This window comes from Globicephala melas, chromosome 5, assembly GCF_963455315.2.
Source record: "Globicephala melas chromosome 5, mGloMel1.2, whole genome shotgun sequence".
In the NCBI taxonomy this organism is placed as follows: domain Eukaryota; kingdom Metazoa; phylum Chordata; class Mammalia; order Artiodactyla; family Delphinidae; genus Globicephala; species Globicephala melas.
In genome coordinates, this window is record NC_083318.1 from 99,918,176 (window position 1) to 100,034,998 (window position 116,823).

At 38.4% G+C, this 116,823-nt stretch overlaps 3 protein-coding genes across 16 annotated transcripts; 1 reads left to right on the forward strand and 2 right to left on the reverse strand.

Annotated features, from left to right (window-relative positions):
• Positions 1 to 50,661: 50,661 nt before the first annotated feature.
• Positions 50,662 to 91,153, reverse strand: HELQ (helicase, POLQ like). Of its 7 annotated transcripts, XM_030878052.2 has the most exons (18): positions 90,826 to 91,153; positions 89,091 to 89,808; positions 85,276 to 85,454; positions 84,517 to 84,717; positions 83,580 to 83,652; positions 81,546 to 81,643; positions 80,311 to 80,409; positions 78,862 to 79,007; positions 75,614 to 75,853; positions 72,277 to 72,418; positions 71,789 to 71,893; positions 63,928 to 64,186; positions 62,886 to 63,043; positions 61,718 to 61,816; positions 58,763 to 58,936; positions 55,796 to 55,909; positions 54,812 to 54,946; positions 50,662 to 50,845 (listed from the first exon to the last, which is right to left on the reverse strand). In XM_030878052.2, exons 1-18 carry the CDS (start codon positions 91,015 to 91,017, stop codon positions 50,738 to 50,740), a joined length of 3,240 nt encoding a protein of 1,079 aa, XP_030733912.1. In that variant the 5' UTR covers positions 91,018 to 91,153; the 3' UTR covers positions 50,662 to 50,737. The 7 variants fall into 7 exon arrangements, 6 of the variants coding, with proteins under 6 accessions (XP_030733912.1, XP_030733918.1, XP_030733921.1 ...); XM_030878058.3 differs by lacking the exons at positions 85,276 to 85,454; positions 89,091 to 89,808; positions 90,826 to 91,153 and having other exon boundaries at positions 83,580 to 83,702; positions 84,517 to 84,630; XM_030878061.2 differs by lacking the exons at positions 50,662 to 50,845; positions 54,812 to 54,946; positions 55,796 to 55,909; ... (5 more) ...; positions 72,277 to 72,418; positions 78,862 to 79,007 and having other exon boundaries at positions 75,678 to 75,853.
• Positions 91,154 to 91,203: 50 nt separating this feature from the next.
• MRPS18C (mitochondrial ribosomal protein S18C) lies at positions 91,204 to 113,954 on the forward strand. Of its 6 annotated transcripts, none has more exons than XM_060299591.2 (6): positions 91,204 to 91,538; positions 92,299 to 92,351; positions 94,233 to 94,316; positions 95,363 to 95,420; positions 95,962 to 96,021; positions 110,397 to 112,985. In XM_060299591.2, exons 1-6 carry the CDS (start codon positions 91,439 to 91,441, stop codon positions 110,981 to 110,983), a joined length of 942 nt encoding a protein of 313 aa, XP_060155574.1. In that variant the 5' UTR covers positions 91,204 to 91,438; the 3' UTR covers positions 110,984 to 112,985. The 6 variants fall into 6 exon arrangements, with proteins under 6 accessions (XP_060155574.1, XP_069901695.1, XP_069901696.1 ...); XM_070045594.1 differs by lacking the exon at positions 110,397 to 112,985 and adding an exon at positions 113,741 to 113,954 and having other exon boundaries at positions 91,211 to 91,538; XM_030878067.3 differs by lacking the exon at positions 110,397 to 112,985 and adding an exon at positions 96,106 to 103,185 and having other exon boundaries at positions 91,212 to 91,538.
• Positions 92,484 to 116,592, reverse strand: ABRAXAS1 (abraxas 1, BRCA1 A complex subunit). 3 transcript variants are annotated; one of them, XR_011377487.1, is made up of 10 exons: positions 116,418 to 116,592; positions 114,248 to 114,338; positions 109,743 to 109,779; positions 105,955 to 106,021; positions 103,811 to 104,004; positions 102,761 to 102,880; positions 101,690 to 101,774; positions 98,947 to 99,061; positions 98,035 to 98,568; positions 92,484 to 93,720 (listed from the first exon to the last, which is right to left on the reverse strand). XR_011377487.1 is itself a non-coding variant. In XM_030878064.3 (9 exons), the coding sequence occupies exons 1-9, from the start codon at positions 116,502 to 116,504 to the stop codon at positions 98,132 to 98,134; spliced, it is 1,233 nt and encodes a 410-aa protein (XP_030733924.1). In that variant the 5' UTR covers positions 116,505 to 116,592; the 3' UTR covers positions 93,748 to 98,131. The 3 variants fall into 3 exon arrangements, 2 of the variants coding, with proteins under 2 accessions (XP_030733924.1, XP_060155573.1); XM_030878064.3 differs by lacking the exon at positions 92,484 to 93,720 and having other exon boundaries at positions 93,748 to 98,568; XM_060299590.2 differs by lacking the exons at positions 92,484 to 93,720; positions 109,743 to 109,779 and having other exon boundaries at positions 93,748 to 98,568; positions 116,418 to 116,460.
• Between the last annotated feature and the right edge of the window lie 231 nt (positions 116,593 to 116,823).

Consider the following 116,823-nt stretch of genomic DNA (forward strand, 5'->3'; position numbering starts at 1 on the left):
ACATGTCCAAGGGTCAGAATTGGGATGGGAATGCATTTACACAACCCGGAGCAGATGGCAGTCTGTCTCAGCTGAAACGTAACTTCCTCAAAGACACTTTGCCTGAATCTCCAGACAGCTGAATTCTCCCCATGACACACTCTTACAGCATCCTGAACTTGCTAGAACTTACCACATTTGTTAGTTTTGTATTGTTCCACGTTGGCCTCACCTCCTGGATTATAAACTCTGTGAAAGCAGAGATGGGGTTTGTCTTGTCTCGAAGCTCACAGCACCGTGCTTGGCACTTAGTAGGCATCCAGTCAATATTGAGTAAGCAAATGACACCAAAACCCTTAGATTTTTCTGCTTAGATTGTACCACCAATAAAGTAATAAATAAAAATGGATTGTTTTGAGATTTATGTCTAATTTTCATAGATCTGTCTATTCTTAAGCAATTTAAAAGATTTTCCCCCGTGCTGCGTGGCTCGTGTGATCTTAGGTCCCCCAAAGTCCCCCAAAGTCCCTGACTAGATATCGAACCCGGGTCCCAGCAGTGAAAGTGCTGAGTCCTAACCACTGCAGAATTCCAGAGAATTCCCATTAAAAGTTAAATGTATAGTTAATTGAGAAGGTTACAGTTTGGAGATTTTGTGTGTATGTATCCATTACTTAGCAACTGTGCAATCTGAATCAGGTTTCTAGCCTACAATTACACATAAGAAAAAAATTCATATATAAACACCAAGCTACCAGGGGATCATATGGCCACAGACATGAAGATGGAAAAGCAGATGCCTGGGCTCCTTTTCTGCCTTTGTTCATACAACCTACCCCACTCCACCCATGCCCCTGTTGTCATGGGGCAAATCACACCAATTTCTTTGGAATATTTGGGCGATTTTGAAAACTGATATGGCAAGTTTTCTAAATAGTAAATCCTTGTGACATGGTGAGATGTGGGTCAGTGCGGTCCCCATGTGAGTTACTAATATGGAAACTGAGAAAACATAAATGAGGAAGTGAAGAAAAGCGACTTGCATAAATGATGGCTGAGATCAGATGGGTTCCCAGCTCCTGGATCTAAGCTGGTTTGATTCACTGCGCCAGATAAGAATATACAGGCACATAGAAGGGAGGCTATGTGGTAATGTTAAAAGAACTTGTCATTTCAGAGAGACTTTATAATTAGATACCTTATATTTTTATGGCAAGTCCAGCTTACACACATCCTAGCTAGAGCCCTTTTACATGCATCTGAGGCCTGCAGCTTGGAAGGGTGTGGAAGCTTGGGCCAGTTTTTCAACTTCCCAGAGCCTCAGCTTCCTCATTTGGAAACTGGGTGTAATAATACATATTTCACAGTGCTTCTTTTAAGACTCATTTAACCTAATATATGTAACACATCTAGCTCCATATGCAGTATGAAGTACGTGTTCAACAGATGAGTTATTATTATTACTCATTTAATCTTCATAATAATCTTGTAAAGTAGATTTGGACCCAGCTTTCTGATTCTAGGTCCAGAGGTTTTCCACTATTATCTCCCAGATTTAGTGACTCACAAATTATGTGACGATAATGATTTAGAAGTAAAAACCTTTAAATGAACTATGACCAGTGCATGCGAATCATTTAATAGTTATGATGTAGCATCATTTCCATGTGGCCTTGGATTGACTTTCAGTAGTGGCATCGAACTAAAAGCCTAAAAGGGACTCACAGAAAGTTTACCAGGTCAACCACTACAAACACTTGTAAGACAACAGCTGACTGCAGGGCGTCTTCAGAAAATAATAATCTTTTCACTTGTCTGTCTAGAAAATTAAGATTTTCCTAATGTAGAAATCCCTTAGTGATGGCAATCTCTCAGGCATTTGTGGCTCCCTTCAGACTGTGTAAATAGTACACAGATAATATGTTGTTTTCAGTTATTGGGTTAAGACTTACTAAAGTTTTACTTTTAATTTTTCAACGATCAAACTATACTCTAAAACAAGGGGAAACTAAAAGCAAATATATGCTAGAGACTGGAAAGAAGGAAGTTAACATGCACTGAGCATATGTTACTCTTCAAGGTGCTTTCACATATTTGTTTATTCATCTAATCATTCAAAAATGTATTGGGTGCCTATCATGTGTCAAGCAGTGGGCTGGGCAGCAAGTAGCAAGCAAGCAAGTAGCAAGCAGGAGGGGTCCCTGCACTCTGCAGCTCTCAGTCTCCCTGGGGAGGCAGATGGTATTAAAACATAAAAATCACACAGAAGTGAAATTGCAAGTGTGACAGATGTTTCAAAGATGATCATGGTGGTTTACACGGGTATGTTGGAAGATTTGAATTTGTGTGGGTGGGAGAGTTCCAATGGAGATAAAACAAGTCGAGAGCTGAAAGATGAGTAAACAACTTGGCAAAGTTGGGGGCTGGGAAGCATTCAAGGCCAAGGGGATGGCATGTGCAAGGATGAGGGAGCCAGGAAGGAAGAGGTTAAGAGAAGTCTAGGGAAGCTGGACAGAGAGAGCGAGGGGACTGGCATTGCAGGGTCTTGCAATATCCTTGCAGTGATGGGGTTGAAGCTCTGGAAGGGCTTCAAGCTTTCAGCAGGCAGAGAGGGGATGTGATATGATCAGATTTATATTTCATTTTATTTTTTTATTAAAAAATTTGTTTGGCCACGTTGGGTCTTCGTTGCTGCGTGTGGGCTTTCTCTAGTTGCGGCGAGTGGGGGCCACTCTTCGTTGTGGTGTGCGGGCTTATCATTGCGGTAGTTTCTCTTGTTGTGGAGCACGGGCTCTAGGCGCACGGGTTCAGTAGTTGTGGCTCGCGGGCTCTAGAGCGCAGGCTCAGTAGTTGTGGTGCACAGGCTTAGTTGCTCCATAGCATGTGGGATCTTCCCGGACCAGGGCTTGAACCCATGTCCCCTGCATTGGCAGGTGGATTCCCAACCACTGCACCACCAGGGAAGTCCCAGATTTATATTTTAAAAAGTAAACTATAGATGTTCTGTTTCCTCTCTTGTGTGTATGTCTGTTCATAGAACATGGATGTACATTTCTCTATAGCTCTAGACTGGGTTCCCAGTTTTTTTCTATTAAGTTTATGTCTATGTATACCTTATAAATATGTATTTCACTCTGTGTCTGTAGGAAAGTAGGTACTTGGGGCCAGGAAGTGAGCCTAGGGGTGTCAGAGAAAGCAGGAAGTGTCCCTAGAATAAGGATTTATAAGTCCCAATGGTCACACACAGTAACCAGGTAGGTTACTGTGGTGTAGGCTGAAGGATTATTCAAAGATCCCCAGAGGAAAGCTGACAGCCCAATTTTGGTCACCTGTCTCTGGGATGGTGAAGGCCCTGGAAGACCCTGTTAATTATACTTATGCCAAAAAAAGCACAATGAAGTGAGTGAAGTGGACATTATTTATTATTATCTCCAGGTTCTATAAACAGTATAAACAATACAAATATGGGCAAAGAAGGAAATTTCCAGCAAATGCATTGGAAATAAGTAAATGGTTGGGAGATAGGGAGGAGGTGTCCTACCCCCATACTATATGTAAGACAGACTCTCTACTATGTTCTTGACTTGGGTCCAGGCTTCAGGTAGTTTGGGGCCCTCTCAAGAAATAAGTGCTATGAAGTGGGGTGAAAGTATTTCCTGCTTTGTTGACTCCAGATAAACAGTTAATAAGGAAGGTGGCCTGTGTAGGAAACTGTCCTTGTGATGGAACTGATTTAGTGCTGGTGACTTAGGCATTGTAATGGCTACTGTTTGCGTCCAGATTGTGGCCAAAGTGCATGTTGGAATGCTCCATGAGCTGGGCGGGCAATGGCTTCTACAACTTCCATTGAATAGTTGGTTCGGGCATGATTGTGCAATTATTTGAATATTGCATTAGATTTTGTCATTATTTCATAAAAAGAATAGAAAATGGAAAATACTATTGCTGAGAAGCATGCATCTCATTAACTTACTTCATTTGCAACCAGGTGGGAAATCGTTAGGTGTGCTGATAGAGAAAAATCTTTTTTTTTTTTGCATTTTTTAAATTGAAGTATAGTTGATTTACAATGTTGTGTTAATTACTGATGTACAACAAAGTGATTCAGTAATGCATATATATTTATATAGTTTCTTTTTTTTAATATATTCTTTTCCATTATGGTTTATCATAGGATATTGGATATAGTTCTCTGTGCTATACAGTAGGACCTTGTTATTTATCCATTCTGTATATAAAAGCTTACATCTGCTAACCCCACCCTCCTACTCCATCCCTCCCCCAACCCCCTCCCCTTTGGCAAGTACCAGTCTGTTCCCTATGTCCACAATTCTGTTTCTGTTTCATATATAGGTTCATTTCTGTCATATTTTAGATTCCACATATGAGTGATATTATATGGTATTTGTCTTTCTCTTTCTGACTTACTTCACTTAGTATGATAATCTCTAGTTGTATCCATGTTGCTACAAATGGTATTACTTTGTTCTTTTTTATGGCTGAGTAGTGTTCCATTGTGTATATGTACCACATCTTCTTTATCCATGCATCTGTTGATGGACATTTAAGTTGTTTCCATGTTTTGGCTATTGTGAATAGTGCTGCTATGAACAAAGGGGTGCATGTATCTTTTTGAATTATAGTTTTGTCTGGATATATGCCCAGGAGTGGGGTTGCTGGATCATATGGTAATTCTATTTCTAGTTTTCTGAGGAATCCCCACACTGTGTCCCACAGGGGCTGCACCTAGATACAAATTTTTATCCTCAATCTGAAGCTCTTCAGACATACTCAGGCCAAATGTGCATTCAGTTCTGAAGGAAAAATTTATATTAAAGACTCTATTCAAAAAATGCTAGAAATAACCTGATTCCAATCCCAACTCAAACAAACAAACTTTGTTTTAAAAAATTTATGAGGCAACTAGGGAAACACAGACTGAATATTTAATGATACAAGACAAGTTATTGTTAATTTTTTTAAGGTGGGATAATGGCATTGTGGCTGTTTTTCAAGAATCTTTATGTTTTAGAGATATACACTGAAGGTGTTTATGGGTACAGTGATATGATGTTTGGGATTTGCTTCAAAATAAACTCAGCAGGAGGAGGGAAGTGGGTTTGGGTATGGATGAAACAAGAGTGATGGGACTTCCCTGGTGGTTCAGTGGGTAAGACTCTGCACTCCCAATGCAGGGGACCCAGGGTCAGGGATCTAGATCCCGCATGCATGCCACAACTAAGAGTTCGCATGTTGCAACTATGAACCTGCGTGCCACAATTAAGACCCAGCACAGGCAAAATAAATAAATAAATATTTTAAAAAATAAGATAAAATCAAGGACAAAGAATAATAATAAAAAAAAAGATTGACTGTGAGTGAATGATTATTGATGCTGGGTGATGGGTATGTGATTTTATTTTCTAAATATGGAAACAGTATTTCCCAAACCACATATCCTTCTGTAATTTGACCTATCCAACCTCCCATAGAAAGGTGGGGATCTATGTTTCTTCTCTTTGAAAATTAGGCAGGCTTATAATGACTTTGATCAATATGGCATAAGAGGAACGACACAAGGTGACTTCAAAGGCTAGGTCATAAAAGCCACATGGCTCCCACCTGATTCCCTTGGTACACTTGCTCTCCAGACACTCCCTCTCAGGATGTTCCATCTGGAAACCCAGTTGCCATATTATGAGGAGCCCAAGTCAAATGGAGAGGCCATGTACAGATGCTCCAGTCGACAACCTCACCTAAATTCAGCCTCGAAGTCACCCCAGCACCTGGACGGATCTGTGAGTGAAGAAACCTCCAGATGATTCCATCCTTGGTGATTCAAATCACACCAACCATTCTGTTCTTTTCACTTGAGGCACCAGACATTGTGAAGCAGAAATAAGCCATCTCTGCTCTGTGGTCCAAATTCCTGACCTTTAGAATCCATGAACATGGTAAAATGGTTCTTGATTTCTATCATAAAATTTGGGGTTATGCAGCAACAGAGAAATGAAATAGAGGGGCATTTTGTTCTTTATCTTTTGTATATATTTGAAATTGTCCATAATAAAAAGCTTTGAAAAGGTTTGTATGGACATTTAAAAAAAGAATGCTAGAAATACACCATCAGGTTGTCTAAAAGGTGAGGTGCAATGAAGGATTTTACAATGGTTTTAGCTCTCTGGGGACAGCATCCCCCTTATGGTACGGTAAACTCTCAGACCCCTTGATCATACACGTGCAGCCTGTGAGAAAGTCAGAGACGGTCTAGATGAGATTTCTTGTATTAAATTGGAGAGGAGAGAGTGTGGGGGAGATAGTGGGAAAGGTAGACTCCTGTATTCAGAGTGAAAGGTCAAATTAGAGTAAATTGCAGGTTCTAGGTAGATTTCTTTTTTTTTTAAGATTTTCTTTTTTTGATGTGGACTATTTTTAAAGTCTTTATTGAATTTGTTACAATATTGTTTTTATGTTTTGGCTTTTTGGCAGCGAGGCATGTGGGATCTTAGTTCCTCGACCAGGGATCAAACCCACACCCCCTGCACTGGAAGGCGAAGTCTTAACCACTGGACAGCCTGGGAAATCCTAACCTTCTAGGTAGATTTCTATATTTTATGTGTCAAGAAGCTGTCTAAGCCCTTATTTCTTCTACATGAATATTGAGATTGTGAAGTAAAGTTCATATTTTATGGCAAGACAAGAAAAATTTAAATATAAAAAATGTTCTCTGCCCTTTGCCCTCTTCTCTCCCCGCACTGTGCACTGTGTATCTGCATTATGCAGTGAGCAAACCTCTCCCGTAGGCAGAAATACCTGCTCAACCATAAAAGAGCAACATCCTCCCAGCACCAATAAGACAACACCTTAAAAGACAACATTCCTTCTTGATCGTGTAAGGGGTCACGATGACGCTTAGATCTGGACTGTGTGAACTGTCAATAATATGTCATTTGATGTACAGCCCTTGGTCTCAAAAAATTAATGTAACTCTGCCTTGACTTCTAAAGTTCTCAGAGCTTTCTGAGATGTTTTTCCTGAGTTATAATCCTCAAATTTGGCTCAAATAAAATATTCCATTTCTTAGATCGACTGCTTAGATCGACTGCTTAATTTTTCATTGACAAGATTATGGACAATCTTTTCTTTTCCTTCATAGTTGACTAAATTCTCAGGAGTCTTGCACAATAGGCTGATCAGCTAAGTTAAAGACCTTTATACCTCCCTTTCCTTCTCTTTGTTACCTGTGCTTTTTGAGGGAGAATGTGTTGTCTTTTTCCAAAATGGATATAGCCTTATTTTATTTCTATTTATAAAGTGAATTCATGTTCTTTAAAAAATTAGTATGTTTAGAAGCAACTCAAATGTCTATTAGTGAATAAATATGTAAACAAATGTGGTATATACATACAATAAAATGTTATTGTCTTAAAAAGGAAGGAAATCCTGTCACATGCTATAACATAGATGAACCTAAGTGATATTATGCTATGTAAAATAAGCCAATCATGCACACAAAAACCAAATATTCTATAATTCCACTTTTATGAGGTTCCTAAATTAGTCAGATTCATAGGAACAGGAAGTAGAATGGTGGTTGCCAGTGTCTGGGGGCTGGGGGGAACAGGGAGTTTTTGTTTATTGAGTATAGAGTTTCAGATTTGCAAGGTGTAAAATATCTAGAGGTCTGGTTCACAGCAATGTGAATATACTTAGCACCACTGGACTGTACACTTGAAGAGGTTGAAATGGTGAATTGTATGTTATGTGTTTTTTACCACAGTAAAATGTTTCAAATTAGTATATAAAGAAAAGGAATAAAGAAAATAAATATCTTCATAATCTTATAACCTAGAAATAATTAGCATTAATAGACATGTATCCTTCCATACATTTTTCCCTATGGGTATACACACACACACACACACACACACACACACACACACATTTATTTTAATTAAATATGGGATCACACCATACCCATTTAACAATAAAGAAGATATCTTTTCATTCAATAGATATGTTTCCATGCTCCATTTCAGTGGTTGCAGAGTTTTCTGCCATACTAGATGTGTGGCAGAATGAAACTTTGGAAGTGGTACTCAAAGTTTTTGCTCGTAGGAACCCTTTACACAATTATAAATTATTGGGGCCTCCCCGCCACGTCTGCCTCCCTCTCCCTCCTACGTGGGCATTGCTGTATCTCCCGTAGAACAATGAAGGGCTACCAAGTTTGCTAAGACTCCCAGGCACATTCTTTGGACTTCTGTGATAGTCTTCAAAATGTTTTGCCACTGACTTTTACAAGAAGCTGTTTTTTTAAAAGCCCTTCCCTTCATGGATTGCTTTGTCTGAAGATTACTCAGGGTGACCATGGCTCAGCACTTTATCCTCAGAAGGCAGCTAATCAGGAGTGTTTTTGTGTGTGTCTATCTGTTGAGACTTAGGAAACTAGCCACAAATGTTGGTCTCAACAAATTCTCTTTGGGCAAAATTGAAAATCTGACTGAGGCTATTCAGTATCTAGTGCCCAAAATGCAGCATCTGGGAGCAAAGTTTCACACTCGGAACTCTGGTCTGAAGTACCAGGTGGAGGCCTCTGCATGCAGCACCCTATGAGCAAGTGAAACTAGATGAAGCACAAAGGAAAACAAACAAACAAAAAAAAGATCTAAGGAAACCAGAGGCTGGAGATATGGAGTAATTGTCCCAGCTCTTAAGGTGATAGAGTGAACATAAGTGTTTGTATTTCCTGACTCATGCTCTTCTGGGTATTGTCAGAGCCTAAGAGCTGGACTTAGAAGAGGCAGCAGTTCAAACCCTAGTAACACCACTTCCAAGCTGGGAGACTGGTCTTTGTGCTCTGGCCCAGTGGCAGGCCTGAGCCTCTGAGGTGGGAGAACCAAGTTCAGCACATTGGTCCACCAGAGATCTCCCAGCCCCTCATAATATCAATCAGTAAGAGCTCTCCCAGAGACCTCCATCTCAATGCTAACACCCAGCTCACTCAACGACCAGCAAGCACCAGTGGTGGACTCCCCATGCCGAACAACTACCAAGACAGGAACACAAACCCACCCACTAGCAGAGGCTGTCTAAAATCATAATAAGTTCACAGACACCCCAAAACACACCACCAGATGCGGTCCTGCCCACCAGAAAGACAAGATCCAGCCTCATCCACCAGAACACAGGCACCAGTCCCCTCCACCAGGAAGCCTACACAACACATGAACCAAACTTGTGCACTGGGGGCAGACACCAAAGAAAAAAAAGGAAACTATGAACCTGCAGCCTGTGAAAAGGAGACCCCAAACACAGTAAGTTAAGAAAAGTAAGAAGACAGAGAAATACACAGCAGATGAAGGAGCAAGGTAAAAACCCACCAGACCAAACAAATGAAGAGGAAATACGCAGTCTACCTGAAAAAGCATCCAGAGTAATGATAGTAAACATGATCCAAAATCTTGGAAATAGAATGGAGAAAATGCAAGAAATGTTTAACAAGGACCTAGAAGAATTAAAGAGCAAACAAGGATGAAAAACGAAATAAATGAAATTAAAAATTCTCTGGAGGGGGCTTCCCTTGTGGCGCAGTGGTTGAGAGTCTGCCTGCCGATGCAGGGAACATGGGTTCGTGCCCCAGTCTGGGAGGATCCCACATGCCGCGGAGCAGCTAGACCCGTGAGCCATGGCTGCTGAGCCTGCACGTCCGGAGCCTGTGCTCTGCAATGGGAGAGGCCACAACAGTGAGAGGCCCGCAAACCACCAAAAAAAAAAAAAAATTCTCTAGAGGGAATCAATAGTAGAATAACTGAGGCAGAAGAACGGATAAGTGACCTGGAAGACAAAATGGTGGAAATAACTACTGCAGAGCAGAATAAAGAAAACAGAATGAAAAGAATTGAGGACAGTCTCAGAGACCTCTGGGACAACATTAAATGCGCCAACATTCAAATTATAGGGGTCCCAGAAGAAGAGAAAAAGAAAGGAACTGAGAAAATATTTGAAGAGATTATAGTTGAAAAATTCCCTAACGTGGAAAAAGAAATAGTCAGTCAAGTCCAGGAAGTGCAGAGAGTCTCATACAGGATAAATCCAAGGAGAAACACACCAAGACATATATTAATCAAACTATCAAAAATTAAATTCAAAGAAAAAATATTAAAAGCAGCAAGGGAAAAGCAACAAATAATATACAACGGAATCCACATAAGGTAAACAGCTGACCTTTCAGCAGAAACTCTGCAAGCCAGAAGGGAGTGGCAGGATATATTTAAAGTGATGAAAGGGAAAAACCTAAAATCAAGATTACTCTACCCAGCAAGGATCTCATTCAGATTTGATGGAGAAATTAAAACCTTTACAGACAAGCAAAAGCTAAGAGAATTCAGCACCACCAAACCAGTTTTACAACAAATGCTAAAGGAAATTCTCTAGACAGAAAACACAAGAAAAGGAAAAGACCTATAATAACAAACCCTAATGATTAAGAAAATGGTAATAGGAACATACATATTGATAATTACCTTAAATGTAAATGGATTAAATGCTCCAACCAAAAGACATAGACTGGCTGAATAGATACAAAAACAAGACCCATATATATGCTGTCTAAAGAGATCCACTTCAGACCTAGGGACACATACAGATTGAAAGTGGGGGGATGAAAAAAGATATTCCATGCAAATGGAAATCTAAAGAAAGCTGGAGTAGCTATACTCATATCAGATAAAATAGACTTTAAAATAAAGACTATTACAAGAGACAAAGAAGGACACTACATAATGATCAAGGGATCAATCCAAGAAGAAGATATAACAATTATAAATATATATGCACCCAAATTAGGAGCACCTCAATACATAAGGCAAATGCTAACAGCCATAAAAGGGGAAATCAACAGTAACACAATCATAGTAGGGGACTTTTAACATCCCACTTTCACCAATGGACAGATCATCTAAAATGAAAATAAATAAGGAAACACAAGCTTTAAATGATACATTAAACAAGATGGACTTAATTGATATTTATAGGACATTCCACCCAAAAACAGCAGAATACACTTTCTTCTTAAGTACTCATGGAACATTTTCCAGGATAGATCATATCTTGGGTCACAAATCAAGCCTTGGTAAATATAAGAAAACTGAAATTGTATCAAGTATCTTTTCTGACCACAACGCTATGAGACTAGATATCAATTACAGGAAAAAAACTGTAATAAATACAAACACATGGAGGCTAAACAATACGCTACTAAACAACCAAGAGATCACTGAAGAAATCAAAGAGAAAACCAAAAAATACCTAGAAACAAATGACAATGAAAACACGACCACCCAAAATCTATGGGATGCAGCAAAAGCAGTTCTAAGAAGAAAGTTTATAGCAATACAATCCTACCTCAAGAAACAAGAAACAGGGCTTCCCTGGTGGTGCAGTGGTTGAGAGTCCACCTGCCAATGCAGGGGACAGGGGTTCGTGCCCTGGTCCAGGAGGTTCCCACACACCGCGGAGCGGCTGGGCCCGTGAGCCATGGCCGCTGAACCTGCGTATCAGGAGCCTGTGCTCTGCAACGGGAGAGGCCACAACAGTGAGAGGCCCATGTACTGCAAAAAAAAAGAAAAAAAGAAACAAGAAACATCTCAAATAAACAACCTAACCTTACACATAGAGCAATTCCAAATAAGAAAAGAAGTAAAACTGTCACTGTTTGCAGATGACATGATACTATACAAAGATAATCCTAAAGATTCTACCAGAAAACTACTAGAGCTAATCAATGAATTTGGTAAAGTAGCAGGATACAAACTTAATGCACAGAAATCTCTTGCATTCTTCTACACTAATGATGAAAAATCTGAAAGAGAAATTAAGGAAACACTCCCATTTACCACTGCAACAAAAAGAATAAAATACCTAGAAATAAACCTACCTTAGGAGACAAAAGTCCTGCATGCAGAAAACTGTAAGACACTGATGAAAGAAATTAAAGATGATAAAAACAGATGGAGAGATATACTATGTTCTTGGATTGGAAGAATAAACATTGTGAAAAGAACTATATTACCCAAAGCAATCTACAGATTTGGTGCAATCTCTATCAAACTACCAATGGCATTTTTCACAGAACTAGAACAAAATATTTCATAATTTGTATGGAAACACAAAAGATCCCGAATAGCCAAAGCAATCTTGAGAACGAAAAACAGAGTTGGAGGAATCAGGCTCCCTGACTTCAGACTATACTACACGTCTACAGTAATCAAAACAGTATGGTATGGGCACAAAAACAGAAATAGAGATCAATAGAACAGAATAGAAAGCCCAGGGATAAACCCACGCACCTATGGTCAACTAATCTATGACAAAGGAGGCAAGAATATATAATGGAGAAAAGACAGCCTCTTCAGTAAGTGGTGCTGGGAAAACTGAACAGCTACATGTAAAAGAATGAATTTAGAACACTCCTTAACACTGTACACAAAAATAAACTCAAAATAGATAAAAGACCTAAATATAAGGCCAGACATTATAAAACTCTTAGAGAAAAAAAAAGACAGAACATTCTATGACATAAATCACAGCAAGATCCTTTTTGACCCACCTCCTAGAGAAATGGAAATAAAAACAAAAATAAACAAATGGGACCTAATTAAACTTCAAAGCTTTTGCACAACAAAGGAAACCATAAACAAGACCAAAAGACAACCATCAGAATGGGAAAAAATATTTGCAAATGAAGCAACTGACAAAGGATTAATCTCCAAAATATACAAGCAGCTCATGCAGCTCAATATCAAAAAACAAACAACCCAATCCAAAAATGGGCAGAAGACCTAAATAGACATTTCTCCAAAGAAGATATACAGATTGCCAGCAAACACATGAAAAGATGCTCAACATCACTAATCATTAGAGAAATGCAAATCAAAACTACAATGAGGTATCACCTCACACTGATCAGAATGGCCATCATCAAAAAATCTATAGACAATAAATGCTGGAGAGGGTGTGGAGAAAAGGGAACCCTCTTGCACTGTTGGTGGGAATGTAAATTGATACAGCCACTATGGAGAACAGTATGGAGTTTCCTTAAAAAACTAAAAATAGAACTACCATATGACCCAGCAATCCCACTACTGGGCTCATACCCTGAGAAAACCATAATTCAAAAAGAGTCATGTACCACAATGTTCATTGCAGCACTATTTACAACAGCCAGGACATGGAAGCAACCTAAGTTTCCATTGACAGATGAATGGATAAAGAAGATGTGGCACATATATACAATGGAATATTACTCAGCCATAAAAAGAAACAAAATTGAGTTATTTGTAGTGAGGTGGATGGGCATGGAGTCCGTCATACAGAGTGAAATAAGTCAGAAGGAGAAAAACAAATACCGTATGGTAACACATATATATGGAATCTAAAAGAAAAAAATGTTTCTGAAGAACCTAGGGCTAGGACAGGAATAAAGATGCAGACGTAGAGAATGGGCTTGAGGATATGGGGAGGGGGAAGGGTAAGCTGGGACGAAGTGAGAGAGTGGCATGGACATATATACACTACCAAATGTAAAATATATAGCTAGTGGGAAGCAGCCACATAGCACAGAGAGATCAGCTCGGTGCTTTGTGTCCACATAGAGGGGTGGGATAGGGAGGGTGGGAGGAAGACACGAGAGGGAGGGGATATGGGGATATATGTATACATATAGGCGATTCACTTTGTTATGCAGCAGAAACTAATGCAACAGTGTAACGCAATTATACTCCAATAAAGATGTCAAAAAAAATTATTAGGATCCCAAATAATTTTTTTGTAGTTATATCTGTGATATATGATGTACTAGATATTAAAACTGAAGAAGTTAAAATATCTATTCATTTAAAAATAACTATAATAAACACATTTTAAATTAATATAAATAACATTATTGTGAAAAATAACTATATTTTCTAAAACAACAATTAGTGAAAAAGGTGGCATTGTTTTACATTTCTGCAAATCCCTTTCATGTCTGGCTTAATAGAAGATGCTGGATTCTCATATCAACTTCTGCAGTCAATCTGTTAGCATATCACATATGTAGCTTCTGGAAAACTGCACTGTTCTCTCATGAGAGAATGAAAATGAAAAGAGCAAATAACATTTTAGTATTGTTATGAAAAGTGCTTTGATCTCACAGACCCTCTGCATGGGTGCCTGAGACCCTTTATGGACTGTGGACTACATTTCAAGAACAGTCTTTTTATACAATAGATATTACCATATGTCCAGTTCAAAAATTTTTTGAAAATTTCAGCTTTATTGAAGTAGTATTGCCAAAATTTTAAGACATTTAACGTGTACATGGGGACTTCCCTGGTGGCACAGTGGTAAAGAATCCACCTGCCAATGCAGGGGACACGGGTTCAAGCCCTGGTCGGGAAGATCCCACATGCCGCGGAGCAACTAAGCCCGTGTGCCACAACTACTGATCCTGTGCTCTAGAGCTCGCGAGCCACAACTACTGAGTCCCTGAGTGCCACAGCTATTGAGGCCTGCGTGCCTAGAGCCTGTGCTCTGCAACAAAAACAAGCCTCCACTATGAGAAGCCCGCGCACCGCAATGAAGAGTAACCTCCGGCTCACCGCAACTAGAGAAAGCCCATGCACAACAACAAAGACCCAACACAGCCAAAACAATAAATAAATAAATAAATAAATAAATAAATAAATAAATAATATTAAAAAAAATAAAGTGTATGTCATGGGAATTCCTTGGTTGTCCAGTGGTTAGGATTCCACGCTTTCACTGCCGAGGGTGTAGGTTCAATCCCTGGTTGGGGAACTAAGATCCCGCAAGCTGCGCAGCGTGGCCAGAAGTAAAGTGTACATCATAGTGATTTGATACATGTTTGCACTGTGAAAGGATTTCCCACTCTAGTTAATTAATACCTCTATCACCTCAGGTATTTATTTTGTGTGTGTGAGAGAGAAAACATTTAATTTCCACTCTCTAAGCAAATTTCAAGTATACCCTACAGTGTTATCAACTATAATCACCACTATAGATCCTCAGACTTTATTCATCTTATAGTTGAAAGTTTGTACCCTTTTACCACCCTCTATATGTTTTGTTTTGTTTTTTCTTTCTAGTCTTCCCTTTAGAACAAGTAACCAGGCAGGCTCTTTGCCCCATGGTAGGGATGTGACAAGGCAAAAAAAAAAAAAGAAGAAAGAAAAAAAGCTTTCATTTCTAAAAGCATATGCCTAAATCCTCTAAGGAGCTTATATGATGTGCATCAGAGGTAACATGTCACCGTAGTGCAGCTGCCCAACCTCGTACTTGTTTTGACATACACAGGAAACTACAGCATTTGTAGGGCACTCTAGGGAAAGCTAGTGCTTTGGAGGGAGTCTATATATACTTGGTGAAAAATCATTCCATTTTGTATATTATATAATTATGATAAGAAAAGTAAAATACAGAGCATATGCTTCTTAAATATTTGATTTGTACACAACTTCCAAATAGTGTCTCTTCCATTTTCTTAACAAAAGACTCGAGCTTGATTCCATGAACAGAAATTTTTAACATCCAATGTTGTGCTTGAAATGGCTGACCACCATCTTGGTCAAAAGCTTTAAATGATGATCTCTTCAAATTCTTGAGAAAAACTTTACTCACACAGTATATAATAAAAAAAAAATTTTTTTTACTAGTTGTAATTCTATTACGAGAATCTTACAGCAATTCCTTTTCTTTCATGACAAAGATAATGTTGAAATTTCCTGTGATAAAGTGAATAGATTTTTAGATATAATTTAACTTTTCATAGTAAGTATTTCAAAATACTGATGAACCTGTAATTGTCAGAAAGGGCTTGCTGATGACCAAGAGGCAGATGGGCCAGTAGACGTTCCAGCTGACACCAGAGTGGACGGATGCCCAGAACCTCAGTCCCATCCATCACTTGCCTGCTCCCTCCAAATACCACACCTTGGCACTGTGCAAGCATCCCCAAACTCAGAATAATCCTACAGAAGAGGGAAAATTCTTTTTTTATTTTTCTTTTCCATTATGGTTTATTACAAGATTTTGAATATAGTTCCCTCTGCTATACAATAGGACCTTGCTGTTTATCCATTCTCTATATAATAGTCTGCATCTGCTCACCCCAAACTCCCTCCCCCTCACCCCACCCCACCCTACCAACCTCAAGTCTGTTTCCTGTGTCTGTGAGTCTGTTTCTGTTTCATAGATATGTTCATTCATGTCATATTTTAGATTCCATGGATAAGTGATATCATATCGTATTTGTCTTCCTCTTTCTGACTTGCTTTGCTTAGTATGATGATCTCTAGGTCCATCCATGTAGCTGCAAATGGCATTATTTCATTCTTTTTATGGCTGAGTAATATTCCACTGTACCACATCTTTTTAAAAAAATGCCATTTATTCTATGAGTATTATTTTTTTGTTTTGTTTTTTGGCCGCGTGGCATGTGGGATATTAGTTCCCTACCAGGGATCAAACCTGCACTCCCTGCATTGGAAGCACGAGTCTTAACCACTGGACCACTTGGGATGTCCCACCACATCTTTATCCATTCATCTGTCAGTGGACATTTAGGTTGCTTCCACATCTTGGCTGTTGTAAATAGTGCTGCTATGAACATAGGGGTGCATGTATTTTTTGAATTATAGTTTTGTTTGGATATATGCACAGGAGTGGGATTGCTGGATCATATGGTAACTCTATTTTTAGTTTTTCGAGGAATCTCCATACTGTTCTCCATAGCTGCTGCACCAATTTACATTCCCACCAACAGTGTAGGAGGATTCTCTTTTCTCCACACCTGAAGAGGGAAAGTTCTTAATTGACTGAGATTGTGTCTACCCTTCCTATGGAATGGGCTCAAAACAAAAATTAAGTTGTCATAGAAAATGTGTTTAAAGTTTTTTGTGTTTTTTTTAAGGTGGAACTCTATTCTCCCATGTTCTTTTTTTAAAATCTTTATTGGGGTATAATTGCTTTACAATGTTGTGTTATTTTCTGATGTATAACAAAGTGAATCAACTATATGTATGCATATATCCCCATATCCCTCCCTCTTGAGCCTCCCTCCCACCCTCCCTATCCCACCCCTCTAGGTCATCACAAAGCATCGAGCTGATCTCCCTGTGCTATGCAGCAGCTTCCCACTAGCCATCCATTTTACATTTGGTAGTGTATGTATGTCAGTACTATGTTTAAAGTTTTATACTTAAGGCACACCTCAGTTTGTGCTCTGAGATTCATTTCTGTCACAGTATTTGTTTAGTATATTTCCAAGTGTTTTGCTATGATAAACAACACTTTGGGAAACTTCTTTCCACATACATTTTTTTCAGTTAAGATATGATTATTTCCTTAGATTAAGTTGCTGAACAGACTTGCTGGGTCTAAGGTTTGTGGTATCTATCTATCACCTATCATCTATTTATACTCTGTTTTTTTATTTTTTAAAATGTCCTTGATATATGTTGGTAAAATCATCTTAAAAGTTGAATAAATTGATCATTCGGGGTTTTTTTCATCATTTTGTTATAAAAGCTGCAAATATAAAGAAAAGTTGAAAGAATCATACAGTGAACACTCATAGCCACCACCTAAATTCTACTATTAACATTTTGCTATGTTTGTTCTATCGCGTGTCTATCCATCTAACCATCCCTCTATCCCATCCATCAATCCATTTTATTTTTCTCACTGAGGTACAATTCTCATATTATAAATTCACCCTTTTAAAGTGTACAATTCAGTGGTTTTTAATATATTCACAATGTTGTGCAACCATCATCACTATCTAATTCCAAAACATTTTCATCACCCCTAAAAGAAATCTTATACCCATGAAGCAGTCACTCTATGTTGCTATCTACTTCCTGTCTCTATGGATTTGCCTATTCTGGACATTTCATACAAAAGGAATCACAATCTGTGGCCTTTTGAGACTGGCTCCTTTCACTTAGCACGGTGTTTCCAAGGTTCTTCATTGTTGTTGCATGACTCAGTATGTTGTTCTTTTTATGGCTGAATGATATTCCATTGTATGGATATATACCACCTGTATTTATCCATTTATTGGTTGACAGACATTTATGTTTTTTCCATTTTTTAGCTATTATGTATAGTGCTCCTGTGAACATTCATGTACAAGTTTTTGTATGGACATATGTTTTCAATTTTCTTAAGTATATACCTTAGGAGTGGAATTGCTGAGTCGTATGATAACTCTGTGTTTAATATTTTGAAGAATGTTTTTCCATGGTGACTGTACCACATTACATTTCCAACAGCAATACATGAGCGTTCTAATTTTTCCACATACTTGCAAATACTTGTTATTGTCTGTCTTTTTTTTTTCATTATACTTATCCTAGGAGGTGTGAAGTGATATTTTATCGTGGTTTTCATTTGCATTTCCCTATTGAAAAATGATGCTGAACATCTTTTCATGTTCTTATTAGGCACTTGTATATTTTCTTTGAAGAAAAGTCTACTTAAATTCTTTGTCCGTCACCTTATTTTTTTGATATTGCAATGTAAGCTGCAGATAGTATACTTTAAAGACTTCAATATGCATATTATTACCTATAGTTCAATATTTGTTTATGGCTTTTTCATTTTTAGGAAAAATTTACATACAATATGTTAAAAACAACAGTCCTCAAATGGAGTCATTTAGGCTAAAACCCATGTCACTAAACCGAGATAGATATAGTTTCAGCATCTCCCAGAAACGGAATCTTCAACCAGTCAATCAGGAATCACTTGATCAGCACTAGTTAGGTAATCGGCCTGCTAGACCCCTGCCATCCCCTAAAGAAAAGTGATCTTGCAGTAACCAACCTGCTTTTTTGCCTAGTATAACTTCCTTGTTCCCACTCCCTTCTGCCTATAAAAGTCTTTCATTTTGTACAGCTCCTCGGAGCTCCTTTCTGTCTGCTAGATTGGATGCTGCCTGATTCATGAATCATTGAATAAAGCCAATAAGATCTTTAAAATTTACTCAGTTGAATTTTGTTTTTTAACAGGTGAAATGCACTAATTCTAAGTGTAACATTTGATGAGTTTTGACAATGCATGAACCCAAATCTCTATCACTCCAGAAAGTTCCTTCAAACTCTTCCCCCGTAAATCCCTTCTCCCATCCCCAAAGGCAATCACTGCTCTGACTATATTCATCAAATATTAGTTTAGCCTGCTCTAGAACTAAAAAAAGAATCACTAGAATCATACATTATGTACTCTTGTGTAATACTCCTTTCACTCAGCATAATGTTTTTTAAATTAATTCAGGTTGTTGCATGTATCAGAATTTATTCATTTTTTTTTCTAAGCAGTTTCTTTTTTTTTCTTCTTTTCTGTATGCGGGCATCTCAGTGTTGTGGCCTCTCCCATCGCGGAGCACAGGCTCCGGACGCGCAGGCTCAGCGGCCATGGCTCACGGGCCTAGCCGCTTCGCGGCATGTGGGATCCTCCCGGACCGGGGCACGAACCCACGTCCCCTGCATCGGCAGGCGGACTCTCAATTACTGCGCCACCAGGGAAGCCCTAAGCAGTTTCTACTGTGTGAATATACCACAGCTTGTTTATCCATTTTTCTATTGATGGGCATTTTAGGTTGTTGCCTATTTGGGGCTATTATGAGTAAAGCTGCTTAGGACATTATCTTAGTCTTTTTGTGGACATATATTTGCATTTCTCTAGGGTACACAGCCAGGAGTGAAATTGTTGGGTCATAGGGTCATTATGAAACTGCCAAAACTTTTTTCCCAAGAGACTGTACCATTTCACACTCCCTTAAACAATGTTTGGGAGTCCTGGTTGTTCCATGCCCTCACCAACATTTAGTGTTGTCAATTTAAAAAATTGTACCCATTATATGCCCATACAGGGCGTATAATCCTATCTCACTGTGGTTTCAATTTTCATTTCTCTGATGACTAATTATGTTATTTATGTGCTTATTTGCCATTTGAATAGCTTCCTTTATGAAATGATTGCCCAAAAGTTTGTTAACTGTATAGCGTTTTAATATATGTAAGGGTTGTATGCCCTTCAAGGTAGTAAAATTTTAAAAAGAACACAGAATTCTGAGAATTCAGACACATATATCTGAAGAGCCAAGGAAATGCAAAATGCATTTGGCATGAGGGGCCCATCTAGGTGGGATGTCAGAGTTCTGCAGATTGATTTAAGAATTAGGTCCTGATAGAACTCACACACAGGGAAGTGTGCTAAGTGACTAGAGTGCCATTATGACTTCATAGACTCTGGGCACTTTTGCCTTTATGGAAAAAAGATATTAAAATTTGTATTTTACTACTGCATTGGAATAAAGATGAATATAATCCACGCTTGATTTGATATATATTCATTACTGTTATACTAATATTTTTCTTCTGATTTTAAAAGATATTAAAATTAGAATATATTTGTGGGCACCTAAAAGTATTGTAGGTCCTAGACACTGTGCCACTCAGCTTAATGGATAATTCAGCCCTGTTGTTCATCGCCCCTTCCTTAAATTATGGCATAAAACACCACAGTGATTACAGATGGGAACTCAGCCTAGGCTGGGATTGTAAGAAAAGCTGGTCAGGTTGCAACTTCTGGTTGTTCTGCAACCTCTCAAGCATCTGAGAAGATAATTCCCTAAGAGTGTGGAATGACATCTTCTTTTCCTTGGTGGGTAAGCACCTCTCAAGCTCAGAAAGCATTAAGTATAGGAGTTTAGGAAAATCACACCTATACATGAATATCTTTGGGTTAAAGAAATTGTACATATTTGATATTTAAGTGTTTAAGGGAATTTGGCCTCTTTTCTTAGTATTTTAGCTTTGTAACTCCCAGTTAAATGTATAACTGAGCAACTGATTTAGCTCCTGATTTTAAGTTGAGGTGTTATATAAATTTAATTTATTAGATTTTAACTCACCTAAGAACATAGGAAGGTTTTGTTTGTTTAAACAGTACGTGAAAGGTAAATCCAATATGTTAAAAGTATAAATATAGTTGGAAATATTTAAGGGAATCTACTCCATTTAAAAATCCATCTTTAAGGTGAGTGTTAAAATTGTCTAGAAATATAAAGAGAATTATATGTTTTAAAAAAACTGTGACTTCTTGTGTGGTGAATCGGGAGATTGGGATTGACATATATACGCTAATATGTATAAAATGGATAACTAATAAGAACCTGAAGTATAAATAAATAAATAAATAAAATTCAAAAACAAACTGTGACTTCTTAAAAGCTTAGGAAATAATCAGGTTTTAAATAAATGAGATACTAATTTTTTAAATGAAAATACCTTTCTGTGAACAGAAACTACCCATGAGGACATTAAAAAAAAAAAACGTGTTGACAATATATATTGCCACAGTGGAGGAAACTTGCTTTAGATGAGTGGTGAGGAGAACAGGTTGTATAAAGCGGGGGATGCCGGGAACACAGTGAGAATAAGAGCCTGCTCCTTTTACCCAGATCTCAGACTTGCCATTCTGGGGGCTTAGTCCTAAGCTCAAACATGTATCTATGAAGGCATATGTGCTAGATAATGACACCCAAATATCAAAGCCTCGTATCAATCAATTTGTATGGTCACCCTCCCACAAAACACACTTTAAATCTTTCCATCATTACCCGATCTCTCAAATATGACTTCCACCTTGGCCCAGACTGTCTGCTTTTGCTTATTTTTCTGCTTATTAATCTAGCTATTTATTCTACCCAGATTCTTCTTTGTACTCCCTGGGTGCAAATTAGAGCTTTTGGAAGCAGCCTCAAATTTTTCAGTCACTAGGGTCCTATTTACCCTCACTTCTCAGAATAATAATTCCTCAAATGGTGCCCTGGTGGCCTGAATAAATGGAGGCCCCTTCCACATGGCCTAATTTGCATCCTGAGCATGATTTAGCCACCCAGCAACATCTAGGATTCTGTTTCTATTTATCTCATTAGTTAACTTTCTACTTACTTTGATAACTATTCTCAGAGTAGCCATACCACACTGCTTGGATAAGAGAAATATTAAAGCCACAGAGCTAATCTGGGTCATTTTAAGTTGCTGTATGTGAATACACATTCATATGCAAAGAGTATCATTTTTTAAAAGTGAAGCATGATATTCCTATATGCGGGCAGTTTAAGAGTTACATCAATTCCACATTAAAGCTACAAAGTCCTTGTTCCCTGGGACATTGTCATGTACATACGACAGTGTGTTTACCTGCTCTCCATCCTCCAAGAGCTTCTCCTCCCACCCATCCACAGCGTTGATTCTGTGCAGTAAATTTGTCCTGTGTGATGGCCACTGTTTCCCGCCACAGTTGATTGACCAAGGATGGGAATGTAAACTAAACGTGGTCATTCTGGGAAATTAAGACTTAGAGAGCCAGGAAAGTGTCTACTGGTCTGCAGACGAGAGGTCCTAGGAACGAGGTTCTGAAGCTATGGCTGTGGGGCAACCATCCTGCACCACACATCTGTAGAGACCAAGGACTCTGTCTGCAGAGTGAGAGAGAGAGAGAGATGCAGAAGTGCTGAGCAAAGCAAAGGTAGATATGCGCTAGGCAGCATGGGAGAGACACAGAGCAGCTGTCTGATAGCTTTCTAGCCCCTGCTTCCGTCCCTTATGAACCTGAGGGCACATCCCGTCCTTGGAGTCTGTAAAGTGACCCTGCATTTTATAACAAATCCCCCCCCATTCACCCTACATTACTCTGCTTGGGTTTCTCTTACTTGTAACACAAAGAACTTTGACTAAGAAATAAAGGCCACTTACTGGGACTTCCTTGGTGGCACAGTGGTTAAGAGTCCATCTGCCAATGCAGGGGACACGGGTTCGAGCCCTAGTGCCAGAAGATCACACATGCCACGGAGCAACTAAACCCGTGCACCACAGCTACTGAGCCTATGCTCTAGAGCCCATGAGCCACAACTACTGAGCCCATGAGCCACAACTACTGAGCCTGCGCTCTAGAGCCTGTGCTCCGGAACAAGAGAAGCCACCGCAATGAGAAGCCCGTGCACCGCAATGAAGAGTAGTCCCCGCTTGCCGCAACCAAGACCCAACGCAGCCAAAAATAAATAAATAAATAAATAAATAAATAAATAAATAAATAAAAAAGAAAGAAAGAAAAGTCACTTACTAAATAGTAGTCACAGAATCTGAATATCATTGTAAAATTAACTTATTTGGTTAATTCAATCTTAAATGAAAGAGGTGTCACGGTTTCACCAGTTTAATTAGGTTCTACTGTGTAAGGATTTCCATTCTCAGCTTAAAGTAAATATGTGTGAATTCTGTAATACACCCTGTTCAACAGCTCAGTTCAGACCTTTAACAGACATTTGATGAGCATATAATAGATTGTGCCAATATTAGGGATACAAGATGAATAAGAATGGTCTTTTGCTTCTAGAGGAGTGTCCAACACAGAGGGACTGTCAATAAACATAAGTTCCCTTCCTTCCCCTTCTCTGCTGTCGGCTCCATGGGGAGGTGGGGCGTGATCAGCAACCCACCTTGGATCAGCTCCAACCATCCTTGGAGTCTGATCCAGCAGAAAAGCATTGAGCAGGACACCGGGTTTCAGGCTGGGCTTTACCCAAACTAACACAGCTCTGTGACACCTTCTCCTAAGCCAGTTTTCCTGTTCATTTTCACAACTGTAAATGGGAAAAGGGAGACTGAGAAAGGGGCTCCCGTGGGTAGATCACTCAAGATTCAGTTGTGGGAAACAGATGCCACTCCATGTACACTACGCTGGGCCTCTGCAATGAATCTCAAAAGCATGTTGCAGAATTGGCCCACCAGGGAATCAGAGGCTGAAGCAGGACCCATTGACTTCAAGGACACACTTCCCCTGCCTTGATCCATGACCAACTGCCTCAGGACACCTAGGAAGCTAATGATGGACACCAGACCCAGGCTGTAGAAAACCCAGGGCAGTACTTGGCAGAGAAAGTCAGTTACATAGCAGGAAGGTGGCCTGCACTGCACTTCCACCTTCAAAATAACCACCACAACAAAGATGATAATAGAGCTAACATTTATTGATACTATGTGCCAGACTAAGCAGTTTATAGGATTTAATTCACTAGTTCTCATAACAAACCTAGAGGTAGATGCTGTTATTTCTATTTTACAGACAAGGAAGCTGAGGTAGAGAGAGTAAGCATCTCCTGGTCACGCAGGTAGTAGTAACAGTAGAGGTGCGCATGCATTTTATGGTGTAACCTCTTTCATGTCTAGGACCCTAGTTGCAAAGAAGTCTAGGAAGCAAAGCATGGTTTTTGTTTTCCCACCTCTGGAGCTTTCACGATCACACTACAAGGCAGTCAGGCTATGCTGCGTCGATGTCCACGACATCCATGCCTCTGAGACAGCTGCAGACCCAGGGCTGAACTTGGTAAAAATGCTGCAGCAACAGTAATTCAGTGCAAATTGATTCAATACACCTAATCTCTTTGTCATCTGTTATCCTAAAATTATCTCACCACAAAACCCTAGCAAAGCAATACAGACAGCTTCTAGATTGTATCTGACCTGCATTCCTGTTTGAATAAGGCTTAAATTAGTGTGTTGCTTGTGTTTATTTCACTGATACAAAATTACAGCCTTAAGTTTGGTACTTCAGATTTACACATTTTTTTGGCAAAATATGAAGTGTTTTTCTTTAAAAACAAGCAGACCAACTCTGAATAATGATTACAAGCTCATTGGGTGTCAACAATTCCCCTTTATTTTTCAGAACCAAAGTCAAAAGTCATCTCTTTTGTGAGGATTTCCATTCTGGCTTTGCATACTTTTATTAATTGTATTATTTTCTGTAAAATACCTGTACGTGTATGCGTTAGTTTGCTAGGGCTGTTGTAAAAAAGTACAACAGACTGGGTGGCTTAAACAACAGAAGTATATTTTCTCACTATTCTGGAGGCTAGACGCCCAAGATCAAGGTGTTGACAGTGATGGTTTCTATTGAGGCCTCTCTCCTTGGCTTGTAGACCGCTGGCTGTCTTCTCCCTGTGCCTTCAGGTGTCCTTCCCTTTGTATGTCTGTGTCCTAATCTCCTCTTATAAAAACACCACTCATGTTGGATGAAGGTCCATCCTAATGGCCTCATTTTACCTTAATTACCTTTTCAAAGACTCTATCTCCAAATACAGTCATATTCTGAGGAGGAGTTAGGGCTTCAACATTTGAGTTTAGCCGGACACAATTCAGTCCATAACAAATCCTTTGCCAACTAAACTATTTTGCTCTCAGCATTTTTCATACCAAATACATTTTTTTCCAAATCTAATTTTATTCTTCCATGTAAGGGATAAAACATTTTATGTAGTCAAATATGCCCATCTTTCCTCCAATTCTTCAATTACAGTTTATTTTTTGTTCCGTTTATTTATATAACTTTAAAGTATCTTGAGCTTATTCAAGTGAGAACCTAGTTGTTATTCCTCTAAATTTTTAACTAATTATCCCACCATCACCTTCTGAATATGCCTTCCTTTACTCAGTTGAGTAATAATAACTAAATAAATAATAATAACAAATGAATAGTAAAATAAATAATAAATAAAGTTGTATTTTTATGTAACTCTGTTGTTTTGCACCCAAGACCTGTATATAGGTTCAAACCTTCACCAGAATGAATGGCAGAATGCTTCTTTATGTTTTCAGTCGGCACATCCCTCTGTCTGTCTGGAGGCAGCTGAGGATGGTCATTTGCAAGTGGCCCTACTTCCCTCCTTGCTCTGGTCTCCTCTGCTGCCCCCCTGGGGTCCAGACTCCACCTCACTTCACTGCTAGCTGCTGGGGTTGGTGAAACCATTTGCTCTTGGCATCTGAGACAGGTAGGATGGATTTTTTTCCCCATTGTCCTGGAGGGCGATGCATCCTTACAACCTTCAGAGATCTGATGGGTACGGAGGCTTGAAATAGCCGTTCTGTTGAGTGCAAGAGGGAGTTGATCAGAGAAATGCAGTGTGATTTCTGGGCAGGGCTGAGACCATTTGAGGTTGGTGATCATGAATTTAGAGTGGAAACCAGCAACTCCATCCTGTGCATCTCTTCAGTGGGGACTGGAGAGCTTTGAATTCTTTTGTGTGGGGATTGAAAACAAGCGGAGTGGAGAGGTTGAAATCAGAGGAGAGATGGAGACAGTGGACAAGAGAGAAAATACTTCACCCTCTTTGAGGAGGGAGGAGAGGAAAGGGAGTGTGCATGTACATGTGTGTACGTTTGTGTGTGTGTGTGTGTGTGTGTGTGTGTGTGTGTGTGTGTGTGTGTCGGGCAGGGGGCATGTGCAGAAACTGAGGGAGTCCCTGCCTGACATGTCACAGTGCCCTCCTTCTGACAGGGGCAGCTGAAATGGGAGGATACCTCTCTCCCATCCCTTTGCAACCAGGACCAGGTCATATGTTCCAGGCTCCCTCCATCTGATGCTGACCTGGGACTTTGAATCTGGAACAAGCAGCTGTTCTTTGCAACTGCAGTGATGTTCTGCTGAGGTGGCAACAGTGTCTGGTGTCACAGTGTCTCTCCCAATTGTTGCGGCTAAAAGATGACTTTATATACTTTCTTTTTTGTTCCCCAGAGCTGCCTTGGTTCCAGCTAATTTTCCAAGTCTGGTCCTCAGGCCTGAAGCCAATATCGTAACCCCCCACTATCCTTCTGTTATAATAGTCAGTGTCAGTTTCTGTTACCTGCAACCAAGAACCCTGACTGTTGCTTGGGGGTGGGCTTTGGAACTAAGCACAAGTTTTCATCTCAGCCCTGGTACTAGCTTTGCAGCCTTGAGCAAGACACTTAAGCATTCTAAGCCCCAATTTCTCTCATTTTGTAAAATAAGAATATGTATCTTACAGAGTTGTTGTTAGATCAAATGAAACAATAAGTGTAAAATAGCCTCAAAAATACCTACATTTCGGTAAGGCCTTGATGAAGAACAGTTGTTTTTTCACAACGTGCTTTTATGTGTGTAATCTCACATGACCTTCATACAAGGCACGGTAGAAATCCCCATTTCACAGATTTGGAAACTGAGTTTCAGAGGGGCAAGGTGACACCCTCGAGCTCACACAAGGAGTGAGTGAATCTGAGGTTTGAGTCCAGGTTTTCTGATTTGTGGACCAGCTGTCTAAGAGCCCTGGCTGCAGGCTTGTAGATGGATAGGAGAGTTTCATTGGGAGTTCATGGAGACCTTTGGGCAAAGGTAATTTGGGGCTAGGAATTTGGAACTTAGGACCAGCAAGAGGCATTGTAATCCTACGATTATAGTGAAGAGGGGGAGAGTGAGTTCTATCTGGTGTGCACCAGCTCAGAGGGTAAAAAGTCACAAATAGAAGGTATGGAGTAGCGCACAGAGAAAAGAATCGGCGTCTTTACAAAGCCTGAGAATAAATAAATAAGACAATGGGACTGCTTGACAGAATCAGGCATTTCAAAGAGGTCAAACAGAATGAGGACTGAGAACAGGCCATTTAACGCAGCTACCGAGACGTCACTGGTGTCCAAAGACTCCTCAATGTTCCCTAGTTTACTCACCAGACTTATCTATACCATCAGATCAACAAACGTTTTTTTAAATTGAAGTATAGGTGATTTACAATGTTTCCAGTGTACAGCAAAGTGATTCAGTCATACATGTATATTTACATATTCTTTTTAAACGGACATTTTAAAACATTTGTTTCATTCACAAAAGTAGACAGAAATAAATAGAATAACATCAGTGACATCTTTCATTAAATATACTGTATTATGGTTTTCATTAATTACCATTAATCTTCTAAATATTAATGTTCCCAGAAATGGAAGAATATAATAATAATAATTTCTAAAATCACTCCATTTGCTGATTTTCAGTACATTTTTCTATTGGTCCCTGGAAAAAAATGAATAGCTTTTCTGATACATGTAAGTGCACAATGAAAACATTTTAAAAAGCCAGCTATACAGGTAATGTAAATCTATCTCCTAGTATCTAGAAATAGGAAGTATGTAATACCAATGAGCAGTTTGGATTTTTTTTGCAAGGTTCAGGAATACAAATGAGCGCCGAGACTGACAGGTTCACTCAGCTCTAAAGTCATAAGTTAAAGACTGAGTGCAGTATTTGCAATTGAGTTTGGAGGTCAATCAACACAGACAAGCAAGAGGATGTTAAAAAAAAAACCCTTCTCTGGTGCTTCGCATTGTCTCCTCTATATCTTCTGGGGATAATAATGACACTGGTTTCTCTTTATCACTATGAAAAAGACATTATTTGGAGAATATAGTGTTATTCTATTTTCTTTTGCTAGTTTTTGAAAATCTATTTTCAAATATATTTTAATATAAAATATAAATATATTTTTACGAGAATGTATTACTCCCATGTTTGCATCATCAAAATTTACTATGTTTGGGCTTTGTTTAAGGCCAAAAGAGACATTGGCTACTTTGACAGCCTTAGACTCCAGGAAAGCCATCAACATCGCGGCCTTTGAGACCAAACACAGCAACCTAACTTCTTCGTTTTCTTCAATACAGTTCAAGCAGCCATCACTGTTAGGTCTGGTAGAATTTGGCTGTTTGGCTTCAACCCTACTTTTCCCAGCACCTCCAAAGGGCCTGGCTTTCAGGGCTGTGCCAGACGGTTTTCTTGTACTGTTTACCGTGCCACTTCTGCTCCTGTGGGTGGCTCAGAGCTTCCTAGCAGTGGGAAGACTGCAACACTGGCCCATCCTGCCAGCACTGCAGGCCTGAGCAAAAAGGCGAGGTAACGCAGGCTCTTTTGTGAATTTGAGGGTAAATATTATAAACACTCAGAAAGAACAGAGAGGGCTTCCCTAGTGGCGCAGTGGTTAAGAATCCGCCTGCCAATGCAGGGGGCACGGGTTCGAGCCCTGGTCTGGGAAGATCCCACATGCCACAAAGCAACTAAGCCCGTGTGTCATAATTACTGAGGCTGCGCTCTAGAGCCCGTGCACCACAACGAAGAGTAGCCCCCGCTCACCTCAACTAGAGAAAGCCCGCGTGCAGCAACAAAGACGCAATGCAGCCAAAAATAAATAAATAAATAAATAAATTTTAAAAGAAAAGGGATGGAGAAAAAGAAGAAAAGCCCAGGAAGGTTTAGTGTCCAAATGTGATCTTAGTGTGTGTGTGAGTTATCAATTTACTGCCCATCAGCTCGAAAGCTACAGTTATCTGTTCTGTGATAATGGGCTCGACCCTTGCATCACTTCTCGTTTGCAGAGTGCGCATTGTTAGGCTTTGTCAAGAAAAGACACACGGGAGGGACGCGCAGGAGGAAGGGGCTGCTCCTGGTTCTGGTTCTTCCATTTTATTTCCCCCAGTTACACATATTTGCTCACTCAGGCAGAAGCTGCCCGGACTGCAAAAGGCTTCCTGTGGTGGAGATGGCTGTGGGACCCAGATCCGCTTTGCCATCAGGTGCGCCCGCCCCCTGCTTGCTGGCAGTGGTGGCCGATAACACCCCACACTTGCTGCCTTCACCAGAGCATTGCCCTCGGCCACATAGGGCTGCCTCAGCCTGCCCAGGAGGCTCTGCTATCCTCTCACCTGCCCCTGAGCTGTCCAGTGACTGGCTGATGAAGGAGGGTACAAACGGCCTCAAAACGACGAATCCTGTGTTGCCATCTGTGCTCCCGAGCTGCTCTGTGGGATTAGACTGAGCTAGGCTCCAGTGGAGACCACATGCTTGCCTCGCTTTATTCCCCTCTCCTGCCCGGCTCCCCTCACTCTGCCTCTCCTGAGAGCGTTGCCCCCATACAGCAATTGTACGTGAATTCGCAACTGAGGTTCTGCTTCTGGAGAACCCTACAAAAGACCCACCTCCAAAGGGAGGTCAGCTCGATACCATTCACAGCCTGCAAGAGCTGAACAGGATGGAGGCTCCCTGAGGGCAGGATCATGCCAAAGAGGAAACTGAGAGAAGACAGATGTGGGATCCCAGCCCTGTTCCTTATGCCAAACTCAGCAGGGGGAAGAGTGAGTAAGGGATGGAGAAGGCAGGAGTATTCAGGAATGTTAGAATTTCAGTGCTCCCTCCTTCCACGGGAAGAGGAGACCAGGTGTGAGGAAGAAGCATCAACACCAACGTCATCAAACTATTATTTATTATTATTATTATTATTGGCCTCGCCAGGCGGTTTGTGAGATTTTAATTCCCTGACCAGGGATTGAACCGCAGCGTGGCATTGAAAGCACCGAGCCCTAACTGCTGGACCGCCAGGGAATCCCCAAACTATTATTTTTTAAATGTTACACTGTTGTATTCGTTTCCTAGGGCTGCTGTAACTGAGTACCCCAGACTGCATGGCTTAAACCACCATAAATTTATTCTCACAATTCTGGAGGCTAGAAGTCAGAACTCAAGGTGTAGCAGGGCAATCCTTGGATTTCAGACGCATCACTCCAACGCCTCTGTCACAGCGTTCTCCCCCTGTGTCGTCACATCATCTTCTTATGAGGACGTCAGTGATACTGGACTTAGGGCCCAGCCTTCTCCACTATGACCTCGTCTTAACTAGTTACTTCTGCAATAACCTATTTCCAGATGAGGTCACATTCTGAGGTACTGCAGTTAGGACTTTAGCATATCTTTTTGGAGGACACAGTTCAACCCGTAACAACTGTATAGATGCACATGAAGGCCAGATTCAGCCAGAAGGCTGATGCACATGAAGGCCAGATTCAGCCAGAAGGCTGTCAGCCAGCTGACAGGTACAGGTGTTCCTCCTCCGTGTTACTACAGCACCTGCCTGTGTGTGCAGGGTACCCGTCTCTGGCACAGCACCTGGTACACTGTACAATAATCTTCACTCTGCTTTGATTTCCTCTTACACTGCAATGCCTTGAAGCCAGGAATAATTTATTATTTGCATCCTCAGCACCAGTATGAAACCTGCCACATAGGATTCACTCACCAAATGTTTGTTGAATAGAAGAAGAATGGTTCTAAGACCCTCTAATATTACACTTTGGCTCAGATCATTGGGCCCATTACTTAACTTCTCTTAGTCTCTAGTTTGCTATTTTGTAAAATGGGATTAATCAAATCCAACTGGGTAGAACTTCTGTGAGTAAAGAACCAAGCCCAGTGCCATGATTCAGAAAGGGTTGGCGTACATCCTTTTGCTGCTTTTCCATTTCTGAAGGTGTGGGGACCCACTCAGAATGCTCAGAGTCGTTCTAAAGATTATTTTAGGCTGAAGACATTTGAGATTTAACAGATGTAGAAAGAAGCCTTCTCCAAGCTTTCCCTTATCTGACTAAAAGAAGAAACTTCTGAGAAATGAGGCTGCCCTAAAATCTTTCTTTGGCTGCATAAACAAACAGCACAAACTTTCTTATCTCCCATTTGATTTTTCTCCTAAAAATCCATTTGTCTGTCCTAAAGAAATATATTTGTTCTTCCCATAGAATCTGTTAGATATACAAGCCTCTAACTTTAACCACTTAACTAGCCAGCTGCTTCTTTTATTGGCTTCTGTGTGTATACCAATAAACCTTTTTTCTCCTGTTAATTGTCTGTCAGTTTAATTCACAAGCCCCAGGCACTAAACATAAGAGGGTAGTGAAAAAAACTTTTTCCTTCCCTATAAAGGCTTTGGAAAAGAGCTATTTTTTCATTTGTGGCTGTGTGGCTTGACTATGTATAAATGCAAACATCCCAGCATATTATCTTAACAAGGATGGACGATTCTGCCAAAATAAGTGTGATCATTATTACTCTCATCAGCTTCTAGCAACTGCTAGATAATGTCTTTTTTTTAACATCTTTATTGGAGTATAATTGCTTTAAAATGGTGCGTTCGTTTCTACTTTATAACAAAGTGAATCAGCTATACATATATGTATATCCCCATATCTCCTCCCTCTTGCATCTCCCTCCCACCCTCCCTATCCCACCCCTCTAGGTGGTCGCAAAGCACGGAACTGATCTCCCTGTGCTATGCGGCTGCTTCCCACTAGCTATCTATTTTACATTTGGTAGTGTATATATGTCCATGCCACTCTCTCACTTCGTCCCAGCTTACCCTTCCCCCTCACCATGTCCTCAAGTTCATTCTCTACGTCTGCGTCTTTATTCCTGTCCTGCCCCTAGGTTCTTCAGAACCATTTTTTTTTCTTTTTCTTTTAGATTCCATATATATGTGTTAGCATACGGCATTTGTTTTTCCCTTTCTGACTTACTTCACTCTGTATGACAGACACTACGTCCATCCACCTCACTACAAATAACTCAATTTTGTTTCTTTTTATGGCTGAGTAATATTGCATTGTATATATGTGCCACATCTTCTTTATCCATTCATCTGTCGATGGACACTTAGGTTGCTTCCATGTCCTGGCCATTGTAAATAGAGCTGCAATGAACATTGTGGTACATGACTCTTTTTGCATTATGGTTTTTCTCAGGGTATATGCCCAGTAGTGGGATTGCTGGGTCGTATGGTAGTTCTATTTTTAGTTTTTTAAGGAAACTCCATACTGTTCTCCATAGTGGCTGTATCAATTTACATTCCCACCAACAGTGCAAAAGGGTTCCCTTTTCTCTACACCCTCTCCAGCATTTATTGTTTCTAGATTTTTTGATGATGGGCTGGACCATGTCTGAACAACAGATGTCCACAGTGACACCTCTCTCCTTTACACAGGACTAATAGGCAGCACATTCACTAACAGTGTTAAAATGTAGATGCTTGCAAGGGAAAAAGAAAAGAATACATACCAGCATGAGTTATTTCTGGATGAGACCATTTTTAAATTTCCTTTTTTGGGCTTTATTTTCTAAATTTTCAGCAATGAATATTAGTATTATAATTTTGAAAAGCTATTTTCTCCACAATAAATATTTAAAAAACAAAAGTAAGTGATCGGGACTTCCCTGGTGGGCCAGTGGTTAAGACTCCGTGATTCCACTGTAGGGGGCACGGGTTCGATCCCTGGTCAGGGAAATAAGATCCCACATGCTTCGTGATGCAGCCGAAAAAAAAAAAATGATAGTAAAATTTTATAAATAAATAAAAACAAAAATAAATGATTAAACATGTAAGATAGGCAATGTCCTCTAGATCACTCTTGTTTGCTGGTTTTTTGTTGTTGTTTTGTTTTGTTTTTGTTTTACCTTCTACCCAGATTTGACATTGTTTTTTAAGCATTTACTGCATATTCAGCACTCCTCACTCTTTGGATAGTTACATTAGTAGTAGAAGGTAAAGTCATTTCCTCTGGGATTTTGCAGTCTATGCAGAGGTTCAACATTTACCTCCCAAATCTGAAACTAGAGCTCATTTAACTTTATTTTATTTTTTTTTGCAAAAAAATACGCCAGCTAATCACTACTTCTTTCTAGAGCTCAGCTATGGGAATTATCTTTATTAAGTATAGTTCCTATTAATAAAGAAAAGGAGAAATTTTAAAAAGAAATGAATAGAATGATTTCTTGGAAAGGAATATGAAACAGTAAAACTTCCTTTTGAAACAAAGGTGATTGTAAGACCACATATAAGTTATTTGAAAATAATACTAACATTATAATTCGGTTAAGGAAAGCTTATAAGAACATTTAAACAACAGAGAACTTAATCTTGAATTGAATCAAGATGAAAAGAAAATCACAATGAATTGGTGTGAAATATCCTTATTAGAAAACCACGGAGAAATGTGTACGTCCACATGTCTGAGTTTTAAATAGTTTGCCCTTTAATCTCACTAATCAATTGGCATTTATTGGGGAAATATAATTAAAAACAAAATATCTTCACAGCCCAGAAAATCCGTCTACAAAGAAAAGGAAGAAAACAATTGTTATTATTGAATAAGCATCAACCAGAATGCGATTCACATGTCGGGCCATCCGCTAAGAGATGGAGACCGAAAGTCACCTCACATTCACAGCAGAGAGGGTGCAGCCCAGGGTGTTAGGTTGGGTTTGCAATTTGCAGTCGGGGACAGCTGACGTTAGGCCCACCTCCTCCTGGGAAAGTGGGAGATGGGGTGATATCTTCCTTGATGCAACTTTCTTAGATATGGCTCCCAGGTTCTTGGGAAATACTCCCGAGTTGTGAGACCAAGAAGAGGTTTATCTTAGCCATTAAAAGGATTTACATACAAAGTGTAGTGGAAAAACTGAGGACATGGAAAGGAGACGTGACCAATAGACCAGAACCCCTCTGCAAGGCAAGGGGCTGGCACCCCTTGGCAAACCGAGGGCGGGCGAATAAGCCAGGACTGCAGGCAGTCCTGGATACTTTGGGCACTGATGCATGAAATGACCTCAGTATAATCAGAACACAAGGAAACGTCCCTGTGCTACTTTAGTATAATCAGAATGATGGGAACACAAGGAGATGTCCTTGTGCTGCTTATGAGCTCAAGGACGAAGCACGGCATGTCTTCAAGAAAGCCCATTGTTGCTTGTATAATAAATAAAAGCATATGTTGCTGCTTTGGCATTTCTGGAATGTTAAGAAAACTAAGTCTTAAGATGTAAACATAGATAATGCTTAAATAAAAGCTACCACTGCAGGACAGACGGCGCTGTTTTGCCTGAGCGAGCGGCAGCCCTCTACTGCTGTGCTTTGGCACAGTTCATCTCGAGTGATGAGCTTGCTTTCGGAAACCCTGTCATAAGATAAACTGCAACAACAAAGCAAGAAATTTTTAAAGAAAAGGGAAAAGTAGGGGGGTCTTTCCAGCAAGAATTAAGCCTCTTATTTGCCTTCACACATACTATGGGGTAATTTACCAACTCAATTTACATCCAGTAATGAGCAAAATTAAATAAATAAATAATTCAGTAATTCTGGTTTATAGTTTTTCCTTTCTTGGCAAAACAGAAGAAACACACTCTTTTCTGATTGCCCGGACCAGGGTTTTTAAAGTGTGGCACTATTAACATTTGGGGGGCCAGATAATTTTTTGTGGTAGGAACTGTCCTGTGCACTCTAGAATGTTTAGCAGCATCCATCCGTGGCCTCTACCCACTAGATGCCAGTAGGACATCCCCTCCCCCCAACCTATGACAACTAAAAATGTCTCCAGACAGTGGCAAATGTCCCAGGTGGCGTGGGGATGAAAACCATCCTCCATTGAAAAGTCCTGGCCTAGACAAATTATCAAGACACACAGCCCAGATAGTTGAGCCCAGACTGGGCTGGGATGCCAATTGAAGCCTTCTGCTCTCACTCCATTAGCCACACCTGTCTGATTCATGTTGCAGTAATGTTTGCTGTGGGCTGAGCACTGCAATTCTTAGAGGAACTTAGAGTCAGTCCTCTTAGTGGAAGACATCTCTGACCAGCCCAGAGTCAACCTCTTTTTTTTTTTTAATTAAAGTAAAAACAACACCTTAATTGTCTTTCTCAGTTAGTCCAGGGAGGGGGGTTATGACCCAAACCATTGTAGCTTTAGGGGTTGTCTCGTATCCAAGGCCTAGTCAATTGCTTATCCTTCTAGCCACCATGAAAAAGTGTGAAAGAGGAATTCTTTTTCTTAGCTGTGAGGATGAGCCTGACTGAGAATGGAAGCAATTCAGGGGAAAGCAGAATTAAGATAAAAGGAGACAGTATCCTGGGGAGAAATTTTGAGTCCTGGATCTAGCCATGCCTGAAGGCATCTTCTGAATTGTTTGTTTATGTGAGCCATCAAAGACATGGATTCAGTAAGCAGGTGGCACACAGCACTCACAGACTCTCCATGCTTTCCTCTTTTCCCAAATGAATCAGGGAGGTGGAGGTGGAAGAGCTTGGGTTCTTAACATCCTCTTCTAATCTAGCTCAGAAGTGTGCTTCTATCTCTGCTCTGAAGTTCCTCTCCTAATCACTTTTGTAATAGTTATTTACACGGATGGCTTCTCTCTGCTACTGACTACATGTTTCTTAAGGACAAGATCCTATCAGATTCACCTTTACATCCCCTGCAGCACACAGCTGCCCCTCAGTAGAAAGTACAGATTGTGTAAAGCAACTTCAGCAGGTACCAAACTCTGTGATCGACATGTCTCTTAAATTGATGGCCTTCTGGTTTCCACAGTAAGATTAGAGGGAAATTTTCAGCAGTGTTCAGATTCCGGAAGCTGGGCCTGTTTATTCCCCCTTAGCCCTCTGGACTCCATCTTTCCTTTCTGTCTGTCTTCCTTACTCATAGTTATGGACAGACACAATGGCCAAACAGCTCAGTTGTCACTTTCTTTGCCAGCCAGTCCATGTTTCTTTGCATTTGAGAGACCTCCACCATGCATGAAAACTATCAATATAATTTTATGTTGGTTTATAAGTAACATCAAATTGACGTGCTTAAATAAAATACCCAAATAACACTTGGAAGCCTCTTAACTCACAGTATGGATGTGACAAGTGGCCCCAGAAAAAAGGAATAGAGCTCATTCTTTTCCAAACAATTTGAGTTACCTATGGCACTGTTACCAACCAGGGTTCTTGGCCTTCCCCAATCAATAGAAATTGATAAGAGGCTGGACAAGACATTCAGGCGAGGCTTTAGTGGGGCCCCTGCTGCAGCAGTGGGGAGCGAGAACAAACAACAGTTTCCCTTGCTTGCTAGCTCCCTGGGGGAGGGGTGAGGCAAGCTTGTTTCTTATATGGGGTGTGAGTAGGGGTGTGTCCAGGGGTCAGGCCAGAGGGGTGGCTTAGGTGTTTTACCCACCCCTTAGGTGGTTGTTGTGTGCAGGGGGCATGAGAAGTACCTTACTTTTGCTCCCAACACCCTGTTTTTGCTCCAGGCTCTTCAAAAGCGGCAGTTGGGTTTTTTGGTCTCTTTGCATTTTTTGGGTCCAGAATTTGGCATGCATGCAGTTGCTTTTAGTCCCATAGAGTTTCTTTGTATTTTGTTGCTCAAGGAGAGGTGTGTCCAGGTCCAAGCACTGCAGTACTGCAGCAAAGGGTCCCAGGTCCCAGGCTGTCTCAGAACAATTTCCCTACAGTTCCAGCAGAGGCCAGTCAGGGCACCTGTTTCCAGGAGTAGAATTCAAGCTTCTCATTCAACAGAGATCACTGAAGTTCACTGTGGAGGAGCAGAAATCTGGGATGGGATGCCTTGATCTTAGCCTGCTTGGTGGCCTGCCTCAGACACAGGAACCCAATTGACCACTGTGTATGAATGAAACCACTAGCCATTATGAATCAGGAACATGCCAAGTATGCATTTGGAATAAATAATGGGAAAGATGCTTTCTCTCTGCTGAATTGACAAGAAAGAGGTTTCAGCAGCATCTGCTAGAATCTGCTCATTTCGCAGGAAAAGATAACAAAAAGGTCACCACAAGTCAGCCTCCACCGGAAGTACGCAGTGCCCTTGGTAACAGAAGGGCAGACGCAGCCACAGCCGAGCTTGTTCTTCTGCATGTGGGACCATTTGGTGAGGCAGCACATCATGCTCACCTTTTTCTATGTGTGGATTCATGTCCTCCTTATGTGCTTCTCTCAAGAACTTTCAGCTTCTCCTGCAAGAACACGTGTTCCTCCAGTGAACATCTTGGCAAAGGTGAGTCTTTTTGGCAGCGGGGCCATTAACGATAGTAGGTGCTGGCGTAAATCTAGGAAGCCAGGGCACAGGGGAAGGCTATGACCCAATTACTGACAGCTGTTAGAGCCTCGTTTCTCTGCATTTTAGTTTCCCCAGCAGAGTGGGACAGACACCACCATCATTAACATTTAATTTTGATTTAGTACATCTGCACAGGCTGGAACAATTAAAGTGCAGCCTGTTGCCTATAAAAGTTCAAGCCCCCTTGAGGTCATTCTGGATCGCACCTGCTCAAACCCAAGTGGTTGGCAGACAAAGCTTTTCAAGGTCACTCCAGTTTCTGAAGGCTTCCTTCTGCTGCAGGAGTTCTGAAAGGTGAACTTAAGAGCTATGTGAAGAGCTGGAATAACTCATGCGAAACCCCCTTCCTACTCCTCTGTGATCACGCTGAGAAAAAGAACCAAGAACTAATATTAAAGACCAAGGTCTAGGTTTCATAACGTAGATTGAAGGAAACCAAATATCAATCTTAGTGATGGCATGTTTTAAAGTGAGCTAAGTGGTGCATGTGGAACAAACCTTGGAAAGTGACAAAGATTCTCTTCTTGACCAAACTTTAAACAGGCTCATCTGAGCCCTCTTTTCGACCAGGCCTTAACTCTGGCCTAGAAAAACTGAAGCCTCTCAGCACAAATGATTCCGTCCCCCCACTCCCCGCCCAGTCCCAAGCCCCCACTAAAAGATTTGAACAAACACTAACATAGCTCCTAACAGCTCAAGGCTGCACCCCTAGGATGACTCTACTCCCCCCTTAAACTGTCTGCCTGAGAAAACTGCCAGGAGGATTACTGTTTGTTCCAGCCCAAACCTGGTAATAGACAGGCCTCTGCACAGCCCCCATTCCCGTTTAGTAGGCTCTGGGGGGCTTGCTCTGACTTACACCACTACCTCCTGTCATACAGATACTAGAAGCTTGCTTCTCCTCTGGATAAGCACCAATCAATAAACCCAGTCTCTGCTGGAGGGCCCGCTCTTTCCCCTCCTGTCCCCCATTCTTCCTTGAAAACGCCCATCACCTCTGCACTTAGTACTGAATAAAGTCTATCCTTAACGCTTTACCTAGTGTCCAGCTTATGTTTGACAAAGCTCAGATCTACATTTTCTATCTGTCCTCGGCAGCGAGGACTAGACAGACAGATCACAGTGCTAACAAGGCCAAGCTTATGAACTTGATCTCCATATGGCTCTGTCCATATTGTGGTCACACGTGTCCACCCGTCAGGTGTTTCACCAGGGCCTTTCATTGATCACAAGGTGAACCAGATGAGCACATAGAGATGGCTCAGCACAAATCATTTGCTGCTGCTTTTTTGGTTCCTCATTACTGCTTTAAGAGTGCAAATATACAGATGGTGCTTGCAGCCTTCACTCTGTATAGCTCAGCTAGAAGAGAACCTTCCTGTTGTCGATCATGTTCTCCCCTCTCCCACCCACCCTTCTCCCTCTGTCTCAGACATTCCCATCACCTCCCACTTCTGTCTCTAGTGCCTATAAGCATTTATCTTTTGTACACTGTGCTTCATGATGTAACCATCAGTGGCTCATGGTTCATGTATTTATGCTTTACTGCTCCTAAAAGCAACAAGAACCAAATATTCCCTCTTGTTTTCCACCAGCGTCTAGCATCAGGCTAAGCACATCAAAACTATTCACTAAAATGCATGTAAATATTTTCATTGAGCTTTCAGATGACTTTGACAAATTTCAGCAAAATGATATTGAATTCCTTCATCATTTCTAGGATGGGCAGTAGACTCTCAAAGTGCTTACACATTTATAAAGTAAACTAGTGTTATTGTACTTCATGTAGAGTGAGTAGGCTTGTCTGTAGATTTTTTTCCAATTTTCTGTGTGATCATACAGTAATACTATATTTAACTACAAAGAAGGATCGTTTAGCATGCAGCATTACAATAGCTAGTTCTTTATACTTACATTGCAGTTAGCCTACATTTTCCTAGTTTTATACATATCTCTTTATCATGATAACATACTTTTATGCCCCTTTGAAGACAGAAAACAAGGTCTGGGGAAATATCATAGACTAGATGGCTCATAAAACTCCTCAGAAGTTAGGGATTCAAACTTCCAATCTCTGTGGTAATTGGATCTTTTTTGTTGTCATTTTGTTTTAGTCAACTAGGGATAGGACTTTTTTACTTAAGTTGTTGAAGGGAAAAATAAAAAGAAATCTTTTTACTGGAGAAAATGCAATTAATAAAAATGGTAGGGGTACTTCCCTGGTGGTGTAGTAGTTAAGAATCCACCTGCCAATGCAGGGGACACAGGTTCGAGCCCTGGTCCGGGAAGATCCCACATGCTGTGGAGCAGCTAAGCCCGTGCGCCACAACTACTGAGCCTGCACTCTAGAGCCCACGAGCCACAACTACTGAGCCTGAGCTCTAGAGCCTTCGTGCCACAACTACTGAAGCCTGCACACCTAGAGCCCGTGCTCTGCAACAAGAGAAGTCACCACAACGAGAAGCCCGTGCACCGCAACAAAGAGTAGCCCCTGCTCGCCGCAGCTAGAGAAAGCCTGCACACAGCACAGAAGACCCAACACAGCCAAAAATATACAACTAATATATTTATTTAAAAAAAATGTAGGCATTCACCACAGTTAATTTCTATAGTTTTCAGGAACACAAAATAATCCTGTCAATGGGCCTAACACATTTAACTGAGATTGCTCATATGCTAAGATCCAGAAGGGGTCCTGCAGAATGGTAGCTCCCCAATTGTGTTCCAGGCTATTTTCAGATGTGTTTGTTTCCTATTGCTGCTGTGACAAAGTACCACACATTTAGTGGTTAAAAGCAACACAAATTTATGTTACAGTTCTGGAGATCAGAAGTCTCAAAGGGTCTCAACGCGCTAACAGCTGGTGTCAGCAGAGCTGAGTTCCTTTCTGGAGGCTCTAGGAGAGACTCTGTTCCCTTGCCTTTCTCAGGTTCTAGAGGCTGCCTGCATGCCTTGGCTTGAGGCCCCTTCCATCAGTGTATTAACTTGTGCCGCCAGGTTCACATGTTTTAGCGCAGCCCTTAGACTAAAGCTTCTACTGCCCTCTCTGTGCATATGGATCATTTTGGGGAGGTTTAATCATCTAATACGTTTGGTTCAGCTGGAGCAAAATCACTCATTTCCTCTAAAGTGGTAGTTTTAATTCTAATAGCAAATTTTTTATACATTACAAAAATCCTGAAAGAGATGTATGTAATGCTCCTGAAAGAGAATTATCACATCTTAAGTTTTACTCCAAGTGACCACATATCACTTGGGAAACCACTTACTGAAGAAAAGGATCAAAAGACTATTTTAAAAATGAAAAATGAAGCATGCTAATTCATCACAGCAAATTTGTATTTTTAATCACTTCACAGGATTTTAGGCAGGACGAGGGGCTATTATATTGATACATGCTGTCTGCCATCTTGATCAACTCCTTTCCAAACACACATAGGGTAGCTTATAATGCAAATAAACACAATCAGAGAAAGAATTATCAGCATGACCTAGGTGTGACCTAGGCTCTGTCTCTTATTAATGGAGTGATCCTGGGCAAGCCACACTTTCTTCATTTGTAACATAGGGTAAAAACCATGTATCTCAGATGGCTGTAAGGAAAACAGTGTGGAATTAAAAAGCTGTAGTGATTCTTGTGTGGGAAGGTTCTTACAAATGGAAGCAGAAAGCCCAGGAGAGTCTTACATTAGCCCTTCCTGAAAGGACTGAAGAAATATCAGTTTTGATATTTGTTGAGAGGATAGCTGGGTTTGAAACACTTAAACTTGACCCAAAATTTGATGTACCCAATAGAAAAAAAAAATCCTTTTTTCTTTTTTGGTGGTGGTTATTTAAGCTTATAATGCAAATCCAAAGAAGCCAGGACATTATAAAGATGTTGGTGAAATTAAACATTCTAGAAATGGGCAAGCTTGAAAAAAATACAAAAAGGAAAATTTTTTTCCTTTTTCCTGGACTTGCTGAAATTTTAATGTCTTGAAGCTTGATACAAAGGAACTGTGGGTACACTCCTTGATGCTTCATGCAGTCAGATGATACCACCAAAAAGTCCACATTCAAATCTTTTCATTTACCTAGAATTTAACTTGGTTTAGGAACATAGGTAGAGATTCAGCTTAATATTTTCCTAAAACATGAGATAGCCACTGTTTGAATTCCATTCACTGAGTTATCCATCTTCTCCACTGTGACTCAAGTGTCACCTGTAGTAGCTACTGATTTCTCTGCCTATCATCCCTCCCCTCCAGCTTCTGAAAAAACTAACACAAAACAAAAACTCTACACCCTGGCCACAGAGGTGGGCAAAGGACCAATTAGACCAATGAGAATCCCTCCCAGCAGCTTCTCTACCTGGAATGGCAGCAGAGAGCTCATTTTGCTTTGATCTTGAAGCTCTTGAGTCAGTCTAGAGTTGCCTGACAAAGAAGAGGTGGCAAGTCCTGAGGTGCTGAGTCTCTGGCTCCAGTTGCTCCAAGGCCAGTTCTATGACTGCTATGGTTTGAGAATGTGGCTACTAAATTTTCTTTTTTGTTTAAGCTAGATACACCTGAGTTTCTATCAATCAAAACTGAAAAACCATGTTTATTATATATTATATATAAGTTCTTAAACGTTTTTGAATCTATTTTTACTCTCCACTCTGTTCCCACTAATCTACTTTTCTCTTCTTCTCTACAGCTGAACTGTTTCAATTTCTTTACGTTTTAATATCTTTCAGGGCTAATCGCCCATCATTACCCTTGGTTACAGCCTTTCAGTTGGATTGACCTAGAGAGACACTGATTGGGGGAGGGGGAGATGGTCCCAGACTGCAGGTACAGGTTTTCTAGTTTCCGTAAAGGTACCCCTCCAACTTGCCATCTCGAATCTTAAACTAATAAGTTGGGATTATTGATCAGTCTCTTATAAACTGGTTAGCAAGAATCAGGGCTCACTTAGAGACTTGCTCACTTGAGCAAACTAACCATACTGGGGTTTCTAGATTTTAAAACACCGAAGGCTTAACTATGGACCTCTGGGGCACACCTCAGTGGCTGCACCCAAGCAGCCAGTAGGTGGGCCAGCTGCTCTTTTACAATCTTTTTAGTTGCAATAAATGGAATATGTGCAGTACAGCCCAGGATTCTACCAGGACATTAGGATGCCATACTGTGCCTCATATGGAGGGGTGAGGTGTGACAATGTGATGTAATGCTAGGGACAAAATCAAGCAAGGTGAAAGGGACATTCAGGAAGGACAAAATGGGAAAAATTATACGAAAACAATACTGTATATTGGTTAAGTAAAGAGACTTTAGATTGGGATTGGCTGGGTCTGAATCCCTGCTCTGCCACTAACAGTACGTGACCTTGGGCAAGTTACTCTAATTTTATCGGCACCACTTTTCCAACAGCATTTGCTCACTTTGTGTCTTTATGTCACATTTTGGTAATTCTAACAATATTTCAAACTTTTTCATTATTATTATATTTGTTATGATGATCTGTGATCAGTGATCTTTGATGTTACTACTGCAAAAAGATTACAACTCACTAAAGGCTCAGATGACGGTTAGCAGTTTTTAGCAATAAAGTATTTTTTATTAAGATATATACATTGTTTTATTTTAGACATAATGCTACTGCAGACCTAACAGACTACAGTAGAGTGTAAACATAACTTTATATGCATGGGAAAACCAAAAAATTCATGTGACTTGCTTTACTGCAATAATTGCTTTTTTGTGGTGGTCTGGAACCAAACCCACAGTATTTCTGAGGTGTGCCCATATCATAATGGTCTATAATGGTAAAGCACAAAGAACTTAGACTGTGGATCTATTTGCAAAGTTTCCAATGGATGTCTCTCAGATAGGTGAGGAAAACTTTAAACCAGTTCAGTACTTATAAATATTGCTAGTTATTACTTTTTTTCTAGTTTAACCAGTCATCTACATTTGAACTATTAATCTGAAAAGGGAGGGGGGAGAGCCAATATTTAAGTTGTGTTTAAAGAGAATCTTTAAATTATTAATTTGAGTAGAATTCCGTTTTCACAGAGGTTCTTACTTTGTGCGATAAACTGGGGTAGGTGCTGTGTGGATACAAAGATGGTAACAAAGGTCTTGGCCCTCCAGGAGATTTCAAACTAGTCACATTAAAAAAGACATGGGGAAGGAGGAACCAAGACGGTGGAGAAGGACGTGCTCTCACTCCCTCTTGCGAGAACACCAGAATCACAACTAGCTGCTGAACAATCATTGACAGGAAGACACTGGAACTCACCAGAAAAGATACCCCACATCCAAAGACAAAAAAGAAGCCACAATGAGACGGTAGGAGGGGTGCAATCACAGTAAAATCAAATCCCATAACTGGTGGGTGGGTGACCACAGACTGGAGAACACTTATACCACAGAAGTCCACACGCTGGAGTGAAGGTTCTGAGCCCCACGTCAGGCTTCCCAACCTGGGGGTCTGGCAATAGGAGGAGGAATTCCTAGAGAATCAGACTTTGAAGCCTAGTGGGAATTGATTGCAGGACTTCGACAGGACTGGGGGAAACAGAGACTCCACTCTTGGAGGGCACACACAAAGTAGTGTGCACATCAGGACCCGGGGGGAGGAGCAGTGACCCCAGGCGAGACTGAACCAGACCTACCTGCTAGTGTTGGAGGGTCTCTTGCAGAGGCAGGGGGTGGCTCTGTTTCACCGTGGGGACAAGGACACTGGCAGCAGAAGTTCTGGGAAGTACTCCTTGGTGTGAGCCCTCCCAGGGTCTGTCATTAGCCCCACCAAAGAGCCTAGGTAGGCTCCAGTGTTGGGTTGCCTCAGGCCAAACAACCAACAGGGAGAGAACCCAGCCCCACCCATCAACAGTAAAGTGGATTAAAGTTTTACTGAGTTCTGCCCACCAGAGCAACAGTCAACTCCACCCACCACCAGTCCCTCCCATCAGGAAACTTGCACAAGCCTCATAGATAGCCTCATCCACCAGAGGGCACACAGCAGAAGCAAGAAGAACTACAATCCTGCAGCCTGTGGAACAAAAACCACATTCACAGAAAGACAGACAAGATGAAAAGGCAGAGCTATGTACCAGATGAAGGAACAAGATAAAACCCCAGAGAAACAACTAAATGAAGTGGAGATAGGCAACCTTCCAGAAAAAGAATTCAGAATAATGAGGGTGAAGATGATCCAGGACCTTGGAAAAAGAATGGAGGCAAAGATCGAGAAGATGCAAGAAATGTTTAACAAAGACCTAGAAGAATTAAAGAATAAACAAACAGAGATGAGCAATACAATAACTGAAATAAAAACTACACTAGAAGGAATCAATAGCAGAATAACTGAGGCAGAAGAAAGGATAAGTGACCGGGAAGACAGAATGGTGGAATTCACTGCTGCAGAACAGACTAAAGAAAAAAGAATGAAAAGAAATGAAGACAGCCTAAGAGACCTCTGGGAAAACATTAAACATAACAACATTCGCATTATAGGGGTCCCAGAGTTGAAGAGAGAGAGAAAGGACCAGAGAAAATATTTGAAGAGATTATAGTTGAAAACTTAACTTAATGAAAACATGGGAAAGGAAATAGCCACCTAAGTCCAGGAAGAACAGCGAGTCCCATACAGGATAAACCCAAGGAGAAACATGCCGAGACACACAGTAATCAAATTGGCAAAAATTAAAGACAAAGAAAAATTATTGAAAGCAGCAAGGGAAAAATGACAAATAACATACAAGGGAACTCCCATAAGGTTAACAGCTGATTTCTCAGCAGAAACTCTACAAGACAGAAGGGAGTGGCATGATATACTTAAAGTGATGAAATGGCAGAAACTACCACCAAGATTACTCTACCCAGCAAAGATCTCATTCAGATTTGATGGAGAAATCAAAAGCTTTACAGACAAGCAAAAGCTAAGAGAATTCAGCACCACCAAACCAGCTCTACAACAAATGCTAAAGGAACTTCTCTAAGTGGGAAACATAAGAGAGGAAAACCCCCAAAAATTAAAGAAAATGGTCACAGGAACATACATATCGATAATTACCTTAAATGTGAATGGATTAAATGCTCCAACCAAAAGATACAGGCTTGCTGAATGGACACAAAAACAAGACCCATATATATGCTGTCTACAAGAGACCCACTTCAGCCTTGGGGACACATACAGACTGAAAGTGAGGGGATGCAAAACGATATTCCATGCAAATGGAAATCAAAAGAAAGCTGGAGTAGCTATACTCATATCAGATAAAATAGACTTTTAAAAAAAAGAATGTTACAAGAAAAAAGGAAGGACACTACATAATGATCAAGGGATCATTCCAAGAAGATATAACAATTATATATATATATGCACCCAACATAGGAGCACCTCAATACATAAGGCAACTGTTAACAGCTATAAAAGAGGAAATCTATAGTAACACAATAATAGTGGGGGACTTTAACACCTCACTTACACCAATGGACAGATCATCCAAAATGAAAATAAATAAGGAAACAGAAGCTTTAAATGACACAACAGACCAGATGGATTTAACTGATATTTATAGGACATTCCATCCCCAAACAGCAGATTACACTCCCTTCTCAAGTGCACACGGAACATTCTCCAGGATAGATTACATCTTGGGTCACAAATCAAGCCTCAGTAAATTTAAGAAAATTGAAATCATATCAAGCATCTTTTGTGACCACAACACTATGAGATTAGAAATGAATTACAGGGGAAAAAAACATAAAAAACACAAACATATGGCGGCTAAACCATATGTTACTAAATAACCAAGAGATCACTGAAGAAATCAAAGAGGAAATCAGAAAATACCTAGAGACAAATGAAAATGAAAACATGACAACACAAAACCTATGGGATGCAGCAAAAGCAGTTCTAAGAAGGAAGTTTATACAAGCCTACCTCAAGAAACAAGAAGAATGTCAAATAAACCACCTAACCTTACACCTAAAGGAACTAGAGAAAGAAGAACAAACAAAACCCAAAGTTAGCAGAAGGAAAGAAATCATCAAGATCAGAGCAGAAATAAATGAAATAGAAACAAAGAAAACAACAGCAAAGAGCAATAAAACTAAAATCTGGTTCTTTGAGAAGATAAACAAAATTGATAAACCATTAGCCAGACTCATCAAGAAAAAGAGAGGACTCAAATCAATAAAATTAGAAATGAAAAAGAAGTTACAACAGACACAGAATACAAAATAGAAATACAAAGAAATACAAAGAAATACACAGAAATACAAAGCATCCTAAGAGACTACTACAAGCAGCTCTATGCCAATAAAATGGACAACCTGGAAGAAACGGACACATTCTTAGAAAGGTATAACCTTCTAAGACTGAACCAGGAAGAAATAGAAAATATGAACAGACCAATCACAAGTCATGAAATTGAAACTGTGATTAAAAATCTTCCAAGAAACAAGAGTCCAGGACCAGATGACTTCACAGGTGAATTCTATCAAACATTTAGAGAAGAGCTAACACCCATCCTTCTCAAACTCTTCCAAAAAATTGTAGAGGAAGGAACACTCCCAAACTCATTCTATGAGGCCACCATCACCCTGATACCAAAAGCAGACAAAGATACTACAAAAAAAGAAAATTACAGACCAATATCACTGATGAATATAAATGCAAAAATCCTCTACAAAATACTAGCAAACAGAATCCAATAACACATTAAAAGGATCATACACCACGATCAAGTGGGATTTATCCCAGGGATGCAAGAATTCTTCAATATATGCAAATCAATCAATGTGATACACCATATTAACAAACTGAAGAATAAAAACCATATGATGATCTCAATAGATGCAGAAAAAGCTTTTGACAAAATTAAACACCCATTTATGATAAAAACTCTCCAGAAAGTTGGCAGAGAGGGAACCTACCTCAACAAAACAAAGGCCATATATGACAAACCCACAGCAAACATCATTCTCAATGCTGAAAAACTGAAAGCATTTCCTCTAAGATCAGGAACGAGACAAGGCTGTCCACTCTCACCACTATTATTCAACATAGTTTTGGAAGTCCTAGCCATGGCAATCAGAGAAGAAAAAGAAATACAAATTGGAAAAGAAGAAGTAAAACTGTCACTGTTTGCAGATGACATGATACTGTACACAGAGAATCCTAAAAATGCCACCAGAAAACTACTAGAGCTAATCAATGAATCTGGTAAAGTTGCAGGATACAAAATTAATGCACAGAAATCTCTTGCATTCCTATACATTAATGATGAAAAATATGAAAGAGAAATTATGGAAACACTCCCATTTACCATTACAACACAAGGAATAAAATACCTAGGAATAAATCTACCTAGGGAGACAAAAGACCTATATGCAGAAAACTATAAGATACTGATGAAAGAAATTAAAGATGATACCAACAGATGGAGAGATATACCATGTCCTTGGATTGGAAGAATCAATACTGTGAAAATGACTGTACTACCCAAAGCAATCTACAGATTCAATGCAATCCATATCAAATTATCAATGGCATTTTTTACGGAACTAGAACAAAAAATCTTAAAATCTGTATGGAGACACAAAAGACCCCGATTAGCCAAAGCAGTCTTGAGGGAAAAAAAATGGAGCTGGAGGAATCAGACTCCCTGACTTCAGACTATAGTACAAAGGTACAATAATCAAGACAATATGGTACTGGCACAAAAACAGAAACATAGATCAGTGGAACAAGATAGGAAGCCCAGAGATAAACCCACGCACCTATGGTCAACTAATCTATGACAAAGGAGGCAAAGATATACAATGGAGAAAAGACAGTCTCTTCAATAAGTGGTGCTGGGAAAACTGGACAGCTACATGTAAAAGAATGAAATTAGAACACTCCCTGTCACCATACACAAAAATAAACTCAGAATGGATTCGAGACCTAAATGTAAGACCAGACACCATAAAACTCTTAGAGGAAAACATAGGAAGAACACTCTTTGACATAAATCACAGCAAGATCTTTTTTGATCCACCTCCTAGAGTAATGGAAATAAAAACAAAAATAAACAAATGGGACCTAATGAAACTTCAAAGCTTTTGCACAGCAAAGGAAACCATAAACAAGACAAAAAGACAACCCTCAGAATGGGAGAAAATATTTGCAAATGAATCAACGGACAAAGAATTAATCTTCAAAATATATAAACAGCTCATGCAGCTCAATATTAAAGATACAAACAACCCAATCCAAAAATGGGCAGAAGACCTAAATAGACATTTCTCCAAAGAAGATATACAGATGGCCAAGAAGCACATGAAAAGCTGCTCAACGTCACTAATTATTAGAGAAATGCAAATTAAAACTACAATAAGGTATCACCTCACACCAGTTAGAATGGGCATCATCAGAAAATCTACAAACAACAAATGCTGGAGAGGGTGTGGAGAAAAGGGAACCCTCTGGTACTGTTGGTGGGAATGTAAATGGATACAGCCACTATGGAGAACAGTATGGAGTTCCTTAAAAATCTAAAAATAGAATTACCATATGATCCAGCAATCCCACTACTGGGCATATACCCAGGGAAAACCATAATTCAAAAAGACACATGCACCCCAATATTCACTGCAGCACTATTTACAATAGCCAGGTCACGGAAGCAACCTAAATGCCCATCGACAGATGAATGGATAAAGAAGTTGTGGTACATATATACAATGGAGTATTACTCAGCCATAAAAAGGAATGAAATTGAGTCATTTGTTGAGATGTGGATGGATCTAGAGACTGTCATACCTAGTGAAGTAAGTCAGAAGGAGAAAAATATCGTATATTAACGCATGTATGTGGAACCTAAAAAATGGTACAGATGAACTGATTTGCAGGGCAGAAGTTGATACACAGATGTAGAGAACAAACGTATGGACGCCAAGGGGGGAAAACCGCGGTGGGGTGGGGATGGTGGTGTGCTGAATTGGGCGATTGGGATTGACATGTATACACTGATGTGTATAAAACTGATGACTAATAAGAACCTGCACTATAAACAAACAAACAAAAAAACAACTAATACTAAACTTTTTTTGGGTTATTTGTATGGAAATATGTTAATATAAATGTTTCAGACAGTACATGAAATTTCTAAAAATCTTATATGTTCTGGTATCATAAGTCATAATTCTAGTTATTACTTTAAAATGTACATCTCAGAAATAACTAAATTTCCTTGTCAATTGCATTATCATGAACTTTCATTAAATCTTTAACCGTGGTCATTTTTAAGTCTTTTGTCATTTGCAGACAGTTCTGGGTGTACTCTGATGCTTTTGCAAATATATTCCTATAAAAGGGTTTCATGTTCAAGGAATTCATGGAAAAGACTCTAACAAGTACAGGTTTCTGGTAACTGACTATACTGCTGAGCTGAATGAATAAGCATTTTCAGAACTCTAATGGAAAGCTGATGAATTCATAAAAGTGCTAACAAAATATCAAGATGAAAAAAAATTAATTACATGGGACTGAGTGAACTGATGAGGATGATTATAATTTTTCTGACTTTCTGTTTGAATAAAAAAAATGGGGATTAAAAGAAAATAAAAATAAAAAAGACATGGGCATAAATGAGGGACTCACAATACTTATAGGAGGGTAAGAACCCATGATGTATGGGGTGGGGAGGAGGTTGAACTTGGACAATTTCTTAGAGGAGATAGTATTCTAGCATTCTTAGTTGAAACTTGAAGTACTTAGTACATTTTAAAGATAATTTCCCATGCATGGGGAATAGCATAAAGCAGTTAGGAAAGAGAGAGTTTGGAAATCCCAGGGAAAATTCTGGGATTTTAAATAGTCCAGTTTGATGAAAGAAATGGGTAAGAGGATAATGAAAGATCTGGCTACAAGGGTAGGCTGGGGATATGTTGAGAAAGTTGGATTTCATTTTGTGGTAAACCCCAGATTTTTGAGCAAAGAAATAATGCATAATTATGTATGCAATTATGGGTGACAGGAATATTCAAACATCATCCACAGTTCTTAATATATAATTAAAATATATTTTTTCACTCATAAATTACAGGGAATCTTTAATAAAACATATGTACAATAAATAATTCACACTTAAAAATGTTCATGTGACAGTTTCATGCCTTTTCAACAGAAGAGGCCACAATACCAGGGAAATCAGAAGGCAGTCTCAATAACTCTTCTACTTCTTCTTGCAAAGCCTCTGCTTTCTCATGCAACAGCAACTACAATAAAAAATCAAGACATGAGGCAAAAACACCGATTTCTAGAGAACTGCTAACATTTTACCACCATCTGTTTGACACCTGAATCCTTACATACCACCAAACTAGACATTAAAACTAATAATGAGATTGAAAAATGGCCACTTAAGAACAAGTGATTACAATTAATGAAGCTAAGACATTTAGTTAAAGCCATTTTAGCTGATCACTGCATTTGGTATACCAAAAATAAGGGAGCTTTAATACTCTCAAAGATTTGTTTTATTGAAGACTCAGCCACTTAAAAATTAACTTTTAATCTATAAAATTTAAGACAATTTTGCAAAAATTTAATTAGTTCTTGAAAATGTTATCCTTTATATATGGATTTTACTATTCCTCAAAGTTTAGTATGCTATCTTTTAAAAGCTTATCAGTGTTTCAAGGAAAAGTTTTATTCAAGCTCCTAAAATTAATATGGCTAATTTCAAAAGAAGCATAATGAGCAAAGAAAGTATTTCTAAACCCAGCGCATAGTGGATGTCAATGAATATTTGCTGAATAACGATTTCTCCCCTTTCTTTAAAAAAGCCAGAAATAAAATATTCGTATTTGTTGCATCTGGGTTTTGAGTATATTGGTGTGAAATATTTGCACTATTTCTCTTATAACATTTTTATGATAAAAAGGTCAGCAAAATCACACAGAGGAAGAAAACCACTCTCTACCAATTTGATATAAAGCATAGCATTATTTAGCACTATATAAAGGAGTCTAAAATGTAATTAGGATGTATATGTATAACTGACACTTTGCTGTACAGCAGAAATGAATACATTGTAAATCAACTATACTCCAATAAAAATTAATTTAAAAAAGGAAATTTCAAATATAAAAAAAAATAAAGCAATGAAGTCAAGGAAAAAAAAATGTAATTAGGTAAGCTTTCCAGTAACTGAGGTAATGGTGACCCTGCAAAATGAATCTGCCAACACATCCTGTAAGCACTCTACAGATCACAAAGGACAATAAGTAAACCATACAAAACTCACATGTCAACATTACTAGAATACAGAGAACACCACCAACATCAAATGACTTGAAGTGTTCTGTTTACCCCTCAGAGGCCAACTAGTAACCTCTGTTACTAATTCTTTTTTTTTTTAATTTATTTTATTTTTATTTTTGGCTGTGTTGAGTCTTCATTGCTGACTAATTCTTTATATTAAGCTTTCCTGTTCAAATTACTGTGTGGTTTCTGTTCCTAATGATTAGACCCTGACAGATACAACCAGAAAGTAAGAAAGTACACCAATAATGATGGGGACACGCCAAAAAGACACAGGAGCCAGTCTGCAGGTGCTCTTCCTGGCCAACTCTGAGACCATTTGAGTATCAAAATAAGTATGAACCCATCATTCACTCTGATATAAATAAATGAATTAAAAGATAAATGAGGAAGGAATAGCTTTTCCTCATAGTAAAATGCCAATAAAAAATATAGAGGGAACAATGGAGCTAGAAAATCACCACTTGACAAACATCATAGAAATAACTGAGGCAAAAATCATCAATGAATGCTAAAACAAGTGTGTGAAAGTTTAATGAAGAATAGGATATCTACATAGTCTCAAAGTATCCACTCCAAAAATACTAATAAAAAGGGAAAAATAATAATTTTACAGTGGAAAAGCTTGCCAGATGACACCTCCTTAACCAAATGATCAAAGTCATTATCAGTAATGTGATAAAGTGACATCCTGTGGCTCCTGATCTGATGTACTAAGGACACACAACTTTTTTGTGGCATTCCTGCAAAAACCTGTTTAACCTCAGTATAATCCTAACTGTTTTCCTTACTTCCATCCCCTATTTGCAACCTCTAACCCACTCTTCTACTCAAAATCCTGCAAGGAATATCCATTTTACTCTTTCAAGCTTACTGGAAAAGCAGAAGGGATGGTGGGAAGGAGAGCGTGTACCTCAGTCCATAAGATGGAAGCTATATATTAAGACTGGCTGAGCAATGAGACAGGGGCAGTATGGGTCCTTGGACACACAACTGATTCCTCATATCAGCTGTGAACACTAATAAACCTTTAACATTTAAAGTCACTTATTTTGGCCATCGTTACCGCAGCTCCATTTGTATCCTTAATAACATATAGTGTAACTCTATAGTCCTGCTCTACTACTTACTGACTAGCTGTGTTTCCTTGGGTAAATCAATTTCTTTAAATCTTATTTATTTATTAATAGATTTAATTAATTAATTAATTAATTAATTTTTGGTTGTGCTGGGTCTTCGTTGCTATGCACGGGCTTTCTCTAGTTGCTGAGAGCGGGCGCTACTCTTTGATGTGGTGCGAAGCCTTCTCGTTGCGGTGGTTTCTCTTGTTGCCAAGCATGGGCACTAGGTATGCGGGCTTCAGTAGCTGTGGCTTGCGGGCTCAGTAGCTGTGGCTCATGGGCTCTAGAGTGTAGGCTCAGTAGTTGTGGCGCACAGGCTTAGATGCTCTGCGGCATGCGGGATCTTCCCGGACCAGGGCTCAAACCCGTGTCCCCTGCACTGGCAAGCAGATTCTTAATGACTGCGCCACCAGGGAAGCCCCAATTTTATTTATTTATTTATTCAAATATTTGCTAAATATCTACTATAGGCTGAATACTGTGCTAGGTGCTACAGAAATGGAAATAACTATAACTTCATCCCTATCAACCCAAAGAACTCCTAATCTAATGGAACAAGTTTTAGTGTCTTCATTTGTAAATTGAATGTAACACCAACTCTGCCCACCTCAGAGGATTGTTGTAAAGATCAATCAAAGCAATACAAACAATGTGAGCACTATTCACAAAGTAAGATGGAAATTTACTTTTCAGCCATTTCTGATCTATATATGACAATAGTATAACGATGAAGTTAAAAAAACAAAAACAAAAAACTATGAGATTTCAGACCACAAGGACAGAATTATAGTTGAGATCAAGAAGGAAATAATCCCAAACTGTTGTGTAATGGATTTACCCACATGGAGCAGGAGGGTAATGACAAACTGGATTGCATCTAGCAAAGGGTAACCAGTATAGTGAATAGCCTAAAACTAGGTTATTTACTACAGGTGAAAGAAACAGAAAAGAGAAGCCCTTGGAGGCAAGAAGAGCCATTTTCAAGTATGTGAAAAGCTACCAAATGAACAAAGCAACAGTCTAGTTCCACAGGGTAGTACTCTATGATGCCATGGTAGACATTTTAACACAGCCTCATTATATTGGGATGCTCTTTGTAACACTAGGGGTCCAAAAATAGAACTACTTAATTTTTGAGGTTGTAGGCTCCTTGTCAGTGAATGTGTTGGGGATGCTGAGGAAAGGACTTCTGTGTCAAGAGTAGCGGGAGGCAGAGTTCAGCGAGTTCCAGAGTTCCTCGTACTTCAATGAACTCTTGAAAGCGTCTTTATTTTTTAGGAGATCCTTTTCCTCCTTTTAGCAAATCTTGTATCATAACACGTGTATTATTTTTATCCAAATATTGTGAGTATAAACTTTTGCATATATAGTTAAACGTTTTTGCTTTTATATCTAAAGTATAAGGAGATTACACTACAAAATATCATAAAGATTGGGCTTCCCTGATGGCACAGTCGTTAAGAATCCGCCTGCCAATGCAGGCGACGCGGGTTTGAGCCCTGGTCCGTGAAGATCCCACATGCTGTGGGGCAACTAAGCCTGTGCGCCACAACTACTGAGCCTGCGCTCTAGAGCCCGCGAGCCACAACTACTGAAGCCCAGCGCCTAGACCCCGTGCTCCACAACAAGAGAAGCCACCGCAATGAGAAGCCCGCGCACCGCAAAGAAGAGTAGCTCCCACTCGCCGCAACTAGAGAAAGCCTGCGCACAGCAACAAAGACCCAACACAGCCAAAAATTAATTAATTACTTTAAAAAATATATATACATCATAAAGATTAAAAAATAGTTTGCTTACCTTGGCTGATGAAACAATTTGCTTGGCCTGGCGTCTTGATAAATGATCAATTGTTTTTATCAGCACTTCAGGATTTGCATTAGCTAAGTGCATTAGACTTTTATAACCTGCATTGTATAACTGTCTTGCTCGACCCTGAAAAGTATTACAAAAATCATTAGGATCAGAATTTGGGATTAGGAAAAAGTAATTAAGTGTCTTACTGAAGGGAAAAAATTCACTTGCAGAGACAGGAATAAACTAAGATAATAAATATGAAGAGATAACACATCAGAATCCCGAGGAATTTTAAAAGACGCATTTGGGTCGTTCCAATCTGACTGCAAGATAGCTAGTTTTCTGTGTAGCTTAAGTGAGCTGATGTGTGCTGCAATCAGAAATAAGAAACCCATTAGGGCACTTAGGCTAGGGGCATCCCCAATCAAATGTTTTAGTCCAGTACCCCTAAAATGTTCTTACCATCTACTCAGGGGACCTGAGGTAGGGGTGTGTGTCTGCATTCCCAAACAGAACTTCTCTGATTTAAGAACTGAATAACAGAGGATAAACTGAAATCAAGGGTTGGTGAAAAATAGAAAGCTAAGAAACCAGCTGAGGATACTTTCTCCTCACTCCCTTAGAAAACGTAAATGACCCTCACTGCCACCAAGTCACCACCACCTTCAACAAGCACTGTTTAAACTGACAGAAGGTGATTCTTCACTGGAGTAGAGGAAGGAAGGGATGTTAAGAATGACACATATACTTGGGAAGAGTCACCCCATCCCTACTGTTATTTTTTCCCATGAATGTGATTTTTCATCAGAACTTTTTCCAGATTAACAGGGATTTCTGGGAGACCATGGCAGCAATTAATTAAAAAAAAAAGATTCCCATGATAAATGAACAATAAGGCTATTGTCACTTACCCTGTGACATGACAGTAAAACCTGATTTTTCTGTTAGTTGAAATCATCTCAGGTGGGAAACTGGGAGGCTACTAACCTCTAAAACTCCAGTCACTTCCATGAGAGGGATTAGCTCTGCCTTTACACAGTAAGTCAACTTCTTGGTAAGTTCTACCAAAAGGGCTCTATAAACCCAGAACTCCTCAAGTTCCTGCAGAACACAAAGAAATATGCAGAATTTAAATCTGGTAAGTTATTTCAAAATCTAGTTTGCATGGTAGAGGGCTCAGAGAGGACGCTCCCTTCTGTAAATTCTGGAAGTTGGGTTAAGCCAGAGATGAACAATGACTCCATGCAAAATTGTTACAAGGAAACATGGCAGAGACTGAGGAATTTGATGGAATGGTTTTAGGATGAGGAAAAAGATTGAAAATTGAAAAATAAACAACTATACCCCAATTAAAAAAGAAAAAGAAGTCAATAAGAAGAGTTCTATTCATTTTTATCAAAACATCAGCAAGTGATTGCATAGTTTTTCTTTCCCAAATGATTGAAAACAATTCCTACCTCTGGAAATTTATCCTGAAGACAAAATACTGAATATGGAAGGATTCAAATACAAGATGATGCTCAGTGCAGCAATATTTAAAATAGTATTAGAAACCATGAGTTGGTAATTCTTAAAGCTGGGTGGGTATTCATTACATTACCTTGTCTTTTTAAATATAGGGTTGAAATTTTCTGTAATAGTAGTTTGGTTTTTTCTTTTTCTTTTTTTTTAAGTTTCCTTTCTAACCTTTGGGTATCACTGTGAGCATTTGTGACGCATGGAACAACATTAGCTAGCTACTTTGTGACCTACTACTTTCCTACTAGTAGGAAAGTAGTCAATGCACTAGTATGGCAGCAAAAAAAGAAGAAAAGAAAACCTTGAATAGAACTACTGAATCAATCAATCCTAAACCGCCTTAGCTCTGGCTTTACTGCTACATAAGATATTCATTTTTCCTTATTGTTTAAATTTCTATGGAATTTTTCTGTTACTTGCAGTTAAAAGTATCTTAACTAATATGATCGGTATACTATTTTATTCCACTTACATAACTTTTTTTGTTTTTATTTATTTATTTAATTTATTTATTTTTGGCTATGTTGGGTCTTTGTTGCTACACATGGGTTTTCTCTAGTTGCAGCGAGCAGGGGCTACTCTTCACTACAGTGCATGGGCTTCTCAGTGTGGTGGCTTCTACTGTTGCACAGCACAGGCTCTAGGCGCACGGGCTTCAGTATTTGCAGCACGCAGGCTCAGGAGTTGTGGCTTGTGGGCTCTAGAGCACAGGCTCAGTAGTTGTGGTACACAGGCTTAGTTGCTCCATGGCATGTGGGATCTTCCCAGACCAGGGATTGAACCCATGTCCCCTGCATTGGCAGGCAGATTCTCAACCACTGAGCCACCAGGGAAGTCCTACATAACTTTTTATAAAGAAAAAAATGCTTTAAAATATTGAAAATACATTCATGAGAGTTGTCGGGTAGACTGACCCTAGGATCAACCATCAAATTATAGTTGCTTTTGAAGTTCAACCTATAGATTCTTTCACTTGAACAATTGTGTAAGGCTCACATCCTTATAGTTCTAAGTAAAACAAAGGGATAGAATTATCATGGAACACCTTTTTAAATATGAAGAACAAACACAGTAAACTTAAGAAAATACATTTTAAAGGCCAGCTTCTCCTTATTATCCATAATGTTTGTGTACTGATTAGCTACCATGTAATTAGGGAATATACGCTAAAATTTAAAAATCAGCATAAATAAAAGGTATTTAAAAGGTAAATTTGCTAAAATAATTATCATTCAATCCAAAGCCAAGTAGTTTTGGATTATTTACTCCATTAGCATATATGATAGAACTAATTGCCCTATACACACACAGAATATGGAGGCTTAAGATAGGGCAAATGAAGTAGATTTTAAGTTTAAAAGTAGAATTCATTGTGGAAAAAATTAAAAAAAAATAAGTACAGAAAAAAAAAGTAAGAAACAAATATTACTATGCCACCCCAAAACAATAAATTTCAATGCAACAAAAATGGCTTATCTTATAAACTCATCAAAAACTGGGTAGAAAACTCTGGTAAGCTTTGTTGTGTTATTTAAGGAAATTCTGAATGCTTCTTTTAGTAAAGTCTTAAATAAATCGATCTCAAATGCATATGGCCAAAATTAAGTTTTCTTCTTTATTTTATAAAACACACATTTGATGTAGAAACTGACGTAGCTGCTTGACACTGGAAGCAAAAATGGGAAATTACTGTGGTAATCAAAAGAACATGGTACTGAGTAGTCAGGTATCTGCTGGATATTGGTAACATACCAATCAAACACTTTACATAGTTACCACTCAGGAGAAAGACACTCACACAGAATCTACATCAATGGAGAAAAGTTATTTTAACAGTTGATTCCAGGGACTTCCCTGGTGGTCCAGTGGTTGGGAATCCACCTTTCAATGCAGGCAACGCGGGTTTGATCCCTGATTGAAGAACTAAGATCTCACATGCCACAGGGCAACTAAGCCCTCATGCCGCAACTACTGAGCCCTCATGCCACAACTAGAGAGAAGCCTGTGTGCCACAACAAAGAGCCCACGTACTGAAATGAAAGATCCCTCATGGTGCAACTAAGACCCAATGCAACCAAAAATAAAGAAAGAAAGAAAAGAAAAAACAACAACAACAAAAAGAAAGAGTAGAAAAAAAAAGAGTTGATTCCAAATACTTGAAACTATTAATGATAGCTCTAAAAGTAGGGATAACTAAGGACTTCCTACTTGTTCATTATGTTTTAGTTGATTCTGTCATTCTGTAATACCTTTATTACATGCATGTATACAGTATTTTTGTAAGTGGATAAAAACAAAGATATATTTTAAACAAATTTTGAGTGCTTTGTAATAACAGAAGAAACAAGAGAACATATTGACTAACTGGCTTTTGAGTTCAGTAACGGTTAAAACAGAAGATGCACACAGCATATATCATCTATTTAATGGAATTACCTCACAGAAGTGTAACACACAAGAGGAGAATGCGGCAGCTCCAGAGAGAAGGTTTTGTATATATCCTCGAGGCATATTGAATTTTTCAGACACACTCCAAATGTTGGTCTCTTTGAGCAAGGTATAAAGAACGAAAGACAGGTATAGTCTGTTGACAATATTCTTGTCCACCTTCTAGAAAGACACAAATAAGTTTATGTACTGGACCTGCTAAAAAATGTACATTACATTCAAAATGGACAAAAGGTAAAGAGCATGAAGTTGTACCACAGGAGAGCAAGGATAGAATGGTTCCACAGAAATAAATCTAAGTTCTAACAAACGTACTTTAGATGAGTTCAAATTACCGTTTTTCTGAGTGTAAAAAGAGATATGCCAAATTGTTCCCAATTTAAAGTTCCTTCTATAGGGAGTGTAGTGAGTTGAATTGTTCCCCAAAAAAGATATGCTCAAGTCTTAACCCCTGGTACCTTTGAATGTGACCTTGTTTGGAAATAGGATCTCTGCAGATGTAATTAGTTAAGGATCTTGAGATGAAATCATCCTGGATATACAGGGGGCCCTTAAGGGCCCATTATTCAATGACTGTCATCCCTTACAAGAGAGACGACACAGAATGACACAGAGTAGGCAATGTGAAAATGGAGGCAGACTTTGGAGGGATACATCTACAAGGATTGCCTGCAACCACCAAAAGCTAGGAGAGAGGCAAGATGGTTTCTTCCTCAGAGCCTCCAGAAGGAACAGCCCTGCCAGCATCTTGATTTCAGATCTCTGGCCTCCTGAACTGTGCCAGAATACATTTCTGTTGTTTTAAGACACCTGGTTTGTGCTAATTTGTTATGGTAGCCTTAGGAAAGAATACAGGAAGGAAAGGAATTGGGGAAACCTTTACATTTACTGTAGTATTTATAGGTGGTATATATATGTGTGACTGTGATTATAAATTAGACAAACGCATTTGTTTAGATAAATATGTTAATAAGTCTAAAAAGTAAACACTAGATTCTATGATTTCCACATGGTCATGGTAAATAATTAATGTTTCCAAAGTTAAAACACTGAAAGAAAAATGCTTCCTGTAGTTGACTATTTCTATTCTGTTATGTGCTTTTGCCTGTGCTGCTTAGTGATTATTTTTTGGGTAAAGCATTTCATAGCTAATATTAAGCTAACTCAGAAACTGAGTAACTCATGCTTAAAATCAGAGGAAAAAAAAGATGAATTTTAAAGAGAAAAAGTAGGTTTAAAATATAAAATTATATCTTTTACTACAGTAAAAGAATGTTTAAGATGAGAACTTAGGGTGGCACATTGAAGGATATAAGAATTACAGATTCTGCATGTTGTACTGGATCACCCTTTTAAAAAGCATTAAGCTGAAAAGCATGATAGCTGAAAAACAAGTAGGAAAAGTTTACCTTTTAATTTCCCAATTTTAGTGCATCTTCATTATTAACTATAAATTGAGTCAATGTAGATTTTGCTTAGAATGTATTTTCTAAGCCAAGAAAAACGATGTGATTATATTACATGGCAAGATAAGCCACATCATGCCAATTTCAAGATTTTTACAAAAAATGTTTAAAGGTCTTTTTCAATGTGAAGACATCAATTAGATTCTAAGTAAACATCATGTTCTGCAGAAGTTTTTTAAAAAGATACTTCTAAAGCACTGAACTAGTAACTAACCCATTTGTAACTGAGACAAATCCATGCCCATACTATTTTAAATATTTAATTATCAATTGAACAAACATTTATTGACTATATTTCATAAAGTGTAACAAAAATAAATTTTGATTCGTTTTAAAAGATACATTATTCTAATAAGGTTTTATAAATGTTTATTATTTGGTAATGAGTTGCAAACTAATATGATTTTGTTTTTATTTTATATTTTAGAGTTTGATACAAAAGGCTTGTTTTAAGAAATATCTTTAGTCAACATTTTGAAGGCCTAAACAACATAGCCATTTCTGAGGTAAAAGACCCAATTTAAATATTGACAACATGAATACTGAAGTGATATATATTTATAATTTTATGATACATCAATACAGGGGACAGCTGCACAATTCAATTCAAATATAAGTAAACACCACCTTCCATTTTTCAAAATGAAATCAGTAAAATCTATATAAATTTTAAAGATATAGGGGAAATGGTAGGTAAGATAATTACGTTTCAAGGAAGATTAGATTACCAAAGAAAATGAAAAATGAAAAAAAGTGTATTATGAGGTGGAAGATTATATGAACTTAAGGATTCTGAATGCATGTTTGCCACAGAATTATTTCCACTTCTCTTAAGGTTAGTGTGTACATTCAACACTTGCTTCATGTTTGTTGACTAAACTTTAAAACACAAAAATATAAGATATCACACAAGAGTATTGGCTTTTCCACTTCAACCTTCTAAAATGCTTTATGTACTTCAAGTACATTGGGAGTTCTTTGGGACAACAGCAACAACAAAAACAAAAATCCCAAACTCATCCTATCTTAGAATCCCTGATACCAAGTAGAATGCTTAATAAAAGGTTTCTAGAAGATTTTTTTCTCCCTTTAACTGCACTTATTTCAGGATTCCATAATACTGTGAAAACATTTTACAAATATTTTACAATTTATATAATTTAAGTCATAATAAGTAGCCTAAGAAAAATAGATAAAATAAGGTTTACCTTTTCCTATGATACTTACATGTGCATGACTATTTTAGAAATACAAAGGTACACAAAAAAAGGGCCATCACACCACCCAGAAATAAATACTGTTTAAAAAAAATACCTAAATTTCTGGTCCTCAGATGTTTTAAATAGTAAAATGGGAATTATATTAAAGAGAAAAAAAGTGAACCAAAAGGATCAAGTCAACAAAGGAGATGATACAACAGCATTAATTTTGTTTTATGAACTTAAGTTATTTAGGAAGGAAAAAAAGACTATGGTACCTTCCTGATAGCTTGACCTGATGCTTTCTTCCCAATAAAGTTCTCAGAGACTCCAATCAGAACAGCCACATTTTGTTCTGCTGGGCTGAGCTGGCTGAACTACAGAGAAAAAGAGCATAAATATATTGAAAAATTAAATTGTAACTTTAAAAAGTCTGCCATTAATCAAATCCAGTATTTAGTCATATCACACTTTCATTATTATAAAAGATATGAAAAAACCCACATATTTTGTTTACAAATATTGCAAGCTTAAAAGATACAGTATTAAAATATTTGGGTTGGCCAAAAAGTTCGTTCGGGTTTTCCCGTAAGCTGTTACAGAAAAACCCGAACGAACTTTTGGGCCAACCCAATATAACAAACTTTAGTAGAATGACTTAAAGACATGGCCACAAATACTGTGACCATGGACTATGATTTCCATGGACTATGGGCTCATGTTTAATATGGGAGATGTCTGTGGGAAGAGAGAAGAGGGAAAGCTTTTGAAAGTAACTGCATTGTATAATACCACTTAGAAAAACTTAGAGTAACAATTTTAAAAAACGACATTAAAAAGACAGTTAATTTCCTGCAATTAAAAGCTGCATATTGCTTCTGCCTAATATGTGTTCATGCATCTAGCCTGTTCACAGTAAAATCATAATAGACTGTACTCTACCACTTGGTTTTGTAACAAGTATGGCCAGTTCCACCTTGCTACTGTTGATAAAGATGATATTCCTTCTCAGGTATTAACATCACCGGGTTTGGTGTGACATGATGTGACATCACGTGTGACTGTAACAGAGCTTTCATGTAATTAAACTATCAATCATCAGGGATGGCTTTCATGGTTTTCTTTATATTCCAGGCATTATAAAATGTAGTGGTCACCAAATCATACGAGTAAACTACCTTTGGGGAAATGGGACCAGGGATGACCTTTTTTTCTTTTCTGCACCTTTCTTTATTTTTTTGATAATGAACATGTTTATATTTAACAGAAAATATTTAAGTGAAACAAACAAAAAATGTTATTGCCATATTACTACTTTAAAAACTCAAAAACAAAGGGCCCAATTTCAAATATATTTTAATAAAGAAAAGATGTGAATAATCACTTGACAAAAATCAAATCCTGATCCATTATTGTAGCCTGTATTGCAGAATCTTATTGTCTCACCTGCCTGAAGTATATCATCCAATCAGGGTGACACTGAGAAGCCATATCATAGGGAGTTGTTAGGTAAATTAGATGAAGAAGGCTTTCAAGCACAAGTCCTTCAAGACCTTTCTTCAAGTCTCTGTAGAGACTGTCACAATAAGCCAAATCTATAGCTCCTAAAAGAAAGACACAAATAGTTCATCTTTCATAATCACCAAAGGGGGAAAGAGGTGACTTTAAAGTAAGTCTAGTTTAGGAGTTAACTACAAAAGTCTTTAAAATCTCTTACTATGTAACTTAACACAACTATTTTGGAGGTCATTTTGATAGTATCCATCAGCATTTAATAAGTATATACCTTCTGACCCAACCCCTCTAATCTTGGGAATCTAACCCAGAGAAACATTTCCACACAATTCCAAAAATACATGAGCAGAGATGCCCAAGCAGCCTTGTTTATAATGGAGAAAAATCAGGAACACAGTAAATGTCCATCAATAGGGGAGTGGTGAAATAAATTATGGTATCCATACTATGGATGACTATTGTAGTAAAAGAAAAATGAGGTAGATTTAAAGGGATTAACATGTGAAGATGCTCATGGTATTTTATAAGTGAGAAAAGCAAGCTCTGTGTGTGTGTGTGTGTGTGTATATATACATATATATGTATATGTATATATATATACACATATACACGTACACATAAAAATGTTTGGAAGGATATATGTATCAAATTGTTATGAAATTTACAGATAATGTCTGCAAAAATATATACCAAATTGTTATTCTTGGTAAGATATTATGATTTTATCACTGCTGAGGGAGGGGAGCATGAAGGAGGGATGACCACCCTTTTCTCCATATACCTCTACAGTACTCTAAATTACTTGTTTCAAAACACTTTTCAACTTTTTAAAGTTGAAGTAGTCCAACAGTTTGTAAGATAAGATTAATATTATTAATATGAAATTACAAATCCAACTTAACATTACATAATAATTTCTATTTTTTCCAATGCATTTTCTCAGATTAGTAATGAGATTTAGGTAAACTCTTACCCTTAAAAGAAGCTCGTCCCAACTTTGTAATGTGAAAACTATATTGGAACTCTTCTTCCGACCCATGAATAGCGTCTTTTTGTAGAAGTCCTTTTTCTGTCAAAATAGTATCGTTTTGTAGGAGTCCTTTTTCTGTCAAGTATCTAAGTGATTCGACAGTTATTTCCCAGAGACTTCTTTCTTTCAACAAAATCTTCTGCTGAACACCAAAAAATGTACCACTCATGAAGTGATATATGTCACCGAGATTTGTTGCAATCTGAAACAATTCAGGACATCATTAGAGCATCTTCCCTAATTCAAGGTAACATTTTGAATGAATAATTAATCAAGATGATGACTCATTTCCATACCGCAAAGCTATTTAAATAAAAAACTATTATAAAATCTACATAGTTGCATAAAGGTAATTTTATAACAACATTTTAAAATCAAAAGAAGAAAACAATTTAAGGGAAAAGATAGTTATCATATTCCTACTTTTTTTTTTTTTTTTTTTTAATTTGCGGTACGCGGGCCTCTCACTGCTGTGGCCTCTCCCGTTGCGGAGCACAGGCTCCGGACGCGCAGGCGCAGCGGCCATGGCTCACGGGCCCAGCCGCTCCGCGGCATGTGGGATCTTCCCGGACCGGGGCACAAACCCGTGTCCCCTGCATCGGCAGGTGGACTCTCAACCACTGCGCCACCAGGGAAGCCCCATATTCATACTTTTAATGAAAACATCTACACATTTCTCATTCAAAAACCCCTTAGGTTTTTGAATAATTTTTCACAATACCTCCAAAGCTGTGCTCTCTGTTTACTCCTCAATTATCACTAATTCCCACTTAGCCTCCTTCAGAAATCCTTCCTCCACCCCTTTCCAGCCACATGTGAAAACATTCTTTAGCTTTAAAAATTGTATTAAAAAAGCAAACAAACATGGAAAACACAACTGAAAGCCTCCACTAAAACAGGATCAGGCAATACTTTCCCTGACATATTACTTAAAAATAGACAGCAGTTTTTTTACTGCTTTTTGTCTCTCTCATTCCCATCTCCTTTTCCTGTTCTTTTGCTGCCTTTTTTTCTCCCCACTTACTCACTATTTAAAACTTATAATGGCAATCGTAAGTAATACTTAACTCACCACTTGGTATTCAGATGTAGAGCTGTCTCTGAATTAGAATAATTTATATTAGCCAATTTCAATGAAATCAACAAGTTATACTAAAATATAGTCAATCAATAAGCATATTTTTCTCTCTCACAACTCTGACGATATTTCAACTGGAAAACTTAACTAGTAATTTCATATTAAACCATTATAAGCGATAACAGAAAATAAAATGGAGCACAGACATTTCCTATTGTTTCTCCTTTTAATAAAAATCATTCTTAATATAGTATTCATTCAGGCCAAATTGTACTTTTAAGATACTCAGTTTGTAGATTATCAGCATACTTAGTTTCTATATTGTTTTTTGGTTGGCCGATTACAGTTAACCGTGGGAGTAAACAAACAAACAAAATCCTTTACTTGATCCTTCTGGCGACCAACAGGTTACCTTTCTAGCCCTCTGAAAACTTATAGACATAGTGGTTTAAACCCACTGGTAGAGACTCTGCTTCTGGCTTCTCAAAGCTGGGTTCTTCACTGTTGCCCCAACCTGCAAGTTCAGCCATGACCAACTCCAAAGTCAACCCATTCATTAATTCAAGTGTTTACCAAGTGCCAACCACATGCCAGGCACTGTGCTAGTCACTGGGATTCAGTGATAAATGACAATACATGTGGATCCTGCTGTCACAGGGCTTACATTCCACTGGGGTAAAGTTATTAGCCAAATAATGGCACTAACAAGAATACGACTACAAACTGATAGGTGCTATTAAAGGAAAGAATGTGTTTCTACAAAGCATACAATAGACTGACTGGACTCAGTGGCAAAGAAAGGCTTCCCTGAGGAAGTGGTGGTGAAGTGAAAGTCTGACCGTTAAGTGGGAGTGGGTGAGGGTGAAACTGGAGACGGGGAGGTAAGAAGGGCGAGTCCCAGGCTTACAGAACACTGCAGTAGGAGCAAGTATAGAATGTTTGAGAAATGTAATAGAAGGCCAGTATGTCTGGAGTACAGAGTATACGAAGGCTGGTGAGAGATGAGGATGAAAAGACAGGCAGAGGCCAAATCTACCACAGTAGACCATGATAAGGAATTTGGGCTCAATCCTAACAGCAACAGGAAACAACCAGTGACAAATTTTAAGCAGAAGGGGGTGATACATTCGGATTTTATATTTTGTGAAGATCAGTCTATTGAAGAATTACTTGGAGGGGATGTGGGAAGGCAGGGCAGACAGAGTGAATGCAAGGAGACCAACTGGGAGACCATTACAGTGATCCAGGCAAGACGGCAGTAGTATGCACCAGCGTGTGCAAGCAGCCTACGTAACCTACCTTTTTGCCTTGGATTCTTTTTTTGTGAAAGCACAGTTATATTACTTTATTCAAAGGTATGCAAAGATCAGAGATAAAACATATAAAGTGTCTAGCAGAGCATCTGAAACATAGTTGTGAGAAACAATAATTGGAGGCTCCCTGTATCCCATGGCCCAACAACTGTTATGATCTCTTATTAATTCCTGGAGTTTCCATCTCTTCCACCAAACCCTGGACCTAGTCTCTCCAGGGATGCCCACCTCTACCTTCTGCCTCCTGACCTCACACTGCCCTTCTTGCCTCTCACCCCTATCCCACCTGGTTGTTCCTGTCCAGAGGACTTGACTTCTGCTTCAGTTCTAACTCTAAAGATTTTCCCACTTCTCCACCCGGTCTGTAATTCCGGCCTCTTTCCACAACTAGAGCCCTGTTGTGAAGCCTTACCCCAAGGAGTAGGAGGAACCCTGATGGCCTGTCCTCCTCAGGACGGGGCCCCGTAGTCTCCTACGGGCAGGCTTGAAACAACAGCTGCCTATAGGCTAATCTCCTGAGCTGACTCTGCCTGGACTTCTTGCTGCTGTACTTCAATTGTTAAAACAGAAAACAACGGTTGCATTGCCAGGCCCATAAAACCAGACTTTTGTGGCCAAGTCAGTTCCCCCAGGAGTCCTGTACCTGAGAGCACTGGTCTCAGTGCACAGGGAGTGCACTGAAGTCCCAACTCCCTCCTAATTCCACTGCCTTTTGTGGAGTCCTCACTCATGACATACTCATATTTGTCAGATGTATAAACATTTTCCTCCGCCTTTCATTTGTTAAGCAGGGTCTTTTGAAGAGAATTTTAAAATAATGATGAAGCCTATTAAATTGATTTTTTTCTTTCATGGTTTACGGTTTTTGTTTCCCACGTAAGAACTCTTTGCCTACCCCAAGGTAACAAAAATTTTTTCCTAGATTTTCTTCTAGAAGTTTTATTTTAGCTTTTAGGTCTAGGTCTATGATCCATTTTGAGTTAATTTTTTTGGACAGTGGGAGGTAAGAGTTGGGGTTAATTTGTCTGTGGTTGTTCCATATTGGTATCTACTTGTTTCAGCACCATTTATTGAAAAAAAAATCCTTTCTCCATTTAAATACCTTGGCACCTTTGTTGAAAATGAATTGATCATATATGGGCCTAATTCTGGACTTACTGATCTATTGGTCTATATGTCAATCTTTGCACCAATATCACACTGTTTTTAATTATTGAAGCTTTACAGTAAGTCTTGAAGTCAAGTTCTTTTACAAAACTATTTTTGGCTATTCTATTCCTTTGCATTACCAAATAAATTCTAGTATCAGTGTGAAATTTCTACAAAAAAACCTGTTGAGATTTTGATTGGGATTGCACTGAATTTATAGGCCAATTTGGGAAGAAGTAACATCTGAACAAAAGTGAGTGTCCCAATTCATGAACATGCTATCTCTCTCCATTTATGTAGGCCTTCTTTAATTTCTCTAAGCAGTGTTTCATAGTTTTCAGTGTATAGGTCTGACACATATTAGTTAAATTTACCCCTAAGTATTTCATGTTTTTTTTGAATTTACTGTAAATGGAATTGTTTTTCCAATTATTTGCAGTAAGTATATAAAAATATAATTGAGTTTTGTACATTGACCTTGTATCCTGTGACACCACTAATTACACTCTGGTTTTTTGGACATTCCTTTGGATTTTTCTTGAATTCAATGCCATCAGCAAATAAGACAGTTTTACTCTTCCTTTCTAAACTGTTTGCTTTATTTTTTCTTCTTGTCTTATTGTATTGGGTACAAGTTCTGATATATGTTGATTAGTAGAGTGAGAGCAGATTTCTTTTCCTGATCTTAGGGGAAAAAACATTTAGTTTTTCACCATTAAGTGTGATGTTACCTGTAGTTTCTTTTTTTTTTAAATAAACAACCTTTATCAGATTGAAGAAGTTCTTTTCTACTCCTAGTATGTTGAGCTTTTATCATGAATGTTGAGTTCTGTCAAATGGATAATTATCAATATACTGATGAACTTTGAATGTTAAACCAACTTTGCATTATTGGAATAAATTCTGATTGATCATGGTATATTGTTCTAATAATGTATTGTTGTATTACTAGTACTTTGATATGGTTTTTTTTTTTTTTTTTTTGCAGCACGTGGGCCTCTCACTGCTGTGGCCTCTCCTGCCGTGGAGCACAGGCTCCGGATGCGCGGGCCCAGCGGCCACGGCCCACGGGCCCAGCCACTCCGCGGCATGTGGGATCCTCCCGGACCGAGGCACGAACCCGCGCCCCCTGCATCGGCAGGCGGACTCTCAACCACTGCGCCACTAGGTAAGCCCTGATATGGGTTTTTATATGTATGTTTACCAGAGACATTGGCTTGTAGTTTTCTCTTCTTGTAATATCTTCGTCTGGTTTTGGTATCAGAATAATGCTGGTCTCATAAGATAAGATGAGCAGTGTTCCATCTTCCTCTACTTTCTGAAAGAATGTGTGTATGACTGATATTATTTCTCCTTTAAATGTTTGTTAGAACTCACCAGTGAAGTCAGTTGGGCCTAGAGTTTTCTTTGTGGGAAAGTTCTAAATTATAAATTCAATTTCTTTAATAAATATAGGACTATTCAGATTTTTTATTTCTTCAGTCAATTTCGGGAATTGTGTCTTTCAAGAATTTTCCCCATTGGACTTCCCTGGTGTTGCAGTGGTTAAGAATCTGCCTGCCAATGCAGGGGACGTGGGTTCAAGCCCTGGTTCTGGGAAGATCCCACATGCTGTAGAGCAACTAAGCCCGTGCACCACAACTACTGAGCCTGTGCTCTAGAGCCCGCCAGCCACAACTACTGAACCCACATGCCACAAATACTGAAACACGCATGCCTAGAGCCCGTGCTCCACAAGAGAAGCCACAGCAATTAGAAGCCTGAGCACCTCAATGAAGAGTAGCCTCTGCTCGCCGCAACTAGAGAAAGCCCACGCACAGCAACGAAGACCCAACACAGCCAAAATTAAATAAATAAAATAAGTAAATTAAAAAAAAAAAGAATTTCCCCCATTTCATCCAAGTTGTTGAATTCATTTTTCAGTATTCAAGGATACAGCTATTCAAGGGTAATTCCTTACTACCTTTACTATCTCTGGGATATCCAGTGATGACCTTCCTTTCATTCCTGATATTGGTAATTTATGCGACTCTCTTTTCCTTCTGATCAATTCAATCAGTAATCTTACTGATCTTTTCAAAGAACTAGCTTATGGTTTCATTAATATTTTCTCTTGTCTATTTTTTGTCATTGATTTCTGCTTTTATCTGTTATCATTTCCTTCCTTCTACTTACTTTGGGGCTTTTTGTTTTGTTTTGTTTTAGCTTCCTAAGGTGAAACTTAGATCACTGACTTTGGATCTTCCTTGAATTTTAATAAGCATTTAAAGCTATAAATGTCCCCTTAAGCACTTCTTTAGCTGCCTGCCACTAATTCTGATATATGTTTTCATCTTCATTCCATTCAAGATATTTTCTAATTTCCCTTGTGATTTCTACTTTGACCATAAAAGTATGCTGTTTAATTTCCAAATATTTGGGTATTTTCCTGATACCTTTCTATTATTTATTCATTTTTAAATACTTATTTATTTATTTGGCTGCATTGGGTCTCAGTTGCAGCGTGAGGGCTTAGCTGCCCCGAGGCATGTGGGATCTTAGTTTCCCGACCAGGGATCGAACCTGTGTCCCTTGCACTGGAAGGTGGATTCTTAACCACTGGACCACCAGAGAAATCCCTACCTTTCTATTATTGATGTATACTATAATTTTGTTGTCATTAGATACCATTCTTTATATGATTTCAATCCTTTAACTTTACTGATACTTATTTTATGGCCCAGAATATGGCCTATTTTGGTGAGTTTTCAAGTGCACTTAGTGAATGTTCCACATTCACAATGGCATACTGGAAAGAGTACAGGCCAGCAAGGCAGGAACCTGAATTATAATCTCATCTAAACAGAACACACTGAATGACCTTAAACCAATCACGAATTCTCTGTTACCTTATTCAATATATAAATGTAATAAGACTCAATGATCTTCATGATCTCTTTCCCTTCTTTATTAATTCCTTGGCAACCCTCCAATTGCAGGTCTTTATTACATTATACATGGATTACTACAGTTGCTTCCAAACTAGCCTTGCAATACTTCTGCATACTATTATTCCCATTTTACAGATAAGACAACTGAGTGAGGTTTAAGAGAGCGTTAGTAATTTACACAGGATAACAAGAGACAGAGCTGTGACCCAGACACAGATATGTGTGATATCAGAGCCCCTGCTCGAAACGACCACAGAACACTTTGACTATTACTCCACTGATAAGTGACTGTGTCACAACTCTTGAGTCTATATTTAAGCACTCTCTCCTGTCTTCCCCAATCTACAGCACACACTCTGCCCCAACTTTTTCCACCCAACCTTCTACTCTTTGGTATCTTCAGCCCTACTCTACAGCTATAATATCTATTGACTGTTACCCCACATCATCTTAAAGTTTCTCATCTTTCATTCTATTTTAAGTACCTGGAATGGCTCATTCCTCCCCTCTGCTTATCTAAAACCTCTATCTCCTTCAATACCCAGCATTAATTCCTTTTCTTTCTTGTAGCCTTTCACTCTTGTAAATGGCCAGGGGATACTGCAACGTTACACCATTCATCCGCAAGGTAATCAAAACCTGTCTCATATCTTTTATTTATCAATTAAATTTTGGATTTTCCCTTAAACCATTCAGGTTGATGAAGAGAGACTACATGATAGGTTAAGAACATTGGTTTTATCATTAAAGAAAGCTGAATTCAAACCCTGGCTTTGCCACTTTCGGGCTGAGTGATTTGGGCACAAAGTTAAAATTTACTTAAGGATAACCCTAAAAAAAGGTTTAGCTCAAGAGATATCCTAAAAAAGAGCGCCAATTTCTAATCTTAGGGAAAAAAGAGTGTTTTCCCATTATGCCCCACCCAACTATTTTTTTTATTTTAATTTTCTGCCTGATAAAGGCTATACTGATCTGACAAATGTTTATGGTCACAGGACTACAATGAACCTTATTCTTAACAGTGGCAGAGATGCAGGATTATCCCACATCAGGACCCATGTCTTTAGAGCTCCTTCTATCCCCCATAGTATACACCAAAGTTTCTTACTTGTAATGGATGCCCAGTTATGATTTGTTGATTTTTCACATTCTTTATAATTCAAAGGATTAAAAATGCACATATAAATCCAGACTCAGATTTATCATGTCACAGACTGTTCTTTTCCACATTAGATTAGAAGTTAACATTTTTTTCATACCTTGTAGTTTTCAAAACTTTTTAACTTCCATTATCTCAGGTAACAGCAATAAGATATAAAAATATTAAAAAATACCTTCAAACCAATCAAAGAGAGAAACAAAGTATGGATTCCCTTGGTGAATTCTTGAACAAGTTGGCTATAACAGTTTTCCAATGGTCTGCTTATTAACTCCAATACCTACAAGAGTTAAAGCATTATTATAAAAAATAAATTTATGTTTTGCATTACTATAAAAAATAAATGGTGTTCCATATAAATTTTATATTTTGCATAGATTGTGTGAAGGCTGGGGGAGATAAAAAACATAAAGACAAAAAAATAAGAATTTAGCAGGTGTTCTCATGAAAATGGAAGAAGATAAATAAGGAAAATACTTTTCATTGTTTGCCTGAAATAGAAAAGTATTTGAACTACTCTTTCTAATTCTTAATCATGGGAGAGAAGGAAACATTAGTTAAAGGAATATTAATAATTAATTTTTAAAAGACAATCTCATAAAAAGGCTAGACCAAAGTCCAAGAAAAGACAACAAAATGACCAACCATCCACCAGATTATTACCTGTTGCTTGTCTTTTTCTTGCAATATAAGAATACTCTCCCCAGTAGAATCTATTCCAGCACGGCCAGCCCTGCCAATCATCTGTTTATATTGATTCTTCTTTAAAAATTCTTTAGCAACATAGGGGGCTCTTAAAATAACTCTATGGAATTGATAAAATTAATTAAAAGTGGTATTCCATCTATAGCAATAGCTTCTATTTTTTAAAGTTTTCATTATATTTATGTGATATTAAATTTAGTAACATATTAACTCAAAATAATAGGCAACTACTGTTTACCAAGAATCTATGATGTCCTAGGCTCTTTATGTACATTATTTATAATCTTACAAAACTCTTGGTGATAACATTCTTTCTTACCTATTTATAAAGGAGTTAACTAAAGCATATATATACGTTAAGTCATTTAGCAAAACTCACAAAATTAGTAATTACCAGAACCATAACTTGAACTTAAGTCTGCTTAGCTGTAAAACATATGGTCAATCCACTAGAGCAATAATCTCAAAATAGTTTTGATTTGATACTCCATAAATGAAAAATCTGACCATGGACCACCAACATATGCATATTCATTTATGAGCTTACAATACTGTCAACATAAAATTGTAGATTTCATCTGATTTTGACCTACAAATATGGTGATTTCAATCCTGTTCACATATACAGAAGTTTGTAGCCAGCTTTCCTATTCAAAGGTGAGAGAAAACCTGTCATTTACCTAAAACAATCAGCCTACCTCTTTATTTATAAATCTCAATGGACAGCCAAGATTACCAAATACATGAAGAAAACCAATGACATAAAACAAAAACAATGAGAGCATACAGAAAAAATGTCTGACAGAAGCAGATAATATGCAGAACAGAAAAGAACTTTAAAAAATTCTAATTAGTATCCACAGAAAATTCTAAAGGGTACTGTATTCACACTATGAGAGCAGACTCTTATAAAGAAAGGACAATAAAAGAGAGTTCTTAGAAATTAAAAAGAATTAATTAATTTAAACAATTTAATAGAACAACTGAATAATGAATGAAACACAGTTAACGGAATACAATTAAAAACTTATTTTGTTATATAGAAAGTAAAGATGGGCTTCCCTGGTGACGCAGTGGTTGGGAGTCCACCTGCCGATGCAGGGGACGCGGGTTTGTGTCCCGGTCCGGGAGGATCCCACATGCCGCGGAGCGGCTGGGCCCATGGGCCATGGCCACTGGGCCTGTGCGTCCAGAGTCTGTGCTCTGCAGCGGGAGGGGCCGCAGCGGTGAGGGGCCCGCATACCGCAAAAAAAAAAAAAAAAGAAAGTAAAGGTGAAGAAATCACATAGCTCATATAGATTGAAAAATGTGTAAGAACAATTAAGAGATGCAAGCTCAATTTAAGAGGTTTCAACTGTCTAACTGAAGTTACAAAAGCAGACAACAGAGAAAACAGAAGAAAAGAAATAATAAAATAACTGAAAAAAATTACTCTAAGATGAATAAAGGCATAAAACTTTAGACTGAAAGCATGTACCAAAGGGCTAAGCCCTATGAATAAGAAGTAGCTAAACTGGGAGAGTTAGGATTGCAGAATTAGATTTCTCAGTTTCTTCAGTTTCAAACCTTGGCTTTGAAACTCATTTGTTGGCCATGAAGTTGGGTAAGTTACTTCATTATTCAGTGCCTCAGTTTTCCCTTCTATAAAATGTGGATAATAAAATACGACCTTTCTCACAGAGCTGTTGTAAGGATCTATTAAGTCAACGCATGTAAAGCTGTTATGACATGAGTGAGGGCATGTAATAACTGTAATTATTATTATACACTATGACAAAATGTTAAGGTTAAAGAGAAAAGTCTAAAAGCTTCTGGAAAGGGAAAAACAGCACGCCTATGCAAAAACAAAAATGACCAACACTAGCGCCTAAAAGACATGGAAGAATACTACAAGGGCCCCAAAGAAAAAAAACTGAACCTAGAATTCTGCTCCTAGCAAGGTGTTCAAGTGTGAGGCTAAAATAAAGACATCTTCAGCTACGCAAAGATTCAAAAATTTTTACTCCCAATGCAGCATTTAAGAAATAATTACCCAAGGATGGCAAAATAAAAAATGGATCATAGAAGGAAGATGTGAGACACAAGAGGCAGTGGTAGGCACACACACACACACGAAAAGTATAATTTACAGGTAAGTTTAAAGAACTATTGATTATAAGATGAAAGAAAATTTAAAATCTAGAACTAAAATTCCAGGTAAATGCAACAATACATGAGGCAGTGTAGAAAAACACACAAATGCTAAGACTCTTGTTATGTTCAAGCAGAGGATATAGTTATTGATTAATTCTAAAATGACAGAAAAACACAGTTGCGTTTTTTAACAGTTTTACAACTGTTAAAAAATTTAAGAGTAACCATTGAAACAAGAGAAATAGGATATATAACTTCCTTTTTTATTTCAACAATTGTCTGAAAAAATAGAAAACTTAACCAGTGACAGAGTTTGAAAATAAAAGAATAGAAAAAAATATACTTGGCAAAAAATGTAGTCCCAGCATTCAAAATAAAATCACTAAATGAGGAAAACAAGGATGTATTCTATTCATAAAAGGTATAATTCAGCAATAAGATATTTGCAGTAAACCTTTATATACCTAGTTTTGAAATACAAAGCAAGAACTTTTAAAAATGTAAAAAGGAGAAGTTGACAACTCCATCATTACAGTGGGAGACTCTGAAACTGACAAATCAAAGAATCACAAAGAAAAGGGAGGAGCTGATGACTAATAACTGTTATACATTGAGCTATATGAAACTACATACTCAACAGAAAATACATATTTTTTTAAATCTCATGGATGATTTATAAAAACTGACCATTTATTTGAAAAAATGTCACAAATAACAAAGAGTAGAAATCAATTATACTGGTAATAACCAAAAAGATAATCAAGGATCTACTCTTTAAAAAAAGATACTAGACTCAAAAGTCTTTCTGGATGAGTTCTCTAAAGTTTCAAGGAAATCTGTTAAATAAACTCTTTCAGATCATAAAACATGGTCAAAAGCTTGCCAACTGTTTCTACACAACCAGGATAATAAACCATAACATCAAAACCAGATAGGGAGAGTAACAAAGAAAGAAGGAATTCTAACAGCAAGAAATCTACTAGTGTTATTTTTCATTAAAATATTAAAGTAAATAAACCGAACAATCAACTAAGCAAATGCTGAAAAAAACATTTGATAAATTCTCACCCACTACTGAGAAAGAATAAAACAACAAAAAAAACTGTTGGCAAGCTAGGAACTGGAAAGTTTTGAGACCGGCCAACAATGACTTATATCTTACCTTCGAGCTGGTAGGTTAACACCTGCTGCTAGGGTGGATGTGCAGGTAAAAAGGCAGAGAACTCCTGCGGAGTAGGCCTCTTCCAAGAGCTTCCTTTCATCACTCGTTAAACCACCATGGTGATAAGCAACTCCAAATGGGATGGTGTGCTTTAAAACAGGACACAGGTTGCCATTGCTGATATTCTTCAAGTTCTTAATCACCTCATGTTTTTCTTTCTCTTTGTGTTTCAGATATTCCCTGGGAAAAAGACGTTAGACGTGAACCCTTGATCTTATAGTGACAAAGTACCTAAAATTTTAATTTCAGTAGGTGCATGTAAACATTCTTTTTTTAAAAGAACTTATTACTTTTATTGATATAAATACATAGAATGTTCTTAGAATTTTGATTTGACTTCATTAGCTATTAGGCAGTTTCTCTGAACCTTTTTGTGGATCACAGAGCCCTGTGAAAATCTGCTTAAAACTAAGGAAAAAAATATTCACATAAACACAACACTTTGCATATAATTTCAAGGATTCATGGACTTCCTGAAGTTCAATACTGTACCTCCTATGAATACATGAACTCCAGGTGTAGACCCCTGCTCTAGATGTTACAATTATTTTTTCACAAGAACATATATCTTTAGTGAAGATGATTTAAGTCATAAATTTTCTTCTCTGAAGATGAAAACATATATTATTAAATCATATGAATTATATGTAAAACTGTCTAAACTCCAGCATTTTAGAAGCCTCAGTAATATTCTACAATGTCTTCTTACCTAGAAGCACCTATTATTTTAAATTCCCTTCTAGAAAAGAAAAAAAGGAAAGAAAGACTAAGTACAACTAACTACTAACTGACTACAAAGCAACAACTTCTGAATACCAGTAGCAAACAAATATAGTCCAAGATATAAATATAATACACACAGCCCTATGTTGTTTTAGCATGCTTCATGGAAAGCATAGAGAGCTCTGGCTGGTGCTAACTGCACAAGGACAGTCATTTCACACGAAGTTGAGAAATGGGAGGCCAGGAGACAGTGAAGAATTGGGAAGAAAGTGGTCAAGATTCATCAGTGCAAGAACTAGAAGTGGCCGCTGAGTAGGGAGCAGCAGACTTTATGTTACTACTTTCCGGCCAGTGTTTGAGGTCCTGAAAGGGACAAATCCTTCTCAAGGAATTAAGACTTATGGATAATCACCTTATAATTTTAGAGAAGGGAGACATTATTTGTAACTGACCAGATAAGACATAATTATATGGAGAAGGGTTTTGTGGGAGAAGTTGAGATGTGAGCTGGGCCTTGAAGACCAGGTGTTAGAGAGGCAGCAATGAGGGGGCAGGAAAGTGCAGTGTTGGCAGAGGGTAAAGCAGGATTGTAGGCATGGAAATGGGAAGTTCAAGAATAAACAAAGAAGACAAGTAGTTCAGTCTGGATGAAGTGCAGGGTGGATAAAGAAAGGAAGAAATAAGGATGGAAAAGTAAGTTGAGTCATTATCTTAGCATGAATTCTAGGCTAAGAAGCACTGTGGTATCATTTTCAGGGACATTTTTAGGGAAAGTGATATGACCAGAGCTCTGGCAGTTGTCAGCAAATAGTGTTTAAAAGACATCCTTAACTTAGAAGTCAAAGGTGGTAATAGCTATAAAAAAGATAATTTTCCTTGAGATTGAGACAATCACTTGGGAAAAAATCTGCTTCAGTCTTTGCACTTAGACATACAAGCATATTCTAGGTGATTTTACTATACCTGCTTCAAATGAAATGTCTGATTAGGAGGCAAATCATTAAGACATAGGCTGATATTCCAGGACTCTCATGAAATTACGTTCTAAGGACAATACTGAGATCAGAAACCATTTAGCCCCAGATTTTACTTCATCTACATGTAAACTATAGAATAATATGAAAAAGTATGCTCTAAACATGACATTTTAGCCAACAGCCACCAAAAAAGGGGGCTAAGCTATACTCAGAACATTCACCTTATGAAAGCAGCAAGTAATATGGAAAATGTATTTTAGAGGAAGTTTTCCTTCAGAAAGAGTTTAAGAAAGTATCAAGTGTCCATAATAATTCATTAACTAAGGGTTCTGGAGAACCAAATTTTTAAGTAATTCAATATTAAACATCAACATTTATGACCCAAATAAACTGTTATCACCAAAAAGCAAAATAAGTCAAGGATATAACTTGACTAATAATAAACCTCACATCTCCCAGTCAAAAGTTTGTCTCTAAATTTCCCCATCACTTAGTGCTACACTACCTTATTCTAAGAAAACAACTGATTTACTGAGAATATCTCAATGATAATTTAATTTCCTTAGGTTTTTATAGTCTACATCACTACTGTAAAGGCAGACTCTGTTACTGAAATCGGAAACTCCTGAGCTTTATCCCGAACATCTGCATCTCTGTACTAGTCAATGAATTTAACTCTATATTAGATCAATCCATGATGACAGCAGGATTGGAAGGGGAGGCGGAGGATGGCTAGATTAGAATCCATAGTACTGGTCTGTGAACAGTGAGATAGCACTGGCTCAGGGGCCAAAAAGAAGTCTGAAAAATATGATAAAAGTACACATGGGACAAAAAGGTACAGAAAAAACTAAACTGTTCATACTTAAGTTCATTTTATACTTATCTCTATGACATAACAGAACCAACATTAACATTTTATAGTATAAAATTACAAACTAATACATTTCTTAATTACTTAGGAAATTCAATTCAAATGTCCACACAACCTAAGTGTGAAGTTTACTAAGAAAACAAAGGCAACAGTACTTAATTAAAAAGAAAGTTAAGCTGAAGATATGATTCATCCACACAGTGATTAGTGATCAGTCCTCTGATCATGTAGGCCAGCAGCTGACCTTGGCTGCATGCTGGACTCTGCCTAGGAGCTTTACAAAATAATGGTGCCTGGGTCCCACTCCCATATATTCTGATTTGTCTTGAATGTAGCTTGGGCACTGAAATTTTAAAAAGGCTCCAAGATGATTCACTGTGCAGCCAAGCCATTATATTAGTCAGCGTTCTCTTACAGGTAGAATTTTTCTCTGGCCATTTCACATATGTGAATTTCACAGTTCAACTTTCTTCAAGGTCAGGGCCTTTAGAATCTATTATAACAACTTAGTATAATGTTCTGCAAGAAGTAATTAGTGCTTGCTGAATAAACAGAACATACAGCATGTAAATCATAATAAAAATGAAACAATATTTTTTAAAAGAGTAACATACTTGCTTAAAATTTTGCATATCATTTCTGCTACATTTTCACAGTTCTTCTTAGTGGGACAAAAAACTAAGCAGGAATAATTGGGAATAACTTCTGTCACCAATGCTACCAAGTGATCAGGATCCATCTTTTTCAGAGTATCAGAATACTGCACAACAAGATTTAGGAACAAAGTAGTTAGCAACCATGAAAGCCTTTCATTTTACCAGTGTAAAAAGTAAGTAAAAAGGTAAGCTTTGAAAGGTAAGTAAACCAACCATAATTTTGAACTTCTCATTTAAAATATGATCATTTAAAAGAAAAGATACAACCTATATTAAACAGCAAAATGTTAAGTCCCACTTTTCTCTTGGGTTATTAGGGTTTCGTTAGGTGTATTTAGTTTTAAATAAAGGAAGTGAAAATAGTTAATGTTATTAATAACCCCACTGCACACCCGTCTCCACTGAAGCAGAAGAAGTCCACAGAGAGAAACACAGATTGATCCTAATAATAGTCAAAGAACTGCATAAATAAGCTAAACCTCCTGCTTTACTAACAGTTTTCAAAAACATAGATTCAATCATACTACAGGACATATTTTCAGAAATAAAAAATATATTTATCAAGCAGATGCAAAGAACTCAAAGAACATGAAGAAAAATGTAAAGTTATTTAAAATCTCCTCACTTCCTTCGACTTTACTGAAAACTAATTAAGATACAAATTTAGAATAATATACCTTTATAGAATTCTAAAACTGTTGTAAAATCCCTTTCTTCCTTTTAATGTCCTTCACATAAATCACAGAACATTAACATAGTATACATTAACATTTTCATACACCAGTATCTGAGCTATACAGCCCACAAATATTTCTTCTTGTTTTGCTGTTGTTGCTGAATGAATAAACATTTATGGGGGAGGTCTCCAAACGTTCTTGGTTCCTGGAGCCCCAAGGTCAAAAGAAATAACTAACAGTTCTGATTCTTAGGTAGTTAGGTCCAAACAACTTAATAAGTATGTATTTCCTCACAAATTAGTAGCCATCTAAATAAATAATACACATCAACTGAATAAAATTTTTTTTATTTCATTCTTAAATAACCATCAGAGCCCACTAACAGGATGTGCACACAACTGGGCCCTGCAGTCTTTCAAATCTTAGAAATCCTCATTTCCTGTCCCACATTGATTTTCACATGGTATTTGCTTACAGTAAGTGCAAAAACAACCCCCAACTTCACAAAGATACAATATCGTAGAAAGTAATGTAGTGTGATCTAATGTTGACACAGGAAACTGCCTATCTTGAACCAGTAGTTTGTGTGGTGTCCAAGAGTTGTCAAGCATCAGCTGTTTCTCTGAAACAACTAAACTACCCCATGGTACCCATGCAACTCTTTTGTGGTGCCCCAGGGAAGCCGGGCACAAAGTCTGGGAACCTCACCTTTAGGGATTATCAAGGTTACCTTATAGTTAAGGAGACGTGAAAAAGTCATGCCATTCTCAGCTTTGCTGTCAACCTCATATATTGTGTCCTTTATTTTCAGATATTCTTTTAATTCAACCTCGAATTAAAAGGACATTTGCAATTAATATCACATGTAAATTCCTTTTTCCAGAGTATCAAATTTTGTAAAATATGTTGTAAAAAGGAAAGATATACAAAAATTTTAGCTTTTCTAAGGTATGTAGAATGCTTCAACTTAAAAGTTACTTCTTTCCCATTTAAGTTTATTTTTCCCTTTAAATCAAAACAGGGATTAATATCCTTGAAGAAATACTTATGAATTGAATAGCCACATACCTAAAAGAAAATCAGATACTTGTATGTGTCACAAGAGGAAGTATAAATGAGTCAAGTGTTCAGACTCTATCTTTTATTAAGGAGTTATTTATGGTATTCCTCAAGATTTATAGCTTCATTAGTCATCAGTTTTAATCTAAAACTGACCAAATTATTAATTTAACTATTTGTAGACAAAAAAAGCTTGTAAATACAGCTCATTGAATTTTTAAAAGAACAGCATCTAATTTGACAATTAAGGTCAGAAAATATCTCTTGAAAATTCTCATATTTGGTGCAAATGTAAAAACACTAAATTTCAAATTAAAATTTGGTGATTCTAAAAAAATTATTTTCTGAAAACCTATTTAGACACAGAAACTTCAAACAGAGTATATGTACATTATAAGTTACTTTCGAATAACTATGAACTACATTTATTTACTTTCTTTCTTTTAGGAATACTATTATTGGGGAGTTTAAATTTAAATCCATGTGAAGTCTTAACTTATTTTAAAAAAGCATTAAAACTACCAAAGCATAAATATTTGAAAATATTTTAACTTTTAAGATAATTTTTTTTATGTGCCAATAACTTGAAACATGAGTCACTAAATTCTCACTGAATGAAAAAATTTACCTTACAGAATATAAAGTAGAAAAGCAGAATGGGTCTGAAAAATTCCATTCAATAAATATTCATTGAAGGCCCATGGGTCACGCACTGTTCCAGGTGTTCCCCATACAGTACTGACCCAAGCCAAGATCCCTGACCTCTACACACAAACTTGCTACCATTTAGCCATGGTGAGTGGCATTATGTTCCTTCACTACTCTTAGAATTTTTATACAGTACATTTGCTACTTTTCTTTCTAAATAGAAGATGATACATAACAAACCAAACCTTAGGTACATACTGGTCTAAACTGACTCGTGTAATATTCTGCTTGCAGGAACTCTTGTAGGTCTTCAACATTGTTTAATGTTGCACTCATACCGATAATTTGAGTTGTTTCTAAAAAAAAAAAACCCAAAGTATTGATGAAAATGTGTTACTTAGTATATCATAACAATAATTTTAGCAACCTTTTAGTGTTCTTATTCTTCCTGAGTGATTTGAGAAAGAGGGGACAGGTAAGAAAAATACCAACACAGTTGACCCTTGAACAACACGAGGGTTAGGGGTACCAACCTGCTTCGCAGTCGAAAATCCGTGTAAAACTTATAGTCGGTCCTCCATATCCTCAGTTCTGCATCCCTGGATTCAACCAACCACAGATCATGTGGTACTGTAGTACTTACTATTGAAAAAAATCCACATATAAGTGGACCCATGCAGTTCAAACCTGTGTTGTTCAACGGTCAACTGTATAATACCAGAGTATTAATCTGGCAGATGATATTACTCAGAAGAGAGGTATAAGCTGGTAACACAGATTGGGAGCCATCAAACACAAGGAGCCCTTGAAGTCATGAGTATGGATGAGAATTAGCAGAAATTGTATGAAGTAAGAAACAAGAGAAGAGTCTAAGATGAATCTATGGTAACACCAATGTACATGATGAATACGCTTAGAAAGCAGTGTCACAAAGGAGAACAAAAGGAGAAACTAAAGAGATTCCTTTCATTCAAATATCTATTAAGTGTAAGGCACTAGTGACAAAAGGACAAATAAGTATACAGCAGTAGCAAACACATGTCCATTATGTGCAGGTACTATGCTAGATGCTGTACAAAGACTGACTCGTGCTATCTTCACAGCAATTCAGTGAGGAAGGTTCTATTACTATCATCCATTTTTGATGCATAAGGAAAAAGAGGCACAGTTACTATAACTTGCCCAAGGTCACAGACAAAGTTAAAAGTGAGCCAGGATTTGAATCCAGCTCCAGAGTCTGCCCTTAGCCATTATGCTATGCTATCTCTCAATGCTAACACATGATCAGTCTTACAGACAGATAGTAGGGAAACCAAGACAGAATGATGTTTAAGCATCCAAAGGAAAAATGAATGATAAATAATCAAATGCTGAAGAGAAATTAAGACAAGGACAGTCAGTGTACACTGGATTTGACAAGTAGATGATCATTTTCCCCTCTTCCTCTGTTTTATATTTTTCCATAGAATTTGTCACCATCTGACACACTGTATGTTTTCTTGTTTATCTGCTTATTATCTGTTCACTTTCACTAAAATATAGGTTTGATAAAGGCAGGGCCTGATGCACAGGGGGTACTAAATAAATTTTTTTTAATAAATGATTATAAAGTGCTACAACCTGCCTAAATACCACTGTTATCAAAATTTTAAAAATAATTCTTAAGATCTGATCTTTATGATTAATAATTTTCCGTATATAAACTATTAACAATATATAACAACTAATAAGCTATTGCAATAGTATATCAAAAAATAATAGAGAAGATATTTAGAATATTTCATATACATTTAAAGACTATCTGATGTTGTAAAATAGCTCCTTAAAGTGACTATTTATATACAATGTTTTCTTGGTATGATGATCATACTGATGGTGGCAACAACAGCAAACCCTTATTGTGCTACGTGCTAGGCATGGCTGAATGCGTCCGTTACATGTGTTAACTCATATAATCCTCACAATAATCCCATCTGGTTGGTACCATTATTATCCCCATTTTACAGATGAAGAAAGAAAGGTTGAGTCACATGCCTAAGCACACATAGCTAGTAAGTGGAGGATACTGATAGGGGACATCCTCAAATGTTAACTTCATTCATCTTCACAATTCTACTCACTCATCCATTCTTCCAACAAAAATTTATAAGTTTACTTTAGACATAAAAAACTAAGGCAGAAAGCTTAAGTACCTTACTCTAGGTTACATAATCTAGCTAGTGACAGAATTAAGTCTTTTATAGGTCTCTTGATTATAAATCAATTAGTGACCACATTTGAAAGAATACTTACTGCTAGTGTAGAGGATTTTTGCTAGAGTCATTTCCAGTATAGCCCCACGGCTTCCTTCACCAATCATGTGCAACTTCGAGATTTAAAAAAAAAAAGGGAGAAAAGTAAATCTGCATAAAATACCTAAATAAAACAAGCATACATTGGATGAAATGAAGAAGCCATCTTTGCTTTATAACTCAAACATTTTCGTTATGGCAACTAGAGTACATATACATTATTTCACTGGTATTTTAAGTTAATGAGGTTGTCCCGAGTACAACATTCTGGCATCTGGAATTCATAAATACTATTATAAAACTGAACATATATACATATATTCACTCTTCAAGAAACACTTGACACAAAACTGAATTTAAGACTACCATGCATGGGGGCTTCCCTGGTGGCGCAGTAGTTAAGAATCCGCCTGCCAATGCAGGGGACACAGGTTCGAGCCCTGGTCCAGGAAGATCCCACATGCCGCGGAGCAACCATGCCTGTGCACCACAACTACTGAGCCTGCGCTCTAGAGCCCACGAGCCACAACTACTGAGCCCGTGAGCCACAACTACTGAGTCCACGAGCCACAACTACTGAGCCCACATGCCACAACTACTGAAACCCATGCACCTAGAGCCCGTGCTCCACAACAAGCGAAACCACAGCAATGAGAAGCCCGTGCACCACAATGAAGAGTAGCCCCTACTCGCCGCAAATAGAGAAAGTCCGCGCGCAGCAACGAAGACCCAATGCAGCCAAAAATAAATAAAACAGATACAACATTAAAGAAATAAAAAATGTTTTAAAAAGAAGATTACCATGCATGAAATGTCTTTATCTGTGTTATCTATATATTAAAATAAATTACTTATTTTCATAAAGGTATTAAGCAGATCCACATAATAAATGTTAGTATAATAAAAATGTTGATAAATTAATAAATGGAGTAACCAACCTCATCTACAACAACCAGACCCAGACTGTTAATCCTTTCGGTTTCAATCAAAGAGTTCACCAGACTATGTCCTTTTTCAGTAGTGGCAATATATAGTGATTTCTTTTCCCTTCTTTTAATTGGAGGAAATTTTCCTTTGCTTCCAGCATATTCTTCAACAAAGAAACCCAGTTCTACACCAAAACTTGACAAACCTGAAATCTAGAATATTAGTTAAAATAAACAAAAAGTATCAGATAAGAACCCTAATTGTTAAGTGTTCACAGGGATTTAAAAAATCTAAAATAATGTTTAATACTGACAATGGGAACAAGGTCACAGATAATACATACCTACATATATATAAGAAATGTCATAATTACTGTATTAATCTTTGCAAATAAATGCCACTTTTAAACTAGATAATATAAATATAAATTTTAAGTGTCTCCTCTGATGTTAAAAAAATCAGAATAACTCATTTATTTTGATAAAATAATTGGTTAGTTTCTGCTTGAAAAAGCAGGCTAAATATCAATACAACATGTAAAATGGAGTTTAATCCACAGGTTTAGAAAAAAATAAAACCCCTTCTGAAACAGAAGAGATTTTCGATTAAGTACTCCACACTGTATTTGCACATCCTAAAAATAATAATTCTCCATCATTAATAGAGATACCTTTTCTCAGTCAATAAAAAGTTGTTACATTTATGCTAGTTTTTATATCTGAATGTCGAAATTACATTAGCAAATACCACTTGTTAAAAAAAAATCACACCTTTTCTTGAACAATTGCCACATATGGTAGGATCATTAAAACATCTTTTCGCCGGCAAAGCAGTTCTTGCAGCATTAAAATCTCAGCCACGAGGGTTTTTCCACCACTTGTTGGCAAGGAATATATTAAATTTTTTCTTTCTTGCACAGAATTCAATGTTAAGCAAGCATGTTGCCATTCTGTGGAATTGAAAAAAAAAAGCCTTATTTTCCCCTTCTACAATCTCAAAAGTTTTCTAAGAAGATAGAATCAAATCTTACCCTGTGTAGCATCTTCTCATAGTGATAAATGTAACTATATATCAATGTTAATTGTCAAAATCCCCAACGCATGGTGTGCATTCTAGTTCAGGCCTGGTCAGTGAGGTGGGCAACTAGCCCACCTATTTGCCCACTGCAGGCTGAGGTCTAAGATTCCACAGGGCAGACAGCACCTGCTGGACAAGAGATGTCACCTGGGACATGGAGGGGCTAACGGGCACTTCAAGGATCTGTGTGAATTCTAAGGCCTTCCTCTTATGTTCTGCAAGGATACTGTGTGAGCTTCCCTTGCTCATTCACCCAAATACCATCTTAGAGAGAAACAGGGCGAGGAGGAATAAAATTTATGAGGTTTTACACAAAGTAAGAAAGACTATTCAACCAGCTCTCACAGGGAGCTGAAGTTTGAATGGCCTGAATACCACCTTAAACTGATTGATGAGACTGTTTAAACCATAAAAGACTAGGATCATTAACTAGGACATCCAGGATTTCTACAACTTAGCAAGGTGGAATGTATGAAAAGGATCACATCAGATCCGAAACAATGTGAAAACTAGTATAACTACTCTGTAGGAAAATCTGACAATGTGGATCATCAAAAGTCTTCAAACTATGCATCATTTTTATCCCTAGAAAAATGGGCAAAAGATATGACAAGACATTCACACCAGGGAGAAATGCAAATGGCTAATAAATACACGAAAAGATGCTCTATTGTTACCTATTAGGTTGGCAAAATAAAAAATGTTAAACAGCTACCAAAAAAAAAGCCCCCACACATAAAATCCAGAGTTTACTAGACTGGACATGAACAGGCATTTCTGTGTGTGGCTGACGAAAGCATAAACTGCTACAATTTTTTGGAAAGCAATCTAGCAGCATCAAAAATAAAACTGCACACTGCCTTTGATCTAGTAGTATTGCTTGTAGAACTCTACACCTACAGAAATAAAAGCAAGGGTATATGTGCAAGATGTTCACCATAGCATTGTTTATATATAACAAAGAGCCATCAAGGGGTAAAGACTGAATTATTGCACAATCATATGATGTAATTCTTTGCAGCCTGAAATATTTGCAGATGACTATGTATTTTTACTTTAAAAGTATCTCAATATTTTACAGGCCAAGAAAATACAGCCATTATATTGTAATAACTTTATTTACTTATTTTTTTATCTTTTGGTTGTGCTGTGCTGCATGTGGGATCTTAGTTCCCTGACCAGGGATCGAACCTGTGCCCCCTACAGTGGAAGCATGGAGTCTTAACTACTGGACTGCCAGGGAAGTCCCCTGTAATAACTTTAAATGGAGTATAATCTATAAAAATACTGAATCACTATGTTGTACACCTGAAACTAATATTGTAAATCAACTATGCTTAAATAAAAAAATTTCAAAAATATTTAAATAAATTGAATGTTTAATACTTAAATATTAAAAAATACTTCAGACTAGTATCACCCACTAGTTATCAAACTGCAGATGTTTGTGTGAAAACACAACTTGACCATATCCACATTTTATCCAACTCAGACTTTTAAAGTATAAAATGACCAAAATAATGAATATTTAGGAATAACATCTATCTTCACACACTAAAAAAAAAAAAAAAATTACATTAACTTAGTTCCCAACATTTCTATAAAACAAATTAAGCATAATTCTACACTTAAGAGGCAAAAATAAGTTTAAGGTTGAAGTTCTCTAGCTCAGTAGCTCTCAAACATCCCACACATCAGAATAACCTGGAGGACTTACTAAAGCAGATTGTTAGGTCCCACCCCAAGGTTCTGATTCAGGAGGGCTAGGGTGGAGCCTGGGAATGTGCATTTCAACAAATTTCCAGGTGATGCTGCAGTAGGAACTGCACTTTGAGAAGCATTGTTTTAGCTCAATGAAAAGTAGCACATATATTTATGCTTTAACTTGGTCATCCTTAAGCCAGATTTACAAATAAAAAGAGATTTTAAAAAGTTATTTACTGGGACTTCCCTGGTGGTCCAGTGGTTAAGAATCCGCCTTCCAATGCAGGGGACGCGGGTTCGATCCCCGGTCCGGAACTAAGATTCCACATGCCACAGGGCAAACTAGGCCAGCGTGCTGCAACTAGAGAGAAGCCCACATGCCACAACGAAAGATCCCGCATGCTGCAACGAAGATCCTGAGTGCCGCAGATTAAGACCCAGCGCAGCCAAAAAAAAACAGTTATTTACTGAAGTTCTTACTTAGAAGCAATCAATATAACTACTGACAGTCATTACCAACGTCTAACTTGGCATGTCCTTGACACAGAACTGGAAAAACAACTATTATTATTATCCCTTTTTAACAGAGCAGGAACTAAGGCTCAGAGTGCAAAACCTGTGTTTAAGTGACATGGCCAGAATTCATAACTAGGCTGACAAACCCCAGCAGTTGAGAACCTACCAGAGTGTACCAGGCACAGTGCCAGTCACATAAGAAAAAGATGAGTTAGATAGAGCCCTGTCCTCAGGGTACTCATTCTGGCAGGAGATGCAGATTAGACAAAAAACAAGGTGCTAGGAGAAAAGCAGAGGGAAAAAAGTTAACATCTACTTCAAGGGCAATATACACCTGTAGCTCTTAAACTGCAAACCTTGCAATTTAGAGTTTGTTAGACTCTTGTAGAGCCTTATATTAGACTTTGTTTCCTGTAGCCCTATTTCTCCAACCTGATTGTCTTCTCCCGAGATGCGAACTCGAGATGTTTTCATGTGGTTCATAAGATACTAACTTAGGAGTTTCAGAAATAATTTTGAAGTAATTGGATGATAGGCTGCTCTTCAGGGATGGAAGCAAGTGTCCTTTCTGTCTAAAATGACACATATTTGAAATATATGCAAGGACCCAGGATTTTTGAAAAACGTTACAAGACAAATGAATTATTATCACTATTTCTTTGCACTTAAATCCTAACGTTAGTTGTCCTTAAAAATGTTTAGTTTTCATCAAACTGAACAGTTCAGTCAGTTTTACAAATACTGACTTCTTTCACTCAAGACATATTAGTAGTCAATGTAATTTCAGCAACTAAGTTTTGGTAGTAAAGTAAGAGCCAGCTAAGGAAGCATTAGCTAAGAAAACTGAGCAGCAGCTAGACAACCAGAGGAAAAAAACCAAGAGTGGAATGCCAAGAAGTCAATAAATGGGTGTTTCAAGAAGAGTTTGGTCAATTTTGTCATGTAAGCAACTGTCAAAGAAGGTAAGAACTAAAAGTATCACTGAGTTGCGACACCCTAGTCATTATATCTTAAGTGACAGCACAGAACCCAGAGTTGGAGTGGACTGGGAATTATCTGAAGTGAGGAAAGGGAGGCAGCAAGGATAACACGTTGGAGAAGTGTGACCACGAAGGGAAGGAAAGAAGTTCAATAGTAGCAGGATAGGAATGGAAGGCTCAGAGAGGACTGATGTTTTGATTTGTTTTAAGGGGAGAAATATGACGATGGAAGCATCGGTTTTCTTTTGATTTGCATCAATATTACAGTGATGATGGTAAATTTTTTTCATTCCAGGAAAAAGCATTACCATATAATTTTTCAATTCCCTTGAACTGAACATAAAGGTCTCTCACTTTGCTGGGTAATGAATAAAAAGGACCAAGGTCATCTAATGATGACTCAATTGTTTTCTTAGCAACATTAATTTCTTCAGATAGAAGAGTCTCTTTGAGCTGTTTAGTCCTAGAAAATACTGGTGTTTGAGCCTTGGCATTTCCAGTCATGGTATTTTTTAGATGATCTTTAAGACTTTTTCTCCTATTCGCATCTGAACTAGTTCTGACTTTGGAAGAGGATTCATCAGTTTGCTGTGGTTGCTCTACGTTATTAATGGGCAATTCCTCGTTCACAGTCTTGTGAGAGGATGAGTTCCAATCCCTCTCTTCAGTAGATGGATCACCCAAATCATTTGAAGAGTTATATAAATTTTCAAAGAATAAAACCTGTGAAGAAGGTATATCATACAAAACATCAGCTTCAGGATCAATAGGGACATCTTCATGCCCACTCTGGTTCTTCGTGTGCTCATCTATTTTTAATTCAGTACAGTCGCCTACAGTAGTAATGCTGAGTGTGTTGTGTTTAATGCTTTCTGAACAAAGATCTTCAGTGGCATGGTCTGTAGCATGTTTCCTATGTTCAGGAAGTTGCAAATATTTTTGTTCCAGGTCATCAACTTGAGCTAAAAAAGAGTTTTCAGCAAAGCTATCATAGTCACCAAACATGTCCTCTTCACTGTCAATATTCTGGAAAGAAGACAAAAAGATTTATGGTCAATTCTAGCTTCATTAAGAATAAAAGTTCCAGCTGAGGGCTCTATCAAGCATATAATTATATGGTCACTTATGGATCACAGACCTAAATGTAAATCAGCCTATAAAATAGATACTATCATCCCATTTTACAGATCAAGAAATGGAGGCCCAGAGAGGTTAAGTGACTGGCATAAACCGTCCTCCTAGTGATGCTGGGATCCTAATTCTTAAGCTAGTGCTAAATCCTTTAAAATGGCAGCAAGACCGATAACCATCTACTGGAAGGGGAGAAGTTTCTGATAACCGCAGTGCTGTTTCACCGCCGATACTCCATTCTGCAGAGACTGGCCTGTAATAAAATCATGCTTGTACCACTGGACACTCCAAGGAGACTGTTCTTAGAAATCTGGAATTGAAAGGGAGTGTCTGACTTGGTATGGTCTATAAACAGAAGAGATGGAATTTGGAGGTAGCAATATAGGGGAGTGATTAAGAACCCAAGATTTGGAGTAGGAAATGTAGTTTCTTAACTTCTCAGGGCCAGATTTCTGTTGTAAAATCTAGATAACGTAAATAGTTTAACAAAGTACCCAGCACATAATAGGTCTGCAATAAATGGTAGATTTTTAGTACAAGGAGCAGCAGAAACTTGGAAGTCTAGGTTTGCGTCTGGTCATGCCACTTACTTGCTGCATGTACAACTTCTGTCTCGGGGTTTCATATCTATATAATAATGGGGCTAACAGTGCAACACCTCACAGGTGAGGATTAACAGCGATAACAAAGACGAGGTAAGCCCACGAAGGCTAGTAGATAATTGGTCAATTGTTTGCACCTGGGAAGGGAACTGCCAAACTTCTTGGCGTTCCAACCACGCCTTCTTCAGCTGGTCTCCCGCGCCTCTTTCAGTGAGTATGCGCAGTGGGAGACCTGGCTTTGTATCATCAACCCACAGGTAGGAAATGGAACGTGGAACTCAGGGGAATTTGAGAGGTGACGGGGCTGTACCTCGACCGGCTGCACGTCCATGGTTTTTCGCCGCCGGCTCCCAGCCACCGTCTCCTCGTCCTCGTCCTCCTTCTCCTCATCGCCGGGCTTAAGCTCGGCCGCGGTGAGGGCGGCAAAAACGCTCTCCAAGCTACGACGGTTCCTTTTGCGGACCGACACCCGCCGGCGGATGCGGGAACAACCTTCATCCATGGCAGGGGCTGGGGGCCCTGCCCGGATGTCGTTCTGCGTGACCCAGCTGCCAAACCCCAGTGAAGGGGTGCGCGCAGCAACAGGGGGAGGGTAGCAACAGGCGGAAACTGCGCTCGCCTTTCCATCCACCTTTGGGAAGGATCACAAACCAATTGTCAGGGCTTTGGGACCGGAAGCGGAAGCACAGACGTAGGAGCCCGCCCTCTCTTCGTCCAATCTTGCGGCGCGGCAAGAGGGAGAGGAGGCGAACGGGAAGGTACTGCGCAGGTGTATAGAAATCCCCACCTGCTCTTTCCTTGGATTCCCAGCGCTCGCCTTCGGAACCTTTGAACCGAGTGCTTGGGCTAACAGGGGAAGCATACCGGAAGTGGCTTGTCCAGACGATTTGGAAAAAGGAAAGGAAGAGGAGGAGCAACGAACCATGGCAGCTATGGTAGCCCTTTGCAGTGGGCTAGGAAGGAGAGCGTTAAAGCACTTCGTAACGGCTGCTGTCTGCCTCACAGATTCTGGGGCTCATGCAGGTAAAGTCTCCATATCCTAGGTTCGTTTATAGCATTGCAGCCGTTTGGCTTAGCCCTAATTAGGTCGGTGGAGTCGTCACTGTTAGCTAAAGGACTCCGGTGTCTAGGCAGTTTTCTCCAAGGTAAATGGGAATCTGTAGTGGCCCGTGACTAGTATTTTAAAGCCGAAGAGGGCGTGAAATATAGCCCAGTACTTTTTTTTTTTAAACGTACGAGGAGAGTGATGGGGTGATTGTTAAAAACAGGCAGGGACTTGCCCAAGATCTTCGGGTAGACTTGGTAAGGAAGGAGCATTTTCAGTCACCTAGCAGCAAATTCCAGATGTCTGAGGGCCCAGATCTGGGCGAAATTGTGACATGGGCCCTCGAATCTATCATTTCTGCACTTTTATCTACTTTGTGCTTGTCTGTAAAAATCTTTTCACTTTCCTTTGGTATGACAATGCCTTTCAGTTTGCATTAAAATCTGTCTCTTCCCATGGAGAGAAGGGAATATAAATTTCCGGAACAGGGAGGTTATATGGGTGGAGATATATATGCCCTTTTCCCAAAGCCCCAGAAAGCACATTTATCCTAAGTCTAACTCTGCCTCAAATCTGAAGACTTTTAACCTTCATTTAACCTTGTTAGTATAATGAACATAAAACCTTTCTTTTCTGTTAGGTCCCTTAATTCATCTCGCCTCCACAGAAGCAAAATCTTTCCTTAGCTGCTCAGCTAACAAAAATAATTAGTTCGTTGCTGTTTCTGTTTAATTGCAGTGCTGTGGAGAAGTTGTTCACAATATAAACAGGTAACCAGCAATGAGGACCTGGTAAGAATTTTTTTCTTACTTGTAATAAAGCATTTGCAAATACGACCAAGTTCTTATGTCTTTGCTATTTGAATAGAGTTCAGCTGAAGGACAAAAACAATTAAGATGATAATCATTAGTCTGTGTTGGAAAATTATAATTTATTGAGTAGTTACTTAAGTGAATTTTGAAGTAAGAGAATCCCTAGATTCCTAGCAAGAAGCATGGCTTCTGTAACACCATATTTTGCTTCCTAGATATGTGCTTTGGGAATTTAAAAAGGTAGTTTTGGTGCATGCAGTAATTGCAGAAAACCTAACAAAGGGATTGTACAAAGTTTACATATACCTTGGCTCTCTTCCTCATTTCAAATTCAATTCTGTCTTTCTCCTATTCATCACTTTGGTTGGGTGGCGGCTGCTTTAATCAATGCGGGATCAAAATTAAAGTTTTATACGAGGACATTAAGTACAGTCTCTTCTAAACTGTAGATGTATTTTTATGGGTTTCAAGTACTATCATTGGGCTTGGGCAGTATAGGTTTTCTTGCTACATGCAAAGATAATTTGACACTAATCAGACCATATAAAGCACTTTGCACAGTGTAGAGAAGGAACACAGTCATTACAGGTAAGCTGAATGTAAATTGGATTAAGAACATTTAGGGGGTTGGAAAAAAACAGAAGAATCCCTCTAGTCCCTCTGAGCGTCCATCTCGGTCATCTAATTCACACCATAGTCAAGAGAGTAAAGGAAATTACTAGAGCTCCTCTTTAGGTCATTAAACCCACTAAGACTAATGAAAGCTATGGGCTCTCCCAGAAAAAGGCACACAGTCCCATTTATTTGAAAATTTGCATACAACTACAGCGGTTCAGGGACTTCCATAGCCATTTCTACATTAAGAATCTATACTGGAGACACCTAAACTGATTTTAGGAGGGAGGCCTTTGTGATAGAAGCATTAGAGGCAGTAGTGAACAAAGAAAAACGAAAAATGCTGACAGAAACTTACAAAACAGTCTGGGGCCATAAAATTGTAGTCAAAGAACCTGATAGTATTACGCTAAGCCTTGTCTTTTTTTATCTTATTTATTATTTTTGGCTGCGTTGGCTTTTTTTGTTGTTGCACGCAGGCTTTCTGTAGTTGCTGCAAGCGGGGTCTACTCTTTGTTGCGGTGTGCGGGCTTCTCATTGCGGTGGCTTCTCTTGTTGCGGAGCACGGGCACGCGGGCTCAGTAGTTGTGGCTCGCAGGCTCAGTAGTTGTGGCGCACGGGGTAGTTGCTCCACGGCATGTGGGCTCTTTCCTGGACCAGGGCTCGAATCCGTGTCCCCTGCATTGGCAGGCGGATTCTTAACCACTGTGCCACCAGGGAAGTCCTGCATTGTCTTTTTACAAGAGAAATAGTGATAAAACATCTGAAGAAATATGGGGATGGATTTAGGGATTATAGTTTAAGAATTGCATATGGTATCTGTTGTGCTTAAGTTTTTCTTGATTTAAATCTGAGAGTTTTTAGTCACCTACAGTCTGGACAAAGCATTTGAGGAGAGAATCATTTATCGAAGATTTGAATTTTTTTCCCCCTCCCATAAGCCCTTTTTTCTCCAAAGATTGTATTTTATCCCAGAATCCTCCTCCATGACTTAATTCCTCCTTAGCCAAACTTAAACAAGACACTTGCACAAAATATGTTTGAGTACACTGAAACCTTTAAAATAGTGAATCTTTTTCTGAAATACTCGATTTTTCCTTTACAAGCCTAGCTGTTGTATTCTCTTTCACAGTAAAAAGGTACAACTAATCCCTTGGAGAGATTTAAATGTGGTAACCTAAAATTTTAAGTTTTTTCGATTCAAAGTTAATACAAACTATATTATCATATATTTTTTTCCTTTAGCCTGTTCCAATGGAAAATCCTTATAAGGAGCCTCTGAAAAAATGTATCTTGTGTGGAAAACGTGTAGATTATAAGAATGTACAGGTGAGATCTGGTTTTACTTCACTATGATACTTGATTTTGGGATTTTGGCTCCTTTATTAATACAATAGAGAAGCAAGTCAGTTTTTATAACAGGCTTTGTGTAGGGTGACTGTTTTAGCGACGTCATAATTTCAGATCTCGTTATACTTCTACGTATTGATACAAGGCATCTCTTTTATTCAAATAAGAGCCCCTTGGCTGTCCCTCATTTACTGTTAATTCAGCTTAGCATTCCTCTTTTTTCTTTGCCCAAAATGTCTTTACAGTAGCTCGCTGTGGCAGTGATTCTCAGTTGGTGGAGTTCAGTAGTTTGGGAAAAGCTCCTCTGGTGAAGTTGATCTCTGTACCTCACCACCAATATCGCTATTTCAAATGTAATTTTATCTGTTGTCGAGCACTCAGCAAATTAAAAGTGGCAAATTTAGGGGAGAGAATGGTGCTGGAGCTAAGTATACTGACAGTAGTATAAAGTGATAGCTGCCTTGGTGGGAGAAAAGCCAAGGAATTTTAAAATGCAACGTATTAGGATTATGCATAGTGCCTAGAATGATGCCTGGTACATAGAAAGTGCTAAAGAATTTAAATTAATAAAACCTAAATAACAGCAAATGGCCTGATGTACCTGTGCATCTTGAAGACCTCATTGTAGTCTGATATCATGTGATAGCCTATCATGATAGATGAAGTGTTTTGTACCTTGTTATAAAAGCAACAGTATTTGAGAAAAGTTATCTGTGGAAAAGTCAAGAGAACAGCTTTAGCACTGAAAGAATACGCTCATTAATCCGTTGTATAGACTTTGACACACTGGATAAGAGATGTCAACTTTAGTGATTACTTTAGTTATTTAAAAAGATGACCTATTAATAGAATGAACATAATTCAGTGTTTTTATTCATATTTTTGAAGTTTGTCTGAAATGTATTAATAAACCTTTACATAACTTGAAGGTGTGGCATAAGGTTTTTTTTTAATTTACCATTCAAGATTGAATAACAAGTGTATTAATGTAAATTTTTTTCCTTTTCAAATATAACTCAAAACAGCTTTTATCCCAGTTTATTTCTCCATTTACTGGATGCATTTATGGAAGGCACATAACAGGTATTTTGTTTTCTATATATTATAGCAACTTAAATGTAGGTAAGAACTTATATAAAGCTACTTCTGTTATTTAAGGAAACTGGCAGATTTTCAAATAGTGCTACAAATTACTATGACACCAGTTACTATGGCTAGTTTGAGAAAGCCTCTTCTTAGGCCAAAGGATAATTATTTTGCATGTCTTCTTATACTCAGTTAACTATAGGCTGACAATATGTAGAAAACTTGGGCTTAAAAAAAATTGCTTTGCTGTTTGGGAGTATACTATAATCATCCCCAGGCTATTATTTAAACCAGGGGCCTGTTGCCTACAGGCCAAATCGGATCTGCCACTTGTTTTTGTAGATAGCTTAGTTTCCATAGTGTCTGAGCTACAACAGCAGAATTGAGTAATGATGATAGAGACTGTATGGCCCACAAAGCCTAAGATAGTTACTATCTGGCTGTTTACAGGTTTTCCAATCCTTCCATGACATAGACGTTTGTTATGCATTTTGATTACTGGCATTTTTTACGAATAAGAAAGCAATTTCTTTTATAGGTCTTTGTGGGAAGAAACAAAAAGAAATCACAAAAGCAATTAAGAGAGCTCAAATAATGGGTAAGAGCATCTGAAAAACTGAATTATGCTAACCAAAATTTTGCTCATTATCTTTTGTGAAGAACTTTCATTATCTCTTTACAGGGTTTATGCCAGTTACATACAAGGATCCTGCATATCTCAAAGACCCTAAAGTTTGTAACATCAAATACAGGGAATAAATTCTATAAAGTTATCATCAATAAATTTATTTTATAGTTGTGTGGTATTAATACTGGCTCAAACTGTAAGATTTAATAACCTTTGAGTAGAGAACTGATAGGCTAAATCTTATCAAACTATAAAGTATTATGTTTTTAATTCTTAATAATTTGAAATTATATGAGGAAAAAGTGTTTCAAGTGTGAAGTTTCCTCTCCATATCAGAATGTTCATTAAGTAAATCAGATTATTTAAAATGTTAATACTTGTTATATTTTACATACATATGAATTAAAAAAAGGTACTATGGGATTTTCACTTATCTCTGGCCCCCAAATAGCTCATACAGCATACCACTGATAATGAGATGTTAAACATGGAAGGGATGACGTGTATTGGGATTTTACTTTAGGCCCAGATTCTGTGTTGTAAATAGTATTGTAGGGATATGGGTGCGGGAAAGTGGAATGCTTATATAATGTACAAATCCCACATGATAGGGTGTGGATTTGAAATTGCTAAGGAAGATTTTCTAACACGTAAATAATTATGCCTGGCTAGGACTATGGGTCTTCCCTCTGTAGAGATGTTATGTGGGGATGAACAGTGGTGCTGTCTGTCACAGGACCTAACACTTACTCCTGGACTAGTCTATCATGAACTGGTAGTGTCCTGTAAATAAACCGATCCATAGGCAATCTGTTGTATCATCTTCTCTTACTCCAGTGATACAAACTGATCGCCAAAAGATGGAGAATAACTGAGAAAAAATGTCCTACAAGGATTCTTTTCCTCCTTTTCATTTAGTACCCTGAAAGTTGGGACATCAAACTTAATTATTTTAACATTAGGGTTCAGAATGAACCCCATTTCCTCTCCTGCCCTGTGCTTCTTATGTAACTAGTAAAGCAATCCCAACAGCAACTCATTATTTGCACAAATCATCCCTGGTATTATGTGGGCTTCATAAACACCCCATGGTAACTAATGCATGTTAACACATAGATAAAAGATGATAGTTTTTGATACTAGCTATGAATTTGCTCTATCATTTAGGAAATAAGTGATGGAAGAGCAGTGGTCAACATGTGGGTTCAGCATTTCACCCAGTGAGTAAAGCATGAAGGCGTCATGTGATGTGTATGCTTTATGGGAAATTCTGTTATGGAAAGGATAAATAGAAAAAACAAACAGTAAAAGCTCTCTTAACCAACCTCCACTTAACCAACTCACTGGATTAAACAGGGGCTTTACATCCTCCTTAAAAATCACACGGAAGCCCATGACTCTTAACCTGTTGAGTTCTACATTACCAAGAGTCATCTATTTTGTTCCCAGACCTTATCAGTTGTATTTTTGTAGTGATGAATATGAGCATTAAAAATAAAGTTTCAGTTGCAGTGAAAACCAAGTAAAGGCTCTGAGAAGACTTGATAAAGATAACTAGCTTTTTAAAAAAAATAGTTGTCAAATTAGGTGTGGTTAGGACAAATAAGATTGGGAATGGAAAATGAAAAAACCTAGTAGCATTTTGTACTTAGGTTGCTTTGCAAATTTCTTTAAAGAAACTAAAATTGGGGATTATATAGGGTAAGTAATGGGTTTGATTTACATAGGAACTCCAACACATTCGTAAAAAAGTTCCTGGCCCTGCAACAAAAGTTTGACGAATGTACACTTCTGCTTTATGTTAAAGTGAAATCTCTGATAGACACCTTATTTATGTATCATTTGAGTCCCACTTAACTGGCCTTTTCACCTAACTAACCAACTGCTGATCCCAAACATTGCATTACCAGGCTTTGTTCTGTACTCAAATTCTGAACTGACTCAATTTAAAGTACTTTATAAAATAAATGAACTAGAACTTACCTATGTGTTATTGCAAAGAGCTGAACATAGTAAAAACAATAGGCATGTTTGGCTTTACCCTTCTTCTGATGAAAAATCTCCTTTCGGCCTAAAAGAATCAAAAGGTAGGAGACTGTGGGTATTCACCAGAACCGTTCATTTTCTCAATCTCTTCATCTGTTTCTGGGCTGCTCACTGTGGATGCCTTTTCTTGGTTACTACTATCAGTATCTGTTTTAGATGGTTGGTTCTGTATCTCTAACAGCCGTGACTTCTTGAATTGCCATCCACCATCTGTACCTGAAGCTTTACGCTTAATCATTTGCAGCGCACTACCAGCTGGACTAGCTTCAGGACTGTCAGTATATTCCACCATTAGGGTCAGGTTGTCTACCACATTGAGATGGTGGTTGGTATTACAGCTACTTTTAGAAATATGTCTATTTTTCAAGGAGATAACACACGAATGAAGAAATTCACAATCGGGAAAAAAGGTCTGTAAAGCTTGACAAAGAAAAATGTTCTCCTGAGGGTCTTTCTGGACATTCTTCTCTCCTAAAGAAACAAACAAATATTTCAACATACAGTATTTATACTACAAAGGTTTTATAGTTATCTATTTGTTAGTAAAGTCAGAGACTTTAAAGAATCATATTGAATTATCTAAATTAAAAGAAATGATAATCCCAAATTTATATGCCACAATATCCTCAGAGAAAATTAAAGTTGTTATATTTTTTAAAATCAAGGTAGTATATCTATAGTAGTACCATGTTCTCTGTTCAGTGGGATTTAAGAGTATTAATGAAAGTTATTTTTAATCCTAAAGTGAACAAATTGATCAGTTAGTGCAAGCAGCTCATCCATAATTCCAATCAGTGAGAATTTTTCTTCAAAGCACAGAAAGTAGTGATATGTGAACTTTTTACTTACGTGTTGCTTGAATCTGTGCTTGCTTTCTTTTTTTAATTTCTCGTTTTAATCTGTTTATATCCTTTAGTAGTTTCTCTACTGCTCTCTCACTGTGTTCTACTTTACTGCATGTACTCTGGAAAATAAAGTAATTTAACAGCATAGATAAAGTTCCAAATTGTGATACTACAATCTACGTTCACAAATAATATAAAATCCTTCATGGTGTATAACATCAAATATTTTCCTTTATAAAAATTTTATTTTATTTTGCTATTTTCTGGAGGAACTCACCAACAAGCATTTGTATGGTGCTTCATAGGTTACAAAATGCTTTCCAGATGTATTAACTTCCTATTTATACAAAGTTTTATCATTCAAGTTATTTCCTAGATAATACACAGAAATAAAAAACAAAAATATTTAACTGCTTCAAAACAAAAAATACTGTACTATTTTGAGATGCATACTTATTGCAAACATTTAAGAAACTGCCAATAACAAAGTGACTTTCACTATTACAAAAGAAAACTACTGAAGATTTTAATTCCCGTAAAACTACTTTTGAAAAGCAGAATGGCCTTATGTGTCATCAGTTTTTAAGTACTAATACCCTTTGACTCAGTGATTTCATTTTGGGAATATATCTTGGATCAGTAACAAAAATTTATATAACATGATGTTTCTTAGAATAGTGTCAAATCAGAAGTAACTAATTTCCAATTATAGTGTAATGGGTTGTTAGAGCCAGTTTTAGTGGATACTTCATGGAACATCTGCCCAGCCTATTTGTCATGAACTTGTTCATCCTGCCGTAAGAGTTCACCAGTAACCCTTTCACCAACTTTCACCCTAGCTGACCAAAGCAGAGATAATTACAATAGCCAATTGGCAAATCCTAATCTCTTGAATAGAAGAGATTAAATGCAGAAGCTATAGGTTAGCTCTTTGGTCAGCCAGTGGGTGAATAAACAGCAAGATCTGTAAATACTATGAAGGAAACAAACAGGCAGACACAAAGGGAGAGAGTTAGTTTTTTTGTTTGTTTGTTTTTTGGCCACTCAGTGCGGCTTGTGGGATCTCAGTTCCCTGACCAGGGATTGAACCCTGGCCATGGCAGTGAAAGCGCCAAATCCTAACCACCACCAGGGAACTCCCAGGAGTTAAAGTTCTGATGGCATTCAAGCTCCTGGTTCCAGTTCCTTCCTAGAGCTCAGTGGCCTTCTGCCCACAGTTCCTCTCACATACCTCTACATTCCCTAATTTAGCCCAAGTTGGTACTTTTTTTTTTAAGTTAATTTATTTATTTTTGGCTGCGTTGGGTCTTCATTACTGCGTGCAGGCTTTCTCTAGTTGCAGCGAGCAGGGGCTACTCTTTGTTGCAGAGCACGGGCTCTAGGTGTGCAGGCTTCAGTAGTTGTGACACGCAGGCGACCTAGTTTTGGCTCGCGGGCTCTAGAGCGCAGGCTCAGTAGTTGTGGTTCACAGGCTTATCTGCTCTGCGGCATGTGGGATCTTCCTGGACCAGGACTCGAACCCATGTCCCCTCCACTGGCAGTCAGATTCTTAACCACTGTGCCACCAGGAAAGTCCCCAAGTTGGTACTTTTCACATTAGAGTTCTAATATACTGCTCTAAGAAATATACTGCTATTAAAAAGAACTAAAATGTGGAAAGTGTTTAATTGTACATCAAATAAAAATCATGACACAAATTTCTATGTCCCCATCACTGTCAACAATGTAAAAGCATGTATACATTAGGGGGAAACTGGAGAAAACTGGAAAGTGCAAAGAGTTAAGTTACAATGGTAGGATTCTGGATGTTTTCCTATTTTCTAAAATTCCTGTATTATATTAAAAAACAATGTGCAATATTATCAGTGTGTAAAATGCATTAACCCCATTTCTCTTAGTGTGCTCTATTGGTGAGTATGGTGGCCATGGAATATACTACTCAGATCTCCATTTGCAGGAAGCAGAGTTGACTGACAGTTCCAGGTGCCATCGTTTTGGGTCCACTGCTGTGCTTGTGCTTAGGTCATGCTTCCCCTAGGTTGCTCTTAGCCACCGACTGAGCACAGTGAGGATATCAGTATAATTCTATTCCTGTAGGATGCCTTTGCTCAAAGACTCTCCATCATCCTGGCTGAAATTTTTTAGGCCTTGCAGTCTAAAGCTCTTCCTACCCAATCATTCTCCTTTCCCTGTCTCCTTCCTCAGGTGTCAAACTTACATTGCAAGTCTCCCTGCCACTCCTGCTCCCTCCCCTCAAGGGACCTGAATGGACACAATGAGGTAGAACTTAGTACTGTTGTAGACTTTTTTGTTCCCAAATATTTGCTCCCTTTTTTATCCTGTAAAAGGGTTATATCTCCCTGCCTATTGCCATGACATCCTCTGGCCAATGAAATGTGAGTGGAAGTGACAGGCCAGCTCTGAGCAGAAATTCTAAGAGCTGTTGTGAATTTACACCAGCTTTCCTGCTCTTTTCCCTTTGTCATGAGAAGAGCATGTCCCACAGATGGGCTGGATCCTAGAATGAACATGACATTTAGAACAGGAGCAGAGCTGCAGCCAAGATATAATGTGAGTGAGACAAAACTTTTGTTTTCGTAGCCCACCAAGATGGAGGCCTTTGTTACTGAAGCTAAACTAATAAAAAATTTATGTCTAATCAACTGTCAGGTTATCCATAAACATATATTCAGTGAGCAATGTGATATGAACTCTATAGGTGATCTTTAAATGTTTTTTTAACTTACCTTTAATTCTTCTTGTAAAGAAGCATACAGTTCATTTATCTTATGTACCTCCTTTAAAGATCCATCTTCTTTAAAAAATTTAGAGCTGTAAAATATTATCATTTCCTCAGGCAAATGTACAGAACTCATTTAATGATAAAATGAAAAATTTATTTGTAGTTGAGGAACAATAGATGATTCTTTTTACTGGCTTTGTAGGGACCATGATTTTGTCAACCTACTTATTTACAGAATAAGTAAAACCAACCAGAAAACCTAGTTATCTATCTTCACCTCAGCAAACTTTTTAGCCTCCTAAGTACTATTTCCAGGACTCAGAAAAGAGGTTCAATGAAAACAGATAAAGACTGAAGGGGGGGTGGTTCTTTCTTGGCAATAGGATCAGTCAATTATTTTACTGAGTTTAAGTCATCATTGATTGAAAGAGGCAACATTATTTTATATACCACGAAGAAAAAAGAAAAACAATTCTAAGGCATGTTTTGTAAAAATCCCAATTTGAGATAAATGTAAAACTGTGTCTTAGTATCAATGAAATGTGGTATTCAATTTCTATAAGACACTGTTAAGCACTGTGGGAACACAAAAATAAATGAAATCTAGTCCATTATTCTCATAAAGTTTACACTTAGTAAGTATCCTGTAGTACCAGTGTTGTTATTTCTGACATTAATTATTCCCTTATTGCCCACAAAAAAGTTATAGCTCAGCAGTCTACAGTGTGAGTAAGTCTTGGCTAAAGCCTCATTTTTTGTCTTTATTTCATATCCAATCTAATTTCTTGCCTTTAATCTGAACTGCTGCCTTAGAAAATTACTATTTTGAGGCTAGCTCCTTATTTTTAGAATAAATATGTTAAAATATGTAGGCTATACAACAATGCCCCTCTCTTTTGTATTTTATAAATGGACAGGTGCTAGAAGGAAATACTGAGAAATTAAAAGTCTGGTTTACTTGAGTAATGTCATTAGTCAGTTTTCCTTTCATTTTTATTCTTGTGTAATAAAAAAAATTAACTTCAAAAAATGAATAGGAGTTAAGTTTAGTGGGGAAGCAGTTGAGAAATCTCACCTGTGTGTTTTTACTGCTCGACTAAAACCAGTGGACATACAGGAATCAGATACAGTTTTATAACCCAGTTGTTCAGACATGCCCAAATTGGCCACCACTAAAGGTATCCTATGAAAAAGCCTGAAGAAATAAAATTTTTAAAAATAAATTTAAAATAAAGTGAAAGATTAGCATCTACTTATTAGTATATAGACTACCTTTCCCCTACAAGATTAAAAAACAAAACCCCATTCCTTACTACTTATCCATGACAGAATTTACTGACTTGAGGCAAATAGCTTTTAAAAACTGTGAAATGTGCATAGTGTAAGATAACTGTGAAAAAATACTTTAATGGTTATTTTAACTGATCACCACATGTAAAAATAAAGGCAGTATTGTTGCGATTCATCCTGTCTTTCGTGAATGATAAAACTACTCTTCCTTGGTACTCTTTTTTTTTTTTTTTTTTTTTTTTGCTGTACGTGGGCCTCTCACTGTTGTGGCCCAGCCGCTCCACGGCATGTGGGATCTTCCTGGACCGGGGCACGAACCCGTGTCCCCTGCATCGGCAGGCAGACTCTCAACCACTGTGCCACCAGGGAAGCCCCCTTGGTACTCTTTTAACTTCATTCTCATACTCCATGAAAATGTTGTCTATATAACCTGTGGGGAGTCCTATTAACTCATTTTGGTGGATCCTCAAGAACCACCCTGCTTCCTGGCAGAGGTTAGAGAAAAGCTGCTCAGGTATGCAGGCTTCAGTTCTACATTATATTCCTTAGCAACCAATACCTAAAGCATGCATATTTTTTCCACCTTATGGTAAATAAGAGCAAATCCTCAGTGCCAGAAACACAAGTCATCATTCCATACTGGGCTTCTAATTTCCTTATCTGACCTTCATTCTCCCATATAAAGAACCGATGGTAAGAAAGGCTAAAAAGGGTTATTGTGACAATCTAATGCAACAAGATACGGAAATAGTTGGTAAGCCATAAAAAGTACAATAAAAATATTGAGTACATTTTTCTGTTAGCTGAAAACAGCCAGTGACTGGCCAACATTTACCCTTTCTGAGGTTTGTATAAGGCATGCTCCAGCCGATGAGTAGAGCAGCTTTCTGTTATTATACTCGGTGTTAATAACAGAAAAACAAGTTCCTGGCTTGAAAGATGCTGCTGTAAGTTTTTGTGAAGCAGTCTCTCTCTGAATGTCATGATCTGGTCTGAATGACGTCGGAATTTATACCAACCAACCACATCCTGAAAGAAAATATAGAAAAACATCAGGCGAATACCTTAATGGTTACAGTTATTATGTATCTTACTGTCATAATCAAGCAGTAAAACTGGAAACCTTAAAAGTGACTTTCTTGGGCTTCCCTAGTGGCGCAGTGGTTGAGAGTCCGCCTGCAAAGCAGGGGACACGGGTTTGTGCCCTGGTCCGGGAAGATCCCACATGCCGCGGAGCGGCTGGGCCCGTGAGCCATGGCTGCTGAGCCTGCACGTCCAGAGCCTGTGCTCCGCAATGGGAGAGGCCACAACAGTGAGAGGCCCGCGTACCGCAAAAAAAAAAAATAATAATAAAATAAATAAACTTTTTAAAAAATGGCTTTCTTGGGACTTCCCTGGTGGTGCAGTGGTTGGGAATCTGCCTGCCAGTGCAAATGCAGGGGACGGGTTCGAGCCCTGGTCCGGGAAGATCCCACATGCCGCGGAGCAGCTAAGCCCGTGCGCCACAACTACTGAGCCTGTGCTCTAGAGCCCGGGAGCCACAACTACTGAGCCCACGTGCCACAAACACTGAAGCCTACGCACCTAGAGCCCACGCTCCTCAACAAGAGAAGCCACCGCAATGAGAAGCCTACGCACTGCAATGAAGGGTAGCCTCTGCTCGCATCAACTAGAGAAAGCCCCCGCGCAGCGATGAAGACCCAAACAGCCAAAAATAAATAAATAATAAAATTTTTTTAAAAATTAAAAAAAATGGCTTTCTTAATATTTACCAAGATTTGGGGCCTATATTAAACAAAACGTACACTTAAGAATACACTTTACCTTTTATAAAGCATGCAAACTGACTTGCAGTTAAATTACTTTCCATTTACTTACCAGGCTACAATTTTATTCAATACAGATTAAAGAAAATAAATTCTTAACTTCCTCTAGTTTCTCTTAATGGCATTTACTGTCTTAACATTTTTAACCCTTAGTCAAAATTTAAATGAAGAAAACACCAATGAAAACTAGTTAACTTCCTGTATGGATACTTGGTTTGCTAAGTAAGTAAACTGAACCCAATAGCTTTTAATTGAAATTTATATGGGAATGTTATCACCTACCCCACAGAGCTGGTTCCAAGATTAAGATCATATTAAAGGGTTTTGTAAACTATAACACGCTAAACAAATGTGTTGTTAGTATTTTTTATTTATCTTTGGCTGCACTGGGTTTTTGTTGCTGCGCGTGGGCTTTCTCTAGTTGCGGCAAGCGGGGGCTACTCTTCGTTAGGGTGCGCGGGCTTCTCATTGCAGTGGCTTCTCTTGTTGCAGAGCACGGGCTCTAGGCACGTGGGCTTTAGTAGTTGCAGCACACGGGCTCAGTAGTTGTGGCTCACGGGCTCTACAGCGCAGGCTCAGTAGTTGTGGCGCATGGGCTTAGTTGCCCTGCGGCATGTGGGATCTTCCCAGGCCAGGGCTCGAACCCGTGTCCCCTGCATTGGCAGGCAGATTCTTAACCACTGCGCCACCAGGGAAGTCCCTCAAAAAGTTTTAAGAGGAAAAAAGTACCAAGAAAAAATGTATTTGGAAAAAAAAAACTATTTTGATCATTCAGCAAGTTTTAACTGAACACCAAGTGGGCTACAGAGGATCCAGATTAGGTGCTGTATAGGAAATCATCCCTGCACTAGGAAAAATAGTAACTTGTAGCTAAGTAAAAGAACAGCAATGGATTAAGTCCTAGAGTACGTGAGATCAATGTAAATCAGAGTAGTCAAGAGGATGAGAACAAGATGAAGATTTTTAATGACTAGCTTTGCTTTCAGGGAAACCCCTTTGAGTTTCTGGAAAGAACAAGCCTTTCCTCACCTGCTTTACATAGGACATTGTGAAGACAAATGCTGCTTTAAAGTTCTGTCAAAGTATTACATGTTTTTACGAGCTGAAAATAATACATATAATACGAAAAAAAGAAAGGTAAATCAGGGAATACCTTTTTGACACTTGATAATATTTTCTTCAGCGCTCGCTCATTTACTTCACCAGAAGAATTATAAAAGCTGTAAAACCCAAAATTAAAGGCATTTCAAATAAGCTAAAAATATGAATGATTTTATTAGCACTTTTAATTGTAGTTACTCCTAGCCTAACTACCCAACCAAAATCCATATACTTATTGCCTGTTAGATGAAGTTCTAAATTAAATAGGAGAGAAAGTTCTCAAATTAACAGACTTAAAGTGCTAGAAATATGCGGTCCATAAGCAATGAAAAAGGAAAAGGAGTGGAGGAACTTTAAAGGATAAGTTTGTGTAACACTTTTTTTTTAACGTAAAACAAAACAAACTCTCCATTAAATACAGGTATTTGTTAAGTTCACATAGCTAGTTCACAATTTATTCATTAAAACTTTTTTTACAATAATGATACATACAAAAGAATGTAATGTGAGTAATGAAGCAGCACAATACCATAAAGACAATTTATTCATTGCTAATTCCAAAAGCTATCCTTTTCTTTTATAAATTTATTCTATGATTTTATTTATTGTTTCTGGCTGCATTGAGTCTTCATTGCTGCACGCGGTCTTTCTCTAGTTGCAGCGAGTGGGGGCTACTCTTCGTTGCAGTGCGCAGGCTTCTCATTGTGGTGGCTTCTCTTGTTGTGGAGCATGGGCTCTAGGCGCGTGGGCTTCAGTAGCTGTGGCATGTGGGCTCAGTACTTGTGGTTCGTGGGCTCTAGAGTGCAGGCTCAGTAGTTGTGGCTCATGGGCTTAGCTGCTCCGTGGCATGTGGGATCTTCCCGGACCAGGGCTCGAACCCGTGTCCCCTGCATTGGCAGGCGGATTCTCAACCACTGCGCCACCAGGGAAGCCCTCCAAAAGCTATTCTTAAATTAAGAGAAGTGCTTTAGGAGTTGGGTTTTTTTTTGTTTTGGGGGGCTGGGGGGGTGGAGGATAGGTATTGGTTTAGTTTAGTGACTTCTGTTCTGTAGTTGGAATGTCAAAGATTTAGGGAGAATTGAAAAATAATTCTAAAAGATTCTAAAGCATTTACTTTCAGCTTTCTTTCCCCTCCAGGGATTACAAATAATATTCTCTTTTTTAACATTCATCAAGATCAACAATATTCTTTTCTATGATGTAATATCTATTATGCAAAATCTCTGACAAATACTATTCATTATAATAGGTTTTTACTGGTAATTCTAATCTACACACTGAAAAAATTTAGTTACATAAAACTGGAAAAAACATATCCTAATAGGCAATATATTTTTTCTTTTTAACTTACAAAGTGTTCCACCTACCAAAGGGGGATAATTCAGCTCATCGAACAGATCCTTCCATCTTACCTATTTATTCCAACATGAAAAATCTAAATACAAGAGTTTATTCCTGTGTTTCTCTAGGATGGTCCACTCCTGAGCTCCTCAAACTGGGAGATAATGCAATACACCAGGGCATATAAAACAACAGGATAAAAGTGTACGTCTTCTGTGCAAGCACTGATTTTTATGTGAAGCTTCTGGGAAGGGGGGCAGTTTTTTTTTTTTGTAGAAATAGATATACTGTACAGTAGAATTCATGTTAAACTGCGCAATTTTTTTAAAGTGACTTTAAGTTTTAGGCTTCAATGGGCTGTTTTCCAAATTCCCCCTAGATTTCTGAGATAAGGGAAACAGTGTATTTCAGTGGCAAACTTTGCAACCAATGTATCAGAGCAGGATTGACAAACTTTTTCTATAAAGGGCCAGATAGTAAATACCTTAGGCTTTGCTGGACAGTCTCTGTTACATATTCCTCCATTGTTCTTTTTTTTTTTTAACTCTTAAAAAATATATTAACTATTCATAGAGGTCCATATAAAAACAGGCCATGGGGCTGTACTCTGCCACCCTCTGTATCAGAAACATAAACCTGGTTATTAAAGCTTATCCAGCTCCGATTCCATGAAGTATGGTATCAGAAGACTTTGTTTTTAACATGTTCCATCTACATCATTTAAAAGAGTTGCCCCCAACCTTTTTGGCACCAGGGACGGGTTTCATGGAAGATGGTTTTTCCATGGATGGGGGTGGGGGGTGATGGTTCAGGTGGTAATGCGAGCGATGGGGAGCGGCAGATGAAGCTCTGTTCACTCACCCACCGCACACCGGTACCAGTCCAGGGCCCAGGGGTTGGGGACCCCTGATTTAAAACAAGAAAGAAACAGCATAGTATGCTGTTGGATTAGAGCTCAAGAAATCCGGATTCTACTAATTTTACCCTACCACTAACCAGTTCTTCCCCCCATCCCCTAATTTTGTAAAGCTAAAAGGCTGAGGGACTTCCCTCAGCAGTGCAGTAGTTAAGAATCCACCTGCCAGTGCAGGGGACACAGGTTCGATCCCTGGTCCGGGAAGATCCCACATGCCGTGGAGCAACTAAGCCCGTGCGCCACACTACTGAGCCTGCGTTCTAGAGCCCGCGAGCCACAACTGCTGAAGCCTGCGTGCCACAACTACTGAGCCTGTGCGCCCTAGAGGCCGCTCACCACAACTACTGAGCCCATGTGCCACAACTACTGAAGCCCGTGTGCCTAGAGCCCGTGCTCTGCAACAAGAGAAGCTGCTGCAGTGAGAAGCTCACGCACTACAATGAAGAGTAGCCCCCACTCACCGCAACTAGAGAAAGCCCATGTGCAGCAACGAAGACCCAACGCAGCCAATAAATAAATAAATAAATAAAAGGCCTAGGTATGGGTTTCTCATCACTGGATCAGATGGCTTCCTCGGCTCTAAGACTCATATTAAGTTGGTCTAATTATTTAAGGTAGTTGCCAGAAGGTATTGAATCACCTTTTTTTTTTTTTTACTTTCCCTCCTTAATCCATTGCTGGCCCAGAGTCCCTCAAGAAAGTACTATTTATGAGTCTCCACCAAGAGTCCCTCATTCAAAAGATATTTTTTATACGCATTGTCTATTAGGCAATATAGGAGCTGTGCCCCTTTCTGGTACAGCAGTTTAAGACCACACTAAGCCTTCTGTCACACCTACCAATGGTGTTTCTCACCTTAACACTATGTTCCATGGCAACTCTTACACAACCTTAGAAATGGTACATACAGTGTGACTGTAAGACAGTAATGCTGATTTTTCATGTATGGTTTATATAAATCATAAAGCTATTTCACCAAAACTACACTGTGTTGTTTATGGTTACAGTTGTTTGCTTTATGAAACATCATTGATTTATATACTTTTCTATGTAAATACCTCAATTAAAAGTTTTTAACAATATCATAGCCTATCAGGGCTAAGAGTACTACTACTATCTGTAGGACTATGAGTACAAGTTTCCACCCTGGAAAAGTAATAGGAAGCGGGTTAGATAAAGAACCTAACCAGTTAATAGACAAAAGATAACATTAAAAAATATAAGTGAAGAAACAGATGATAAAATAAACTGGAATAAAAAGAAAAAAGGGCTGCTGTTAATGTATGAGAACGTGTTGCTGAGTTTATAATATGCGATGAAGTGACTGGGTGGGAGAAGGAAAAGCAATCCTCAAGGTAAACTGGTACCTGGGAGAGGCAGTGAAGACCAGCTAAAGGAAGCAGATAAATACAGAGAAAGAACTCTTAGGGTTGAAATGAACAGGTGAATTTCAGGTACTTAAAAAGAGTCTTTACATTTTAATCTGTACCACCAGGTATAACTAAGATACTTTGTTAGTTTCAAAAATTCACTTGCAGAGAATAATTTTCACAATGGATCATTTACTTGCTCTTACTACTCACCTAAAAAGCTGATAACATGAAACGTACTTCTGAATGTCTGGAAAAAAAGAATTTTTAGTTATGATTACATTAAGTATCATTTGAATAACATATATTGAGCACTTCATGCCAGGATGTACTTTACCATTATCTCGTTTATTCCTCACAACAAACCTATGAGACAGATGTTATCACTCCTTCCACTTTAAAGATGAGGTAACAGGCAGAGAGATTAAGTTGGTGGAGGCAAAATTCAAACCCTGAACCTCACTCATAACTACTGATAGAATGCTATACTCCTTCTAAATAGGTTTAGTAATGGCCACACAAAAGATTAAGTCACACTTGCTATAGTCATTGAGTTCTGAAATTGTGATGCTGTAATTTTACCCAACTGATAAAAAACAGCTGCTAAAGGAATTCTTTTGTTATTCCAACTGGTTCTTTCATAAAGGATATGTCAATGTTAATTGTAGACTAAAGAAAAAAAGTCCAACATCTCTGAAGAGGTGAGTTTTATTCTCCTGTCAATAGAAATAATACATCTAAATACATCTAACTTCTGGTTGCTGCAGGTGCTGTGCAAACAGATTAAATTCTATCACAAGACATCATTACAAATCATGAAAGTATCAAGATGAATATAATGTTTCCTCTATCATCCCAAACTTTCAGATCCCTCAAGATTCAGTAGGGACGGCTTCCCTGGTGGCGCAGTGGTTGAGAGTCCGCCTGCCGATGCAGGGGACACGGCTTCGTGCCCCAGTCCCGGAGGATCCCACATGCCGCGGAGCAGCTGGGCCCGTGAGCCACGGCCGCTGGGCCTGCACGTCTGGAGCCTGTGGTCTGCAACGGGAGAGGCCACAGCAGTGAGAGGCCCGCGTACCGCCAAAAAAAAAAAAAAAAAGTCATTTATGGGCTTCCCTGGTGGCGCAGTGGTTGAAAGTCCGCCTGCCAATGCAGGGGATGCAGGTTCGTGCCCCGGTCCGGGAAGATCCCACATGCCGCGGAGCGGCTGGGCCCATGAGCCATGGCCGCTGAGCCTGCACGTCCGGAGCCTGTGCTCTGCAACGGGAGAGGCCACAACAGTGAGAGGCCCGCGTATTGCAAAAAAAAAAGATTCAGTAGGGAACAGTGAAAGGAGTGAGACATTCACACAGAAAGTCATCAAGACAATACATATTCTTCTAGGCAGCCCATCTTTATGTGTCCCTGTGTCAACAATCAAATTTTGTCAGATACCATTTACAGGATCACTCTAGCAGTAATCACCTATTTCAGATAATTCCTGTGACTATGATGTTCTCTTTCTTGGGGAGATCCTACCCAGAGTACTAGCAATTTCATTTGTCACCTAAATCAAAGACATCAGTTTGATTATGGAGAATCTGTGAATCTTCATCTAGGTGAGGAAACCCAATATCAAACTGCTGTTGAAGAATCTTTTCAAGTAAACATCTGAAGAATGCAGACATCTTTGCATCTTTGTACATGCAAAGGCTATCTTTAAGGAGAAAACTACATGAAGTCACCATTTCAATAACTTGATATGTATATAAAGTTATTGGTATTATACTACTATATATATATATATATATACTACTATAAAAGTAATTCAGCCTATTAAAAAAAATGGAAAAGTTATCATCCTCTTCAGATATTTTCCTTCCAGCAAACATATGTTACCCTCAGATAAATCTCTCTGAACAGAAACAGTCTGTAACTGATAACCGGCCAAACATAATCTGGTGTAGATAAGGCACAGTATAATAAAATGATGAAAATCTCATTAACCAAAGCAATGTAGTAATTTGTAGATCTTGCCACCTGTTTTAAAGTAATCCAACATTTTAAAATAATTTAAGCAAATACTTGAGTGCAACTACAGCACTTGCCAGATACCTTGAAGCTTAGCACTGCTCCTAGCACAGTGGAGTTGCTCGATAAATGGTTGCTTATTTAAACTCCTAAAATATGTCAGATACTTTGGGCAGCACACCAATTACAATTGGGGAAAAAAGACTTCCTAAGGGCTTGCTTTTTACGCTCGTGTGAACAGAAAGAAAAACATTAAGAAAATAAAATTATAAACAATATAAACATGTGTAACACATGACAAAAGGCCAATTTCCTTAAGTTATGATATAGCATTACAAATCAATAAGAAAAAGCAAAACAGCCTAGCAGAAATATAGTCAAAGCATGGAACAGGTGTGTTCTTTTCAAATAAAAAGGTCTCCCCAAAAGTCAAACACATAACCTCATTTGTAATTTAAAAATGCAAATTAGAAAGGGGGAGGGGCAAGATGGGGCAGGGGATTAAAAGGTACAAACTACTATACATAAAGGAAATAAGCTACAAGGATATATTGTACAGCACAGGGAATATAGTCAATATTTTATAACTTTAAATGAAGTATAATCTATAAAGATATTGAATCACTATGCTGTATACTTGAAACTAATGTAATACTGTAAATCAACTATACTTCAAAAAAAAAGAAATGCAAATTAAAATTTTTTTTTCTTCACTTATCAAGTTGGCAAAGATTAAAAGATTTGATAATACCCAATGGTGATAAGGGTAGGGGGACCCTGGTACTTTCACATATTGTAGAGGAGTCTAAGATGACATGACTCTTCCAAAAGGTAATGGCCTACCTCTAGGAATTTTGCTTTCAGATATACTCAAAGGCACAAAGATATATGCACCATAAAATGTGCATTGTTACATTGTTTTGTATTAATAAAAAAATAAAAAGTCATCCATAGCTGGTTAAGTACGTTGTGGTACATTCATACAACGGGAATACGAAGACATCAGAAAGAATGACAAACTATACACATTCATACTACTCTGCACTAACGATATCTTGGAGATATTTATACATGTATATAGTATGATCCCACTTAGAATATAAAAATACACATACATTTATATGTGTGTATTATGTGTAGTATTAATGAGTGAAAAAATACTCATGAAACCAAGTCATTGCCACAGAGGTGACTTTAATGGGTGAGTTTAAATTTATATGTTTACTTTATACATATGTACTAAATTTACATATATACTTCAATTTTTACCTTTTTAAAGTAGCAAACAAAAAGTACAGTATGAGTATAAACTGATATAATCTTTCTGGAAAGCAATTTGCTAATACAGATCAAGAACCTTAAAAATGTTCACACCCTTTGACACTGTAACACCATTTCCAGAAATATACCTATAATAGGTGTAGAATATTTATGTACCAAAATGTTCCCTGTAGTATAATTTATGATAATGAAAAACTGGAAACTCTGATTATAATTTATTTATTTAAAGGACAACTAAAATCACATACAGTCATAAGAGTAAGACCATAGAGAATAGAATGCAGTTATAAGAAATAATATTTAGAGGATTATTTACTATAAGAAATTGATCATGACACCAAATTTTTTATAAAGTATACCACCAATTTTGTTTTAAAATATATATATATATATATGCTTAGGAAAAAAATGCATATGTTAGAGAATCAGAAAACTCCCTATGTATTTTAAAGCTCCGTTTCCCTTTTTCTCTGAAAGAACAGCTGCCACCAGCTGCAGTTGCTTCACCACCCACTTCTCAAACCCTCTGCAGTCTGGCTTTTTCCCCATTACACTTCTGAAATTATGTAAGGTTTCCAATTATTTAATCACTGAGTTTTTTCAGTTCTCATCTTCCAACTTTTCTGCAGCATTTTACATTTCTGTTGAACCTGTTTTATCTTTTTTCTTGGCCTTGCTTATTATTGGTTCTTTCTTTTGCTGGATCACCTTTCTGCCACTCACATATACACAGGAGCTATTTCATCCTTCTTTCCCCCCAGTAATCTTAATCTGCTTCCTATGTCTCATATTGTTTCTTGCTTTAGACTAGGGCATAGCCATAACTTTAACTGAGAAATGAGTGCAATATATTCCTTTAAAATTTGATTTCTGGGACTTCCCTTGTGGCGCAATGGTTAAGAATCCGTCTGCCAATGCAGGGGACATGGGTTCGAGCCCTGGTCCGGGAAGATCCCACGTGCCGCAGAGCAACTAAGCCCACGTGCCACAGCTACTGAAGCCGGCGCGCCTAGAGCCCGTGCTCCACAACAAGAGAAGCCACCGCAATGAGAGGGCCATGCACACCAACGAAGAGTAGCCCCTGCTGGCTGCAACTAGAGAAAGCCCACACGCAGCCACGAAGACCCAATGCAGCCAAAAATAAATAAATAAATAAAATTAAAAATTTGATTTTAAAAATTCATACCTATTTATGGTGTTTTTGTTTCTTTGTTTGTTTTAGTTTTTGGCCGCACCACGCGGCACGTGGGATCCTTAGTTCCCTGACCAGGGATGGAACCCGCACCCCCTGCAGTGGAAGCGCACAGTCTTAACGCTGGACCCAGGGAAGTCCTGATATCTATTTCTTAATAATTTAAAAAGTAACTTATACTGACCCCTTTCAGCATAAACTATCAAAATAGAAGACACAGAAATAAGTGACTCACCAATTGTATAAATAACTTCAAAATCATCCATTTGAGAATCAGTTATGTTGTTCTTCGCTTCACCTTTCACTTCCCCAAGGAGAAAACCTTCCTATAAGGATAAAAATAAGCAGTATATGGAATACACGGATAGAATTTCCAAGTTCAGTCACTTAACTAACCAGTATTTCCCAAGAATTTTACAACACGTACAAGCGTGTGTTACCAGCTGGAGCACACACAAAAGAAAGACTAGGTGCATTCCAGTTTACCTGGGCAACATAACCAGGTTAAAAAACACGAGTAGAAGAGATTGTAAATACCACTGTGACTTTAGCACTCTTGTAAGTATAAAAGGCTTAAAGGCAGAAATGAGAACACAATGTTCAAGGAACAAGGAGTAGAGCAGTTAGCCTGAGAATAGAAGCCTCCCATCTGTAACGAAATCTTAGGTTGCTATGAACAGCACCAATAATGGACCATCCTGAATGACTGGCCAAGGAGTCTGGATTAATGGCACATGCTTCTGGGAGTCAGTGGAGGCTTCTGATCTATGAAATGACACAGGATGGGCTTTTAGATTAAGCATGTGCACAATATCAAAGACCTGTAATTCAATATTACAGTCTGCTGTATAAAAGAGGAGCTGTGAGCCCCGGTTCTTTTTAAAATGCAGGCATTTTGCCACCATAGCAGTGATCTCTTTGAGTTTCAGAGAATTCACTTATTTCTCTTGGCACATTTAGAAACCCAATGAGCTTGACAATGAATTTTTTACAGTCTTTATAACTTCTTTAGTTAAAAATGCTTTAAGAAATGTTTTTTTTTTCATTAAAAGAAAAACACAAAAGTAATGTTTCCACAATGTGAGTCTTTGCTGGAATCAAAGGGGAACAATACAGAACTCTACTCTCTAGCGTTCTATACAAACCCCTGGAAAAGAGACAATGCAAGTACAGCTCTCCATCAAACCACCTTTTAAGGACTTTAGGAAAAAGATCTAAGGAACAGAGTCCTCTCTAACACTACGGTACTTTGCAAGTGCTAATCCTTTAAGCTACAGAGGACTTACAGTCCCACTCTGGTTATGTTTACACTAAGGTATTCCACAGTAATTTCTACAGCCACACACATTTTAAATCATCATATATTTGCTCTTTGCTACGTGTTAATCTACAAGCGTATTTAAAATTGCATACATGAAAGATAGCAATTCCAGCCTTATTAGGACTACGCCAAAAAACTGTTTTGGATAAGGCAAGCCTTTATTATAAAGTGAAGGGCACAAAATTTAGCAGAAATCACTAGGTTTTATTCAGTATGATATTCTCTAAACCGTATTAGCAAGTTACTACACACTTACTCTAGGACACTACTTCTCAGACTCAAAGTTTTAGAGTGTTTTTTAATTTCATAAAAATGAAAGTTTTTAAAAATAGGTACTGTATTTTTTTTTAAAAAAACTACTTCACCTAGAGGTTTTGAACCTAGGCGAAAGTGTGAAATAAGCATTTAAATATCTAATATTTCAGGATAAACTTAAATGTTTAAATTACAACCGAAAGTATCCGACAAGGAACTAGCTCAGGCCTTACAAGCTAATAAATTTGATACCAATGCAAACAAAAGTCAGCTATCCAATATACGAAATTAATCTTCTTCATCTACTAAGATTCCCCCCAAAATAGCCACTGGATGCATCATTTCTCATTCCTTTACAAGTCTTCCATTTCAACAAACGTGCACAGTAGCTGCTCTGAAGGGGAAAATTGAGTTCTTTGCGAAAACCGCTGTCGGTAGTTAGGAGAAAGTTAACCGGCAACCTTCCCAGCGAGCGGTAGCGGGAGAGCGCTATGTGAACCTTCTATTTCTTCACAACCAAAATGAACCAGAAAAGGGGGACTACTGAAAAAGAGAAATGAAGGTGTGCGAGACACTCCGAGCAGGGCGCGGAAATAAACACTGGTTGCGAGAGGGAGGGCTAACTCTGGAAAAGGCTCACCACCGGAGGCACCTCCGGGGCCGCCCGGGAGCGGGAGAAGGCAGCCCCGACTGCACAGAGCCGGCGCGGCGGCGGCGTCGGGAGCCCGCGTGCGGGACCCGGGCAGCGGCGGCCGGAACGGCGCCCGCGCGCGCGCGCGCGGGTCCTTTTCTGAGGTGACGCCAGAGCCCGCCCCGATCCTCGGCTCACCGTGTCCGAGTCGGTGTTGAGGTGCTGGAAGACGAGCGCGCCCAGCACAAAGCCAGAGAGCACCGCCGACGTGCTCTCACCCTCCATGCTTCCGCCGCCGCCGCCCCCGCGCTGCTCGAGCTGACAGGGCTCGGCGCAGGCCGCACCGGGCGGGGTCCTCGGCAGCGCGTCGGCGAGGCGGCGAGGCGGGGCCGAGCGAGGAGGCGGGATGTGCGCCGGCGCATTGGCCGCGGCTCGCTCCCCCGAGGGGCGGGGTTGGTGGGGAGTCGCTGGGGCTCTCTGGTGCGGAGCTGGCAGCTCTGACGAGGGCTCTGGTTCGTCCCTCTCGGTGTTGGGCACCTCTGCCCAGCGCCAGGCCACGGACAGCGCTTTTGGTGGCTAGCTGCTACTGAGGGACCCTGGCATA

Excerpts from the sequence above, each read along its gene's own strand:
- HELQ (XM_030878052.2), bottom strand. The coding sequence starts at position 91,017 with ATGGATGAAGGTTGTTCCCGCATCCGCCGGCGGGTGTCGGTCCGCAAA. Across the intron at positions 85,455-89,090 it reads GGGAATTGAAAAATTATATG|AATGGCAACATGCTTGCTTA; the intron begins GTAATGCTTTTT and ends TCAATTCCACAG. Across the intron at positions 83,653-84,516 it reads GTCTGGTTGTTGTAGATGAG|TTGCACATGATTGGTGAAGG; the intron begins GTTGGTTACTCC and ends TAAATCTCGAAG.
- MRPS18C (XM_060299591.2), top strand. The coding sequence starts at position 91,439 with ATGGCAGCTATGGTAGCCCTTTGCAGTGGGCTAGGAAGGAGAGCGTTA. Across the intron at positions 91,539-92,298 it reads AGATTCTGGGGCTCATGCAG|TGCTGTGGAGAAGTTGTTCA; the intron begins GTAAAGTCTCCA and ends GTTTAATTGCAG. Across the intron at positions 94,317-95,362 it reads TAGATTATAAGAATGTACAG|CTTTTATCCCAGTTTATTTC; the intron begins GTGAGATCTGGT and ends AACTCAAAACAG.
- ABRAXAS1 (XM_030878064.3), bottom strand. The coding sequence starts at position 116,504 with ATGGAGGGTGAGAGCACGTCGGCGGTGCTCTCTGGCTTTGTGCTGGGC. Across the intron at positions 104,005-105,954 it reads TATTATCAAGTGTCAAAAAG|GATGTGGTTGGTTGGTATAA; the intron begins GTATTCCCTGAT and ends ATTTTCTTTCAG. Across the intron at positions 99,062-101,689 it reads CTTTACAAGAAGAATTAAAG|AGTACATGCAGTAAAGTAGA; the intron begins GTAAGTTAAAAA and ends TTTATTTTCCAG.